General features: G+C 37.8%; 1 protein-coding gene and 1 long non-coding RNA gene across 3 annotated transcripts; one reads left to right on the top strand and one right to left on the bottom strand.

The window, feature by feature from the left end:
* The first annotated feature begins 3572 nt into the window (after positions 1-3572).
* On the top strand, positions 3573-115874 carry tcf25 (transcription factor 25 (basic helix-loop-helix)). 2 transcript variants are annotated; one of them, XM_048164302.1, is made up of 12 exons: positions 3591-4141; positions 4282-4381; positions 24066-24159; positions 24353-24445; positions 25197-25302; positions 42673-42832; positions 63954-64041; positions 64163-64321; positions 65674-65764; positions 98595-98674; positions 100458-100533; positions 115515-115874. In XM_048164302.1, the coding sequence occupies exons 1-12, from the start codon at positions 4019-4021 to the stop codon at positions 115671-115673; spliced, it is 1329 nt and encodes a 442-aa protein (XP_048020259.1). In that variant the 5' UTR covers positions 3591-4018; the 3' UTR covers positions 115674-115874. The 2 variants fall into 2 exon arrangements, with proteins under 2 accessions (XP_048020260.1, XP_048020259.1); XM_048164303.1 differs by lacking the exon at positions 100458-100533 and having other exon boundaries at positions 3573-4141.
* Positions 48143-55225, bottom strand: LOC125251315. Its single transcript, XR_007180968.1, has 3 exons — positions 55128-55225; positions 54651-54829; positions 48143-48242 (listed from the first exon to the last, which is right to left on the bottom strand). It is a non-coding gene; the product is annotated as an uncharacterized LOC125251315 (long non-coding RNA).
* Positions 115875-144179: the final 28305 nt, after the last annotated feature.

A 144179-nucleotide genomic window follows, 5' to 3' on the forward strand; every position in this document is an offset into this window, starting at 1 on the left:
TGTGTGTGTGAGTGTGTGTGTGTGTGTGTGTGTGTGTGTGTGTGTGTGTGTGAGAGAGCGAGAGAGAGAGAGAGAGAGAGAGAGAGAGAGAGAGAGAGAGAGAGAGGCGGATTATAAGTATTAAAACTTCATGATGTTTAAAGGAATTACATTTCCTGATCCCTGGAAATGTAAGATATTATTATTTTCATCCAGCTAAAACTATATTATTATTTAGTAAGATGTGTAAGATATTTTTTATATTTTCATCTAGCTAAAACTATATTATTTAGTAAGATGTTTGATTATTATTATTCAGTGTAATGTGTGTAAATCTCATCCCTAATGTTCATCCCTAATAGGGTATGTCCAACACATAGAGACTTTATATCTGGAATCATTTTAAATCAAATCACTCAATATTCCTAGCTCATTTTTAAACATACAGAGATTTATTTTAAGCATCACCCTTATAGGAAGATTTATTAAAACTTTAAAGATTTTTAAGAACATATTTAAACATTTTGAACATTTTCTCTGGAAAAGGTAACAGACTAAGTGTCCCATAGAATGCAGCATGGCCCATTGTTGTCACTGCCTGGCTGGGTGTGAGCTGCTCACTTGGAAAGACCGAGAGAGAGTGGGAGAGGGATTGGATTGTTCCAATGTTGTTCATTATTCAGTTTAATATATTATATATAAATATATTTTCATTTATTTTAAATAGATCTGTATTACGTGTGTGACGAGAAAGAGAGAGAGAGAGAGAGAGAGAGAGAGAGAGAGAGAGAGAGCGCGTATATTGCATTGACCCTATTGGTAAAATATTATTTTTTCTCATTGAGACGAAGAGGATGTCCACATACAAAAGCCCCTGTGACGGAATGCAACAGCCCCGAAATATCTCTTCAAACAACCGGGTCAAACGATCATTCACTCCCGGAGCTCACGGGTCAACATCCAGATGGACAAACACAAACAACATTACATTCATCCTAATATCCGAAGGTCACAGGTCAACAGCCAGATGGACAAACACAAACAACATTACATTCATCCTAATATCCGGAGGTCATAGGTCAATGACATCGGGGTCAAAGGTTGTGTTGACACAGTCCGGAAACGGAAGGACAAAAGGTCACACCTGTCAAGTCATCAATCAAAGGGGCCATAAATCACTTTTTGACACATGCCCCAGGGTAATAACTACTTACAACTGATTCCTCTCTTCATACTGATCACATTCAACATCGTACCTTAAAGCTCCACCCAGTACAGTAGTGGCCATTTTGAAAAGTACCGTATTCCATTTTTCCACTACCATTTTTTCCAATTTTGTCCAAAATCTGCTCAGGTGATCTTTGGACCGAGCCACATAGACATGACTGAACGGATTTTTGATATTCACTACCGTTCCCGAAATATTTGTCTCTGAATGTTACCTTGCCTGTGTTTGTTGTCTTATGGATTATTTTGTACAAATTGCTTCTGTTCCAGATATTGCTTGTTTCTGAGAATGATCTAAACTAAAATAAATAAATATAACGTGGTGCATTTTTATAAAAATTCTTCATTATGAGTTCATTCTCATGAACTGCTGAACTTTGACAGCTGTGTGACACTGTCTGCCCAGTGGCGTAAAGAGTTGCGTGACAGACACGTGATCCAGAGACTGTGTTCGAGTCCCGTGTGGGGCGACTTTATAAAATTGTTTGTAATGTTGTCATTTCAATTCCTTTATTATCCCAATATGTACTGTACTAGTCTTTCTACTTCCAATTAGAAATAAATCTATTTTTGTTAATTCTGTGTTCATTTTCATCTCAGCTTCTGGTCATTTTGAGCTCATTCTTACCTCTACTTCTGAATCAGCTGTTTTTCATGTACATTCAATTTCTGCTGTTTTTGCTCTTCTTGCTCTGCATTGCACTACAACTCAGACATTTGAGTGCTTGAAATTTTTGCTGTGCTGTTCTGCTTGCTGTGCTGCTCTGCTTGATTTGTTGTTCTGCTTGCTGTGCTGCTCTGCTTTAAATGATGCTCTGTTTGCTGTGCTGTTCTGCTTGCTGTGCTGCTCCGTTCACTGTGCTGCTCTGTTTGCTGTGCTTTTCTGCTTGATGTGCAGCTCTGCTTGATGTGCTGCTCTGCTTGCTGTGTTGCTCTGCTTGCTGTGTTGCTCTGCTTGCGGTTCCTTTGGGGCTTGGCCCCGCATTGCTGCTTGCAGCTATATTTTACTATTGTTTTTTTTTTTTTACTTTTTGGACATGGTGTTTCTTTGCATTGTTTTCAGTAGGCCTATTTGTATTATTTGTATATTTGTAATATCTCAACACTGCCTGTATGCTGCATAAAATAGGCTTGTGCACTCTGTGAATGGCCCCAACATGGATGAGCAATATGACGGAACTAGTAAACTCTAAATGAAAATGTAATGCACTCTCTGACAGTAGGTGTTGCTTATGGAACAGCAGTGATACAGCGGTTTCTGTTTCTGACACCTCTTATTTTCACTTAAACATTTTTAATCTGGACTAAAACATGCCAGAAAAGATATCAGAAAAAGTTCTGATTCTCAAGTCAAGTCACCTTTATTTATAGTGCTTTTTACAATGCAGACTGTCAAAGCAGCTTTACAGTGAAAAAACTTGCAAATAATTTGGGCTGCACAGCAGCTCTAGAAGAAAATGGTGTCATTGTCCAGCTTAAGTAAATTCATTATTGATTCATTCCTTTGTAAAAATCACTAGTCATTAATTTAGTTAATTCGTCTATATATTGGCTCTGGAAAAAACAGTGACGTCATCGTCCAGCTCAGTTCAGTTCATATACAATAGGAATCACAGTCAATTTTATAATGGTTAATGTTCTGAAATAAGACTTCCTCGACAAATGCGACCTCTGGAGGATGCAGGCTTCGAAATGAGAGAAACTGTTTTAAACTGTTTTAAACATTTGTTTACTTTATACATTTTGTGTATTCTTAAAAAGTGCTGTTATGTTTTAAGTTTTTGTTATTAAATAAACTTGTTAAACTTTTATTAGCCATGTAAAACTAATTAAATAAAAATAATTCAATAATAATGAGAAAATATTTTATTTATTATTTTTATAGACACAACCTTTTAGACAAAATATAAAATAAAAAAAGGTTTGCATTTATGTTTTATGTTTCGTCATATACTTGATACACCAGGCTTTTATGGCACATATAGTATGATATAATAAGAATATGGAGGGGAAAGAACAGTTTGGTGCAGTTGTTCTTTATATGGCCAAAATATAAATAATGAGATTTATATAACAGTATAGCAGATTACTTGCATAAAATGCATAATATAATTTGTCACTCTTTATCTCCCAATATTGTGTCTTAGTAAGATGATATTTAAATGCTTAATAGTTTTATGATGAAAGCTCTTCAATTTTTATTGTGGTGGACAAAACGCAATGCAGTATACCTAATGCTCGTGTTAGTGATTTTTCAGCAAAGTTCATGTTCATGTTGATGTTGATAATTTAGAGTAAAAAGTAAAGTTAGAATCATATTTAGAGTCCTCATTAAATATGAAACAGTAGCCTTTATAAAGTTAAGGGTACAACACTTAAGTTTCTCTTTTTGTTTATATCATTGTTCTCTTTTTATACATTACAGAGCACAATGATTCTTGAGCTTAGAAAAGTGCTAAAAATATTAGAAAAAATGTCTGGTATATTTTCACTGCAAAACAGCACAGGAAATGCTGCAAATACTGCTGCAAATTCTGAGAAAAGCCTCCTTAAATTCAGTCATTTTACACAGCAAAAATCTGAAAAGTCCCACAAAATCCATTTTTCATTTTTTGGTCATTTTTTGTTATTATTGTGAAACCCTTATTTAATTACAGATATTAAATGACCTGTGTGGTTCTAAGTTTACAAAACAATGTATACGTTTTGTTGCGAGCAGTTGTGAATTGCCGTGTTTATGAGAACTTTTGTTACTCTTAATACCATTAAAGCAAAATATAGCTGACTGTAGTTGTGTCTCTTAGGTATCTCCATGAGTCTAGTGGAGTCTAAAGATGGCATTCAGCACTTCACCTTTGAACATAATCGTGACTATCAGCAAGTCCAGTTCAAGTTTTTTGATGCGGTTGAGTCAGTGGACCCCAACAACATTGTGGTAATTTTATTCTAATGTTATTAGCTACAGACTTATTTGATTTTTTTTTTTTTTTTTTTTTTTTTTTCCTCCTTTTCCACACATGAGCAACATGTTACATTATGTATGTGACACTCCATTTCTCTCTTGTTTTCCTTCAGGTTCTCCTGCAACTCAACCCATATCATATTGATTCACTCCTGCAGCTGTCAGATGTATGTCGCATGCAGGAAGATCAAGAGACAGCCAGAGATCTCATCGGTGAGGAAATTCACTGATGCGCTGAATATGAGACCAGTGACCTGTGTGAGACCGTTTTTTACAGAGAAGCCCTACACTTAACTTAAAATACTTTTTCTTTTTTAATTTTAATTTAAAATATTTAGGAGCACAGCCAAACATTTAGAAGCACAGTTGAAGTCCATAACGTTAATGTGCCACAAAATACATATGCACAAGTAGGTATGAGAAAACAAAGCTTATCAGTAATTCAGGAACATAGTGTAAAAAGTTTACCTTCTGATAAACCAATTAAGTATAATTTAAAGTTAAAGCTGCAGTCTGTAAGTTTTGGATCTTTGTTGCAATCTCTGTTTGAAACCTGCAATTGTAGTTGTTTGCGGAATTATTATCTTTATGTGGGTTGTGCCTCGGTACGACTCCTCAGTGTGGATGAATCTAATGTTTGCTGTCAATCACCACACCGGTATGAATACTGTACTTTGGAATCACAGATTGTAGTTTTGAAGTATGACCAAAGTAAGAATTTTCACCGGAAAATGTCATCTGAACAAGTAACATGTCTGCCACACAGCAGCTCTTAAAGGAACACTCCACTATTTTTGAAAATAGGCTCATTTTCCAACTCCCGTTTTCGAATCCATTCAGCCATTCAGCCGATCCATTCAGAATCTGATTAGACCGTTAGCATCTAGCTCAAAAATGACCAAAGAGTTTTGTTATTTTTCCTATTTAAAACTTGACTCTTCTGTAGTTACATCGTATACTAAAACCGACAGAAAATGAAAAGTTGCAATTTTCTAGGCCGATATGGCTAGGAACTATACTCTTATTCCATCATAGTAATCTGAAAATAGTCCCCAGCTAACTCTCCAACTACACAATCTTAGTGGGACTATTTTCAGGCACTGAGTAATGTCATTGCGCCTGCTGCACCCATGGTACGGCAGCAAAGTTCCTTGATTATTATTGCCAGAATGAGAGTATATCGGCCTAGAAAATCGCAACTTTTCATTTTTTGTCGGTCTTAGTACACGATGTAACTACAAAAGAGTCAAGTTTTAAATAGGAAAAATAATGAAACTCTTTGGTCATTTTCAGTGAGATGCTAACAGTCTAATCAGAGATCGGCTGAATGGATTCGAAAACGGTAAAGCTCAACTGTTTAACTCAAGGGGAGTTGGAAAATTAGCCTATTTTCAAAAATAGTGGAGTGTTCCTTAAAAGAAAATTATGTCATTGTCCACCTTAAGTAAATTCAGAATTGATTCATTCCGTAAAAATCAATAGTCATTAATTTAGTTAATTTATCTATATATCAGCACTGGAGAAAACTGTGATGTCATCGTCCAGCTCAGTTCAGTTCGCATACAATGGTGTCAATGCAGGCAGATCAAAAAACATTGTTGAATAACAAGTGTTCCCAACTAAGCAAGCCAAAGGCAACAGCGGCAAGGATCCTAAACTCCAACAGGTGACATCAGGTGACAAACAGGTGATAAAATGGAGAAAAAAACCTTGGGAGAAACCAAGCTCAGTCGGGGCCAGTTCTCCTCTGGCCAGCAGCGAACAGTGCGTGATTATGATTCAGGCAGCTTTCAGGTCATAAGCCTGATTGGGATTGCAACAGTCAAAATATTTAATCCAGTTCCATCTAGTTGAAGATCATATTCATCACACCAGTATGGGACGGTTTGTTGGAATCTGTGCCACTGGCTATCATGTCGGTGAGGCCTTCACAGGGGATGATCTAGTTGACACAATCTCTGCTGACACTTCAGGGCTGCGTTGTGGTCGTGTCTAGGCACAGGTCCTCCATCTGATCTGGATATGGCCCGGATCTGGCTGTCTATGGTAAACCTCTGGATAAACAGAGAGACTAATAATAGCGTAGATGCAATTCTTCTTCTGATGTAACAAGTACATCTGGTTTTATAGGAAGTGTTCCTGGTTCTGGCTGACCTAATTTATGCAGCCTAACAATCCTTTAACGATTTTGAAAACATAAATTGATAATGTGTTATGTGTATGCCAGGTTATAGAGATGTGTTTTTAGTATAGATTTAAACTGACAGAGTGTGTCTGCTTCCCAATGAAGCAGTGTCTGCTTCACTAGGAAGATTGATCCAGAGTTTAGGTGCCTGCGGTTGATTTTGATATTCTAGGTATTATCAATTGGCCTGCATTCTGAGATCACAATAGACGTGAAGGACTATAATGCATTAAGAGCTCACTCAGATACTGGGGAGCTAAAACATTTAGTGATTTTAAACCATTAGCAAGATTTTAAAATCTATAAAATGTTTAATAGGGAGCCAATGCATTGTTGACAGAACCGGCTTATATAGTCATACTTCCTAGTTCTAAGTACTCTAGCTGCTGCATTTTGTATCAGCTGTAGTTTATCAAGTGAGCAGGGCAACCACCCAGTAGAGCATTACAGTAATCTAGCCTTGAGGTCATGAACGCATGAACTAACTGTTCCGCATTTGTTATTGAGAGCATATGTCATAGGTTAGATATATTTTTAAGATGGAAGAATGCGTTTTTTCAAATGCTAGAAATGTGGCTTTCAGATGAAAGACTTGAACAAATGAGTCTTAGTAATACCACTGCAAATTAATTATCTTAAGTCTACCTTTAACCCATCCCTCACCCACAGAACGGCCCTGTAACATAAAGCAAACCCACCCCATAGAACTAATGCACACTGGGTTGAGAACAAACCCCAAGCTGCCACCCTCCCCTATCATAGTCAGTGATAACGTGACAGCCTGTACAACATTAGTTCACTGCCATTTGCCCTATTCTAATAACAGAAGAACTTCTTTAATTCACATCAGTAATGAAATGGTGTAAATGACAATCTTCAGGTATATAGAAGAACATTCTGCAGACCTGCCTCCTTCATTTTCTTTCCTTATTAAATTGAAGGAGCTCCACTTCTTTGTCTTTGCGAGCCAGAAGTTGGGGAAGAAGCTCAACATTGCATCGTTTGTTCTTACAGGGGCGTGATGTCTAGCTTCATTTAGAATCAGATTCCTGACGGTGTAGTGTAGCAGTTTGAAAAGAAACACTCACGGTTTGGTAATCGGTTGAAGTGCTGGTGTAAACTCGATGTGCATGTTCCACTTCGATCTCTAGTGATAGAATCCATATCAGTAGTGACCATTTCAGAAAGCCAATTGGGAGATTATTGCATCTGCTGCAGTCTTGTAGATCTGTCACTTGTTGCTCGTGGGCATCCAGGCGCTTGGCGTGTTGGTTGACCACTTTTTTTCTGCTGTCTCTGTTCCCCAGTTAAAAAGTCAATTTCAGAGCACATATTTTGGATTGTCGTCACGTGTGAGGTGAATTCAGTGTGTATTGCCGCTGATTCGGTTTTCAAAATATCCTCAAACCATGTTATAGTGATCACCATATTGTCCTCGATGTCCACTTGGCCTGCTGCGGCTGCTGATTTGTTTTTTCTCTTTATTGGAGAGGATGCTAGTGAAAGATAAGCAAGTTTCTGACTGTGACATTTACAAACCATTGCAAAATGAAAAACTACCCCAGATGTCAAAACAAAAAGTCAAAAGGCAGTAAAAGGATGACTAAATATGCAGAGCTCAGCTAATGTGCTAATGTGTCTCACATCAAATGTCACTTACCCCCTTTCTTTTCAACACCTACCCAACTCCATTATTCAGTGTCCTCAGGCATCTTGAAAACACTAAACAAATAAAACTAAGACCAATGTCTAAACTGTATGATTGTGATCTGAAAAAATAAACACAGGTATTGAACCACCACCCACATACACATCAAAGTGCTGTAATGCCCACACCAAAGCCAATGTTTCTTTTTCAATTGTGGAATAATTAAATTGATATGAAGTAAACTTCTTAGAAAAGAAACTAACTGGCCTATCAACCCCATTGTCATCTTTTTGCAGTAGCACAGCTGCTGCACCTAACTTGCTTCGACTTGGATCTAGAACACTCGATCCCACTGAGGCACAACTAAAACAGGAGCAGTGCTCAATAGAACGTTTGCATTTTCAAACACACACTGACAGTTTTGAAGACTATTCAAACTTTTAGCCTTCAACAGCTTAGTAAGCAGGGGAACTACAGTCGAAACGTTTGCACAAAAACTGCAATAATATCCAATCATTCCCAAAAATCTCATCAGCTTCTTTTTAATAGTAAGAACGGGGAAGCTATCGATAGCTTGTACCTTTTTCCGTACCAGATGCACTTCCACTTTTCCCAGATAAGTTACGGTAGCTTTAACAAACTCACACTTGCCTTAGTTGACAGTTAACTTCACTTCTACAAGACTAGTAAACAGAGAGCGCAAACGACCAAGCTGTTCCTCCCATGTCTGACCATACACCACGACATCATCTAAATACATGGCATACCCTTCCAGCCCTGAGACCACATGATTCATCAGGCGCTGGAAGGTAGTTGGAGCGTTTCAAAGACCGAAACTCATTACAATGTAAGAGTATAACCCTGAAGGTGTAATTGTGCACAAGGAGTCTAACCCACACTGTAAAAAAAAAAAAAAAAAAAAAAAAAAAATGGTAAGTGACTTGCAGCTACAGCTGTCAAACAAAAAACGTAAAATTAAAGTAAAATATCTTAATTCAAATAAAGTGCAAAAACAATAATTTTACAGATTTTTATTAAAATCTGTAATGAACCATTCTCAGACTTAATGCTGACAAAAATGGAACCACTTGGGAGAGAACTGTCAGGAGACTTATTTCTTAGCACAAAAGAGGACAGTGGTACAAGAGGATTACCAAATCATTGTTTTAAGTGTGAAAATATAGCAGAAGTAACACAGTAATTAAAAAACAATAGACTTGTGACAAGGCCCCTGAAATAATCAGGCCTTAATTTTAAGCTTTCATTTAGTGATGAGAGATTTTTTTTGCTAGACAAAGAGCAGGAGAAATACCAAGCGAGAGTCTCGGAGCCAGCAAAAGCTATGAAAAGAGTGACTGTTTATCTCGCAGAGTAAGATGCAGCCTGCAGAAATGACATGCATGGTTGTTGTTCTCACTGGAACTACCTACTGTAGCCATAGCACAATAAAGTCAGTTAGCCATTTCCAAAGCCCATATTTACAAAATATAAATTCTGGGAATCAATACTCTGGTCTCCTGAGACCAAATTTTAGATCTAACAGCATCCAAAATGTTATGGTGTTGCTAGAGGAGTACAGTGAGAAGTGCCTGGTTCCCACAGTAAAGTTCAGTGGTTGTAAAGCTCTTATATAGGGATGTATGAGTGCTGAAGGTGTGAGGGAGTTGTGCTTTATCAATGCTGTCATGAATTCCCACACCACTGTGTGATGTAATACACAAACTTGAAATGGGAGATGTTACCCTTTTCTCATTCCCTGCATTGTGGGGCATTTTTTTCAACATGACAGTGAGGATATGCATTCTTCTAAGGTGAAAAACCTTCTGTGGACATGTATTGCACTCAACCTTAACACTCTTGAGCACCTGTGGGGGATTCTGTAGAGACGAGTTGAGCAACACTCCCATTAAAGATCAGGGGCCGTATTCACAAAACATCTTAAGGCTAAAAGTAGCTCCTAACTTGCTGATTTAGGAGAAACTATTAAAAATAATGGGCGTGTCAGTCCTAATTTTAGGAATCCTAAATTTTTGCTCTAAGAGTATTTCACAAAGCATTTTAGTGTTAAAACTAGCTCCTAAATCTGTGAAACGTTAGTAGTCAAGAGGACTCCTAAGTCACTAAGACCAAATCACAAACAGTCCTAATCAAGTCAAGTCAAATTTATTTATATAGCGCTTTTACAATTGGTAATTGTTTCAAAGCAGCTTTACATATTAGAAGCACAGAAAAAAGGGAAGTGGTTAAAAATAAGCTGTACAAACAAGCGTGGTAATATGTAACATATACAAGATGGTGCTACATTAAGCCAATGTCGCCTGACTCCCAGGGGTGGAAAAAACCCCCTAGGAGAAAAACCCAGCGTGCTAACACTGGGAAAAAAGTCCTAGGAGGGAAAAAACCCCTTGGAAGATATATATAATATATGTAAATGGATATGGAGATCAAAATCTGAATTATACATTTTTATTATAGAGATTAAAATAGATTATATATAAATATATGTAAGCGGATACGGGGATTAAAAATCTGAATTATAGATGCAGCCAGAACTGGATCTGTAGGCCCATTGTCTCCTGGGCTACGTTGTAGTCAGGTCCAGACACAGGTTCTCCATCTGATCTGGATACGGCCTGGATCCAGCACCCGGCAAACCTCCGGATAAGCAGAGAGACAGATATTAGCGTAGATGCCATTCTTATTCTGATGTACAGGTATATCTAGTGTTATAGGAAATGTTCTCGGTTCCGGCCGACCTAATTATTGCAGCGTAACAATCCTTTAACGGATTTGAAAAATGTTATTGTATTGATAATGTGTTATGTGTATGCAAGAGCAAAGAGATGTGTTTTTAGTCTAGATTTAAACTGACAGAGTGTGTCTGCTTCCCGAACAATGCTAGGAAGATTGTTCCAGAGTTTAGGTGCTAAATAGGAAAAGGATCTGCCGCCTTCAGTTGATTTTGATATTCTGGGTATTATCAACTGGCCTGAATTCTGAGATCGCAATAAACGTGAAGGACTATAATGCATTAAGAGCTCACTTAGGTACTGGGGAGCTAAACCATTTAGAGCTTTATAAGTAAGTAGCAAGATTTTAAAATCTATACGATGTTTAATAGGGAGCCAATGTAATGTTGACAGAACTGGGCTAATATGGTCATACTTTCTGGTTCTAGTAAGAACTCTAGCTGCCGCATTTTGGACCAACTGTAGTCTGTTTAAAAGCCGAGCAGAACAACCACCCAGTAGAGCGTTACAATAATCTAGTCTTGAGGTCATGAATGCATGAACCAACTGTTCCGCATTTGTCATTGAGAGCATATGTCGTAATTTAGATATATTTTTAGATGGAAGAAGGCAGTTTTACAGATACTAGAAACATGACTTTCAAATGAAAGATTGGTATCGAAGAGCACACCCAGGTTCCTAACTGAGGACGAAGGTTTAATGGAGCACCCGTCAAGTGTTAGAGAGTATTCAAGGTTTTTTCGTGAGGAAGTTTTTGGTCCAAAGATTAGGATATCAGTTTTTTCTGAATTTAATAATAAGAAATTTCTTGTCATCCAGTTTTTAATGTCAGCTATGCATTCTGTTAGTTTTGTGAATTTGTAGGTTTCGTCAGGGCGCGAGGAAATATAGAGCTGAGTATCATCAGCGTAGCAGTGAAAACTAACACCATGCTTCCTAATTATCTCTCCTAAGGGCAGCATGTACAGAGTGAAAAGCAACGGTCCTAGTACTGAGCCTTGTGGTACTCCATATTGAACTTGTGATCGATACAACATCTCTTCATTAACTACTACAGACTGATAACGGTCAGATAAGTACGATTTGAACCATGCCAAAGCAATTCCACTAATGCCAATATAGTTTTCAAGTCTTCTTAAAAGAATGTTGTGATCGATAGTGTCAAAAGCAGCACTGAGATCTAATAACACTAATAGAGAAATACAGCCACGATCGGATGATAAGAGTAGATCGTTTGTAACTCTAACGAGAGCAGTCTCAGTACTATGGTATGGTCTAAATCCTGACTGGAAATCCTCACAGATTCCATTTCTTTCTAAAAAGGAGCACAGTTGTGTTGAAACTGCCTTTTCTAGTATCTTTGACAGAAAAGGTAGATTCGAGATTGGCCTGTAATTTACTAAATCTCTCGGATCTAGTTGAGGTTTTTTAATAAGAGGTTTAATAATAGCCTGCTTAAAGGTTTTTGGCACGTATCCTAGTGTTAAGGATGAATTAATTATATCAAGAAGTGGACCTACGACCTCTGGAAGCATTTCTTTCAGTAGTTTAGTCGGCATTGGGTCTAACATACATGTCGTTGATTTTGATGATTTGATAAGTTTAGATAATTCTTCCTCTCCTATAGCGGCGAATGATTCTAGTTTTACCTCAGGGACACTACAGTGCACTGTCTGAAGCGAAACTGTGGACGGTTGCATGTTTTTAATTTTCTCTCTAATATTATCAATCTTGCAAGTAAAGAAGTTCATAAAGTCATTACTGCTGTGCTCTTTGGAAACGTCAGCAGTTGAATCTCTGTTTCTAGTTAATTTAGCCACTGTGTCAAATAAATACCTAGGATTATGTTTGTTTTCTATTAAGAGATTTGAAAAATAAGTAGATCTAGCATTTCTTATAGCCGTTCTGTACTCAATCATTTTTTCTTTCCACGAAAGGCGAAAAACTTCTAGTTTTGTTTTCTTCCAACTACGTTCAGTTTTTCTAACAGCTCGTTTTAGAGCCCGAGTGTGCTCATCATACCACGGCGTTGGATTAGTTTCCTTAATCTTCTTTAGACGTAAAGGAGCGACTGCATCTAATGTGCTGGAAAAGAGAGAGCCAATAGTTTCTGTTGCAGCATCGAGTTCTTCTAAGTTGTCAGGTATACTAAGGCGATGAAACTGCTCGGGGAGATTATTTATAAAGCAATCTTTAGTGGTAGACGTGATGGTTCTACAATATTTATGGCTGGGTGGTGGTTTTGTAGCCTTGGCTAATTGTATTATACACAAGACTAAATAATGATCTGATATATCATCGCTCTGCTGTAGAATTTCAACAGCATCAATATCAATTCCATGCGACAGTATTAGATCTAAGGTATGATTATGACAATGAGTGGGTCCTGACACGTGTTGTCTAACTCCAATAGAGTTTAAAATGTCTGCAAATGCCAATCCAAATGCGTCTTTATTATTATCTACATGGATATTAAAATCACCAACAACAAGGACTTTATCCACAGCCAGTACTAACTCTGATATAAAATCAGCAAATTCTTTGATAAAGTCATTATGGTGCCCTGGTGGCCTGTATACAGTAGCCAGCACAAATGTCAACTTACATAATGTTACATAAAGCACCATCACTTCAAAAGAATTATAGTTGAAATTCTTTTGAATGATTCTGAATATAGTACTATAAATTACAGCAACACCTCCCCCTTTGCCTTTCTGTCGAGGATTGTGTCGATAATCATAACCTTGAGGACTAGATTCATTTAAAGTAATGTAATCGTCTGGTTTTAGCCAGGTTTCTGTCAAACACAGCAAGTCTAGTTTATTGTCTGTGATAATTTCATTTACAATAAGTGCTTTTGAAGAAATAGATCTAATATTCAGTAACCCAAGCTTTATCATTTGTTTATCTGATTTATCTGTGATTTTCATTTTTTGAACATCAATTAAATTTTTACCCTTAATAGGTTTCGGAAGTTTTTTGTATTTACTAGTTCGAGGTACAGACACAGTCTCTATGTGATAATATCTAGGTGAAAGAGTTTCTATGTGCTGTGAATTATCTGAGTTCTGTGACGTGAAGCGGCTAGCAGACGGTCGGTTTAGCCAGTTTGTCTGCGTCCTGATCTAATCCACCAAAAGACACTGTACACGATTGAGACAATAGCGATAGAGCCTTGGGTGCTGAACCTTTTCTTCATAAATGCAATACATTTTTATTTATAGATTTAAATCTACAATGAGATGCCAAAAAAAAAAAAAAAAAAATCTTTAACAAATAAATAAATATTGTCTTATTACCTGTGGCAATGTTTTTCATGAGTTCACACTTACAAATGATTGAATAGAGTAAAAAAAAAAAAAAAAAAAAAAATCATATATATACATATATAATCATATATATATTAAGCTTATTTGGTGTGCTGTCCAAGGCTCTCGTCTGTGTATATATTCCTCCTCTCGAGCTGATTAGAAAGACTGTTCGAATGTGTACTCATTTATGCTGTGCACTGTATATATTATATTATATTTTTATTTATTTATTTATTTTAAAAACCCAATAAATAAATATAATGTTCAACAAGTTCCTCCTGTGAAGTTCTGGGCTGATCCCTCACCTTTCTCATGATCATCCTTTCCTCATAATGTGAGATCTTGAATAAAGCACCAGACAGAGGGCAAATGATGGTTATTTTGTATTTCTTCCATTTCCAAATAATTGCACCAACAGTTGTCTCCTTTTCAACAAGCTTTTTGCTGATGGTCTTGTAGCCCATTCCGGCCTTGAGCAGTAACTATCTTGTCCCTGATGTTCTTTAACAGCTCTTTGGTCTTGCCTATTGTGGTGGAGAGGTTGGAATAGAAGATAGGGATTCTGTGGACTGGTTTCTTTTATACTCATAACAAGATGACATTAGGAGTACATTCTTACAGTGACAGGACTAATCTGTGTTCCACATGGGCACATAACCATTGTGTGGGAGCCAGAATTCTTGCTAGTTGGTAGGAGATCAAATACTTATTTGACTCACTTAAATGCAAGTCAATTTAGAACCTTTATATAATGTATTTTTTCTGGATATTTTTGTTGATATTCTGTCTCTATCCGTTAAAATAAATCTACCATAAAAATTATAGACCCTTCATTTCTTTGTAAGTGGTCAATCTTTCAAAATCAACAGGGGATCAAATAAATATTTTCCCCATAGTATGTTAATTGCCATTCTAAACTAATTTGCCGCTACATTATAACATGCACACACATACAAACAGTCGCTCGTGCATCACGGGCAGAGCGCGCGCACAGATTGAGTAGTGCAGAAATGTATTGTCAACACTGTTTTATGATTTATCAATATAATTGCTTAGAAATTGATAAGTTCTATCATATTTTTCTAAGTAGCTACAACCAACAGCTTCACTATTAGTAGAGAGACACTTCCAGGTAGAATTAATTCACACATGCAATCACTCTCTCACTAATGCATTTATATTATTTTAATCTTTATTGTGCTATTTTATCTGTATCTGATTTACAATGAGCAGAAAACTGTAAAAAAAAATATAACGACCCAAAGACAAAAGAACTGATAAAAATAAGCTGTTATGTAGGAGCAATAGCCTTGTGGGCAGCACTGTGTCATTTGTCATAGCTGTGCACAAGGCAACCTGCGTTCGAGTCTTAGCTCGAGGTTCAGGTTTATTTGTTCATTAATAACGTCATCAGTATCTAAAAGTTAAGAGTTAAAAATACAACAGAAACACAACGTAAAGTAACATATTGCATAAACCAATCATACAAATTAACCTAAATAAATACAAAACATATTATAAATACAAACTAAATAGTTCTGATCTGAGCCTGAAATGGTGCATACAGTAAAATGTGATGAAGCTTATCTGAAATAGTCTGAAACAAACTCTGTTCTGAAATAGAGGCAACAGTTCTTTAACACCGCTAAAGGCCCAAACAAAATCAAACAATCCACACAGCAACTCTAACAAACAGGCAGAGATTAGTCCTTATTCTTGTGAATGGTATCCGATTTAGATGACACACGATGGTTAGATACAATGCAGACAAGGCAGTCAAAGTCAAATTTCGAGATATACCATGAGTTACCAAATGCACCATTAGGTAAAAAATGAGGGAAGAAAAAAGGAGTCCTTCAGTGAACAAAATATGAAGAAATATTAGTATAAACTCAACAATAATGAAATACAATTTAAACAACCAGTTGGTGAATATACAAGAAAAGGATCTTAGAGCATAAAACCATGTTTCCCAATCATGACATCAAGAAATAGTATGTTGGAGGCAAGCCATGTTTTTCTCTTATGAAACAGATATTTTTTTACTATATACCTGTATTTAAACATAACACAAGAACAATAGTGGCCCCTAATGGTGGGTAGTATAATAACAATGTAGTAACATTTAAAGGTGCCCTAGAACTTTTTTTTTTAAATATGTAATATAAGTCTAAGGTGTCCCCTTAATGTGTCTGTGAAGTTTCAGCTCAAAATACCCCATGGATTATTTTTTTTTTATTCATTTTTTTAACTGCCTATTTTGGGGCATCATTATAAATGAGCCGATTCAGTGTTTGTGGCCCTTTAAATCTCGTGCTCCACGCCCCAAGAGCTTGCGCTTGCCTTAAACAACATAAAAAAAAGTTCAAACAGCTAATATAACCCTCAAAATGGATCTTTACAAAGTGTTCGTCATGCAGCATGTCTAATCGCGTAAGTTCAGTGTTTATTTGAATGTTTACATTTGGTTATGAATGAGTTTGATGGTGCTCCGTGGCTAAAGCACACTATTGAAGAGATTTATAGAGAATGAAGTTGTGTTTATGAATTATACAGACTGCAAGTGTTAAAAAATGAAAATAGCGATGGCTCTTGTCTCCATGAATACAGTAAGAAACGATGGTAACTTTAACCACATTTAACAGTACATTAGCAACATGCTAACGAAACATTTAGAAAGACAATTTACAAATATCACTAAAAATATCATGTTATCATGAATGTCAGTTATTATTGCTCCATCTGCCATTTTTCGCTATTGTACTTGCTTGCTTACCTAGTCTGATGATTCTGCTGTGCACAGATCCAGACGTGTAACCCCTTTCATAATGTTGGGAACATGGGCTGGCATATGCAAATATTGGGGTGTACACCCCGACTGTTACATAACAGTCGGTGTTATGTTGAGATTCGCCTGTTCTTCGGAGGACCGAGTTTGGAGACCTCTGATTTAAAGGGTTAGTTTACCCAAAATTGAAAATTCTGTCACTAATTACTCACCCTTCATCATTCCACATCTATACTACCTTTGTTCATCTTCGAGACACAAATGAAGATATTTTTTGAAATCCGAGAGGTTTCTGTCCCTCCATAGAGATCCAATGCAACTACCACTTTCAAGTTCCAGAAAGGTAGGAAAGACATCATTAAAGTACTCCATGTGACTCCAGTGGTTTAACCTCAATTTTATGAAGCCATACGGTTGCTTTGTTTGTGCAATTTTTTTTTTTTTTACACCTTTATTTACAAAATAATATTATCCAAAGCATTGGATGTGGAATTACACAAGAATGAGTAATTAATGACAGAATTTTCATTTTTAGGTAACCCTTTAACTGTTACTGTCATGAATATAGCTCCCCCAGTTCATCCTCCGGACCGCCGGAGGGAGCCATCACCTGAATATTGACTCACAACCGTTCGGACTCCATTTCCCTTAGGCCCTCATTCCTGGGACTGATTGCGCACACACACACTGTTTAAGATGCACACACACTCATACCCATCGCGAAATCTTGATTTGCTACGGTGGTAATTTCTGAGCGTTATTCTGTGGACTGATATCTCGTTGTTACTTGGACTGTTTATCTCTTGTGAACCTCTGCCGCCGGCCCTGAACCTTGCCTGTACCCTGGACTGTGATTGTTTGCCGCCTGTCTTGATCCTTGCCTGTGACCCGATTCTGATTCTCTGCTGCCAGCCTCGACCCCTGCCTGTCCCTGTTTACGGTATTGCTCTGCCCCTTGTCTGTATCACTGCTGTGTTTAATAAAAGCTGCAAATGGATCCACACGCTGTTGACACTTCATTACAGAAGACTTCGCCAACCAGTGATCCAGCAGCTCTGCTACAGATTTCCACTGAGTTATCAGCTCAGGCCAATCAATTAGCGATGCAGCACCACCAACTGAATCGCTTAACCTCGATAACGGAGGAGCTGGTAAAGACACTGCACGGCCTACTCCTCAACCCCGCCGAGGCCGCCACGCCGCCGCCCGCTGCACCTGCCATGCCAGAATCCACCAGCTGTGAACCCCCGTCTGGCCCTGCCTGAAAAGTTCGATGGCACTCCAGCGAAGTGTAAGGGTTTCCTTCTCCAATGCTCACTATATGTTAATCAACAACCCTCTCTGTATCCCACTGAAACCAGTCGAATATCCTTTGTGTGTTCTCTGCTAACCGGCAAAGTGCTGGACTGGGCCACTGCTGTCTGGAGAGATGATAGCTCAGAATTCCCCACATTCGCTGAGTTCCTGCAACAATTTCAAGAGGTATTTGAACATCCCGCAGGGGGCCAAAGCCCAGGCGATCAGCTGCTCTCTCTCACTCAGGGCAAAACCACGGCAGCTGAATATGCGTTACAATTTTGCACTCCTGCGGCTCAAACTAACTGGGTGGAGGATACATTAAAACTGCTGTTCTGCCGAGGGCTGACTATGGAGCTACAAGCGGAACTCGCTTGCCGGGATGAGGGTAGCTCACTGAATTAGTTTATTGAACTATCCATTCACATTGACAATCTTCTACGCTCACGATGCCCCACACGCGTTGCCAGTTCAACAGGTCCAAACCCCGAACCCATGCAGCTGGGCTACACACCACTTCAACTAGAGGAAAGAGAGAGAAGACGGCAAATGCATCTCTGCCTGTACTGCGGCCAGGCTGGTCACTTCTAAATTAACTGCCGTTTCGACCCACACCTACCAGCTCCAAAGCGGTGAGTTCCTCCATTCAATCCGATTACTCATCCACCTGCCTCAAGATTCCTGTTCAACTCACTGTCAACCAACAAATTATTACCACGCAGTGAAGACGTTAGATGGAAAGCCGATTGGAGGAGGAAAAGTGGCACACATCACCAGTGAACTCGGATTACAAGTAGGAATTCTTCACCATGAACTCATCCAATTCTACGTCATTCACTCACCTAACAACCCCATCATCCTTGGTCTGCCATGGCTCCGAACCCATAACCCACATGTCTCCTGGAAGGACAGACAAATACTGCAGTGGGTCGCCACCTGCCATAAAAACTGCTTACAATAAATCACTCCTCTGCCTATCCAAACGATCAAGCTGGGCGAACCCAACCCCGGGAAACTCGACATCCCCAACGAGTACGCCGATCTGGCTGTGGCGTTCAGCAAACAGAAGTCGACCAAACTACCTCCTCACTGCCCTGGGGACTGTGCCATTGAACTACTGCCATGTACCACACCTCCCAAGGGCTGGATCTTCCCTTTGTCAAAGCCTGAATCTGCCGCTATGAAGACGTACATTGAGGAGGAGTTAGCTAAGGTGTTCATCCAGCCATCCACATCACCTGCCTCGTCAGGCTTCTTTTTCGTTAAGAAAGACAGGGGACTGCGGCCCTGTATCGATTACCGAGGTCTGAATGACATTACCGTCAAGTTCTGTTACCCCCTGCCATTAGTACCTGCTGCCCTCGAACAATTACGACAGGCCGAATATTTCACCAAGCTTGATCTCCGCTGTGCATATAACCTCATTCGTATAAGAGGGGGACGAGTGGAAGACTGCCTTCTCCACGACCACCGGCCACTACGAGACCCTTGTTATGCCTTTCGGGCTCTCCAACAGTCCATCAGTATTCCAGTCATACATCAACAACGTGTTCAGAGACGTGCTGAATTGCTGGGTCATAGTGTACATCGACGTCATCCTTATATACTTCAGGTCATTGGAGGAACACATCCAACATGTCCGAGCTGTGCTACAAAGACTCATTCAACATCAGCTATACGCAAAAGCAGAGAAGTGCGAGTTTCATCAAACCTCCACCTCCTTCCTGGGGTATGTTATCAGCCGAGATGGGGTTGCCATGGATGACACCAAGGTAAAGGCGTACTTGACTGGTCAAAACCACGCACGCTCAAAGAATTACAGAGGTTTCTGGGCTTTGCAAACTTCTACATGCGGTTCATACGCAATTTCAGCACTGTTGCAGCACTGTTAACATCCATGACTAAACGTCAGACGTCTCATCTACACTGGTCCCCAGAGGCTGAGGAGGCATTCAAAGGGTTAAAGGAGCGGTTCACCACGGCACCCATTCTCCGCCACCCAGATCCTGAACGACCATTCATTGTGGAGGTAGACGCCTATAGCACTGGCATTGGAGCCATTCCATCCCAGCGCCAAGGTACCCCTGAGAAAATGTTTCCCTGTGCCTTCTGTTCCAGAAAACTATCTGCTGCAGAATGAAATTATGACATGGGTGATCGAGAACTACTAGCGATGAAGGCGGCGCTGGAGAAATGGCATCATTGGTTGGAGGGAGCCAAACATCCCAGGTATCACCGCCACTCATAACCTTCTGCAAAACCGGTTCTGGTGGGATTCCATGCTCCATGACGTGACTCAGTTTATCCACAACTGCACACCCTGTCAAACATCCAAAACCCCTCATCAATCTCTTGCTGACCTGCTCCATCCATTACCCATCCCGCAACACCCTTGGTCACACATTGCCATAGACTTTGTCACCGACCTTCCCGTATCACAGGGCAATAACACCATTCTCACTGTTATTGACCGTTTCTCTAAAGCCTGCCATCTCATTCCTCTGCCCAAACTCCACACTGCATTCGAGACCGCTGAACTGCTCTGTAACTTTGTCTTCAGGTTTTACGGGCTACCTGAGGACATTGTGTCGGATAGAGGCCCACAATTTACCTCACGGGTCTGGTCTGCATTCTTCAAGAACTTAAATGTCAACATCAGTCTCACATCTGGATACCACCCAGAATCCAACGGTCAAACAGAGCGGATAAATCAGGAACTCACACGATTCCTCCGTACTTACTGCCAAAAAGATCAATCTGAATAGAGCCGCTATCTTATGTGGGCTGAATATGCCTAAAACTCCCTCAGAAAACCAGCCACAGGGATCACACCCTTCCAATGCATCCTAGGTTATCAACCTTCCCTGTTCCCATGGTCAGGGGAACCTTCTGAACTACCATCTGTCAATGAATGGATGCAGAGGAGCGAGGAGACTTGGGATCTGGCGCATCACCATCTGCAACGCGCTGTCAGGAGACAAGAGGTTCAGGCCAACAGACACCGGCAACCGAATCCCCAATACAGAACTAGTAGTTCTAGTTCTAACTAGTTCTGTCTGGAGCCGCTCGCTGGGTGGGGGCTCTGTCACGAATATAGCTCCCCCGGTTCATCCTCCAGACCGCCGGAGGGAGCCGTCACCTGATTATTAACTCACAACCATTCGGACTCCATTTCCCATAGGCCCTCATTCCTGGGACTGATTGCACTCACACCTGCACTGCATCACACACACACTATTTAAGACGCACACACACTCACACCCATCGCGAAGTCTTGATTTGCTATGGTGGTCATTTCTGAGCGTTATTCTGTAGACTGATATCTCGTTGTTACTTGGACTGTTTATCTCTTGTGAACCTCTGCCGCCGGCCCTGAACCTTGCCTGTACCCTGGACTGTGATTGTTTGTCGCCTGTCTTGATCCTTGCCTGTGACCCGATTCTGATTCTCTGCTCGACCCCTGCCTGTCCCTGTTTACGGTATTGCTCTGTCCCTTGTCTGTATCACTCCTGTATTTAATCAAAGCTGCAAATGGATCCACACGCTGTTGACACTTCATTACAGTTACAATGTCAGTATTTGTAGAGCACCTGTGTTCGTGCATGCTGTAAGATGCAGTATACTTTGAATGGCTATCCGTTCAACTGTGTATACTTTGAGCTTTACAGTCTCTACAATGGTATGCATTGTATAAAGGTCCCAGATCACATTTCCACAACTCACAACTTTAAAAACTGTATAATGGAGTTTTTTTTTGTCCTGAATGTTTTAGAAAAATATTTTATCAGCTGAAGAGATATGTTGTTAAACAAAAGTACAATCCATTTAATGCACTGTACTTCTGTCCCTCACTGCCTCATTTTCTTTCCCATCAAAAATCTAATATTTTATAAATATAAAAAAAAAAAAAATCAAAGGTCTTTTATAAATGATTCTCATTACTAGTTTGGAAAGATGCACATCATAGATCATAAGCAACACAAACTGGAGTTTTTGTTGAAGCAGAATTTACTGTGAACTGAGCTGCTCTGAGACATTGGAAATACACTTTTATATATTCATATATATATATAACAGTTCTGTCTGGTTCTCGAATCTGATTGGCTGATAGCCGTGCGATATTTCAGTGATAAAAGCACTCCTCCTACCTTTTCAGCGTTTGTATCACTCCACTTGAAGTGACCTTCATGGCGGACGAGCAAATCCACCGTAATTTTTGAGAATACTACTTGTTGTACCACGAACTGTAGTTTTAATAGTTTTTTTTAGACGAGAATGTAGTTGTTTAGACCTGAAATATGTGATTCATATTTAATAATAGCGCCTATTTTACAATTTGTTTTGACGTTTTCGGAGATGTGAGCTCCAGGGCGTCAGCGGCCGTTCAGTGCTTGTGTACGCGCCGAGAACAGCTTCATCTCGGCCAGTGCTTCGGGGATTTACCGCTGGCACTTATAGTGGTTAAACATGAGACATAATTCAATTTGAGTACATAAAAACAGGCAATCTTTGGTCTTATTAATCTATTATTTGTTCCAGAGCAAGTCGAATTGTGCTATGTTAAATTTGATAATAATTGTTACCTTACATCCTTTATATAGCATATTGGCTACAACTAGACGGGAAATATCAGACGATATCCGCTCTTCTCCGCTCTTCAAATACGTAAAACATTAAACTTTATAGACTGTTTTTTGAGTAAAGAAAACGCTTTACATTTTTTTACCTTTGCAATTGCATAGACGAGATGACCAAACTGTGTGCGCACTTCATTCACGAGGATTTATGAGCTTTGACTGACAGTTTGAGGATCCAATGGAGTTAAGAGGTTTTGTCACAAGCTCTTTAAAATCCTCTTCGTTCGTTAAATATTTGTAAAAACCCACATACAAGCGTAAAGGGTGACCTATATATATATATATATATATATATATATATATATATTTTTTTTTTTTTTAAATAACTAGTGCTTTACGTTTGACTGAACTGTACAATTGTGTTTATTTGTTGTTCAATAAATATTATTTTATATAAATATAGTCCATTAGTGCGTAATATGGATTGAGTGAAAGTTACATTAATACGCCATTAGATGGCGGCAACACTTTACAGGAGAATGAGTCTGTCAGTCACTAGAGACTTTTAAATTGAAAGGAACTTTTGCAAAGGAAGTTGTTTTTGCGCTGTGGTGTTATGGATGTTTTAGAAAATTCCGATAGCTGTAAAACAAACAAAAAAAGGACAAATACAAGATCGCTTTCCTCTGTGGACATTCAAACGGACTTTTGTAATGGATATAATATTATGGAGATTGACTTGAAGAATGAATGTAATGCAATATATCAGACAGGTAATACTCTCTCAGGCGATCTCTCTCTCTCTCTCTCTCTCTCTCTCTCATACTGTACAAAATTCAATGAGTTTCAATGAAGCGACTCAACGTTCCTTCGTTACTTGTTCTAAAGTGACGTTTTAGAATTAGTAACGGAGGCTTGGTCCAACAGTCAACTTGAGATTTGACTCCATTGCGGAAGGAAGTAGTGCTGCACGAAAGAGGGTTTTAAAGACACTCCGTTGTTGTTTTTCTTTGTTTACACACTTGTGCCGTCGAACTGTTGTATAAACGCAATATCACACTGGTAGCCGTGTGGCTACGAGTGTGATATTGCTTGTGTGTGTGTATGTGTATATATATATATATATATATATATATATATATATATATATATATATATATATATATATATATATATATATATATATATATATATATATATATTGATATATTATATATATTGATTATATATATCTATATACATTTATATTGAAATAAATTATTTCTGACACTTGCTAGAGATGTATGATAATGTTTTTAAAATGCACAGATATATAAAGCATTTGTTTTGTTCATCTCTGCAGAAAGGGCTTTATATAGTTTTGAGTGTTCATTCCACCCTGTGTTCAGCCTGACGTCAGGCATGTGTCGACTGGACTATCGTAGACCAGAGAACAGGTGAGACCAAAGGCTGTGTTGGAAAAATGTAATTGAAGATCTGCTTGATGGTATTACCATTTATCATTTATCATATTGGTTTTTGGAATGCCATGGTGTATTGTTATGGTTTTCTTTAAAGAACCTTAGAGCACCATGAAAATAAAGAACAAAGACAAAATTTTGCCAATCTTTCTCTTTTCTCTGTCTGCAGGGCTTTTTATTTGGTGCTGTTCAAACATGTAATATTTCTGGAGAAGAGAGGTTGTCCCCGCACAGCCCTAGAGTACTGCAAACTGATCCTGAGGTATCAGACCATATTAGAATAATATGATTATCTTATAGCATTCATAGTACAAAATCCATCCAATGTGTAGCTCCTAACACAATACACCTATTAAACTGTACAGATGTTAAGTTGCCAACTAAAGTATAAATCTGTTTATTTTAGATTTATTTTTTATCAAGTTCAAAGTTTTTTTAAATTATATTTATTTTTTTAATTATTTTTCAAATACAGTAAATATTTAGTAAAATAAATATACATTTAATTTCAGCAGTTATGCATGTTTTTGCTATCTTTGTGTGATATCATATATATCATCCATTGCACATCATTAGCCATCAAAAAATCAATATCAGTATCGTATAGTAGAGTGTGCTACGTAACTATTATAAATAGCGTATAATGTATTATAATTATCAAGCACAATCTCAGTCTTTCTTCATATACGCCTTATTCTTATTAATAGTAATTCCAAGATATTTTTGAAGTACCTTAGATAGCATGTAAAGGCTAGTTCACATTGCCTCAATAAATATGGATGTGTATTAAAATGACAGCTGTTTCCCAACATTCAAAAATGAAAACAGCCAACTAGAATGACTGAAATGGTGCTATTTGTGTTTGTTGGGACAGTGAGACTGTGGTAATACCATCTGACGCCATCACTATACCATGGTACCACCACAGTCAGCCAGCCAGATGTTTTAGTGTGTTAGATGTTTAGATGTGTTTTATTTATTATTATTTTAAGTTCTGTTAATTATGCTTCCAGTCTAGATCCAGATAATGACCCTCTCTGCATGCTGCTGCTCTTTGACTTCCTGTGCCTGCGCTGTCGCGAGTACACCACCCTCATCCGTCTCTATGAAGAATGGGAGGTAAAGAACTCAACCTTACTCAAGTCAAGTCAGGGATTCAGACTTGTCAATTTCTGCAAAATTCACCTTTTTTGAATGCAGAATAGGTCATTTGTGTGAATTGTGTAGATCTGATGAGTTTTTAAAAATTGGTTGGGGGTGCTGTTCTTTTTGCAGTACCAGTAGTAACTTAATAGGTTACTTAATTCTATACTTGCTCAAAGACGACTGTTTTTTTGTGTGTGTGCTCTTTTTTTCTAATTACAAAGGCAAATGATTTCTGTTTAACACAGGTTTGCAGCATTGAATTTTGTAGCCAGTAACAGGAATGACTGTTGAAAGCAATGGCCAGTCAGTTGTTTAACCCTCTGAGGTCTGAGGATTTTTGGGGCCCTGGAGAAGTTTTGACATGCCCTGACATTTGTGCTTTTTTCAGTTGTTCATAAACATATTAATGACAAAAGTGTCATTACACTGTATTCAGCACAAACTAGGCTACAATAATATGTGAGGAACATGTATGTACATGTTTGTGTTTTTGAAGGAATAACGTTTATGCGTGGTTATTGAAAAAACAAAAAACTTAAGTCACTGAAATAAGGCCAAAAAAATATACTAAATCTGTGTTCACAAGACTTCTGGGTATTGGAGGTTGTAGACTAGAGTTTTTGCTTCAAAATGATGTAAAATTATCCTGCCTACTCGTTCATATAAAACAATAGAGAGGTTTAAATTTTCTAAGACACTTTTTGTCAAGAAACACAGTATGCGTGAAGGCATGAATCATCATGAATAATGCTTAAATTCACACCAGAGAAGACAAAAGATCCGCATAAGGACCTGTAATGACCTGCATATTAATGAGCTCTTTCAGTCAGGTAGGCTGTTCATAGGAATGTTCAGAGGCATATCATGTGACATTCCAGGAACTAACAGGCTTTCGGAGATCGCTTTAACATACAGATAAACACTTTTGAAGATAATAAATACATGATTGAAATGATGTATACATGTATTGCCTCAGAATTTGCGTCTGAATAGTGCTCACTCCTTGGGCATGACCGCATTAGTGGATAATGAGCTGAATCACGGGCGTCTGACATGTCTCTTTTCATACAGATTACATAAACAGAGAATTTTTGTTTTTGATTTGACTTACATGATTTAAAACCTGACAATTCAACATTTCTTAGACATAAGTCTAATTTTTTTGTGATTAGTATTCACTGTTACAGTTCATTTTCTGAGAACTATCAGATTTGACTTCGTTCAGAGGGAGACAAGAGATCATGCATCATGTTAGTTTTCTTTATTTTACAAAAAGCACAACATTTTGTTTTTACTCTGAGTGTACACAAGTAAAAGAAGATATTCCACAGATTAAAATGGAGTATAACTCTTAATTGTATGTGCAAAATTGACTGAGTATTTTGAGTCTTTCACACTAGTAAGAAAAAAACCGAGGTGGTATCGCTGGTGATACCTCAGACTCCAGAGTGTTAATGTCAAATCCACTCAAAACACTTAATGAGTTTTCGTTAAGCAAAGTTTACTGACTGAGTTCTACACACTTGCAAATCCTCTTTTTATAACAAAGCATATACACAGTGTACATTGCAGATTCATTGTGCAGTGTGTAGTTAGATGCATTAATTGTAACAGGAGATTTCACGATTTCACTCAGATTTCACTTTTTCACGTGCCCTATACTTCATACTTGAGTATAATAAAATTGCTAAAATTTGTTATAATAGAAATTAATAATAAATCCAAAAGCAAAATGCGTAAAAAAAAACAAATTTTAGTTTTTCTACCAGGTGACAGAAATAGTCCTGTGACAAAATTGAATCTCAATGACAAAGAAGTCTGTTTGGCGACAGTTCAAATAGTTATCTTTATTTTAACAAGTGCACAGCACACACTAAAAGATATCCACAGTCTACTGACTCTGCTGATCAAAAAAAGATGCCCAGGGTCCAGCCATAGGTTTCAGTTTCAGTTTAATGTATTTATATAGCACATTTAATAACGACAGAGTCGACCAAAGTGCTGCACAGAGAAATAAAACTATACTATTATCAAAAAATAAAACAATCACAAAGAGTATACAACACTAAAAACACACTGAATACAGTAGTTACTCGAGTCCATAAGCCTTTTTTAAAAAGATGTGTCTTAATTAGAGATTTAAAAAAACGGTACAGAAGTGGCTGATCTCAAGCTAAAAGGCAAGTTATTCCACAACTGGGGTGCAGCCACCGAAAATGCACGATCCCCCTTAAGCTTTAAGCGCGTTTTGGGTACTGACAGCAACAGTGTGTTTGATGACCTTTAAGGCCTATTGGTCTGATGGTAGGACAAAAGATCTGAAAGGTAGCCAAGCCATTCAGGGACTTATAGACAAACAATAATACCTTGAACTGGATTTTATACTCAATGGGGAGCCAGTGCAAACTAGCCAACGCAGGCGAAATATGTTCCCTCTTCCTTGTCCCTGTTAAAAATCTGGCCGCAGCATTTTGAACCAGCTGCAGGTGAGACAAACACGATTGAGTGACCCCCAAATATAGTGAGTTGCAGTAATCCAGTCTTGATGAAATGAATGCGTGGATAACTGTTTCTAAGTCCCTGAATGAAAGAAAAGATTTAATTTTGGCAATCATCCTGAGCTGGAAAAATGCTGATTTGACAACTGAATTTATTTATTTGTCAAACTTAAGTGCTGGGTCAAAAATAACTCCCAAATTTCTTGCATAGGTACCTACAGTGTGAGTTATGCATTAAGCATTAAGTGTGGGAAGCGCTGTAAGCGTGTGTATGGTGTGTATGCTTTGCAGAGTATCTTAACGCTAATTAGCTTACCTATAAATGTGCATCTTTCCTGTTGGCCTAGATAATATGGTTATTGAGCAGGAACTTGATGCATAAATAACGTGCCTATACAATGTGACTTTTTTTTTTTTTATCTAATACAGTGTGTGCTATGCTGAAAGAAAGTTTCCAGATAATTTACTCACCCCCATATCATCCAAGATGTTCATGTCTTTCTTCAGTCGAAAAGAAATTAAGGTTTTTGAGGAGAACATTCCAGGATTCTTCTCCTTTATAGTGGACTTCACTGGGGTTCAATGGGTTGAAGGTCCAAATTGTAGTGCAGCTTTAAAGGGCTCTACGTGATACCAGGCGAGGAATAAGGGTCTTATCCAGCGAAACAATTGATCATTTTCCAAAAAAAAAAAAAATGTATATACTTTTTAACCACAAATGCTCATCTTGCACTAGCTCTGCGACCCGCACGCATGACGTAATCATGTTACAAAGGTCATGCATGACGTAGGTGGAAATACCGATCCAGTTTCTACAAAGCAAACACGCAAAGATTAAGCCAAACACCCTTTACAAGAAAAGGTAAAACAACAATATTAGATGAAGAAAAAAATTAGATATAGTTTTCGCTCTACCACGGTACTTCCGCCTACTTTATGTGTGACCTTTCAACATAATGAGTGGTGCTTCGCAGAGCAGTGCGAGACAAGCATTTGTGGTTAAAAAGTTTCTTTTTGTTTTTTTTTTAATGACCGATCGTTTCGCTAGACAAGACCCTTATTCCTCATCTGGTATTGTGTAGAGCCTTTTGAAGCTGCACTGAAACTGAAATTTGGACCTTCAACCCAGTGAATCCCACTGAAGTCCACTATATGGAGAAGAATCCTGGAATGTTTTCCTCAAAAACCTTAATTTCTTTTCGACTGAAAAAAGAAAGACATGAACATCTTGGATGACATGGGGGTGAGTAAATTATCAGGAAATTTTCATTCAGAAGTGAACTAATCCTTTAAAAAGCCTAAATACCCCGCCCCGCCTGATTTTTATTTTATATACTCATTTTCTTTTGTCCTTCCATAATGTCATTGGAATTAGGTCTTATATAACATTTGCATGCTGACGAATTCCAGCGCCTCATTTTCTTAAGGGTAGCAGATGGTACTCTTGGAACGGCTGTCGTTGCTGCACCGATTCTGAAAGAGTGAGGAGTGTAGACTTTGCTGTTTAATCCACATAGATGACATAGCCGTTTCAATTTGGAGGAGAACCAGACGCTGGTCATCGGTTTGCCGTCTGCTGTAAGGAACAGCGGGTCTTGAGTAGTGGCGTTTCTCTGGGATTGCAGATATCGTGACATGGAAGAAAAAGGGCAAAACACAGAATTAATTCTGGATAATAATACACTGCTCAAAAAATTAAAGGAACACTTTTTAATCAGAGAATAGCATCAAGTCAGTTAAACCAGTGATTCCCAACCAGAGTTCACGTGGGGGGCGGGAGTGGATACGTGTTGAAGTAAAAAAAAAAAAAAAAAATGCATAAAATATTCCACTATATCAAAAATATTTTTAAAAGTTTTTTTAAAATCCTTACAATGACAATATAATACAGTAAAAAAAATATTTTATATAAAATTATTTCAATTTTGCTCACTCCATCGATCGCGCAATGTGCTTGTCAACGTAACGGCAAAATCAAAAGGAAAAATGGCAAAGAAATGTAAATGCGGTGATTCTTCATCAGAGGCGAAGAAAAAGTTTAGACACTGTGTAGACACACACACACACACACACACATATATATATATATATATATATATATATATATATATATATATATATATATATATATATATATATATATATATATATATATGTATATGTATATGTGTGTGTATATACACTGCTCAAAAAAATTAAAGGAACACTTTGAAAACACATCAGATCTCAATGGGGAAAAATATCATGCTGGATATCTATACTGATATGGACTGGGTAACGTGCTAGGAACAAAAGGATGCCACATCGTTTGATGGAAATGAAAAGTATCAACCTACAGAGGACTGAATTCAAAGACACCCCGAAAATCAAAATGAAAAAATGATGCAGCAGGCTAGTCCATTTTGCTGAAATTTCATTGCAGCAACTCAAAATGGTACTCAGTAGTTTGTATGGCCCCCACATGCTTGTATGTATGCCTGACAACGTCGGGACATGCTCCTAATGAGACGACGGATGGTGTCCTGGGGTATTTCCTCCCAGATCTGGACCAGGGCATCACTGAGCTCCAGGACAGTCTGAGGTGCAACCTGGCAGCATTGGATGGACTGAAACATAATGTCCCAGAGGTGTTCTATTGGATTTAGGTCAGGTGAGCGTGGGGGCCATTCAATGGTATCAATTCCTGCATCCTCCAGGAACTGCCTGCATACTCTCACCACATAAGGCCGGGCATTGTCGTGCACCAGGAGGAACCCAGGACCCACTGCACCAGCGTAGGGTCCGACAATGGGTCCGAGGAGTTCATCCCGATACCTAATGGCAGTCAGGGTGCCATTGTCTAGCCTGTAGAGGTCTGTGCATCCCACCATGGATATGCCTCCCCAGATCATCACTGACCCACCACCAAACCGGTCATGCTGAATGATGTTACAGGCAGCATAACATTCTCCACGGCTTCTCCAGGACCTTTCACATCTGTCACGTGCTCAGGGTGAACCTGCTCTCATCTGAAAAGCACAGGGTGCCAGTGGAGGACCTGCCAATTCTGGTGTTTAATGGCAAATGCCAATTGAGCTCCACGGTGCCGGGCAGTGAGCACAGGGCCCACTAGAGGATGTCGGGCCCTCAGGCCACCCTCATGAAGTCTGTTTCTGATTGTTTGGTCAGAGACATTCACACCACTGGCCTGCTGGAGGTCATTTTGTAGTGTTCTGGCAGTGCTCATCCTGTTCCTCCTTGCACAAATGAGCTGATACCGGTCCTGCTGATGGGTTAAGGACCTTCTATGGCCCTATCCAGCTCTCCTAAAGTAACTGCTTGTCTCCTGGAATCTCCTCCATGCTCTTGAGACTGTGCTAGGAGACACAGCAAACCTTCTGGCAATGGCACATATTGATGTGAGATGGATTGCCTGTGCAACTTCTGTAGGGTCCAGGTATCGCCTCATGCTACCAGTAGTTACACTGACCCTAGCCAAATGCAAAACTAGTGAAAAACAGTCAGAAAAGATGAGTAGGGAAACAAATGTCAGTGGCCTCCACCTGTAAAACCATTCCTGTTTTGGGGTCATCTCATTTTTGCCCATCTAGTTCACCTGTTGTTTATTTCATTAACACCAAAGCAACTGAAACTGATTAACAACCCCCTCTGCTACTTAACTGACCAGAATCTCAGGCGATTAACTGACTTGATGCTATTCTCTGATTAAAAAGCGTTCCTTTAATTTTTTTGAGCAGTGTATATAAAACAGATTTCATGAGGGTGATCTAAGGACCCAACGTCCTCTAGTGGGCCCTGTGCTCACTGCCCGGCACTGTGGAGCTCGATTGCCATTTGCCATTGAACACCAGAATTGGCAGGTCCGCCACTGGTACCCTGTGTTTTTCACAGATGAGAGCAGGTTCACCCTGAGCACATGCGACAGTCGTGAAAGGGTCTAGAGAAGCCGTGGAGAATGTTATGCCACCTATAACATCGTTCAGCATGACCGGTTTGGTGGTGGGACAGTGATGGTCTGGGGAGGCATATCCATGGAGAAACACACAGACCTCTACGGGCTAGACAATGGCACCCTGACTGTCATTAGGTAGCAGGATAAAATCCTTGGACCCATTGTCAGACCCTACGCTGGTGCAGTGGGTCCTGGGTTCCTCCTGGTGCATGACAATGCATGGCCTCATATGGCGAGAGTATGCAGGCAGTTCCTGGAGGATGAAGGAATTGATGCCATTGAATGGTCCCCACGCTCACCTGAGCTAAATCCAATAGAACACCTCTGGGACATTGTTTCGGTCCATCCAACGCCGCCAGGTTGCACCTCAGACTGTCCAGGAGCTCAGTGATGTTGTGGTTTAGATCTGGGAGGAAATACCCCAGGACACCATCCGTCGCCTCATTAGGAGCATGCCCCGATGTTGTCAGGCATGCATACAAGCACGTGGGGGCCATACAAATTACTGAGTACCATTTTGAGTTGCTGCAATGAAATTTTAGCAAAATGGACTAGCCTGCTGCATCATTTTTGATTTTCGGGGTGTCTTTTGAATTTAGCCCTCTGTAGCTTGATATTTTTCATTTCCATCAAACGATGTGGCATCCTCTCGTTCCTAACACATTACCCAGTCCATATCAGTATAGATATCCAGCATGATATTTTCCCCCATTGAGATCTGATGTGTTTCATTGTTTTTTTTAACAGTGTATGTGTGACCCTTTGTTGAATTTGTCAGTTTTTTGGTGCTTTAAATGTAAAGAGAACTGTTTTTTGGACAAGGTAATGTTGGCCTTAGTAAGATCATTAACAGGATTAAATGATTAGAATTTGCACATAAATTCCTAGCACCTTAAAAACCCATAAAAAGCTTTGAGGAGAACTGCGTCTAGGAGAGTATAAAGATCAAAAACACCCTTTCTGAGCCAGTGAAGCATTTTGTGCACAAGAGGTAGAGTAATAGGTAACCGTTTGTCTTTGGTTGTTGGGGAAGTCTTCACGATACCGTTTAATAGCAGACGAATAGCAGGATGCTTGAAGAGGTTTGGTGCACTGAGGTCCATGCAACAAAACTGAATGCCTGCCAAAGTATGCCTGCCAAAGTAGCTTTGATGGAAGGGGGTTGTAATTTGCGGGAATTAACACAGTAGACCATGAAGGCAGCTAGCACTTTTAAGTTTATTGGAAAATGTGAAGGCAGCACAAAACATAGAAAAATACGACCAAGGTCTTTTGTTTCTGCTAGATATTAGGTGAGACTGTTTAGTCTAAAATTGTTAGGCGAAAAGAAGCGCATGGAGCACTTGAAAGGAAGGGTGTCTGGGAAGGGGGAGCAAAATTCCTGAAATTTAAAACGGGAAAGAGCGTCAGCTTTATTATTGTAAAGACCTGGAATAAAAGTGGCTTTAAGAATGAATTTCTTTGTAATATTAATCCAGATGAGGCGTCTGATTAAACGATTGATGAAAGGAATAGCTGAACGACCTTTGTTAATTATTTCTACAGAAACTTGGTTATCGCACAGAACTGTGATCTTTTTTCTAGACCCTTCATTTCCCCAAAGTAAGCATGAGATTACAATGAGGTAGATTTCGAATAGCGCAGTAGATTTTTGATCAGATGCAAGATTAAGGATTTCGAAAGGCCATTTATGCGTGAACCACTTGATCCCAAACATCCTTCCGAAACCTATGGATGGAGCAGCTTCTGCGAAAAAGCTGGAGCTGGAGGTTTCAAAAGTGTTATTGTAAAAGAAAGAGATTCTGTTCCATTCATTGAGTAAACGGGTCCATAAATGTAATTCAGAAAGACAGCCTTCATCTAGCATTATTAGATCATGTAGATTTGTAACGATTTTTGACAGATCTAAAAGTCTGGATATGAACGCACAGCCATGGGGAATAAGCATTGCAAAATTAAAATGTCCTAATTAGGAACAGCATGTCGTGTTTTAAAAGAGATCTTACAGTCTGGAATTATGAAATAATTTGGTGAATGCATTTGAGCTATTCCTCTGGAAGAGATGCTTGCATTGCTTTGATTAACTGCATAATAAATCTCAAAAAAAAAAAAAAAAAACCCATAAATAAAGTGGCATGATTAGGGGCAAAAATCTAAGCCATTGCCGTACCACTAATCTGAAGAAAAAAATCTTTGTCAAAACTAAAATAACTATATTTCAGAACATATGAAGCCATCTCAATCAAAAACTCTGAAGGTGGTGTAGCATCGCCGTGTGCCAAGAGATAATGTCTCAGGGCATTAAGCCCTCTCTCATGTAAAATGTTAGTATATAGACTTGTTATATCTAAAGTTAATATTAAAAACATATCAGGTAAATCATGTAACTCAGAAATCTTATTAATGAAATCAGTACAATCCCTAATGTAAGATGGTAACGAATGAACACATGGTTTAATAAAAAAAGTCAACAAACTGAGATAAAGGAGATAAAAGGGAATTAGTCTGTGCCACAATTGGTCGACCTGGGGGATCAATTAATCTTTTATGGATCTTGAAGTATAAAAAAACAGGTCTAATCAGATGTTGTCAATACAAAAATTCAAACTCTGACAGGGATATCCAACCTTGTGTTTTTGCATTCTACTGTTAATGAAATTTTGGTGGGCTACATGGTTTTCACTATGAGATGGATAGCTTAATTGTTATATAATTCAAATAGGCTACAGGTTATTTTTATGGTATACCAAAAAGTGTTTATTTTTAAATGTTATCGTTGGTACATTTTACGGTCTGTGTACTTTGGCGTCCATTCCTTTTACTTTTTTTTTAAACCACAAATGAAATATGGAAAATGCGGTTTCTTCTTTTTATTTTAACACTGATTAATAGAATTTGCAGATACAAGCTAATTTTCCTTGTACATTATTATTTTATTAAAAATAGTAGAAATGATATACAACTTGTTGTTTTAATATGTAAATATACTAAATTTAAAGGGTTAGTTCACCCCAAAATTAAATTTCTGTTATTAATTACTCACCATCATGTCGTTCCACACCTGTAAGACCTTTGTTCATCTTCAGAACACAAATTAAGATATTTTTCTTGTAAGCAGGGTTGTCTTATATACGGAACAATACTCTAAATTGTATATATTGTAGTTTGATTATTTGTTTTTATTTTCTTTATTTTTATTTGACGGTAGTCCTTTTTCTCCTGACCATGGCACTTACCAAACCATACCAAAACTGTGAGCCTAAAACATGATAAAAACCATGAGTCATTTGAACCATTACACCCCTAATATCTAGCCCATACAAAAATGTATGTATAATACATTTTTGACATGCCATGTAATTATTTATACACACTTATCCCTTTGTATAAATCTGTAATTTACAAATTACACATACATTGGATGTCACTAATATAACAAAATAAGATATAGATACTCACCTCCTGGTTCAGCCAGGACTCAAACAGAGATATTCTTGTTGTGAGGCAACAGTGCTACCCAGTGAACCACTGTGCCACCTTGTGTGGGGGATATAAATGCAGTGGTTCCATCAGAGATTGTTTTTCAGGTGAGACAGAAGTCTTTCAAAAGCCTTCATGGCCACAGGGGTAAGAGCAAGAGGCCTTTACAATATTCATTAATAATATACAATAATAATATAATACAATATATACCAGTATAATACAGTCTGTATATTAGTGCATATATATTTTGCATATTTATAACTCTATAAGAAAATTGTTCATTTTATGGATTAAAAGTATGTGGAAATATAAATGGGGTAAAAATCCTGAATATATTCTATTTTATGTTCAGGTTTCTAATAGACAGCTTATTGCAGATGTACAGTGGTGTGAAAAACTGTTTGCCCCCTTCCTGATTTTTTTTTTTTTTTTTTTTTTTTTTTTTTAATTTTTGCATGTTTGTCACACTTTAATGTTTCAGATCATCAAACAAATAAAAGATAACACAAGTAAACACAACATGCAGTTGTTAAATGAAGGTTTTTATTTTGAAGGGAAAACAAAATCCAAACCCACATGGCCCTGTGTGAAAAAGTGCTTGCCCCCTAAACCTAACAACTGGTTGGGCCACCCTTAGCAGCAACAACTGCAATCAAGCGTTTGCGATAAGTTGCAATGAGTCTGTTACAGCGCTGTGGAGGAATTTTGGCCCACTCATCTTTGCAGAATTGTTGTAATTCAGCCACATTGGAGGGTTTTCGAGCATTAACCGCCTTTTTAAGGTCATGCCACAGTATCTCAGTAGGATTGAGGTCAGGACATTGACTAGGCCACTCCAAAGTCTTTATTTTGTTTTTCTTAAGCCATTCAGAGGTGAAATTGCTGGTGTATTTTGGATCATTGTCCTGCTGCAGAACCCAAGTTCACTTCAGCTTGAGGTCACGAACAGATCACTGGACATTGTCCTTCAGGATTTTAGTTCCATTTATCACAGCAAGTCTTCCAGGTCCTGAAGCAGCAAAACAGCCCCAGACCATCACACTACCACCACCATATTTTACTGTTGGTATGATGTTCTTTTTCTGAAATGCTGTGTTACTTTTATGCCAGACGTAATGGGACACACACCTTCCAAAAAGTTCAACTTTTGTCTCGTCAGTCCACAGAGTATTTTCCCAAAAGTCTTGGGGATCATCAAGATGTTTTCTGGCAAAACTGAGATGAGCCTTTATGTTCTTTTTGCTCAGCAGCGGTTTTCATCTTGGAACTATGCCATGCAGGCCATTTTTGCCCAGTCTCTGACGCACCGAAGCTTCTTTGTTTAAATTAGCTCAAATTTACTGTTAGATTTAATGTAATTACCTTGACAAACTATACATCATTAAAAAGATCTAAGACTCGAGCTTCAATTTTTAATCTTTATTTTACTCTCAACATCGTATAGTAACCGTTATTTGTTAATATGCGGCGGGAGTTATGAATATGAGAAACGGAGTCGTTACCTTTTCATTGAAATATGAGCGTCAGCTTCAGCCATTGAGAAAAAAAACTCTGTACGATCATAATGAAAAAGCTCCACAAAATAACATCCCTGCACGTTTGGAGAAATATTGATGGACTGTCATACGTTTATGTCAATTTTCTCTACAGAGGAGTAATTTTTATTAAATGTTTGCCCAAAACACGCTGCTGTCGTCATATGAGCGCTGTATACACTGACTACTGTGTGTTCAACATACCAGCAGCCGGAGGGCGCTCTGTGCACACTATAGTCCACAAATAACACATCATGAACAAGAGGCAATCATGTGACATACATGGAACTAACCAGTGCCCAAGGAAGTCGACCGGAAGTTGAAGTCGGCCGGGTGCCGCCATCTTGTAGCAGAACTTCACTTGCGTTAGCATCCCCATTGACTCCTATTCATTTTGGCGTCACTTTGACAGTGAATAACTTTACATCTGAGGCGTTTAAAGACTCCATTTGTCCATTATTTATTTCTAAAGATACACGACAATGTATAAAGGGCTCCATTACCTTCTATGTTACATTATGGCCCCGTAGAAACAGTTTTTGTAAAAATAGGCTAACGATTGCGTCATAACCACTCGACTCTCTGTCGCACAGTAGAGAAATTACCGTAGAGACAGGAGGAGATGCTCGCAGGCAATCGGGGTGATTATCTTAATATGGCGTACTGGCGTTACATTTTAAAATACTATACAAAATAATTAATCAGAATACTTACTCCTGCTCACTCACGCCAAAGAACTCCCCGCTCAAGCTCGCCGTCTCTGCAAGATTAACGATGGCAGTTTTCACGCACAGCTACTAGAAGATTTACATCTGTCAGACAGGTTGCGGACGTCATCAAGCTTAGTTTGAGTCTGCGCGTCAGAAACGGAAGTGCTAAAAATCGCTAAAAATGGGCTTCACTTCTCTCAATTGAGTTCCAATGGGGTCGCTGTGTCCATTTCTTTTACTGTCTATGGAACTAACAGAGGCTACCAGACATCGCTATAATCATTGATATAAACATACAGAACGTCACTTTTGAAAGTAGTAAATACACGATTGTGACGATATGTGGTTTATCTGTGTTCTTCACGCCATGTCAGGTATTCATAATAGTAGATTATATTTATAATGCAATGCTAATCGAAATAGCTTTTCTCATTGTGCAGAATAGCCTAAAATGATATATTTTCTGTCTGATTTTTGATCCACATCACATCAAAGAAGGTTGTTTAAAACAATCGACTAGTAAGTTTGGAGAAAAAAACGTTGCTTTAATCTTATAAATTGTCGTGTTTTGTTGGTGTGCTAAGCTAACATGCTAACAAGCCCAGGGATGCACCTGTTCTGAGCTAATGCAAATAAATAATTTTTAATCGTAAAGCTCACGTTTTTTTTCTCTTTTTTTCCAAGAAGGGCATTAGATACAGTTTGAAAGAAGGTGAAGTGAGAAGTTTGGTGAATTAAATGAGGGATTAAATCATCTTGAATAGAACATCAGTAATTATAATAGAGACAAAAGAAAAGAATAAGAGCCATAAACAGGCTGTAGAGGTGTAAATGTGTTCAGGGGAGACTGAAACTGAATGGGGCAGTTTGCACGACAAAGCATAGAAAATACACTTGAATAGATGACAATAAACATCAGTTAACATTTTAGAGTCCTTTCTAAATAAAGTCTCATGACATGGTCTTGAAAACCATGTAATAAAACTCAGAGTTTTAAACCTATCATCTTCAGATTTGAAATATAACATGATCAGACATGTGGCTTTAGCTGCAGTGCATTTCTAGATTGCCACAAGGCCAACTTCACTTTTATTTTCATAAATATATTTCATAAAAATAAATTTCTAATAACTTTTCAAAATTTCAAAGCTATTTTTAACTATTTTCTTCATTGTGACAATAATTAATTATGAGTTTACCATAAACTGCAAAGTGTCTGCTTTCAAATGAGACCTTACTTATGCTTTTAGTGCAAAGGGTTCATGAACTGTATCTGTTTTAGTTTGGGTATGTCATTTTTGGGGATTTTCCAAAAGCGGGGGTGCTGGCTAACAGGTTAAGTGATTTCTTGATTGTGAACAGGTGTGGCAGTAATCAGGCCTGGGTGTGGCACAGGGCCATGTGGGTATGGATTTTGTTTTCCCTTCATAATAAAGACCTTCATTTAAAAACTGTATTGTAACACAGTTCTTAAATATGGGAAGGAGGAGGCGGGAACCGGCGAACGTTCAAAAATAACTTTAATATAAAATAAACAAAGAACAAAACAAAAGTAATGCCGGCAGACCCTCACAGACATCTGCCGGCCACACGAACATAACCAAACATCAAATAATATCCAGGCCTGGTCCTCTCTTGTCCTTGACTGTCATCGCTCCTCCTTTTATGCTTCCGGAGCTCCTCCGTGAGAGACTCAGGCCGGTGCGCCTCGCAGGTTAAGCTCATAATCTCTTGCGCCACCGGCCTCGCACCATTCCCTCACGGCTCTCGCCCACCCTGCTCGCCACATGCATGTTGTTTACTTGTGTTATCTTTGATTAATATTTAAATTTGTTTGATGATCTGAAACATTAAAGTGTGACAAACATGCAAAAAAAATAAAAAAATAGGAAGGGGGCAAACACTTATTCACACCAGTATAATAATAAATTATACTGTAATAATAAACTTATATATACTATAATAAACTTATCTGTCAGTATAATAAAAAAACACAAATCTAAGTCACAAAGGAATGGCTTCAGAAGAAGAAGAAGAATGTTTTGGAATGACCCAGTCAGAGCCTATATATATGTGTGTGTGTGTGTGTGTATATATATATATATGTCAGTGGTGGCTACTGGTCTGTCAGAGAGGGGAAGCTCATTTTCGGCCTACATCATAAAAGGCATTGAGGCATTGCACCAACTCCATGTCTTTAAGGAACACCAAGTAATCACGCAGCTTTCCCCTGTTACCCTGCAAGTCCTGATCTGAATACAGGACTTGAAGTTCTGACCTCAGTCTTCCTGAATCAAAGTGATGGCCATAACTTTTCAGGACACTTTGGAAGGCCTCCTCTGGAAATACCTGTCTCATGTCATCAAATTTCCCTGGATTGACTAATTCTAAGAAGAGCATGCTTTCCAAATTTGAAAAACGTCGAGGAATCTGCTCCAAGATGTTATCAAGGATGGCCATGTACAGATTTCTGTATCGCACTTGGGGATCCTGCAATTGGGTCAGACGGCGCTTTCTCATGGGCTCATCTCGTGGGTCTGATGTGAGATCTGCTGTTTTGGCATAAATGGCTTGGAAAGCCCCCTCTGACCTCTTCTCTTTGACAAATGCAAGAAGAGATTCAATTCTGTTCTTGCAGTAAAGAACATCCATCGCCCTCTGCTGGACAATATCAAAGACCACATCAGTCTCAGAGAAGATTTGTTCATATGTGTACAACATGAACACAAACTCAAAATCCTCCAGTTTCCTCACAAAGCCTTTGGCACAATCCAGTGTATCATCATCCATTGTTGTATCTGCAATGATGTTCTCAAATGTCTGCAGGAGGCCATCATAATTGTTTGCCACAGTGCTCACTATCCGTGATGTGAAATTCCATCGAGTAGGAGCGTTTCTGGGCAACCTTGAACAGCCTGCAGACTCCAGAAAAGATGTCCTCTTTGTGGATTTTGAAAAAAATGTGGCAAATCCAGAGAGTGATGCAAAAAAAATTCTGCACTCAGGCAAGCATTTAGCCCCCTGTGACAGCACCAGATTCAGTCGGTGTGCATAGCAATGCACAAACATTGCACTGGGGGCTATTGCTTTCACTTTGGCCTGCAGACCATTGAGATCTGAAGCCATGACAGCAGCCCCATCATAGGTCTGTGCCACAAGCTTGTCCTTAAAATTGTAGCCCTGCATATTCTCATTTAATATTTCAAAAACGGACTGGGCATCTCGCCCCCCCCCCGAAACATCAAAAAATCCAATAAAGCGCTCCTGAATTTTACCTGCACTATCCACATAGCGAACAATGACAGAGAGTTGGGCACGGCAGGATATATCAGTTGTTTCATCCACCTGCCATCCAAAAAAGGGAGCATCCTGAATTTCATCTCTGATCTGATCAGAAACGAGAGCAGAGATCATATCATTTTGAATAGTATGGGACATACCAGAAAACACAGTTGAGGACTCGAATTGTGTGGACAGGACAGAGTCATATTTAGCTAATGTTTCTGTGAACTCCCTGTAATTCCCCTTGTTGGATGATTCACTACTCTCATCATGTGTCCCCTAAATGACAGCTCCTGCCGGCCAAGCAAGGATGTCACATCAATAAGGCGGTTTAGGAAGGCCCTGTTTTGTTTGACTATTTCATTATGTTTAGCCACTTGAATGCGAGCACCTTCATTTATTGCATGCTCAACCCTGATCCTGCCCATGCAACTTAATCTTGCACATGCACTCACATGTTCATTGCTCTTTTCATGTCTTTTATATGCCCTGTCAAAGTTAGACAGATCTCCAAACCCCACCTTTGACCAAACAACACATCCGTGAGATGGTTTCATCAAGAGGCATGGCCAGCAGTACATTTTATTTGTCACAGCACTTCCAGTCAGCCAGCTAACTTTGTCATACCAGGAGAGCTGAAAAGACCTGTTATTTTTCCCTATCTTTTGCACTAAATCAATCTTAGGTGTTGATCTGCCCTGCTGTTTAATTCTAAGTTTTTCCTCGTAAGGAACACTTTCAAATGGCTTCGCCAAAATCAGGTCGACAATATTAGCACCGTCTGCCATCGTGCACAGTTTCACCCACGACGCTAGCCTAGCCTACTAACGTTATATGAATGAATGAATGAATGAAGGAATGAATGAATGAACGATCTAAAAAAAAAATATTAAACTCTGTAAAACTGAAACAAGGAATGTGGTGTATAATTGTGTGAAATGTATGATGAAAATCAAGCAATTTCGCCAAGCAAATATCAAAGAAATAGGTTGCAGCAGTCATCACGCAGAAGCTCGGAGTCCGTGCCAGCCCACTCCCCATTCACCCCCAGAGATGCTGAGCGTCCGTGGGCGGGACATAATCGCAGCGTTTATCCAATGACCGTCTAGTTTCGAAGCACTGAAATAAACCGTTCAAAGCAGCCCCATTGAAGTCAATGGACGCTGGGCTTCAATAGGGAAATGCACTGTGACGCTGCAGGAATGTATGAGAAGGAAATCGAGTCAGCCGACCTGCTATATGTAACTGATTCTGAACAAACTCGTCTTTGAGATGAACGTTTTCTAACGCATTTTTAGTCAATAAAATGTTAATACAATAGTACATATTTGACCATTAATTTTGTGACATTATAAGGGAAGCCGAGCTTCCCTTGCAGTCTTAAAGAAATCGCCACTGATATATATATATATATATATATAAAACACGGAATGACTTGAGGAGGACTGTATACTGGATCTCCCTCCACAATATGTTCAATCTGGACCTCGTTTGTAATGAAAAGTTTGGGGGAAAATGGACAAATCAAGATGTGCCAAATTGATAGACTCATATTAAAAAAAATGACTGCCAAGTATTAGTTATGGGTGTGTACGCTTGTGCAAACAGGCTATTTTAAGTCTTAAGTTAATTATCTTGGATTCATTTTTACATCTCAAAAAGCTGCATTTTAACAAGGGTGTGTAGACTTTTTATATCCACTGTACTTATTTGTAGGTTTAGATCTATGAGCAATCTCTGACCAGTTACTGAAATATCTTCTCAGCATCTTTGTCACACCACAAAAATTCCTTTTTGTTGACTAGTTGTCTTCAGTGCCTAAAACACTCTTCACACTATGGTACTTTTTCACATTGACTTTCTCATTACTTCTGCTGATTCAGGTCCATCGAAATCTGTCCCAGCTGCCAAACTTTTCCTTTTCCGTGGCTCTTTCCTACTATCACCTGAGCCAACAAGAAGACATTTCACCTGTGGAGAACCAACAACTAAAGGAGAAATCCAATGTGCTCCTGCAAAACGCTCTAATCATGTTTCCTGGTGGTGAGTTTCTGATTACTTTATAACACATTTCCCACATTTATTTGAACTTAAAGGGGTCATGACATTTAGTTAAATAAATATATGCCTTGCGGGTTTATATCACTGATTCTCAGTGTTGGGCACGTTACTTTAAAAAAGTAATTAGTTATAGTTACTAGTTTCTTTTCACAAATAGTAACTGAGTTACATTATTATAAAAGTAACTAATTACCAGGGAAAGTAACTATTGCATTACTTAAAAAAAAAAGTCAAATATCTTGAATGACCCTAATATTAAATATAAGTTATTAAGAATAAATTATTCTTGATCCGACTCGTGACTCATGATCCGCTCTTGCTCACGACATGAAATGTCTCTGTGTTGTACTATACGTGTTGGTAGCAATTAAAGAAAACATAGTTTTATATTTATGTTTAAATAGTCCTATGTTATGTTTTAAATTCATCTATTTTATTATGAAAAGTGAACAGCATGAGTAAGATGCGTCATAAGATGCGCAATATATCGGGTGACATGGAGTGGGTCAGACATGATTTTGACAACTTCATTAAGTTTTGTTTTGTAGACAGCCTTTCTTTAAAGTGAATGTCATTTTGTAAAAATTGTATCTTAATTTTAATCAATGTTTCATCAACCAATTGCCTGGATTTAATAAATAAGAAGCAAATATAGCAGACAATATAATCATGACATGGAGGCGCCAGCACGATCACTTGCACGTGAACTGGAGCGCATCTTATAGTCAAGTCAAGTCAAGTCACCTTCATTTATATAGCGCTTTTTACAATGCAGATTGTGTCAAAGCAGCTTTACATTGATAATTGGTATATAATTTTTCCTTTTAAAGAATAGTGTCAATGCAGGCAGATCAAAAGCACTGTTGAATAAATGTCAAGGATACTGTTGAATATCAAATGTCAAGTCAAATTAAATTAAATTAGGGCTGCACGATTAATCGTATTTTATCAGGATAACAATATCTGCTTCTCTCGATTGATTTTAAATAATCGTCACGATATTGGCCCGCTCTATGAAAATGAACATAATTTGGAAATATTGGAAGTAATATTAGGAATTTCGCTGTTTTATCTTTTGAAGTTCCTAAAGGTTTTACCAGTTTTCATAATGTTGATCAGCTAGAAATGATTTTTCTTTGCTTTACGAATTTGCCGGGCAATTTGAATCTGGTTTGTCTTATTGCAAACGAATTGTGTTGCTTTAAAATCTAATGTGAATACATATTACAAAGCGCTCACCAAAACCATGTTTTGTATTGATTTACCATCTAACGAAGTTATCATAGTTGGTTAAATTTAAGTCTTTGTGCCACCTACAGGCCTTTTGGGTGAAGTGTAGGTTGGTAAAGAACTTGCAAAATAGCCATAGTTACATTACTCTTTTGATAGAGTAAACATGATTAATAATCGTGATTATAATTTTGAGGAAACTGTGGCACTGGCTGTCGTGTCGATGATGTCTTCACAATGGATGATCTAGTCGACTCGATCTCTGCTGATACAGGGCTGCGCTGTGGTCGTGTCAAGGCACTTGATGAACAAAGGTCTTACAGGTGTGGAACAACATGAGGGTAAGTAATTAATGACTTATAGGTAAGTCATTAATTACTTACCCTCATGTTGTTCCACACCTGTAAGACCTTTGTTCATCATCAGAACACAAATTAATAGCTCTCTCAGAACTTGGCATGCGAGGACACACTAACTGACTATGCACACAAATCACAGTCACATGCACACGCTCAGAGCAATATTGTTTTAGCTAAAATATTTAGAAGGACAAAAACATGAACTTTATTGGCTTTACTTCAAGTCAGCTGTCACTTTGGCGCGAGCCCCTATGCGCTCACACACTTGGCACAGCCCTTGCAATGGTTCTTTAATTAATTAATATGAATTAATATGATTAGCCTTTTGCTTGACTATGTTATCAAACAGCAAATAATGTGTTGCTAATGTTACACACACCGCCCCCGTTCTTCATCTCAGACAGAGTCAGACAGCTGCCTTCTAACAATCGGTATCCTTACAAACGCTTTGAACAACTCAGAACGTCAGTGGAGAAAGGCATATAGTTCATCATAACATCACAATATAGACTCCCTATATTGCTAAATCTACACAATTTTTCATATCAACAGAAAATATACCAGGATAACCTGGCTTCTCTTGAGACTTTCCTGCTTCAGAGCAGTCATAGTTAATGATATGCTAAAGCCTGCCGACACATTGTTGTGATTGGTTACAAGGTAGTCTGTGACGTCACAAACACCCACGATTTTAAACCGCGGGTTTTAGACTGTCTTTGGTTTACTGCAGTTTCCAACATAAAATACTCGGCAATGGTGCTGACTTTGCACATGGTTTGTCTTAAAGCATATTAAAAACACTACATAGACATGTAAACAACATTAAAAACTTGATCACCACAGGGGGTCTTTAAATATGTCTTTAGTAGCTTTCTGGGCATTGAAAAAGGAAATGAACTTGCTGGCAATGCATGGCTCGCTGAGCCATCGGATTTTATCAAAAATATCTTAATTTGTGTTCCGAAGATGAATGAATGTCTTACGGGTGTGGAACGCCATGAGGGTGATTAATGAATGACATAATTTTCATTTTTGGGTGAACTAACCCTTTAAAAACAGACTGAGGATCAACAGCAACACAAAATCTCGCCCACTTTATCTCCTTACTATTCCCGGCGTCTGACTAATTTCTCAAGCGAGGACAGTACAGTAGTCACGGTTACTTCTAACTCCTTAAGGTAAACGGGTATAAAATGCTCAATTAATGCTGAACAATAAATCTAAATAAAATTGAAATCGCTATATGGCATAGTGATTATGAAAGTGCTGTGGTTTGTGGCTGACTGACAAGCGTGAGTCTAGAGAAACAGGCGTTTATTTATTCATTCTCAGTGTTGAGAAACGTAGCCTACATGTGTTGCATTATTGTATTAATAATAACTAAAGGACCTAATTATGTTACATATTTATTTTGCATGAAAACTAGCACATTAGTTACTTATGGATTTAAAAGTACAGTTGTCTCAGTGCTACAAACGCACACACACACAATTTATTTATTTTTGTCACACCATACAGTTCAGTAAAAATGTAAAAAAAAAAAATTGAAACAATTGATCAAGTTAGTGACCCCTTAACTCCCGTTTATACCCTTTTCTCAAACATCAGACTTCACACTACATAAATATATGTATTTTTTCTTAAAAAATGGTGATTTACAAAGAAAGCATTTTTTACTGCCTATTTGTCAACTACCCATGTACCCTGCTGTATAATGTTGTGGGCTTTAAATGAGCTCTAAAATATCTCTCCACCTGAAAGAGCAAGTACTTGTGTTTTTTTTATCTTAAAAAATACTGACTTACAGTGAGTATCTAGTATCTTGATAATGACGATGATTGATGATAATGATTTATTATATAATTCGTCTGTGCTATTCCTATAAGAAATCATCTCAACATAGTGTAGCAGCAGATAAATACAGATAAAATATTAATAAAAAAGTTTCAAAGACATTTTATTCAGTTTCAGTGTACATTTTCATTATTTTTTTTGAAAAGTTACATTCATTTTTATTGTCACAAAAGTAATTCCATACAAACGTGGCATATATGAAAGCACGCACCAAAAGGCATTACTGCTTTAAAGTTTTGAAGTGCCCCTATAATGGATTTTTCAAAATTACCTTACATGTAGTGTGTAACATAGCTCTAAGTGAGTGAAAACATCCTGCAAAGTTTTAAATCTGAAAGTGCACCGTATTTAAAGTTATTGTCTCTCAAAAGTAAGAGTCAATTAAATGAGACGTTTGTAAAACGAATCCCAAGCCGTTTCGTTGCGACGTCAAGACGAAACATTAGCATATTGCCCGCCCACTTATTGCATGCACAGACACCAGGAAAATAATTTTTTTTCAACAATACTACAGCAGTACAATCTTTTGTTGTGTTCCCGTCATTTTACTGATGACTGCTTCTCAAACCTCGGGAAGTTTAACACAGGATTCACAAAACGCTTGGTTTTAAAATATGGATCAATGCCCAGTTTATTTGGATCAGCTTGCTCCTCTGAATCTCGACCTGTAAGTATGATTAATAATTGATATTTATATTTTCTAGCGGTCATTCAAAATTTGTAGTTTTGTATGTTATGTTGTTTAACGTACACCTTGGTCTGTATGTCTTCTGCTAACCAGCTAACTCACATTTCTGTAGTTCTGCTATTCATATGTGGGTCCAATATTGTCTAAAATTTGTTGATTAATGCAGCTTGTCTGTCTTATTACTTGGAGTAATGATCAAGGATGGAGCACAACTTTTGTTTACAAAGTGTAATGCATTATCAGCTATTCACGTTTGTGCTCGGCTAATAAGTTTAAAACATAGCTGTGGGCCCGGTTCACTTACAAAACTGTAAAACAGTTTTGTTTTTTTTCCTCTGCATTTTTATTATTACAATAGTGGATCTCTATCTGTATTGTAATAGCCCTGCTGAAAAAAACAATAGAAACCATTACAGAAATCCTAATGGTTTCCACTACAAAACCATTACAAACCATCAGCCATTAACCATTAAAACCATTACAAAATGGTTTCCATTACGTAGTGTGTTTTGGGCACATTCCATTAGGATTTATTGGTTTGTATTGGTTTCCATTACAGATTTGTATTGGTCTTTATTTGCAAATATTTAATGGTTTCCATTGCAGTTTTTGTATTGGTTCTAATGGTTCCATTACAGATTTGTATTGGTCTTTATTTGCAAATATTTAATGGTTCCCATTGCAGTTTTTGTATTGGTTCTAATGGTTCCATTACAGATTTGTATTGGTCTTTATTTGCAAATATTTAATGGTTCCCATTGCAGTTTTTGTATTGGTTCTAATGGTTCCATTATAAATTTGTATTGGTTTTTATTTGCAAATATTTAATGGTTCCCATTGCAGTTTTTGTATTGGTTCTAATGGTTCCATTATAAATTTGGCTTTGTATGTTTAACTGGTAGCTGTTAATTAGGCCATTGATTAATTAAATAATTTAAATTATTACTACAATTATACACTGGTTTTCTCCTTGTGGCTTAAAAAAAACCCTCAAGAATATATAATTTTAATTTATATGAACTGCACACCAACTTTTCAATAGCTAACTGTTCAGATTGTGTTTTGCAAAGAATTAAGAACATGAAACTGAAATCAAAATTATACTTGGATCAAGACCATCTTTTTTACTAAACCCAGCTGGAAATAAACATCTGACAAAAATTATTAACATGATATTTTTTATTATTTAATGTGTAATAGAAATACAAGAACTATGAACTGTGTTTGTGGCTTCACTGTATCCGCTGTGACTGGCTTAGACCTGCAAAAAGGAGGAGAATTCATTAGGACAATGTACCTCTTAAACCACATTACCAGTACATGAGATTATCCATACATTATATATTTATATGGGACTCTCAAAGAAGTTGCAAGAACATAGTTGTTGACCAAACTTCATTATTTCATCCAACATATTTGGGTGCACTTTGAGCAGATTCAAGATCTTGAATTTTATCCATTAGTCATGTCAGGTTCATAGCATGACAGTCATCTGTTAACCTTCTCCAGTTGTAGGTTAGTGATGCGCGGGTCGTCTCATAACCCGCGAACCCCGTGGGTCGGGTTGGGGCGGGATAAGAAATTGCGCTGTCAGCGCTGAAACCACACCCACTCGCGAGAGCTGCCGCCTCAACATATTTGTCTAATCAGTAGGGGTGTAACGATACGCTCAGGTCACGATACGGTACGTATCTCGATACGGAGTTCACGATACGATACGTTAAATTTAACATTTTTTTTCAGTGACAGACAGCCCTATTCAACTGTTAACTTGAATACAGGTTATTAAAATGTTATATTTATTTATTTTATTGAAATGTGATCTTGTATGTACAACAAGGAAAATTAGTGAAATTTGTTCATGTTTTTTTAATAAATCTTGTTTGAATTTCAGTTTCATTTTGTTCAAAATATCGTGATACGTATCGTATCGTGACCTGAACGTATCGTTACACCCCTATAAATAAACTAACGTTAAACAAAGGGCGCCGCTTGCACAATCTACTCCTCCTTGATTGTCTCGTTAAGATGACGCAGAAGTGCATTCCAAAAAAAGAGGGTTTTTTTACCCATACACCCTTCATCCCTTCGAAGCTCTCACTCCGAAGGGGAAACCATCTGAAAGGAATTAGGGCATAGGGATGAGCCCTTCCGAATGGAACGCAGGGCTACTTCAAGATGAGCATTTATGGTTAAAATGTATAAAATTGTATTTTTTTTTTTTAGAAAATGAGTGATGGTTTCTCTAGATAAGACCATTATTTCTTGTATGGGATCGTGTAGAATAATTTGAAGCTGCAATGAAACTAATTTTGACCTTCAACTGTTTGGTGTCCATTGAAGTCTACTATATGGAAAAAAATCCTGGAATGTTTTCATCAAAAACCTTAATTTCTTTTCGACTGAAGAATGAAAGACATGGACATCTTGGATGACATGGGGGTTGTTAAGTTTAAGACATCAAAAAAATATGTTCATACACATTTATACCTCAGTGCTGTATATTGTTTAAGATTACACATGACTGTTTACCGGAAAATAAGGGACTCTTATTATGAAGTATTCAGGAAGTTCAGGGGTAGTTGTTGTTTGAGCGCTAGGCGGGAGAAAAGCTATGTTTATGTTGTACACGAATAAACGGGTGATCGATTGACTTCTGAAGTGTGTCTATGAGCGTAACATTGGTAGCAGAGGATGGTTAGCAACTACAGAGTACCGCCGACCTTTGATGAAGGAAAACCATATGAAAGTTGGAAGAATGAAGTCGCAATTTGGACCAGGGTTACGGAACTCGAAAAAAAGAAACAGGCGCTTGCTGTTGCTTTGGCGCTGTCGGGAAGAGCGAGAGAAACAGCGATGGAAATACCGGTAGATGATTTGAATAAGGACACTGGCATGAACACTTTACTTCTAAAACTCGATGATTTGTTTCTCAAAGAAGAAAAGGACCAAACATATGAGGCTTACACGAGCTTTGATCGGATTATGAAAGATAGCGGTGTTTCCATGACAGACTATATAATCGATTTTGAACAGCGGTATTCACGGATGCGTAAATATAAGATGGAGCTTCCCGATGCAGTATTAGCATTCAAACTGCTGGACACTGCGTGCTTAGAAGTGAAAGACAGACAGTTAGCTCTGACAGCATGTACAGATTTGACCTTTGCGTCAATGAAATCAGCACTGAAGAGGATTTTCGGAGGAAAGTCTGCTTCTACAGTGGGGATTAACCAGGAAACAGCATATGTAACGGAACAAAGGCGACAGAGGAGCAAGCCATGGATGCAAAATATTCAGCAAAAGACACCACTGCCTGGCACTAACCCTCTGGACAGGTATGGACGCAGATCAAAATGCGCTGTTTGTCAAAGCACGTTCCACTGGGCCAAGGATTGTCCACACAGAGGTGAGCAAGTCAAACTTACAGAAGATTGTAAAACGGATGATGTAGAGGAGTGCAACATTACTCTGTATACAAAAGAGTCACCCACTGAAGCAGAAATATTTATGACAGAGTGTTTTGGCTCAGCAATAATAGACACTGCATGTACACGGACTGTATGTGGACAGGAATGGCTAAATAGCTACATCGATGAACTAAGCCAAGACGAAAAAAAGAACCTGAGGAAGACAGAAACACACAGTCATAGACCCTTTAAGTTTGGTGATGGAAAAGTGGTCTATTCCAGCAGAAAGTTGAAAATTCCTGCAAAGATTGGACAAACTAAGTGTCATATTGAAACTGAAGTAGTCCCAGCAAAGATTCCACTACTTTTGAGCAAGGCATCCATGAAAAGAGCAGGGACAGTGCTGGATATGGAGAATGACAGCGCTGTAATGTTCAGTCAACCTGTAAAACTTGACTTTACAAGCTCTGGTCATTACTGTGTAAACATAATGAACAATGGAAAAAAAAACATTCAAAGTGATGACTGTGTCTTGGTAGCTGCTGAAGATGTCACTCTAACGGAACCAAAGATTGAGGATGTACAAAGTCAGTGTGACGAGGAAATACTGACAATCTCAGAAAAACTTAGCTCTGCAGAAAAAAACAAAATCCTGATGAAGCTTCACAGACAATTTGGTCATGCGTCTGCTGACAGACTGCAGAAACTTCTTGCTAGCTCAGGCAATAAAGATGCAGAATGTAGTGTCATTCTAAAAAAAATTGTGAGTGAATGTGAAACGTGTCAAAGATACAGTAAGACCACACCAAAGCCTGCTGTCGGCCTACCACTGGCATCTCAGTACAATGAAACTGTTGCAGTAGATCTGCATGAACTTGAACCAGGTGTGTGGTATCTCCACATTATTGACCAGTTCACAAGGTTTAGTGCAGGCAGCATACTGACCACAAAGAAATCTTCTGAAATAGTGAAACACTTTGTTCATGTCTGGATAAGTGTACATGGTCCACCTCAGAAACTGTTCAGTGACAATGGGGGAGAATTTAATAATGATGAGGTTAGAGACATGGCAGAAAATTTTAACATAGAAATAAAGACAACAGCAGCATACAGCCCGTGGAGCAATGGACTTACAGAGCGACACAACCAAACACTTACAGAGATCATCATGAAGGTGAAGACAAGTAACGGCTGTGACTGGGATACTGCATTGGACTGGGCTCTTATGTCAAAGAACACCATGCAAAATGTCCATGGCTACAGTCCTCATCAGTTGGTGTTTGGACAGAATCCCAACCTGCCCTCTGTATTAACCGACAAGCCCCCAGCTTTAGAGGGCACCACAAAAAGTGAATGGGTGGCAAAACACATCTCTGCTTTACATGCGTCAAGAAAGGCTTTCACAGAAGCAGAATGCTCAGAAAGAATACGGAGAGCACTGCGTAAACAACTACGTCACACAGATGAGAAATATAAAATGGGTGATAAAGTGTACTATAAGAGAGTTGATTGTCCAGAGTGGAAAGGACCAGGAGTTGTTATTGGCCAGGATGGTGCGGTGGTGTTTGTCAGACATGGAGGAACCTGCATTAGAGTACACTACCTCAGACTAAGAAAAGAAAAAACAGACAGCAGAGATCAACATGTCAATAAGGATGATGCTGAAATTAACACAAACAGTGTGCAAAGACAAGAGATGACAGGAGCTGCTGTCAACAACACGGAGGGAATAGAAACTGTAACCGAGATGCAGCAGAGTTCAATGCAAATTGAGAACACAGGGGCATCCACTATGGGGCAGAATGTAGCTGCACAAACCACATGTGACGACATAAGGACACAAAGTGATACAGAGCAGGGAACTGATGTCCGCCTTAAAACAGGGCAAGTTCTAAAATACAGAGATCCGAGACAGTGGGGCTTTGCATACAGCAAAAGTACTAGGGCGTGCAGGCAAAGCTACTGGTAAATACAAAAACTGGTATAATCTTCTGCTCACTGGGCCCACTAATGTTGCAGGCAGTAAAGATTCAGTCGACGTATCAAGTTTAGAGAGTCTTCAAATAGAACCCGCTGTTACTGATGTTAATACCACAAACGTCAGTGAGGATGTATTGGTAACAAAAGATCTATCCTTTGACCTAGCCAAACAAGAAGAGATTAAGAGTTGGAAAGATAACCGTGTGTTTGAGGAAGTTCAAGATGAGGGACAAAAGTGCATCTCCACCAGATGGGTGTGCACTTTTAAGGAAACACTAACTGGACTAGTACCGAAAGCACGATTAGTGGCCAGAGGTTTTGAGGAGTTTGATGTGTTGGAGCTACAAAAGGATTCACCCACGTGTGGTTCAGAGTCTCTTCGACTGCTTGTGGCAGTTATTTGTCAAAGACAGTGGACACTTCATTCCATGGATATAAAATCTGCATTTCTGCAGGGAATAGAATTGTCACGCAACATCTACATCAGGCCTCCCCCTGAGGCGGTCTGTGAAGGAAAATTATGGAAGCTCAAAAAGTGTGTGTATGGTCTAGCAGATGCTTCACTTTACTGGTATAACAGAGTGAAAGAAATAGTGCTGAAAGCAGGAGGAAAAATGTCCAAGGTTGATCCAGCTGTTTTTTATTGGCTAGATCAGGACTTCACTGTAACTGGGGTGCTTGCCTGTCATGTGGACGACTTCATATGGGGGGGCACGCAAAGTTTCTCCACAACTGTAATACCACATCTCAGATCTGTTTTCCAAGTTGGACGTGAGGAACATGATCACTTCTGTTATGTGGGAATGGATTTTGTAACTGTTGACAGAAAAGTACAGATACACCAGGAAAACTACATTCAACACATGCAGCCCATACATATGGATCCTTCACGAGCTGTGGAACAAGACTCATCTCTCTGCGAGGAGGAAAAGGATCAGCTCAGGTCCAAAATAGGCCAGATTCTCTGGGTAGCAAGGCAGAGCAGGCCAGATGTCATATTTGATGCTAGCAATTTGGCTTCAAACATAAAAAATGCAACTGTGCAGACAATCCACGAAGCAAACAGGATAGTGTGCAAACTTAAGTCCAAGAAGGTAATTCTAAGCTTCCAGCACTTGGGCAGAGACAGTGCTCTTAAGATGATTGTGTTCAGCGATGCCTCATTTGCAAATCTTTCAGATGGAGGCACCCAAGGAGGGCATCTGATTCTTCTAATGGGAGAAAATGGAAAATTCTCTCCCCTTTCTTGGCAGTCAAAGAGAGTCAAGAGAATTGTGCGGAGCACACTTGCTGGTGAAACATTGGCAATGTCTGATGGAATTGACAATAGTATTTTCCTGTCCACACTGTTCTCAGAATTAACTACTGGTGATGTTGAACATGCGCCACCAATAATCTGTGTCATAGACAATCATTCACTTGCTGATGCAATTAAGTCCACAAAGTCAGTCTCTGAGAAAAGACTTCGGCTGGAGATAAGTAGTATTAAAGAACTTGTCCAGACACAGAGAGTTGAACGAGTACTGTGGTACAACACAAGAGAACAACTTGCGGACTGCCTTACCAAAAAGGGGGCATCAGCTTATCAGTTACTTAAGGCACTGAGTGAAGGACAGTGGAAACTGAATTAAAACAAAGTCTGTCTTTGAGTTGCACACGAGAGCTTGTTGAAATGTACTAGATCATATTTTTGTTCAAGGATGTTGTTGTTCAATATGTTCTGTTGGCATGTTCAATTGAAAGAGATTTTTTTTTTTTTTTTTTTTTAAAGAGAGTGAGTTTGTTAAGTTTAAGACATCAAAAAAATATGTTCATACACATTTATACCTCAGTGCTGTATATTGTTTAAGATTACACATGACTGTTTACCGGAAAATAAGGGACTCTTATTATGAAGTATTCAGGAAGTTCAGGGGTAGTTGTTGTTTGAGCGCTAGGCGGGAGAAAAGCTATGTTTATGTTGTACACGAATAAACGGGTGATCGATTGACTTCTGAAGTGTGTCTATGAGCGTAACAGGGGTGAGTAAATTATCAGGAGTTAAAAGTGGACTAATCCTTTAAGTGAAAACTCTTACCTGAGAATTTTTACTGCTATTTAGGAGAACTTTTAGTTGTAAGATAAAACATTTTGTGAATACGGCCCCAGGTATATTGGACCAGGTTTGGTGTTAAAGTCTGCAGGACAGTGGTTCTCGAGGGCCAGAGCTGAGATCACCTACAATATGTTATGAACATGACTTTCAGAGAATCAGATTGACTGCTAGATTGATCACTTACAACAGTGGTGTCCAGTCCTGGTCATGGAGGACCAACGTCCTGCAGTATGTAGCTCCAACTTTCTCACACACCTGCCTGTAGTTTCTGGTGATCCTGAAGACCTTCATCAACTGGTTCAGGTCTGCTTAATGGCTGGAGCCACAGTTAATTCTGCAAACAGGACTAGATGGCAATAAATACTGAAAAGAGAGAGGACAAACAACATTTAATGGTATAAAGCCAGTTTAAAAATTGTATTCATGAATATGTATAATAACATCTGAGAATGTACACCACTGTACTGAAAAATACAGTATTTGCCATTTAAGTGAGGATCATCTCATTTTTAAAAAATGACACCCGAAATATTAACAGATAACATAAGCAAAATCTTCATGAAAATACAGTTATATGATGCAAAGAAAGTTTTTGTAAATGTGCATGACAAATCTACAATGCAAAAACTGAGAATGTGTGACTGAGTCAAACAGTACTTACAGAGCAGAACCAATGATCTGATTACACACAAGGAAGAGGGAGAAAAAGAAACAAAAATTAATATATCAGTCAAATATTGCTCTGTATGGATGAGCATGCTGATTAAATGTACACATTCAAGAGAAACTATTATATTAATATTTTAGTGATTTATTTCATGGCCTAAATGTTTTACTTCAGTTATATCTTTTCATAATTAATTAAATATTACAGATGGTTGATTTAATTTGACAGTTATCTTTTCGGGTGAATGGATGCTGTTCCAGCAGTCTCATTGGTTAGAATTAATCACGTGATGTCATATTATTAATAATTTATATTTATTTATTTATTTATTTATTTATGGCCATTTCAGAAAAATAAATTAATATTGTGTGTGCATTTTTTTATATATATATATATATATATATATATATATATATATATATATATATATATATATATATATATATATATATATATATATATATATATATATATATATATATATATATATATATATATATACACTACCGTTCAAAAGTTTGGGGTCAGTAAAATTGTTTAATGTTTTTAAAAGAAGCCTCTTCTGCTCACCAAGGCTGCATTTATTTGATAAAAACAATAAAATAAAAAAATACAGTAATATTGTGAAATATTATGACAATTTAAAATGACTGTTTTCTATTTTAATATATTTGAAACTAATTTATTCCTGTGATCAAAGCTGAATTTTCAGCATCATTGCTCCAGTCTTCAGTGTCACATGATCCTTCAGAAATCATTCTAATATGATGATTTGATGCTCAAGAAACATTCATTATTATTATCAATGTTGAAAACAGTTGTGTACAATTTTTTTTTTTAAATTCTTCGATGAATAGAAAGTTCAAAAGAACAGCCTTTATTTAAAATAGAATATTTTCTAACATTATAATTGTCTTTACTGTAACTTTTGATCAGTTTAACTCATCCTTGATGAATAAAAGTACTGATTAATTTTATTTCTATCCCCTAAAAATAAAAATAAAATTCTTACTAACCCCAAACTTTTGAACGGTAGTGTTTAATGTTACAAAAGATTTAGATTTCAGACAAATGCTGTTCTTTTGAACTTTCTATTCATCATAGCATCATGAAATAAAAATGTAAATAACTGTTTTCAACATTGATAATAATCATAAATGTTTCTTGAGCATCACATCATCATATTAGATTGATTTCTGAAGGATCATGTGACACTGAAGACTGAAGTAATGATGCTGAAAATTCAGCTTTGCATCACAGAATAAATTACACTTTACTGTATAATGACATAGAAAACAGCTGTTTTAAATTGGAATAATATTTCACAATATTACTGTTTTTGTTTGTATTTTTAATCAAATAAATGCAGGCTTGGTGAGCAGAAGATACTTCTTTTAAAACATTAAAAAATCTTACTGACCCCACACTTTTGAATGGTATATATACACACACACACACACACACACACACACACACACACACACACACACACACACACACACACACACACAGTTGTCTCAGTCTGACTTTATTGGTCTGGGAGCAGCTACAAACAGGTAAAGACAGTACTTGTCTTACTATCTTGTTGACTGTGTGCAGTTTTAGTTATGGGATGGGCAATTGAATGTAATGACATTGGTGACATTTTACTAGATTGTTAAAAATAGTTTGATTAACCCTGTGCCTTGAGCATTTAATCATAAAATAATGATTTAACTTGTACTGTGCTGTGAACATGGGGGGTTGCCCACAGTAAACCTGCTATGGGCCCCGGAGCTAAGGGCCCCACATGGGCTAACCAACTGGGGGCCTGTGTGGGTTTTCATGGGGCCCCAAAGAGTTTGCTCTTGCCCACACAGCCCCACAGAAAACCCACACTTAGTGGGAAAAGGATGAAATCAAATTAAACTTGAGTTCTATGTTGATAAATTAAAATTGATTTCTGGATATCATTATGTTATTTTTGTACACACGCAAACAAACACGTTGTGCTTTCATGTTTTATGGGGACTTTCCATATACATAATGGTTTTTATACTGTAAAAATTGTATATTCTATCCCCCTACACTAACCCTACCCCTAAACCTACCCATCACAGAAAACATTCTGCATTTGGGAAAATGGGACAAATATGACCTATGAATATGATCTAATATGACCTACATGACTTATATGAATGAACAATTTTGTGTGAATTCTATTAAACAATACATATATTTAACAGTATAATTTCTACATATTACATAAGGATAAGCTTAATACCATTAAACAAATTAAACAATTTAGTTTGTGTGTCATATTTAATCTATTTTGTTGTGTTGCAATAATTGTAAAAATAAATAAATCTGCATCTAACCTAAAAATTGTGTATGTGTACATCATTAAATCAAACTAAAGAAACCACTCAATTTATTGGAGTTCTAATGGTTCATACTGGTGTCAAGATACCAACGTGTAATCTATAGGTTGCCAAAGATGTTCTATTGGTCCTTAATGGTATCCAATAGGCAAAATATGCTACCAATAGAAGAAGGCAAATTACCAATAGAAACCCACTTGGACCATTATATTTTCCATTAAAACCAATACAGGCAAATAAGCAAAACTTGCCACCAATAGAAAAAAAGCAAATTACCCATACAGACCCACTAGGACCATTACAGTTTCCATTAAAACCAATACAGTTCCCTTTAAAACCATTACAATTTCTGTAATGGTTTCTATTGTTTTTTTCAGCAGGGAGGATGTTAAGATGCTAGTCCATGCTAACTAGTTGAAGTATTCTCTCTGTAAACATTGTAATGTTAAACAGTGATATAGCCATTTTTTACTTTGTTCTGGTGAAAAAGTCTGTATACACATCTAGCCTAAATGTTTATCTTATGTTTAGAGGTTTTCAGCTTCGCTTGGCATTCTGTGCACCTACATAAAGTATAACAGTGATGCTGCTATTACGTCTTATAAATAATGCAAACTAAGGTGACTGGTTCTGCTCCAGTCAGTTTCTGGTTGATCGACTACTTCAGATAGCTCTAATGTTTGCGTGATTTTTTTTTTTTTTTTTTTTTTTTTTTTTCAGAATTTATACACAATTTATAAAACAATGCGGTTGTGGGTAGGAGTGGAACACATGTTGCGAGAGCGGGTGGTAATGGTTAGAAATTAATTGGGATCGGGATTAAGAAAACTTTTTTTTTTTTTTTGTTTACTGACAAAAAATGATACAGAACATTGAACATAATATACAACAATAATGCACCGCAGGACAAATGTCACCTATTCTCAAAAAAAAACAAAGAAAAAAAAAGCAGCAGTACAAATAGAAAGTAAGAGTTAAAAAAAAAGTATTTCTTTCTTTTTCTTATTGACAAATTCAAGAGTCATAAAATGTGGTAAACATAGTGGGGACATTACAGTGTAAAGAATTCCTCCATAAAATTTAACAGGATGTCATTCTTTTTACTTTTAATTAATTTTAATGACTTGTTCAGCCCTTCCATCTCTTTTAAAAATAAGTCGCATTTAGGAGTACATTTTGCAAATTTCTGTTTATGAATATAATATTTACCATGCAAAATGTGGAAGTTCACCACAAATTCAAGCATTTTGCTTCTGTTTGTGAAAGAGCATATAACGTCTTTTAGAGATAATTTATAATTCACATTTCTTGGGGCAAAAAGAAAAGAACTAACATCAGACCAAAATTTTAAAGATAAATCACAGTTGTAAAACAAATGAGCCAAGTCTTCCTCGTGTACATTGCAAAAAGAACATTTGCTGTCGATATCCATGAATTTTGATAACGAATTTTAAAATGTACCTCTTTAACTTTATTCAGCATACAAAATCTATATGGATTTAGCCATGCCTCTTTCCAATTAATATCAGTGATTTGTGCATTCCAAAAAAATTTCCCTCTAGGAGAGATTTTATGATTGGATTGAAAAATTAACCTGATATGTTTGTTATTACAGGAGTGAGAAAATAGTTTTATACCATCAACTATTAACTCAGGAAGTTTCCTTTCGTTACTTCCAAAAGTAAGGTGACTTTTCATTAAATGTTTCAACCCATTTGGAATAGCTTTCACAACTTGCTGAAACTGTTTAAATGGAATGGGAAAATTGTAGGTAAACATAAAATCTTCATAAGACAAAACATTTCCATTATCATCAAACAAATCCATCACAAAATATATATTTTTTTCAAACCATTTGTGTATAAATAAAGATTTATTCTTAGAGGTAATGAGACAATTGTTCCAGAGAAGCATTTTGTGTGGAGAAAAATTGTGGTGGTAACCAATTTTCCAGGCTAATAACACTTGCTGGTAAAATCTGGATAGTTTAATTGGTAGTTTACCAGGCAGATAGTTACATCTCAGTAGAAAAGATAAGCCTCCAAGCTTTTTGAAAATAGACTGAGGAATAAAGAACCATAATGAATTTTCATTTCTTTGACAGTTTCTTAACCAATTAAGTTTAAAAGTATTGTTAATATCAAAAAAATCTAACATCTCTAACCCACCATCAGCTCTTCTGCCAGATATAATATCCTTTTTTAATTTGGAAGGTTTATTTTTCCAAATAAAGTCAAGAAAGGTTTTATTAATTTCTTTGGAGGTTTTATCACTGACATAAAGGGATAGAGCTGGGTAAACAAATCTGGAAAGACCCTCAGCTTTGGAAAGCAACACTCTCCCAAACAAAGTCAGATCCCTTTGTAACCAGTTATTCAAAATATTTTTTGTTTTTTTAATTTTAGGCATAAAATTCAGTTGTTCATGTGTATATGTATTTTTGGAAATATGAATTCCAAGATATTTAACAGAGTCCTTTACTGGTATGTTTTCAACTAATAGATCTGTACAGTTGTGTATAAATAAAATTTCACATTTTTTAAGATTTAACATTAAGCCAGAGGATTTGGAAAATTTAGATATACATTCCAGGGCTGTTTTAACTTGATTTTTATTTCTTAGAAATAAAGCAGTGTCATCTGCCAATTGAGAAATTTTGATTTCTCTATCAAATATTTTCAGTCCCAGAATGTTCTGATTATTCAAAACCTGAATAGAAAGAAGCTCAGCCACTAATAAGAATAGAAAGGGAGAGATTGGACAGCCTTGATGTATGCCACGATGGATCCCAAATCTTTTAGAGGTTCCCATATTAAGAATAATAGAGCTATTAATATCTTTATAAAACATTTCTATAATATCAATAAAATTATTGCCAAAACTAAAAACTTTCAGTGAGTGAATTAAGAAGCCATGTTCGATGGTGTCAAAAGCTTTACAGAAATCTAACAACACAATAAGAGCCCCCGAATCAATTTGATCAGAATAATCTAGAAGGTCAATTATAAGGCGAATGTTATTACTAATGTGTCTATTTTTCATGAAACCAGTTTGAGTCTCATTAATGATTTCATTCAATCCAGATTTTAATCTTTTAGCATAAACTAGTGCAAACAATTTATAATCTATATTTAAGAGAGTGATAGGTCTCCAATTATCTATATTCTGAGGATCTTCCAATACCTTCCAAAAGTGTTGGTAGAATTCAGTTGAAAGCCCATCTGGACCTGGACTCTTACCCTTTTTCATATATTGAAGTGCTGACAGTAATTCCTCCTCCTTGAGGTCGGAATCACAAAGGTTTTTGAAGTCATTACTAATTAACGGAATAAAATCTTGAATACCATTAGTAAATGATTTACAAAGGTCATAATTAAAGTTAGACTGATAAAGTTTTTCATAAAAAGAGCTGATAAAATCTGAAATTAGTTTGGGATCCTTGCATAAGGAGTTGTTAATATATAATGCCGACAAAGAATTTCTCTTAAAATTCCTTTTTTCAAGGGCAAAAAAATATGCTGTATTCCTCTCTCCCTTTTCTATCCATCTAGCTCTTGAACGCACAAAGGCACCACTAGCTTTGCTAGTATATAAGTCATCAAGTTTTAGTTTTAAGGATTGGAGCTCTTTTTCCTGTGTTTGAGAGAGTGTCTGAACTTTCAAAAGAGTATCAATTTTGTTCAGTAGTTCTGTTTCTATGCGATCTCTGTCTTTTTTTAATTCCTTACTTCTCCTAATGGCAAATTCTCTGGATTTGAATTTAAATAACTCCCATTTAGAAGCATACTCTAATTTCTCTGAATTAAAGATATTGGTAGCTAAGGTTTCAATATCTTTTGTAAAAATTTCATCTTCTAAGATAGAGTTGTTAAGTTTCCAATAACCACGGAGGCTGGGCTTGCGAACAGTCTGTAAAGACAATTTAATCAGAGAGTGATCTGAAAAGGGAGCATAATGATGGGAGATATCTTGAACATGTTGTAGCAGACTGGATGAAATAAGAAATAGGTCAATTCTCGATTTTAAAGACTTTGATACATTGCTCCATGTATATTCAAATGAATTACTATTAAAATAGCGCCACAAATCCACTAAAGATAGATCTTTGCATAAGGAATCAATAATATTAGGGTTTTGAGAGTGGGGTCTAACTTTCCTTGGAAACCTATCCATTAAATCATCAAAGACTTCATTAAAATCTCCTGTAATTATTAACTTAGCATTTGGGTTTGTTTTCAGCAATTGACATAAAATAAGAGAAATGTCAGTGAAAAAAGAATTATTCATAGTGTGAGAGTTAAACCCATAAATATTACAGATAATAAAGATGGCATTTTCTAATTTAACAGTTAGAATAACCCATCTGCCATCAGGGGAGGATGCAGAATTAACAATATTTCCTTTAAACTTATGAATTAAAATAAGAACACCAGCTGAATTATTTGACCCATGACTAAAATAAACCATATCGCCCCATTGAGCTTTCCAAAATTTTGAATCAGAAGCAGTTGAATGAGTCTCAAGAAAATGAAATCTGCATTATAACGTCTACAAAACCGAAATATTGCTTTTCTTTTAATGTAATCTCTTAAGCCCCGCACATTTAAAGAAACAATGTTCAGCTGGTTGAACTCGAATTTGTCCACTAACAAATAAAAGTATAATAAAAATTACTGGAAAAAGAAAGAAAAGGAAAATGACAACTACAGTGTGTACTGAACACCTAACTTGGAAGTTATGTAACGCTGTTTCCTTTAAGAAGGATCAGGGAATCAGTAGAATAAGGTCGAACGCCCTTTGAAGAATGTCAATAATTCGAACTGGGCAAATGTGCAGAAAAAAAATAAATCGAACCTGACACGCGTTTAGAAATTTGTGGTCAGTTTATGGATGCGGTGCTGAGTTGGCAGCGATTCTCTTGTTATTGATAACAGCAAATGGACCGCTGAAACCGGCCTTCTTTCCTTCCTTTCGTGCCGCCAGGACAAGGGGCCAAAGTTTGTTCCGACTTTCAATGTCCGCTCTGGATAGGGACTCCTTGACATAGAGAGCGTTCTCTCTAAGGTAAATAGAATTCTTAGCTTCCATCCAAATGATGTCGCGGTACCTCCATGTGACGAAACGAATGATGATGTGTTGCGGCGAGCCGTCTGGTCGTTGTTTGCCTACACGATGGACCACATCCACAGCCTCCTCCAGCTTGTCTTTGATTCGCGGGACCACTCTTGCAAGATGATTTATGGTGATCGTTCGGACATTTTCTTCCTCACGTTCTTTCACTCCGAGCAATTTCAAACACCATCTACGGCTGTACCTTTCTAACTCTTCCACTCTGGACTTGAGAGACAAATTCTCTTGTTGCATATGTTGTATCGAAGCTTCGGCCTTACCGATCTTTTCGCCATGAGTGGCAACATCTGAAAGGAGTCGATTGACGTGTCTGACAAAGAATTTACAGCCGCAGTTGTGATCTCAATGGAGCTCTCGATGTGAGTTATCTTTTGAAAAACCGCGTCTTGCTTGGAGTTCAGGGACTGAATAGCATCGAATATCTCAGTAAGCGAAACAACACTATCAGATTTTTTCTTTTTTCCAGGAGGACTTTTGCTGGGTGTAGCAAGACATGAGTCGAAATCCTTTTCAAACTTATCTTGTGATCTAATGGAGGCTTCTCCGGATTCAGGCACGGAGACATCCATGGTTTGTTCAAGAGATTCACAAGACATCAGACTGTCCATGTTCCACGAGGCACGCAAGTTCCTATTTGTTCGTTTTTTGCCCATTAAACTTACAGGCGGGTTCCAGCTTTTGTTTTACAGTTTTTAGCGAGTAAAATCATCCGCCATAGGAGCAAAGTAATGACCCGTTGACCAAAAAAAAATTCTTTCTCAATCAGAGCAGGTGCGCATAACAGGTCTACTCAGCAAGACGCCATCTTGGCCCCCCCCCCCGGGATTAAGAAAACAGTCCTGTGCAGGGCTCTACCACTGACTCATAAAGACACTCTTTGCCGCCATCTAACGACGTAATAATGTAACTTTCACTGAAGTTCACTGAAATCACAATTACTTAACAGACCCTTTCTCAATACATACAGCATTTTATTTATATAAAACTAAATATTTATTGAATAATAATATTTAAATGAAAAATAATTGTTTGCACAATAGGAAATGAAATAAACACAAGCAAACAATTCAGTCAAAAGTACAAAAGCAGTGCTCTAGTTATTACAGGATTTAAGTTAAATAAAAATATAAAGATATGAAACTTAACTTTGCCTTTAGCTTTTCTCGGCAGGTACATGTCGCTGATGGCCTGGAGCGTTATGTCACAGTTATGCTTAGTTATGCTTATTAACATGCAGGATTGTCAGATGACACTGTTTCTGGCATTGTCCCTCAGGCTTGTTGGCTGCATATCTTTGTTTTAAATTTGTGTGTGTCAATGTGTTTTGCAGTGCTGATGCCCCTTTTGGACTTATGCACAGTTCAGCCTGATGCTGCAGTATCTTCTCATGCATTCTTTGGACCTTCAATCCAAACTGGGTAATGCATTGTCTCTTGCACACACTCTTTATTCATGTGTTTAAAATAGTCAGATCCAAAGATATCTTATTGACTCAGAGCCGTTGCAGCATGTATGAATTACTTTCACTGTGCCCTTTAGGCAGCCTCCTGCACTCTCAGAGTTAGTGTCCCTGTATGTGGGCCGCTGTCACAGCCTGTGGAAAGAGGCGGGACAGATGCTCTGGTTGGAGGAGAATGTCAGAAAAGTGCTAAAGAGGGTTGACAAACACGACCCTTATGTGGAGGACTGCCAAAACAAGTAAGAAAATAAAAATGAACACAGATGTGATTTTGTGCCTTTTTTTTTTTTAAGTTTGTAGATTTGCCTTTTCAGTATCGGATTACACTTTTATTGTAATTGTGCTGCTTATAATTCCATCTTCATCCTGAGAGTGACATGTCATGTTTACCAGGAGAATATGATCATGAATGTCTCTGTCTCCTTTGACATCTGACATCATGGCTTTCACATATTGTACTCTGAGTAATAATAATAATAATAATAATAATAATAATTAAAGTGTAGAGTGATAATGACATACAGAAACTACAAGTCCGATATGCACCCGTTACTAAAAGTTAAAGCTTCAAATGGGCAGCCGACACCTCTTTTGCTCAAGCTAAAAGTATGCTATGACACATTATTGGAATGCCATGTACAGGCAGACAGGGTCTCAAACTTCACATTTCCAACAATGAGGGTAGGCAGAGGAGTGGAGAGCAATGATCCAGGAAGAAGTATGGTACCTGGAGAAGAAAAGAAAAAGATTGAGGATTGTGGAGCTAGCATTCCAGGGAGCCTGCAAGCTTGTTGGGGAGAGGGGCACCATCGGGAAAAGGGAAGGCTGTGGTTCCCCCAGGTTGTTCAGACAACCCTAAAGCCATATGTGGTTCAGTGGTCTGAGAAGGTGAAGAATATCATCCTGATCAAACTTATAGTCTCAGAAGGATGGGTCCATGCCTTTGAAAGAAATCGCCAAATACCCCAGACTTTTGCAACAATGTTGGGAGAAAGTTGAGGTTGGTTGTAGAGGATTCCCTACCCAGTCAGTGTGTAGAATGTTTACAGCCATTTGAATGATAGAAAAAGAGAAGACAGCAGTTTGCAGTATGGGGGAGGCAGCAGAAAGAGCCTCTTACTGGCTAAGGAACCGTAAAGAAGAGCCAAAATGGAAGCCAGGAGGAGGAGATGAGCAGTGATTTGGCCACCACTGCCAACCCACCAAGGGGCGGATGTTACGATTTAGGTTCGAAACACCCAGTGAAAGTTGGATACCATCTGATAACTTCAACCTCTTCTGGCCAAGGCTACATTCACGGAAGGTGAATGTAGGAGGAGCATCGTTTAGATTTTTTTATTTACATAATTAATATGACATAAGATTAAAGATGAAATCCACTGTATAATGATAATAAAATATAAGATTAGTGTTCATAAAATGCATAAAAAAAATTAATAAAACAATTTGCTATTTAAAAGGTAAAGTAAAAAGATATGTTTTTTGCTTACATTTTGTGTTGGGTGCCTCTCTTTTAATGCCTGAGTGAGAAACTTTGAAAGGAAACGTTGGTGAGAATGTTGATGTTCTTCTGTGGGTCTTTACTTGACAGGAGGAAGCAACGATACCAGAGTGCTCCCAGGAACATCCATAGACATGTGCTGATGTCTGAGATCAAGGCAGCAACAGCTACTCTTCCTCTAGTAAGACCTCAGCTACATTTTCATACAGTGGCAGTAAGAATACAGTGATCAGTTTGAAGAGAGATACAGTGTTCTGTTTGAAACCACATGTAATTGAGCCGTTGTTGATTTGGAGGGAATCCTCTGTAAACATTCATAGCATGTCACCAAGAGTCTTTTGTGTGTGTTTGTGTGTGTGTTGTGTGTGTGTGTGTGTGTGTGTGTGTGTGTGTGTGTGTGTGTGTGTGTGTGTGTGTGTGTGTGTGTGTGTTGAAATCACAAAACTATGTAACGATCTTTAGCGATATTACAAGTATTTAATCAATTAGCTCAAATCATGGGCGAAATATATACGGTATATATAATAAATCATAACACGTTATGACTAATTATAATATAGATCGCCCAAATAGGGAATTATGCACATATATTGTGAATTAATTACAACGGATTATATTCAATTACATATATGATTAGTTTTAGTTTAATAGTTGTTTTAGAAAAAACTATCCTAGTTTGTCCAGCAAGCCATCAGTTTTCTCATAGACTATTGTAAAAGAAATTTTATTCTCTGGCCACGAGAATAAATTCCTATCATAGCATCAAAGCGTAAAGCAATGTTGCAGAAACGAAACGTAGAAGTGACTTGGTTTTCTGAATGAGCAGCAGAACAATCGAGCATGAATATAATGTATTTAATACAGTTGTGGCCAAAATTATTAGCCCCCTTCATAAATATGATCAAAGATGACTCTAAAAATAAATCTGCATTGTTTATCCTTTTGATCTTTAATTCATAAAATTAGCAAAAATCTAACCTTTCATTGAAGGAAAAGAATTGAAAGTGGGGCATTGAAAATCCCCATTTCCACTATCAGGGCAATAATTGAGAAGTTCCAATCAACTAAAGATGTTACAAATCTGACTGAAAGAGGACTTGTCTAAATCATCCTAATGCGCAGTGAGGAGGAATGTTTAAGTGGCCAAAGACTTTCCAAGGATCACAGCTGGAGAATTGCAGAGATTAGTTGAGTCTTGAATCTCAGAAAGCCTAAAAAAAATTATCAAAAGCACCTACATCCCCACAAGTTGTTCGGGAGGGTTTCAAGAAAAATCTCTGCTCTTATCCAGAAACAATCTCCAGCATATTCAGTTGTCAGACAAGACTGGAACTTCAAACGGGACGAGCTTCTATGGACAGATGAAACTAAAACAAGAGCTTCTTGGCAGCAAACCCACCAGATGGTTTTGGTGCACACATGGATAAAAAGTGCCCCATGTCCACGGTTAAATATACTGCTGGATCTTTAATGTTGTGGGCCTATTTTTGTGCTGGAGGTCCTGGACAACTTGTTCAGATATATTGTATCATGGATTCTATCAAATACCAACAGATAAAAAAATCAAAACCTAACCACTTCTGCTATAAATCTTATAATGTGCTGTGTTTGGATCATCCGTCGGGACAATGATCCAAAACAAACATCAAAACCAGCACAAAAATGTGTCACTGAGCACAAAATGAAGCTTCTGACATGGCCATCCAAGTCCCCTGACCTGAACCCTAAAGAGAATGAGTGGAGTGAACTGAAGAGAAGCACCAACATGGAGCTGGGAATCTGAAGGATCTGGAGAGATTCTGTATGGAGGAATTGTCTCTGATCTCTTCTCGGGTGTTCTCCAAACTCATCAGGCATTATAGAAGACGACTCAGAGCTGTTCTCTTGGCAAAAGGAGGTTGCAAAAAGTATTGAATAAAAGGGTGCTAATAATTGTGGGCAACGTGTTTTGGAGAAAAAACGTTTATTTCATAATGTTATTTCCCCCCCACTTTCAATTCTTTTCCTTCAATGAAAGGTTAGATTTTTGCAAATTTTATAAATTAAAGGATAAACAATGCAGATTTATTTTTAGAGTCATCTTTGATCATATTTATGAAGGGGGCTAATAATTCTGGCCACAACTGTATATGAAATTGATAATACAAAGGTTATATGGCTAAATATACACAAGTACTACACATATATAGAAAATGAAAATAAAGTTAAGAAAACAGAGGTGATCAAAAGAGTGGCAACTTAAAAACAGTTAAACCTTTGAGAGCCAGCAAGGAAACTCAGTTTACACAAATTTTAAAAGGTTGTTACTTGCATAAGTTCATGAGTGCTGTAGGCCTTTCCGTAGTGTTTCAGTGTGCTTGGCTTGGAGCGATTGGTCCTTTCCGGAGGTCGCTCTCCGGTGGGTTTTCCAAAGCAAGGTTTTAACTTGAGAATAAGATAACCAGAAAAATAAAGAAGAGAGTCCGTCTCCTAGGTGATGGAGGATGGCAAAGGCTTGACAAAAGAAAAACTTGAGCAACGAAGAGACGCGTGTCATTGTGTTTTAAGGACAACAAACTAGAACGCCTCCTCGGGAACGTCCACCAATGATACGGGTGCAATTTTGGCAGGCAAAACCTTTCTTTGTCTTGTCTTGCGGCTCGATTTGCATAATTTATGAAGTATCAGATCGGAGTGTCCTTTCTTCACAGTACCATCAAAAATAGAGCAATGCATTGTACAGTAATGTGACATACATTGTTGAATAAGGCATAAAGAGAGCTTTACAATGAAACCAAACTTGTCAGGTGGCAAAAGCATATAAGGGAAGATACAGTTTATACTCGAAGTTTATCATTTAGAATGATGCTAACACAACTACAGTCATAGCTAAGCTTATACACAAGGGATACATACATATAGCTTGTAGTACAACGGCGGGTACACTTTGGCATAGTCATTTTTTGTACATATAGTCTTCATGCGTGTTTGTGTGTGTGTCTCTGTGTGTGCGTGTATGTTTATTGGAGTTTTTAGTGCTGTCTGGTATGCGGACACATGGCTTGCAGTAATTCGATCCGAGTTGACCACGATCGTTTGAAGTCACAAGGGAGATGTTCAGGAATCTATCAAAATAGCCATAAAACGTGTCCGGTGAGGTGTTAGTGTCCGCCAGGCCAGAGCCAATGCGAGATTTACAAACAAAAGTTCAATGAGTTAAGGCTTAATCACAGTTTATGGTGGGCCTGCTAAATTTTGATCCTGTGCAGACCTTACAACTACTTGTGGAGAAACACTGTTTGGGTAATTACATTCATTGTGCTTCAGTTCTGCTATTCTGCACCAATGTTAAGTGATCATCTTGTAGCAAATTATCTCAAAGAGGAAATATTAATAATTTATCATAATTGATTGATTATTTATGATTACGAGTTATGATGACTTATGAATACTTGGATCAGTTAATATTATTAATTTGATGTAGCTAGATTAATATTACAATCAATTAATCAGTTCGTCCAACGAACATTTTTGATTATTCATTAATTTTAAGAAATACTTCTCAGGCTCCTTCAGGGCATCGTGCTGATGACCCAAACCGAGTTTTGTAACGATATGCTAATGCGTTCATAAAATACAGCATTTTCTTTCAAAATTCAAAATGGCTGATATGGAAAAATTGGATATCATTCGACTCCGCATGATGCCCCGAATCTAACGAGACCATATTTATACAAAATTTTTTTTTTTTTTTTTTGTATCTCTGGACCAGTAGGCTGAAACACTGCATGTTGCCTAAGGTCATGCTTGTAATGACGCACCAAGTTTGGTCTGAATACGATAAAGCGTTACAGAGATACAGCCTTATGTCTATTTTCGCAAGCGCTACGTAAAATTCGTTCGGTTTGGGAAATTGACTTCCTTAACATTTTGTCGGCATGGTCTGAAGATTATCTGGTTAATTGTTTGTGAGAATTGAAGTAACGGCCTAGGAGGAGTTTGAAAAAGTAGGTGTTACGGTTGATTCAAAATTGTTGGAGGGAAAATTTTCATGACGGAAAACGACATCATAGGGTGCACTTGAATAGTCTTGAGCCAAGAAATCAGATGAAAAAAGTTTTGTTTCTAACTTTTATGGATCAAAATTTATTAGCATAAAAATGAGTGAAATTTTGGAAAGGTGGTGGCGCTAGATGGATTGAGTTAGAGACTCCAAATTTGCTGTGGACACATTGCAGAATGCCTTCTATCAGTGTGCCGAATTTCGCAACTTTCCCGCATACGGTTCTATGGGCTGCCATAGACTTCCGGAGCGGAAACGGAAGAATAATAAGAACGCCAATGAATACAATAGGTACCTATGCACCTTTGGTGCTTGGCCCCTAACTAACGATTTCAATAGGTACCTGCGCACCTTCGGTGCTTGGCCCCTAAATCAAATACAACCCATCTGATAGAAAAAGCTAAAACATATGAGAGGCAATTTATTATAAGCACAGTTCAGATTAACTAATTAAATGCCAGAGTAAATGTTTTTAACTTTTTTAAAAATTCTAACGTACAAGCTTCCCTATGTATTCCATAGTTTTGGTGCATAATTTGCAATGGCTGTATCACCAGTTTTCTTACGTCTAGGACGATCCAGTAAACCTGCATTTGATGATTTTAAGGTTCTTGGTGGGATATAATTGAGAGAACTGGCAATATGATTAGGTCCTTGTCCATTACAAGCTTTGTATGTAATGAGCAGTGTTAATTTCGTTTACGAATAATTTTCGTCATAATTTTCGTCAATGACATTTTTTCACGGACGAAAACGAGACGATGACTAAATAAAAATGTGTTTTGAATGACTAAAACTATGACTAAAATCTACTCTAATATTCGTCAACGACTAAAAACGAGACGAAAATGAAAGAGAGGGACGATTTGGGAAGATATCCAGTCAGGAATGCTGTCCTGTGTGGAAGATGCGCACATTTGAAGTGCAACGCGCTGATCTAACCGCGGGAAACGCGGCGCTGTTGCGCGCTCTACAGGCTCGCGCAGCAGCACTTCAGACTGCTTAGTTATTAATGAATAGCGCACAATTATGCCAAGAGATTGCTTATAAACTAATATTGATGAATTACGACAATGTTTACTACACTATGTTTATATGGTAATGTGTTGTAGGTTGTAAGAATGCATATTTATCTCCCTCATTAGTAGCCTGCTACTACAATAGGCTACAACGCAGGCTGCAGACATTTCAGAATAAGAGTCACGGTGTATTTCGGGATGGTTTATAATTATAATTTTTTTCCTGGTCATTATTGTTATTTTGTTTACACAATAAACTGTATTTAATTTAATTTCTATTTAATTCATAGTAAACTACTGTATCTTCTGTCACAGGAAGGAAAGACTAAGAACATTATTTGACATATTATTCAATATATTTTACAAGTATAAGGGTTATTATAGTTAACTAAACCTAAAACCAAAGAAATCTTCATTATTTGAAATAAACTAACTGAAATAAAAAACAAATGTATATAAAAAAATGTAAACGTATATTATTTCATCTAGTTTCTAAGCTTTACCTTAACCTGAGGTATTAAAATAACAGAAATAAAAACTTAGACATTTAAAAGTGAAAACTAAAAGACATAAACACAAAAAATTAAAAATCTAAAACTAAAAATCAAATCTAATAAAATTTTAAACAAAAACTATAGTAACTCAATGATAAGTGTGTCAATCCCTGAAATATGCTGAATTTTGCTCTTTCGTGTCTTTTTGCACTTGAACGGTCAAAAACCGTCTGCTTTGGTGAGCAAAGTACAGTTGGGTGAACATAAACAGTTTGGGGAATATCAGATGTACCTATATCAGTGTATAGGATCTGTGTATTGTTAGAGAAATGCTTTATGCATTACAATTTAACTAAATTAGATTTTAGTCGACTAAATCTAGTGTAGATTTAGTCGACTAAAATCTTATGATATTTAGTCGACTAAAACTAAAACAATTTCCGATGACTAAAATATGACTAAAAATAAATGGCATTTTAGTCAAAAGACTATGACTAAAACTAAATCAAAATTTGCTGTCAAAATTAACACTGGTAATGAGGAGGACTTTTTGAAATCTATTCTAAATTTTATAGGAAGCCAGTGCAGTGCAGCTAAAACTGGAGTTATATGTTCTCTGTATCTGTTTTTTTTTTTTTTTTTTTTTTTTTTTTTTTCTCCTGGTTAGTAACCAAGCTGCTGAGTTTTGGATAAGCTGAATTCTATTAATTGATTTTTATGAGAGACCTGTAAAAAGTGCATCACAGTAATTAAGTCTACTTGAGATTAGAGCATGGATTCTGCATCTTTCTGGTTAATTCAAATTCTAACATTCTAACATTATTCTAATGTTATGTTTGTAGCTTGTTACGAAATAAAAAGGCTCTTACCTCAGAAAACGATCTTTCCTTTCCTGTCAGCTGTTATACTGTGCGTGTAGCGCACACTCTTCAATTGCACGTGCAAATGCGGCGGTCCACGCTGTATATCATTTCATATATAAAGCGAAAGAGAAACAACGAGCATGCAATGGCCTAGTTACGTTGTCAATTATTAAGTCATGAAATAAAAGTAAAGTACTGATAAATCACATAATTGGTAACATTTCATGTTAGTGTATTGTGTATTTACCATGTTAACTGTTGTTTCCGGAACCCCAAAATGCCACTTTATTTTCACGTTGTGTTATTTTGTATTTTTAAAGGGGTCATGAACTGCATTGTTTTATTGTTTTATAATGCTTCCTGGGGTGCACTTATAATGTTAGTATGCGTTTTACATCCAAAAATGTCATAATTTAGAAATAAAAGGCATTTTTCCTACCCTGATTTTAACCCTCTGATTTGAACGCTCTGTTTTAAGGGGCATGTCTGCTGAGACTTCAGTGTAAATGCCCACTGCTGTGATTGGCTAACATCTTTGCATGTACTACTCTCTCTTTTAGCACGTTTTTACTATTACAGCTCTCAAGGTTAAACTAATCGTGAAAGTGCTGCATTACATTTAAATCTATGGCATTATATTTAGATAGTGGCATGAAAGGTTGCAGTGATGAACAGCTGGTCAGACATGTTGTTGATCTCGTCATTGCAACTCAATTTCTGCACGTTTCTACATACGTTTAGTCATGGGTTTGATTTACTGACACAGAGACAAAGAACATCTGACTGTACATGAATCATTACAGATCAGGCATTAGAATGAACAGTTACTTACATGTTGCATTGCTGTCGAGTCCATGCACTGCACAATATTTTGTAATCCTCAACGGCATGTTTATTGCTTGGTAGCTCGATCCGGTTTAGCACCATGTAGGCCTATGTTATTTACCTGTTACATGTCATGTGCGAATCGGTGGGCGGGGCTAAACAGTCAGTGATGAAGTAGGCGTTGATCATCTTGCCCTTTGACGTTATAGATCCCCACTTTGGAAAAACCTGTCGTTCACTGGGCCTGGTGTCAATAAAAGCTTTTATTGGACTAACAAGGAAGTTTTCAGTTCTGAAACTTACAGGATATTCTTATAGTATTGTAGTGATTTTTACTTCATTCACCGGTGACGTAGTGATTTTTGATCACGTGTCACTTAAGGTGTGGTTATGAGTGTATCAGATGACCCCTTCCCCCTTTTGTAACATGGGGCACCAGTTAAGAATACTATCTGAACAATTTAAGAACACTCCAAAAGAGCTGTTCCATAATTCAGATTTAATATAAAATGGAGGAAGTCGGTCAACTGATTTATCTGAAGGATTTGTGAGAGTCTGCTCAACTAGTAGAGTCTTTGGTCATCAACACAAGGAAGACAGTTATAGTAAAATCAATGAAATTTATTAACAATAGACATGCAAGAGTAAATACCACAATGATTAATAATGAAATAATGAATATGCACTTATAAAAGATAGTGAAATAATAATCAAAGGAGAATTAAATCAAAGAAACACATAAATGAAGTGAACACAGAATGGATAAATGCAGTGCTGTTGAACTGAATGTGGAATGGAAGAGAATTGTATGGGAATGCTTCTTATGGAAGCCACCTAATGGCTCTTGTAAAATGGTGATAAATAATTGCTTATTTATCATTCAACAAATAATATCCCTATTATTTGTAACAAGCTGACCTCAATTACCTGTTATCTAAACAGGTTAGAAAAACATATGCTGCATGTATAAACTAATGCCAAGGTCTCTAGAAAAGAGGTTTGGTAAGTTTATATTTACGTTCCACACAGTCGGGTGATCAGTCCGGTAGCAGAGACGTCTTCCACTGATGATGCAGGCTGCGTGCAGTGGGAGGGTGCGGAGTTACGATCCAGTAGTCGTGCCACGCTGGGCTGGAGGATGCTGAACTTCGGTTGCGCCAAGAGGGTCCTTAGGATGGACTGGGCAGCTGGGTCAGATGAATCTTCACAGGTTCCTTTGCAGGCTGGCTGCGTCGCTGAGGAGCCGTGTGGTACAGGCAATGTCTGCCGATGCAGAGGTCCTTTGCGGGCTGGGCTGCGCTGCTTTAGGAGCTGTAAGGGTCAAATAAAATCCCTCAATGCTGGGGCCCCTTTTGGCAGCTAGAGTGCAGCTGGAAGCAATGTAAAAGGTTTTGCTCGCAAAAGCTTCACCTTAACCGTCTTGTAGTCTCTTTCCTCGTCAGGTCAGAAACTCAGGTCGTGGAGTGTCTGTTAATGTCTCCTTCCCCATCGAGCTGGAAACACAGAACAAGGGTGTGTCTACCCGGTGGACATATGTGGCGCTTTGCCGATCCTGGAGTGTGATTGGCTACTGTTATCTGAAGCAGCCCTGGTGTTGCCCACCCTGGTGTGGAACTCATTTGCATAGCATAAAGTACAGTGTTAAAATAGTGTCTTTAACATTTTACCCATGCATTATTTCTTTACCAAACCTCTTTCAAATTATTAAAGGCATCATAGGGAACAGATAGACACCAGACACGATATGAAATGGTTAAATAATTTTCCATGCATTTGTTTATTTATTACAGTTTTTCTCAGTCGCTTTGGTGCATTTCTCACATCACTATTTACATTTGCACAACAGTTAATGCAGTTCTCAAAACAATTAGTACAAACTGCAAAACCTAGTTGATAAGCTGCAAAAGCGTGTCACTTGCTCAAAATGGATAGGTCATTCCTCAAAAGCAAGTATTCATGTCAGTGAAAGTGTCAGTGTCATCAAGATGAAAAGTCCTGACACCATTGTTTATGAACAAGATAGTCAAATGGCTTTGTCATGTTTTCATTATGACAGTTTACTCTGTCAATGATTTCCAATGCAAAAAAGTCAGATCTTGGTGACACTACCTGAAAATGCTCAAGACAGCACTATATACTATTTGCACAGACATTTGAAAAATACAGTAAAGTTACACATTACTGTATTTAGTGAGGTAACTGAGTACAAGATGCTGAATATGTATGTTTCACATTTTTACTGCATATGCTCCTTGCAATTCTAATTTGTTCACAGCATTGTGCAAAAGAAAAAATACGCCTTTATTTACAACAAACATAAACTCCCTTTGGGTAGAGCTGTGCACAACTGTAAACAATATTGCAGTACATATGGCAAATCTTTACTGTAACACAGTAAAGCTCTGACAGTGATTGTAGAGAAGTGGCTTATCATTGGTTCATCAGTGAAAGTTGAGATTCACCTGAGAGAAACTGTTCAATTTAGAAGACATTTTCAGAATTTCAAAATTTGCTTGACAGATTTTGACAACTAGTTCAACATTTTTGTATGTAATGACTCAAGCAATGACATGAGGACTATTAGTTTTATGACTATTCAGCATTCACAAGTATAATTAATTTTGACTGACACGACATAAGCAAATGATAATGTTATAAAACAGCAGAGAGTTGTATGAAAGCAATTGATGCATGTCCAAAAGCATTTGCAATTTGTTCAAAGGAATGAGAAACTGCTACTATGATGTGCACAAATGACTAAATGTTGTGGAGGTTGAACTAATTGTTGTGCAAATGTAAATAGTAATGTGAGAAATGCACCAAAGCGACTGAGAAAAACTGTAACAGGTCTGTCCCATGACCTGCTGTTTTAACAGCCAGTAACCATTAACATAAACTGTGCTTTGCATGAAGACGGAGTGGATTTGAAGCAGTTTAGATCAAATTAAGGCCTCCAAACATAGGTATGAATGGATTTTAGATAGATCTATGTGGCCTCTCTTTATTTCAGTCCCTGATGCTCTATCCAGGGGGTCCTGAAGGAATTTTTATGGCAGTCCTTGCCTAAACCTTAGGAATGAGTTTGGTGGTTAGAGTCAATGTGTCGTCCAATGAGATGTCCTCTCCTTGGTTTTGGTGGGTGCAGAAGGTCCCTCTTCCTGCTCTGTAAGAGGTGTCTGGTAGTTGTCCCAACATCTTATCTGATGTTGCTGAACATTTGTTTGTTCATTTACCAAAGATCCAATCACAGTGTGGCACATCCTACACACCAGCAGTTAGAGAGGGGCCCTGTCGTAAACTGGTCCCTGGGATGCCATCTTGACTGTTGTTCACAACAGTATGATGACCTCTTATTTGTCAAAAACTCAAGGAAAATTTGATTTCTCAGTTCATCACCCCTTTAAATTACTCTGGTGGCTCATGCCAACTTACCAACTTTATTTTATTAACACAAACTAGTTTGGGACTGCTATTTAATAGCCTTACTTTATATGCCTATTTATTCATCAGTATTAGTCATATTCCTACAAATAAATTTGCTTGTTTAACACTCTGGAGTCTGAGGTATCGCCGACGATACCACCTCGGTTTTTTTCTTACCAGTGTGAAAGAGACTCAAAATACTCAGTCAATGTTGCACATACAATTAAGACTTATACACCATTTTAATCTGTTGAATATCTTCTTTTATTTGTGTACACTCAGAGTAAAAACAAAATGTTGTGCTTTTTGTAAAATAAAGAAAACTAACATGTGTTATCCCTTGTCTTCTCAGAAAATGAACTGTAACTTAGTGAATACTAATCACAAAAAAAATTTGACTTAAGTCTAAAGAAACATTGAAATGTCAGGTTTCAAATTGTGTAAATCAAATCGAAAACAAAAATGTATGTAATCTGTATGAAAAGAGACGCCCGTGATTCAGCTCATTAGCTGCTAATGCGACCACGCCCACGGAACGAGCGCTATTCAGACGCAAATTCTGAGGCAATACATGTGTACATCATCTCAATCGTGTATTTATTGTCTTCAAAAGTGTTTATCTGCATATTATAGCGATCTCTTGAAGCCTCTGTTAGTTCCTGGAATATCACATGGCCTGTTCTTCTTTAGGAGGCATTTGTGGACTAAATGTACACAGAGCGCCCTCCGGCTGCAAGTATGAATTGAAAACACAGTATCCTGCGCTCACAGTGATGACTAGAAATATTGAATAAATATCACTCCTCTGTATAGAAAATTGACATAAACATATGAGAATACATCAGTATTTCTCCAAATGTGCATGCTTTAAAGCATATTAAGTAATTATGGTCACTGAACACAAAACCAAGCTTCTGCCCTGGCCATCCCAGTCCCCTGACCTGAGCCCTAAAGAAAATGAGTGGAGTGAACTGAAGAGTAGAAGCACCAACATGGAGCTGGGAATCTGAAGGATCTGTAGAGATTCTGCATGAAGGAATGGTCTCTGATCTCTTGTCAAGTGTTCTCCAAACTCATCAGGCATAATAGAAGAAGACTCGGAGCTGTTATATATATAATTTATTTTTTATAAAAAAGGAAATTTGAATTCCTAAAACAGTGGGTCGTGACTTAATTACCATGGGAAAATGTGGCCAAACCAGTTGACAACCACTGATGTAATTAGTACATCGGGTGTTATAGGATATGTTCCCGGTTCCAGCTGACCTAATTTATGCAGCCTAACAATCCTGCAACGGATGTGAAAATATAAATTGATAATGTGTTGTGTGTATACCAGGTTAAAGAGATGTGTTTTTAGTCTAGATTTAAACTGACCGAGTGTGTCTGCTTCCCGAACAATGCTAGGAAGACTGTTCCAAAGTTTAGGTGCTAAATCGTCCCCTTGCAATTAAAAAGTTCTATCTGACATTTTTGTCAAAATTGAGTTATTCACATATTCGTATTCTGTGACAACTTATTTACGCTATGTGATGTTTCTTTTTTTAAGTTGTGTACATTTTGCTCGCTCAAGTTCTGGGGAGATCAACTATTTAGTGCTTTGTAAGTAATTAACAAGATTTTAAAATCTATACGATGTTTAATAGGGAGCCAATAGGCAACCTTCTCAGTAGAGCATTACAGTAATCTAGCCTTGAGGTCATGAATGCACCAAGTGTTATGCATTTGTCATTGAGAACATATGTCAAAGATTAGATTAATTAATTTTAATATGGATGAATGTGGTTTTACAGATGCTAGAAATGTGGTGTAGTGATTTTTACTTTGTCCATCCTAGGACACAAAGTAAAATAGGGATTGGTACTCATGTACCGCTGACATTGTGATTTTTGGACACATGTCTCTTAAGAGGTGGTTATGAGTACATCAGATGACCACTTTCCCCTTTTTCCCTAGTTCAGGGCACCAGTCAAGGTCTGTTACCTTGGCAGTATGAGAACACTCCCAACAGGGGCTTTCATTCATTTAGAATTAATGTAAAGTGGTCAGCTGATTTATCTGAAAGATTGGTGATATTGCTAACTTGTAGAACATTTTCTGTATTATCAGCACAAGGAAGACACAAGTGTAATAAAATAAATTTTATTAACAATAAGATAAACAAGAATAACTAACACAACTACTAAATGAATACTATGAATGATAAAGGAATAAAGTGCGTAAGATACATAGAATACAAGTGATTAAGTTGGGTGTGGCTATGGAAGAGCTACGTTATCTTATGGAAAGATAAACTGTTTCTCTGAAAATAATAAGGTGGAGAACCTTATTATGCACCAAACAAATAAACGAAAGATTATTTGTTATTAACTAACATCAGCTATATTACATCTAATGGAAATTAGGAAATTATATACTGATAATATACAACAATGCCAAGGTCTCTGGAATGAGGTTTGGTTAAGTGATATTTACGTTTTACTTGGTCGAGTCCGATGACGGTGATGTCTTCCACTGGTTGTGCTGGGCGACAGTGCAGTGGGGAGAGGAGCCAGAATCAGTTTCAACAGTTTTGAACACGAAGCTCTGTGGGATGCTGATCTCCTGGAGCACCAAAAGGTCCTAAAATCTGGAACACGCAGATGAGGCCCTGGTGTAGGTGCAGAAGGTCCTTAACAATCTGGAACACGCAGACGAAGGTACCTTGAAGTGAAGGTTTGCTCTCCTGAGCTTAACCTTGTTGCAGATGTTGTTACTGTCTCGCCGGACGGAAACTCTGAACGTAGTGTTGGTTGATGTCTCTTTCTTCACAAGCTAGAGGCTCAGAACGTGGTCGTCTCTGTTGCTACCTCACAAGCTGTAGGCTCAGATCACGGGATCTGTTGTTGTCTCTTCTGGATGGACCAGAGGCTCAGAACGGTATATCTGTTGTGTCTCAGCTTCGCAAGCCAGGACTCAGAACGGTCTGTTACGTCTTCCCCCTTTCAAGGGCAGACTCAGAACGGTGTATCTGTTGTGTCTATCCTCGTGCAAGACAGACTCAGAACAAGGAGTGTCTGTTGAAAGGGTACCTTTATCCCTTTCCGATGAGGAGGAGATTGCATTTTGGCGCTTCTCCATTCGAGTGCTGTGATTGGCTGCTGGCATCAGAGGGGACACACAGAGTGTGGCCCACCCTTCTCTCCCCTGTGGAACTCATTTGCATAAAGCACAAAGTTGGAAGTCTTTATAGTGTCTTTAAAGTTTACCAATGCATTTCTCACTTTCCAAACCACCACCAGAATACCTTTGGCAATATTCTAAACAAATGGAGACTAAACATGATGGAAAAAGATTGAACTGTCATTCAATTGTACATTAACAGCTAAATTTGTATCAGATGTTGCACTACAAATAGCGGTCACTGAGAATACTTATTTCTGTGAATAAGTATGAAATGGATGTGTAGTTTGCATCAGTTCTAAGGTTTTCAAACATAGTTTTGAATGGATTTGGATGGATCTTTGTGATCTCTCTGTTTCACCCATTTCTGCTAAGGTCCCGAGGAATTTTTATGGCAGTCTCTGGCTAACCTTAGGAAGTAGCATCTAGATGGTGAAGGGCAGTAACTGCCTGTGGACCAATGAGAAGCCTTGTCCTTCCCAGGCTTGGTACAAGAGGTCTTCTTCTTACCCTCTAAGAGAGGTCTGGATGTTGTCCTTCCATCTTTATCTGATGGCGTTGGACAGTTTGTTTGTGTTAGTCCACCAAGATCCAATCAGAATGTAGCAAACCTTTGTCCACTGTTCGGAGAGAGAGGGGCCCAGCCGTAAACTGGGCCCTGGAATTCACTACAGTGGCTTTCAAATGAAAGATTGGTATCATAAGGGCTTTTCACACTGCACTTAACCCTGGGTTATCGTCATTCTAAACACCGCTTTTAACCCCAGGTAAAGGAACATTTCACACTTATTTAGAAACGGGGTTAGCACTGCTTTTTATCCGGGGTTATGAAACCCTGCTCTGGAGCAGGGTTAGCACCACTTTTGCGGTGTTAACCCAGCATTGCTTTGCCAAACTTGTACAGTGTGAAACGATGCAGTGTTAGAATGTTACAGCCAGATATTAGAAATTTACAACCAATTGCGTACTTATATTTGCGCGCTTTGAACAGTCACGGAAACACTGCGCATTGTATGAACAGTAAAAATGTCAAATGCTGACAGAAAACGTGACAGTTTGAGTGAAGAAGAGACCGTTTCGTTCTTACCTTTTATAGTCCGAAATGTCCATTTCAATATAAACTCGATAGTACGGCAATACGAGGATGCGAGCTATGTAAACAGGTCACACACTGCGTTTATCCAATTAATGACACTGACACCGCAAATATGCAAATAAGAACATTAACCCGGGGTTTAGGTATGTACATTGTGAAAAGTCAGCTTATGAATGCCCAGAATTAATTGTTAACTCTGGGTAAATTATGAACAGTGTGAAACGTGAAGCAAGATAACCCGAGGATTCCGTTTACCCGGGGTTTTTAAAGACCCAGGGTTAATTATTTCAAGTGTGAAAAGCCCTAAAGAGAACACCCCAGGTTCCTGACAACAAAGATTTAAAGGGTTAGTTCACCCAAAAATTCTGCCATTAATTACTCACCTCTTCAGCCATTACTCAATCTCTTCAGCCATCAAGTGTTACAGTATTCTAGGTTATTATGTGCAGAGGTTTTTGGTCCAATAATTAGAATCTGTTTTTTTTTTTTCTGAATTTAGTTGTAGGAAACTGCTAGTTATCCAATTTTTTTATATCAGCTATGCATTCCGTTAATTTTGTGAATAGGTAAGTTACATCACGAAGAAATAGAAATAAAGAAATAAAGAGCTGAGTATCATCAGCGTAACAGTGAAAACTAACGCCATGCTTCCTGATATCTCCCAAGGGTAGCATGACAGCAGGGCTATTAAACTGGCGGCCTGCGGGCCAAATCCGGCCCACCAATCATCTTCACCCGGCCCGAGGGCACCCAACCTCCCCCCTCCTCTTTCCCTAGCGGTGCGGCTAAATTTGGTTAGATACGTGGCTGCAGTGGCACCTGCAGCTGTACAGCTATATATGCACTGTTCGTAACATGCACGCTCCCCCAACTGACCTGAGAAATGTTTTCTGTACAAATATTTCAGCAATTATGTGTGTCCCATATTTCTGTCAACTTAACCAGTAATTCCAATCATTTGTGAATTAATCATTTTTTTGCTCGATTCTTTCTTTTCCGTGAATTGGCTAAACGCGCTTGCATAACCATCTGAAATGATTCTAATTCGTTCGGACCTCTATGTCACTGAATCATCTGAAGTTGTTTCTCAGTCAGTAACAACAAATACAGAACAAATAGTGCTGTTTTCAGGTGTTTCACTAGTTTGAACTACACAGCATGGCCCAGTGGATAACGGAGCGAAAGCTTAAAGGAGCTGCGTTTATTCCCAGTCCTGTATACCATTATTAAACAGCGTTGTGACACCCAGTGAGAAGCGTTTTAATTTGACACACACCTCTTAGTTACAAACCACAAATCACTCGATTTAACTAGTTTTAAATTGGATGAAACAGCCTCAACATTCCCAACAAGACTGAGTAAAACACTATTCACTCAAATATCATTTAATGATAACATTAAACCCTGAAGAGTTGACGTGAAACACTAAAAGCGCTGAGAGAGATGCTAAAATGTATGCCTGGCCTAGAAATTTGAAATGAGTGCAGAAAAAACAACAACAATCCCATAATGTAATGCCTCTACAGTATTATACTGTATTAGGAGTGAAATGGGCTGAAAACAGAAAACTAATGTATATTTAAAGACAATGTTTTTCTTTGTGAGGTTTGGTTAGTGGTGTCTAAAATGCATCTTTACGCACAACTGCCAGCCTGCATGGAGAGCTTCTTGAGACTCCAGAGACACCAGCAGCTTCAAATACCTGTTTGCTGCTCAACACTGGCTTTTTTTATAGCTGCCCTTTTAATACAATTAATTTTTTTGAAAGGAGCTTTCCTTAATAAGCCTTTATCTAACCGAATTCTGCTGTGCTCTAAATCACTCACAAATCTTACGATAATTCGATAATCTCCATTCAGTTTCACACAATATTAGTTGTTTTCATGTCTTTTGCACAACATTGCACCATTACATGCTTTTCATCTTCAGAAAGATTTTTTTTCCTCTCCTTATTGCATGAGAACTGTGACTTAATGTGGAACAACCATAGATCTGGAAATTATTTTGTCTGAGATTGATACCAGTTATCTAAAAAGACATGGATAAATAAACAAACATTTTCTTAGAAAAACTAAAATCTGAATGTTTATTGTACACAAATCTTACTGATTTGTCTCTTGCATAATAATTTGGAACGCAGTGTATAAAGCGTGCGTACACACAAATGGGGCTGGAAACGTGCGTACGCCAGTTCCCACGCAAAGGTTGTGATCTATAAAAAACAAACTTGACAGGAGAATGTGTGCACCTTTAAGCAAACTTTGAGCCGTGCGTACGGACATTCTGGAGACAGAGCAGTTTGGCGACACCGATGGTGAGCTGAGGGACTGACGGCAGATGAAGGAAAACCACTTTAAATCCTAATTGAGTCATAATCATACAGTGCATGTTCACAATAACAGTTAAAATAAATAAAAGAATGATTTAAACTCGCATGGAAACTCACGTTTTCATTTTGATATATATTTATATTACACTTTCACTATTGGCGATAAGTGCTGAAATTACATTACGCAGTCATTACAGAGAAGTTAAACAGAAATTATATGAATTTAGATAGTAGATGTGCTACTTTTGATCACTTTTCCTGTGACACGCTGCTTTAATGACAGCGAGGAGCGCTAGGAGCACAACATCTGCAGTTTTGTTTAAAGAGGAATTATTATGACAAAATATTTTAGCGAGAACAACGATCAATGCACACTTAACTTAGATATTATGGAAGACACTGCTGGATTTTGGTGGTCGAACGGTCCATTGTCCTGTTTGAATAGCTCCAATGATAATATCTTACTGTATAACCGCAGCTGCATGGAGGTGTTGATGTCGTGTGAAGGATCTTCAAACAATTACCACTGAATATGAAGGATATAATTTGTGGAAAACTGTAAGATTTGCATGTTTCCTTTTTAAAATACTTCAGTGAAGCGCAGAGAAAGACAATTGTATTTACACTGCAATAAATAAGTAGGCTGATCTGTTTCCACTAAAAAATATAGCCTATAAACTTCCTAAAAACTATGTTCACCTTATCAGCAAAACTTCATAAATTTGATTCGAATTGTTTAAAACAATTAAAATATTATTTGGCCAGTGGAAATGAATGAATCAACTCTATTCTAAAACTTTTATCTTAAGTATTTAATACAATTTTGTTTTTATGCATATTTTGATATATTTATTCTAAAACATAAGAATATTGGATGATTTTTAGCAATGTAATGTGTATGGCACAAATGTTAACCATGGTGTCACGTGGATGGGAACATGCATGGAAATGATATGCAGATGAGGTTATGCATAGTAAAACTAGGCGTCTTAAGAGCCATATATGGTGATTTTGGGAGACAGGAGACAGGGTGGAGATGCATGTACGCACAATCTTCCGCTGACTGGGATTTATAAAGGGATTTGTGCGCAGGATCTGGTGTACGCTTGGTTTTATAAATCTGATTTTTTTTGTGCGTACGTACACTTTTAGGATGAAATCTACGCACAGTTTTATAAGTGAGGCCCCAGGTCTAAATGCCCTCTGGAACACATTAGAGACGGATATAAATCCGATCGCTCAAACCACTTCAGGAGGTGGTCTGGGAGGGATTCAAGTCAAAACTGAACAGGTCTGAATGCATCTGGTTGTTGAAACCACATATGTAAATTTAACTCCTCCCAAAAATACTAAAAAATAAATGTCTGAGAGCATGTTATAGGCTAAACATGTTATAGTCAGATATGACAGCGCTACCGCAGCACACATTGCCGGATTAGAGTAGCTGAGTATCTATTTAGCAAGACAAAGTGCAAACTGCTGCAAATCAAATTGAAAGTAAGTAGCAGGCGCTCAAAACACAATCATCTTCATTAAAAGTAATGAGACTAAATGATCTTACCAGTGCTGTTGCCGCGCTCTCTCCTATTAGTTCCTGGAATATCCTGTTCTTCTTTAGATTAATATGTGGACTAAAGGTGCACAGAGTGCCCTCCGGCTGCAAGTATGAATTGAAAACACAGTATCCAGCGCTCATAGTAATGACAATAAATATTAAATAAATATTACCCCTCTGTATAGAAAATTGACACAAACATATGAGAATCCATCAATATTGCTCCAAATGGGCATGTTTTTAAGCTAAAAGGCTGTATGAAATGCCATAGAAGTAACATAATTGTTCAGACACTTTGCATCACAGAAATACATTATATTTTAAAGTATATAATAGAATACCATTATTTTAAATTGTAATAATATTTCACAGTATTGCTGGTTTTTTGTATGTTTGATATACACCATGATGAGCTTGAGACATGATCACAGAGGGTTTTTTCACAACCTAACTGAACCTGACTAACCTGACTGAAAGGCCTCATTAATATGCAAGTCATTACAGCTCATTATGCGATTCTTTTGTCTTCTCAGGTGTAAATGACCCATTATTCATGATGATTCACGCCTCCACGCATACTGTGTTTCTTGACAAAAAGTGTCTTACAAAAACTAAATAAATATATTGTTATAAATGAACGAGTAGGCAGGATAATTTTACATCAATTTGAATCAAAAACTCTAGTCTACAACCTCCAATACCCAGAAGTCTTATGAACACAGATTTAATATATTTTTTTGGCTTTATTTCAGTGACTTAAGTTTTTCGTTTTTTTCAATAACCATGCATAAATGTTATTCCTTCAAAAACACAAACATGTACATACATGTTGCTCACATATTATTGTAGCCTAGTTTGTGCTGAATACAGTGTAATGACACTTTTTCCATTAATGTTTATGAACAACTGAAAAAGCACAAATGTCAGGGCATGTCAAAACTTCTCCAGGGCCCCGAAAATCCTCAGACCCCAGAGGGTTAAATAACGTAAATCTTTCATGGGTTTTCTACTACATATTTCAGTAAGAGTCATCATTTACAGTGGTGTAATGTAACAAAGAAGTAATACTTCGTTACAGTACTTAAGTATTTTTTGGGAGAATCTCTACTTTACTTGAGTTTTTATATTTCTGTCAACTTTTAATTTTACTCCAATACATTTCCTAAATAAAATGTATACTTTTACTCCAATATATTTTCCCAAAGCATTTTCGTTACTTACTACAAAATAAAGTCAGAAGAACACAGACTGCAAGCAAGCATGCGCAAACAAGTGCTCGCACAACCGCGGTTGATTTCATTTTCCGGGTTGCATCCGTTGCTGGAGCGGCTGAGAAGAGTGCGCTGTCATTATACAGTATGAGAGCGACCTCTAGAGGCGAAATAAAAACTATCACTGATGCCTCCTAGAGTTTGTTTTGACACGTGACGTGAGGCTGCGAACTACACAGAGTGGGACACTTCAAAAACGTATTTAAACAACAAAACAGTATGTTATACAGTGTACACTACATTACATGTTTTCATATCACTATAAAGTAATTAGTTTGTTGAGTAGATGCTGCATTAGTGGAGAACAGTATTATGTTTGCCATCGAGGCTGAGAGGATGCTAACATTAGTAGTATCTCAAGCTTTTAAAACAATGTGACAAAAATACCAAGTGTTTGTCACGATTGTTACCATTCATTTGCATTCGTTATATCCATTTGTTCTGTTATGCATTCATTACCCAGTGAAGTTGCATATTTAAACTGTATCCTCCTCATGCAGCAACAGAAACATAAATCAGAAATGTATTTGATTTCAGTTCTTTTTTTATCAGCACTGTAACACATTTTGATTAGCTAATCATCAAGTTTTCTAAAATAGAGGCAAATAATGTGTGAAAGTATACATATAATAGACCCATGCTATCCCTTTGTTTGTAAAGATGGTAATTTTTAAGCATGACTGTTTGGATTTATATGAAATGGTAACACTTTACAATAAGAGTCCATTTGTAACATTAAATAAGGTTAATAAAAGTATTGTTCATTTTTAATTTCAACATTACCATTTTAACATTTTAAAGTTGTCTCTTACATTAGTTATAATGCACTATGAATTAACATGAACGATCAATGTATAATTAATATATTAGTTTTTTTATACATGTAAAATGACAATAAACAGACATTTTTTTAATTCAAAGAAACAAAATATAAGAGTTAAAACTGAACACAATCTTGCTGCTCAAACTGTGTATAGAACAATTTTTAATATTTTTTTGCTCCTTTTGTATTTTACATTTACTTGTACTTTTAATTTCAATACTTAAGTACGTTTAATATCCAAAAAATACTTTTCTTAAGTACAAAAAATATCACATACTTTAAAACTTTTACTCAAGTAACATTCTAAACAGTGACTTTAACTTCTACCAAAGTCATTTTCTGGTAAGATATCTATACTTTTACTCAAGTATGGTTTTCGAGTACTTTATACACCACTGATCATTTACGTTATATTAAGCCATACAAGTCTTAACACCAGGGGTTCTCCTTTAAGTATTTCTGCTGTAAAAGCGTAATATGCTTACATTGAAATGTTGCCAATACATCCATGTTGTATCTTTCACCATTTATCCAAAAGTACAAAAAAAAGTATGTTTTGTGTCTGTAAAAGTTATGTATTAATACTTGTATAACAATGAGACCATTCAATAAGTGCCTTGATTGAGGATTGAGCCTTAATTATTGGCTTATTCTCATCAATAAACTTAAATATCACTCAATAAGTGCCATAATATATGAGGATTTAGCTTTCACTTTAGAATAGAGGGTCAAATTGCCTTTATTAGTACTGTATTAATAGCAGTTTGGCCTCAATTATTGGCTTATTCTGGTCAATAAACTTGAATATCACTCAATAAGTGCCATAATTAATGTGGATATACCTTTCACTTTGGGGGTCAAATTGTCTTTATTATACTATTTTAGCAATTTATAACTGCAAAACCATTCGTAATTAAGCATAATTGAATTAAGCATAATAGTTTATTGTTTGGTTAACTTAATAGAATGGCACAGAAATATAATTACATCACTACACAAAAATAATATATGGCTTATTAAATTGTAGATAATGACTAAAAGGTGTTTACTGTACATTCAGTTTATTTTTAATTACTAGGTTACTTTTGTTTATTTATAGCATAAATGTGTTTCTTTCAAATGTTTTAATAATTTGTAAATAATGGTTAATATGCCCTACTATATGTTACGTTAATCATTAATTACTTTTGTGTCCATGTTTAACTAATGAATAATTGTGAACAAGTAAATCATTAATTACTAGTTTATTTTTGCTTAACTAATGCATAATTCAGTACCCTTAAAATGTAAAGTTAATAATTAATTACTATTGTGTCCATGTTTAACTAATGAATAATTGTGAACAAGTTAATCATTAATTAGTGCTTAACTAAAGCATTATTCTGGACCCTTAAAATAAAGTGTTACTAATAATTCTTACCAATAAGACACGGCCCACCTCAACTTTTTGATTTGATAATCCCACTCTCGAATTAAACTACTTGAATAGCCCTGATGTACAGAGTGAAAAGCAACGGTCCTAGTACTGAGCCTTGCGGTACTCCACGCTGAACTTGTGATCGGTATGACATCTCTTCATTTACTGCCACAAACTGATAACGGTCAGATAAGTATGATTTGAACCATGCCAGTGCAATTCCACTAATGTCTACATAATTTTCGAGTATATTCAAAAGAATGTTGTGGTCGATAGTGTCAAACGCAGCTCAGATCCAGTAATACTAATACAGAGATAAAACCACGATCTGATGAAAAGAGCAAATAAATTTGAATAAATAAAAAACTTAAATAAAAATAAATAAAATTAAAGCTGCAAGCAGCGTTGAAAGGGCCCTCACACCCGGGCTCACCGCCACCTGTTGGCCTCAGGAAAACAGTGAACAGTGGGCGACATGCATGTAATCGAGTGAATACAGGAGAATTATACCAAAGTCATTTCAAAATGCCACACTTCCTGCTATCAACAGGTGGCGCTTTGATCATAACTGAATATTGCTATGTTGATGTCTTCAGGCCAGGACTTTTATTGAACATGTGAAGTTTGGAGTAGATCGGACATTGTATGCCTGAGTTACAACAACTTCCTGTTTCTTTAGTGGCGTTAATCGCATAAATTAGCACTCAGCCAAGTGTTGCATGATTTAACGTGTCTCTAGCATGTTTGGTACTTCGTGGCATACTAAAATGTGAATCTGGTAGTGAATTACAGTGTAAAGCATACCATTTCCTGTTGCTAGCAGGTGGTGCTATGGATAACTGAATATTGTCATATAGATGTCTTTAGGCCAGGACTCTTATCACACATGTGAAGTTTGGAGCAGTTCAGACATAGTATGCCTGAGTTACAGCAGCTTCCTCTTTCATGGCGAAACATCAGACTTTGTCAGGCCGCCATAGACACGCCCTTCAGCAAAAACTCAAGATCTTTGAAATTTTTCATTGCTAAGGTCTTAAGATTAGACTGATAACATTTGATGTTGATCTGGTTAAATCTCTATGAGGAGTTAATCACAGTGTAAAACATGCCATTTCCTGTTGCGCCCAGGTGGCGCTATGATTGTAACCGAATATTGTTATGAAGATGTCTTCAGGCCAGGTCTCTAATAAAACATGTGAAGTTTGGGGCAGATCGGACATTGTTTGTCTGAATTACAACAACTTCCTGTTTCATGGCGAAAACATCAAACTTTGTCAGGGCGCCACGGACACGCCCTTCAGTGAAAACTCTAGATCTTCGCAATTTAACGTCACAAAGGCCTTTAGATTAGACTGACCAAATATGACATTGATCTGATAAAAACTCTAGGAGGAGTTCGTTAAAGTACAACGTCTGGAAAATGCAAAAAACTGTGAATTAATTCAAAATATCTGACTTACTGTTCGGTTTCGGATTTCGCTCCAAGAGACTTTTTTGTAGGTATCAGGCTGATAAATGTGTGTACCGAATTTCAAAACCTTAGTGAAATGTAGCGAGAGGGGCTGTACGTTAGATAACGCTATCGAGCCATTTTGCCACGCCTAATGCTGCTACCCATAACAGACGTAAATTTTCACCACTTCTGACGTGTGTGCAAAGTTTCATGAGTTTTCGAGCACGTTTAGGCCCTCAAAAATGCGATTTACTTTGGAGAATAATAATAAATATAGCTGCGAGCAGCGATGACGGGCCAAAGCCCGGTGGCACCGCCACCCCTGTGGCTTCAGGGCAACTGTGCATGGCAGGCAATTGGGCATTTAAAACAGTTAAGCATAAAAGGCCTGTCAAATTCACTCCACATTTACTGCGCTACAAGGTAGCGCTATAGAGCCCCTCCTCCCTGCCCGTTTCTAAGGCTTTGCCCATGTCTACTGGCTAAAAATCCTGATGTGTGTGTGGAGTCAAACAATTTGAAGCACGCTAAGAGTCTCAAAAGCATTCAAAACCAATATAAAAGTTTGATACGTTGCCAAGGCAACTGTGTTTGAGATATCACAATTCTTTTCAGAGGTCTACATCTGACATGTTTTGACATTATTTAAATGAAGTTTGAAGCAAATAGGGTAAACATAAGATGGTGATCTCAAAGCATGCTGAAAGTAACACATTTCCTGCTGCCAGTTGGTGGCGCTATAACTTTGACTCACAATAGTCACATCTATGTGATCAGCCTTGTAGAACGAAGACACAGTCGAAGATTCATCAAAATCAATTAATGTATGCAGAAGTTATAACACTTTGTTTCCCTTTTCTTGCTATTAATTCGTTGCCTCGCCACGGCCAAACCATTTGAGATATCCAAAATCCGTTTGCAATTAAACAACTTCAATGTATTAGCACCAAGTAAAAAAAGTTTGGTGTAAATTGTATAAACCCTGTTGGAGTAGTAGTATTAAATTCAAAGCCTGTTTTTTCAAAAAATTAACATTCAAACCAAAATAGCTGACTTCCTGTTGGTTGGAGCTAATGAATGTAAATTAGAAAATTGTCCGGCTTGATGAGAAAAATATGTGTACCGAGTTTGGTGACTGTAGGAAAAACTACCCCCCCACTTTTGTCAAAAGGTGGCGCTACTGAGCCCCTCCACCACGCCCATTTCTATGGCTTTGTCCATGTCTACTGGTTGACAATATTGATGTGTGTATCGAGTTTCATGCAATTTGAAGGATGTTAAGAGCCTCAAAAACACTCAAGAATATTATTAAAGTTTGATGTGTTGCCATGGCAACAATATTTAAAATATCAAGAATCCTGTCACAGGTCTACATCTGCTGTGTATTGACATTACACTGATGAAGTTTGAAGCAAATCAGGTAAACATAACAGAGTGAACTCAATGCATTTTGAAAGTGACACACTTCTTGCTGCCAGTTGGTGGCGCTATAACTTTGACTCACAATAGTCACATCCATGTGATCAGACTCCTATAACGAACACACCGCTGAAGTTTCATAAACATCAATCAATGTATGCAGAAGTTATAACACACTTCCTGTTTCCCTTTTCTCGCCATAAATTTGTTGCCTCGCCAAGGCCAAACCGTTCGAGATATCAAAAATCCGCTGGCAATTTTTCATCATAAATGTCTTGACTTTATGCTGACCGAGTTTGGTGGTGATCGGATTAATCGCCTAGGAGGAGTATATCAAATTCCAGAGCATGTGTTTTTCAAACAACCCATAATAGCTTACTTCCTATTGAGGTGACGTATAACTTAGAGTACGAAAGTTGTTTGGCCCGATGATGTCTATATGTGTACTGAGTTTTATACTTATATGTGCAAGCGTGTTTGATATATAGACCAAAATTTCGGACCTTGTTCAAGGGGGCGCTGTCGAGCCCTCCTGCCACGCCCGGGTACTAGCTTCTGCCCGGCCCTGATGGCCGCGGGTTCCAATGTATGTGCAAAGTTTCATGAGTTTTCGAGCATGGTAAGGCCCCCAAAAATGCCCGAATGGTCGAAAAAAAAATATAAATATAGCTGCGAGCAGCGATGGCGGGCCCAAGCCCGGTGGCACCGCCACCCCGGTGGCTTCAGGGCAACTGTGCACAGCGGGCAATAGGCACTTAAAACGGTTAAACATCAAAGGACTATGTCAAATTCACTCCACATTTACTGCACTACAAGGTGCCACTATAGAGCCCCTCCTCCCTGCCCATTTTCAAAGGATTACATGTGCCAAGTTTTAACATTATTCTGATGAATTTTGAAGCAAATCAGGTAAAAATAAGAGGGTGATCTCAATGTATGCTGAAAGTGACACATTTTCTGCTTCCAGTTGGTGGCGCTATTACTTTGAATCACAATAGTCACATCCATGTGATCAGCCTTGTACAACGAAGACTAAGCCGAAGTTTCATCAAAATCAATTAATGTATGCAGAAGTTATAACACTTTGTTTCCCTTTTCTTGCCATAAATTCGTTGCCTCGCCACGGCCAAACCGTTTGAGATATCCAAAATCCGTTTGCAATTAAACAACTTCAATGTGTTAGCAACAAGTTAAAAAAAGTTTGGTGTAAATTGGATAAACCCTGTAGGAGCAGTAGTATAAAATTCATAGCCTGTTTTTTCAAAAAATTAACATTCAAACCAAAATAGCTGACTTCCTGTTGGTCGGAGCTAATGAATGTAAATTAGAAAATTGTCCGGCTTGATGAGAACAATATGTGTACCGAAGTTTGGTGATTGTAGGAAAAACTAACCCCCCCACTTTTGTCAAAAGGTGGCGCTACTGAGCCCCTCCACCACGCCCATTTCTATGGCTTTGTCCATGTCTACTGGTTGACAATATTGATGTGTGTGTCGAGTTTCATGCAATTTGAAGCATGTTAAGAGCCTCAAAAACACTCAAGAATATTATTACAGTTTGACCTGTTGCCATGGCAACAATATTTCAAATATCAAAAATCCTGTCATAGGTCTACATCTGCTGTGTATTGACATTACACTGATGAAGTTTGAAGCAAATCAGGTAAAAATAAGAGGGTGATCTCAAAACATTTCAAAAAGTGATACACTTCCTGCTGCCAGTTGGTGGCGCTATAACTTTGACTCACAATAGTCACATACCATGTGATCAGACTCCTATAACGAACACACTCGTGAAGTTTCATAAAGATCAATATATGTATGCAGACGTTATAACACATTTCCTGTTTCCTTTTTCTCGCCATAAATTCGTTGCCTCGCCACGGACCAAACCGTTCGAGATATCAAAAATCCCCTGGCAATTTTTAATCATCAGTGTCTTGACTTCATGCTGACCGAGTTTGGTGGCGATCGGATTAATCGTCTAGGAGGAGTATATCAAATTCCAGAGCATGCGTTTTTCAAACAACCCTTAATAGCTGACTTCCTGTTGGCGTGACGTTTAACTTAGAGCACGAAAGTTGTTCGGCCCGATGAGGTCTATATGTGTACTGAGTTTCATACTAATACGTGCAAGCGTGTTTAATATATGGACCAAATTTTCAGACCTTTTTCAAGGGGGCGCTGTCGAGCCCCCCTGCCACGCCCGGGTACCAGCCTTCTGCCCGGCGTCCTAATTGGCCGCGGATTCCAATGTGTGTGCCAATTTTCAAGAGTTTTTGAGCATGTTAAGGCCCCCAAAAAGCCCCGGAAGACGGAAAAAAAAAAAAAAAAAAAAAAAAAAAAAAAAAAAATAATAATAATCCTTAGAAAAACAAGAGGGCCCTGCGCGAATTTTCGCTTGGGCCCTAATAATCCTAAAGAAAAACAATAGGGCCTTCAGCCCCTTGGGCTTTGGCCCTAATAATCCTAAAGAAAACAATAGGGCCTTCAGCCCCTTACAGGGCTTTGGCCCTAATAATAATAATCCTAAAGAAAACAATAGGGCCTTCAGCCCCTTACAGGGCTTTGGCCCTAATAATAATCCTAAAGAAAACAAAAGGGCCTTCAGCCCCTTACAGGGCTTTGGCCCTAATAAACGGAGCAATTCCAATAGGGTCCTCACACCATCTGTGCTCGGGCCCTAATAAACGGAGCAATTCCAATAGGGTCCTCACACCATCGGTGCTCGGGCCCTAATAATAATAATAAATGGAGCAATTCCAATAGGGTCTTCACACCATCGGTGCTCGGGCCCTAATAATAATAAATGGAGCAATTCCAATAGGGTCCTCACACCATCGGTGCTCGGGCCCTAATTAAAGCTGCAAGCAGCGATGAAAGGGCCCTCGCACCCAGGCTCACCGCCACCTGTTGGCCTTAGGAAAACAGTAATCAGTGGGTGACATACATATAAGCGAGTGAATACAGGAGAATTGTGCCAAAGTCATTTCGAAATGCCACACTTCCTGCTGCCAACAGGTGGCGCTTTGACCGTAACTGAATTTTGCCATGTTGATGTCTTCAGGCCAGGACTATTATATGACATGTGAAGTTTGGAGCAGATCAGACATTGTATGCCTGAGTTACAACAACTTCCTGTTTCATGGCGTTAATCGCATACATTAGCACTCAGCCAAGTGCTGTATGATTTAACGTGTCTCTAGCATGTTTGGTACTTCGTGGCATATTGAAATGTGTTACTGGGAGTGAATTACAGTGTAAAGCATGCCATTTCCTGTTGCCAGCAGGTGGCGCTATGATTAACTAAATATTGTCATATAGATGATCGGACATAGTATGCCTGAGTTACAACAGCTTCCTCTTTCATGGCGAAACATCAGACTTTATCAGTCCGCCACAGACACGCCCTTCAACGAAAACTCAAGATCTTTGATATTTATCATCGCTAAGGTCTTAAGATTAAACTGACAACATATGATGTTGATCTGGTTAAATCTCTATGAGGAGTTAATCACAGTGTAAAACATGTCATTTCCTGTTGCCCCCAGGTGGCGCTATGACTAACTGAATATTATCATATAGACGTCTTTAGGCTAGGACTCTTATCACACATGTGAAGTTTGGAGCAGATCGGACATAGTATTCCTGAGTTACAACAGTTTCCTCTTTCATGGCGAAACATCAGACTTTGTCAGGCCGCCACGGACACGCCCTTCACCGAAAACTCAAGATCTTTGATATTTATCATCGCTAAGGTCTTAAGATTAGACTGACAACATATGATGTTGATCTGGTTAAATCTCCATGAGGAGTTAATCACAGTGTAAAACATGTAATTTCCTGTTGCCTGCAGGTGGCGCTATGACTGTAACTAAATATTGTTATGAAGATGTCTTTAGGCCAGGTCTCTAATAAAACATGCGAAGTTTGCGGCAGATCGGACATTGTTTGTCTGAATTACAATAACTGCCTGTTTCATGGCGAAAACATCAAACTTTGTCATGCTGCCACGGACACGCCCTTTGGTGAAAACTCTAGATCTTCGCAATTTAACATCTCAAAGGCCTTTAGATTAGACTGACCAAATATGATGTTGATCTGATTAAAGCTCTAGGAGGAGTTCGTTAAAGTACAACATGTGGAAATGGCAAAAACTGCCAAAATTTTGTAGAGAAAATTCAAAATATCTCACTTCCTGTTGGGTTTACAAACTTTGCACCCAGGAGCTTTTTTGTAGGTATTGGGCTGTTACATCTGTCTACCGAAAGACAGGAAAAGAAAGATGATCAAAGAATGGCAAATTACAACAGTTAAACCTTTTGAAAGCCAGCACAGAAATCAGTTTAAACGAATTTCAAAGAAATTATAATACTTGCTTATTGGTTCAAGTCCGTGTGCAGTAGAGTTTGTGCGCTTGGCTTGGTTGGTCCTTTCCGAGAGGGTTTCTCCGGCGGGGTTTTCAAACGAGGTTTAAACTTAAGTAACTTAACCGAAGAGAGAGAGAGTGAGTCCAAAGAAGTGGTGGTCCCGAAAAGATGAGCGCGATGGAGGCGCGTGGTCACCGGAGACGCCCGGGAGAGACGTGCACGAGGTGCTCGTGAGACAATCGGGAGAACACCGGAAAAGTTGTGTGTCGTTGTTTTTATGGAAAACCAAGCTAACACACCCCCTGAGTTGTAATGGCCAATAGATGCGCAGCACTATTTGGTGGGCAAAGTTCCTTTGTTTGGTCTCCTAGCTGAATTTATGACTATCAGATCAGATTTCGAGATGGAGTACTTTCTTCACAGTATCATTAACCCTCTGGAGTCTGAGGCTGATTTGGGGCTTGGAGAAGTTTTGACATGCCCTGACATTTGTGCTTTTTTCAGTTGTTCATAAACATATAAATGACAAAAGTGTCATTACACTGTATTCAGCACAAACTAGGCTACAATAATATGTGAGGAACATGTACGTACATGTTTGTATTTTTGAAGGAATAATGTTTATGCGTGGTTATTGAAAAAACAAAAAACTTAAGTCACTGAAATAAGGCCAAAAAAAGTATATTAAATCTATGTTCATAAGACTTCTGGGTATTGGAGGTTGTAGACTAGAGTTTTTGCTTCAGAATTATGTAAAAATTATGCTGCCTACTCCTTCATATAAAACAATAGAGAGATTTAAATGTTCTAAGACACTTTTGGTCAAGAAACACAGTATGCATGGGGGCGTGAATCCTCATGTATAATGGGTGATTCTCACCTGAGAAGACAAAATAATTGAATAATAATGACCTGAAATGACTTGCATATTAATGAGGCCTTTCAGTCAGGTAGGCTGTGAAAAAACCCTCTGTGATCATGCTGATAACAGGATTAAAGTCCACTCAGGACAAAAAAAAAAAACATGATTTTTGTGATCTCATGCATGCACGTATTATTGCACATGATATGAAGAAAATTGTGTATAGGCCTATGTTAAATTACACTACCAGTCAAAAGATTGAACACATTGCCATTATAATGTTTTTAAAAGAAGTCTCAAGTCTCTAACCAAATAATGGTTTTCTATTTTAATATACTTTAAAATATAATGTATTTCTGTGATGCAACGCGTCTGAACATTCCTACCTCTAGGGCATTTCATATAGGCTACTATATTTGTTATATTATAGAGCCTAAATGTTGATGTGCAGTTGACAAACTATACATCATTAAAAAGATCTAAGACTCAAGCTTCACATTTTGACTCTTAAAATCTCATATTGACCATCATTTCTTAATATGCTTAAAAGCATACACATTTGGAGAAATATTGATGGATTCTCATATGTTTATATCAATTTTGGGCCCTCAAACTGAACTGGCAGCAGAGGTGCTGGATGCGTCACAGCAGATTTGTCATTGGACTGGCAGGGAATGCATGTAGAGATAGTTGACTGGACCTGAGAGTCCATCTGCGGCCACCAGTAGAGATCCCGCAACCTCTGTTTTGTGCGGACTACTCCCTGGTGAGCCTCATGTGCCAAGGAAATCAATGTGTGTCGTAAGGCTACAGGGACTAACAACCTTGTTCCTCTGACAATGAAAGCATCTTTCACTGCAAGTTCGTCTCGAACTCTGAAGTATGGAATCAAGTCCTGACTCACTGCTTTGACGGAGGGTGGCCAGCCGAGTGTAATTTGCTTCCGCAGCTGTATCAGCTCAGGACAAGCAGCACAGGCAGTCTCAAAGTCAGACACTGAAAGAGAGCATAATGATGAGGAAATGAATGTTCTGAGGGCCCATGGAAAAAACTGGGTCTGGATATAGTTGGACCGTTTGAAACGGCTACTCCTGCTTGCAGATATGCCATAACACTTACAGACTATCATTCCAAGTGGCCTGAGCTCGCATTTGCTAGCAGTACAATTGCTGAGGATGTTATCAAATTTCTGAGTACTGCCTTTAGTCATCATGGCAATCCAGAGTGCATTGTTACGGACAATGGTACTCAGTTCACCTCAGCTATCTTTGCTGAGTTTTTCAAGTCTTTCCTCTCGCTACTATGGGCGTGTCGCCATATGAACTGCTGTACGGGAGAAAGATGCGAACCAAGCTTAACATCCTGCCTTTGCATGGTGAGGGTAAATGTGATCTTTCTGCTGTCCGTGAAAAGGTGAAAAAGAAACAGGACAAAATGAAACGATACACTGACCACAAACGCTGTGCTCGCAATCCTCTCTTTGATGAGGGAGGGAGAGTGAGAATAAGACTTCCTCGTGCAACCCCAAAAGGTCACCCTAGATACTCTGCTCCTGTAAGAGTAGAGAAGAGAGTGGGACCCAACACTTTCCTACTCAGTGATGGAAAAAGTGGAATGCTGCCCACCTGGCATACTCACCTGGACTGACTGACTGTGCCAGTAATGCTTTACAGCAAACACACAACACTACACATAGCTCTGCGAAAGTCTCACGTATGAGACTTAAGCCTATTTGGCACAAAGACTATGTGGTCAAATAAATAGGACTGTTTTACATCTAAGTTGCACAAGGTATTGCTCTCAAAGAAAAGAAAACTGTTCTGAATGAGTTTTGCACTTGTGGTTTACAAAAACGTTAAAAGCAATGTAGTTGAATATGTTCGAGTATCAATTTACTGTTTTGCTGACAGTTCATGTATTCATGTCATGAGTTTTAAAGCAACCTATACACCATTGTTTAATATACAATGAATATACTGTACAGACTGTTACTGAATAGTTGCTTAGGTTGTCACAACTGCTTTGTTCAGAGTACAAGTTTCCTTGGTTAAGTTAAGAGAAATGTTTTTACAAAGAGGGGAACTGTTGTGTCTTATAATGTAGTTCCTTGTGCTGCCGCTAGGGACGCTGTATAGAAGAGAGAAGGAGAGAGTTACTAGAAGTGAAGGAGAAGTGCACTCAGAGTTTTACATGTGCAGTTACTGTTCGGAATAAATACGAGGTCTCTCTGAATATATACAGTGTGTGCTTACTACTCGCAGACTTAACAGCTGCTATGTGAAGAAAATCCAGCAAAATGTACCAGCGCATTTCCCAAACCTTGAGTGTTAATTGTTCACACTTTGTTATGCACACATTCCTGTGTTGATTTTATTTGTGTTAAGTTGGTTTATAAGTAGTACTTCTCTATTAGATAACCATTTTCTAGCCATGGTAGTCTTGCACATGAAACTGATAAATGACATTATCAGATAAAAATCTGTCTAGAAACATCTGTGGCAAAATGGGTTTTAAATCAAATATGTAGTTTTTGTTTGATCTATTGCTTAATGGTTGAATACACCTCCCCTCCCCCTCTCTCTCTTACAGGAAGTGACCACACAGCCAGGAATGGGTTTTGACCCTCTCCCTCCTATGGACTCCATTGTGTCTTATACCAGACCAGAAAGGTACCACCCAGATGTCCTCAAGTTCTCCACCTTACATGACACAGGGCTTATAATAGTGTTTTGATGAACAAATATGCATGGGTTCATAACCTGTATGAACGACCAAAATTTTAATTTTTTCCAGTTTTTAAAATTATATATTACATATAAATATTTGGGCTTGATCTTGATTTTAAGAGAGAAAACTTTTGAATTACTGATTTGTTATTGGCTGTTAATCACTAGACCAAGAGTAGGCAACGTTGGTCCTGGAGAATTTAGCTCCAACCCTGAAGAAGAAGAAAAAAAAAACTCACTTGCCTGTAGCTTTTGTAATCCTGAAGACATTGATTAGCTTGTGTGTTTGATTATGGTTGGAGCTAAACTCTGCAAGATAGCGGCTCTCCAGGACTGACGTTTCCTATCCTTGCACTAGACATGTGAAAAAGGGTCTGATACTTTGTGAATGCACTGTAGATTAGACATGGGCCGGTAAGAGATTTTGACGATATGATAACCTTAAGCAAAAATATCACGGCTTCACGGGATTGTGATAACGTCTCTAAAATGTGTTATTTTTAAATATCTAGGTAAAAAATACTTTTTTTCTATTGAACACAATATATTTTATTTTTAAGAAACATACAGAATATTTGGAACAGTAGTAAACGTATGTCAGGTTTAATAATTAAATAAATAAAATAATTTAATTCTTCTTAACCCTCATGTTGTGTTCGGGTCATTTTGACCCAGAAAGGATTTTTCCATCCTCGAAAATGCTAGTTAATATTACTGCATTGGACTAAAATTTTCTAGCTTTTCTCACCCAGAGTCTAACAACTTCCCAAACATTTTTTGTATTTTTCCGTGGGTTTTTTTCCCCACATTGTAACACTTGTGATGTTCCCAGGCTAAAATTACCAGCCTACAAAAAAATTACTTATGAATCTCTCATGCTACATCATCATCAAATATTGGATTTAATCTTTTTGTTTTCTTTCAATTAGGACAGGTTTTATATTTCCTTTTGGAATTGATCAACATAGGCCTTATTTATCTGAGCTTACCTTTTAGTTTTTGTGTGTTAAAAAAAAAAAAAAAAAAAGTTATTTTGGATAATTTTGTCCATAATAAATAAAATGAAAAAACGGAATGTTTATCACACTAATGTGCTTTAATGTTTAACCATGAAATTTGTTTTGAAATGGTTTTATTTTGTACAAAATGTTGCAAAGTGAAAAAAAGAAAACAAACAAACTTTTAATTAATAAAAAATGCAGTCACTTAAGTGAGGCAAGCATGTGATCAGCTAAAGACAAAAAAGAAGGAACACTGGTATCTTGTTTTACTCCAAGCCACACATCAGACTATATATTTATATAATTACATTATAACCGTTGTGATTTGTTAATTGCACTAAGCCATATCACATTCTCACATCCATGCATTGTCAAAATTCATAAAGTTACCAGGCAACTGGCAAGTAACCGTTTCAGCGCCAACCGTTTTTATTGGTTTTGAAACTGACTTTTTTCAAACTGCGGTATACCTTGAAACTTGTAACCGGGCCATGCCTAATGTAGATCAATATACACTCCATACCCCATAATGACAAAGCAACAACTAGATTTATGATAACTTTGCAAATTTATTAAAAAAAATGAAATACTGAACTGAATTGAAATACATGCATACATTGAAATTCATAAATTATATTCTTAACAGCCTTGTTTACTAGTAAATAAAATAAATAAATAAATAAATAAAAATTAATTTTGATGTATTAAAATGTGTCTGTTTTCAGGCAGAACATGGGGGCCTCAAATGAAAGCACATTATCTTTGTTTTTCCGTTCACTGCTACCAAACTTCAATCTGCAGGTGAGTGAATGTGCCACAGTATGTCCAAGCAAACAATTTTCTTCTTTTTAAAAATAAATAAACATATACAGTTAAGCTCAAAAGTTTACATACCCCTTGCAGAATATGCAAAAATGTTAATCATTTTAACAAAATAAGAAGGATCATGAAAATTGCATGTTATTTTTTTATTTAGTACTGTGCTGAATAAAGTATTAAACAGATGTTTACATACAAGTCCACAAGATAAAAAACAAACAAACAAACAAACAAACAAAAATAGCCGAATTTATAAAAATTACCCAGTTCAAAAGTTTAAATACCCTTGATTCTTAATACTGTGTGTGGTTACCTGGATGATCCACAGCTGTTTTTTTTTTTTTTTTTTTTTTTTTTGTGATGGTTGTTCATGAGTCCCTTGTTTGTCCTGAGCAGTTAAATTGAGCTCTGTTCTTCAGAAAAATCCTTCAGGTCCTGCATAATCTTTGATTTTCCAGCATCTTCTGCATATTTTAACCTTTTCCAGCAGTGACTGTATGATTTTCAGATCCATCTTTTCACACTGAGGACAATTGAGGGTCTCAAACACAACTATTAAAAAAGGTTCAAACATTCACTGATGCTCCAGAAGGAAATACGGGGATGTGAACTTTTTGAATTGGATGAAAGATGCAAGAATCTTCTGTTGCTTCCAAAGGGCAGTGCTAAATGAAAAAATATGATCTTTGTAGCAAAGTTCAAAGTTCTTAGGGAAGGAAGAGGACAGGGTCGGCTTTGACTGCTGACTGAGCTTTATTTCAGGTATTAAATCTCCAACAAAAAGTCTGTGCAAACGCACAACAACCAAACAAATCTCCACAGTAATGGCTTCACTCCAGTGTCAGGTGATTTTGGTAGTCCAGCGGTTCTCAGTCAGCAGTCCCTCTCTCTCTCACACACTCCTGCTTCTCCTGGTGTTTTATCCTGTCTCTGTGCCAATTACTGGAATGAGAAACAGGTGTTCACGATTTACATTTAACCCACTCACTCACCATGCGTCTCCCTCCCAACTCTCTCTCCCACTGCAGACTTCACTGAACAACGCCCCCCTCGCCACATACCCCCACCACCCGACTCAGGCCGGGGAGCCAAACCCCCCCCATTTCTGGAGAGGAAATCGGCCACAGCCATCTGAACACCCGGCCTGTGGACCACCTTGAACTTAAAAGGCTGTAAAGCTAGATACCAATGGGTGATCCGCGGGTTGGTATCCTTCATGCGATAGAGCCACTGCAAAGGAGCGTGGTCCGAACAGAGGGTGAATTCCCATCCCAGGAGATAATAGCGGAGGGTGAGGATGGCCCACCTGATGGGTAGATATTCTTTCTCCACGGTGCTGTACTTAGCCTCTCTCTTAGAGAGCTTGCAGCTAATGTACAGCACCGGCCGTTCCTCCCCCTCTATCTCCTGGGACAGGACAGCACCCAGCCCCCTGTCCGATGCGTCAGTCTGCAACACAAAGAGGAGAGAAAAATCAGGAGAGTGAAGCAATGGCCCGCCACATAGAGCAGCCTTCACATGGGTAAAGGCCTGCTGGCACGGCTCCGTCCACTGGACCGTATCTGGTGCCTGATGCCGCAATTGCTGCCGTCTTATCAATTTGGGGATGCACCTGTCCATGTCCCAAGTGGAAGCCCAGATTACCTTACTTCCATGCGCCCAATCGCACACTTCTTCGGGTTGGCCGTGAGCCCGGCCCCCCTCAGCGATCTCAAGACGGCCCTCAAATGCTGCATATACCGCTGACAGTCATTACTGAAGATAATAATATCATCCAGATAGGCAGCAGCATATGCACCATGGGGTCACAAAATTTTATCCATGAGTCGCTGAAAGGTGGCCGGTGCCCCAAACAGCCCGAACAGAAGTGTAACAAATTGGTGTAATCCGAACGGCGTCGTGAAAGCTGTCTTTTCTTTGGATAATGGCGACAAGGGGATCTGCCAATATCCCTTCGTTAAGTCCAATGTCGAATAAAAGCGGGCCGTACCGAGCTGGTCAAGCAGTTCGTCCACCCGTGGCATTGGATACGTGTCGAATTTTGACAAAGCGTTCACCTTGTGGTAATCCACACAGAACCGTACTGAGCCAAAACTATCGAGCTCGCCCAGTTACTGCTGGATTACTGCTGGATTACTGCTTCTATTACCTCCATTTCAAGCATTGCTCCTAAATCTGCCTGTACTACCTTTTTCTTGTGTTCAGGCAATCTATATGGCCGGCTGCGAATCACCATGCCCGGCTCTGTCTCGATGTGGTGCTGAATGAGGTTTGAACAGCCCGGTAGGGGAGAAAACACGTCAGTAAACTCTGCTTGTAACTTAGTCAAATCAGTGAGCTGGGAGGGCGAAACCTCTCGCACAGCGAATAACAGGGGTTCCAACCACTTAACCCAATTTTTGGCGTCCTCCTGAATGAATTTACGAATCATGGATTTAAGCATGTTGTTAAAACGTTCGACCAGCCCGTCCGTTTGTGGGTGAAAGATGCTGGTACGTATCGATTTAACGCCCAATAATTCATAAAGTTCGCATAACGTGTGTGACATAAACGCCATGCCTTGATCAGTGAGGATTTCTTTCAGAATTCTTTCAGAGTCCTAAATGACCAGCCATTGGATTAGAATGAGCCGCTTGGAAAAGAATTTCCATGCGGCTCTTTGGAACTAACAACTGGGTTGTATCCTCCTTTGTCTGAGTGTCTTGGGTCACTCAATACAACCTATCTTTTATGATCGCAAAATATGGATAAGCGGACGTCCCGGCTGGAGAGGCTGACCGTCGATGGTACTGACCTTTTCAAAGGCATGTTTTAGTGTTTCGTCCTGAGACTGCTCCAGGGGAAAGTCATCGCGCTCCGAAAGAATAAGTCTCCCGATTCCGCTCTGTTCCCCTGAGGCTGTACTCATTGGTCCCCAGTCAGTCTCTCCCACCTGCACTCGCGCATCCTTTTCCAGCGCTTTTTTTTCCCCAAGAGGCATCCGAACTCAAACAACCCAATAATTTATTAAACGCTGGCCAATTCGTTCCCAGAATTAACGGATGCCGGAGGTGCGGGTTAACTGCCACCTCAACATTATGCTTTTGACCCCTGAATTGAATAACAACTGACACTATATGATATTCCACCACATCCCCGTGCACACACCGCACCCTAACTATGCGGCTTGTATCCAATGCCCCGGACGAAATCAGGCTTTGATGAACCAAGGTTTGGTTACATCCTGAGTCCACCAAAGCCTGATAGGTACCCCCCTTGATACTCACAGGTATTTGGTACCAGCCAGCTTGACCAGGGGCAGCCTGTGGGTCGTCCAGGACCCGGATCATTGTCCCGACCTCCATCACAGGACGCCTGTCCACAAAATGCTCCAGGTCCCCGCAACGCCAACAAGCCGGCCCAGACCTGCCCGCCGCTCTCGTGGCAGAGAGTGGGTTAAGTGGTTGGCGCGGAGAGAGGGGAGAAGCAGGAGCGGGGTCCGGCCCGGCAGCAGTCAGTCCCGCCCCCCTGGGCGGGGCTCTCGGTCCGGAAAACTGTCCCTGTTCAGTCCCGCCCCTCCCCCGGGGTGGGACACGAGGAGGGCCGGGCGGACGAGACCTGGGGAGAGGGACAGGTCTAGAGAGAGAGGAGGAAGGGGGAAGAGAGGGAGAGAGAGAGATAGATGGCAGGGGTTCGCCGACCCCTGGGCACGCCACCATGTGGTCCTCCGCTAGTTGGATGGCCGAGTCCAGCGACGTGGGACGGTGGCACTGGACCCACTCAGCTGTTCTCCTTGGGAGCCGAGTGATAAACTGTTCCAGTACCACCCGATCGATGACTTGCTCCACGTCGCCTCCCTCAGCCAGTAGCCATTTGCGGCACGAGTCCCGGAGCTGTTGGGCCATCACGAAGGGCCGACCGGACTCACCTAATTCCAAGGAGCGGAAGCGTTGTCGGTGCTGTTCTGGGGTCCGGCCGACCCGCTGAAGGATGGCCCTTTTCAGGTCGTCGAAGACCAGGAGGTTCTGTACAGGAAGCTGCTGCGCTGCCACCTGCGACTCACCCGATAGCAATGGGATGAGTCGCATGGGCCACTGATCCCGGGGCCATCCTGAAACTACCGCAGACTTCTCAAATAAGTCCAGGAAGGCCTCTGGGTCATCTTGCGGGCCCATTTTGTTCAGTGGCAGATGGGTGGTGGGCGCAGCGAGCTGTCCGGTGGTATCTGTACGAACCTCCCGGTCAATCCAGCTCTGGAACCTCTCACGGTCTTCCTGCTGGACTTGTAGAATGGCCTGGAAGCGGCGCTCTTGGTCAGTGAGTAGGTCCAGCAGGGCTTGATGTTGGTCTTGGTGCAAGACCGCGAGGGATGAGATAATGTCCGCAAACGGCGTGGCGGAGGTCGATTGCATGGCGGCGGCTCCTTTCTTCCTTCCCGGGTTTCGGCACCAGTGTAGCAAAGTTCTTAGGGAAGGAAGAGGACAGGGTCGGCTTTGACTGCTGACTGAGCTTTATTTCAGGTATTAAATCTCCAACAAAAAGTCTGTGCAAACACACAACAACAAAACAAATCTCCACAGTAATGGCTTCACTCCACTGTCAGGTGACTTTGGTAGTCCAGCGGTTCTCAGTCAGCAGTCCCTCTCTCTCTCACACACTCCTGCTTCTCCTGGCATTTTATCCTGTCTCCGCGCCAATTACTGGAATGAGAAACAGGTGTTTGTGATTTACATTTAACCCACTCACTCACCATGCGTCTCCCGACTCTCTCTCCCGCTGCAGACTTCGCTGAACCATGCCCCCCTCGCCACAATCTTTAAACAAAATAAGAAAAACTTGCACATCATCTTCTTGTTCAAAAGTTTTCACCCCATGGTTCTTAATGCATCGTGTTTCCTTCTGGACCATCAATGAATGTTTGAACCTTTTGTAATAGTTGTGTTTGAGTCCCTCAATTGTCCTCAGTGTGAAAAGATGGATCTCAAAATCATATGGTCACTGCTGGAAAGGGTTCAAATATGCAAAAGAGGCTGGAAGAATTTGCAGGACTTGGAGAATTTTTCTGAAGAGCTCAGTTTAACTTCTCAGAACAAACAAGTGACTCATGAACAACCATCACAAAACAAACAACCATAAATCATCAGTCGTAAATCATCTAGGTAACCACACACAGTATTAAGAATCAAAATTTAAACTTTTGAACTGGGTCGTTTTTATAAATTCAGCCATTTTGTTTTTATCTTGTGGACTTTGTGTAAACATCTGTTATGTGAAATTCAGGACAGTACTAAATAAAAAAAAATAACATGCAATTTTCATGATCCTTCTTATTTTGTTCAAATGATTAACATTTTTGCATATTCTGCAAATATATATATTCGTTTTGATCAGCCTTGCAAAAAAAAAAAAAAATCTATGCAAGAGTGCATTCTGTTTACTTCTTAGTGCTTAAAGTGGGGCATATTATGGCCCTTTTCACAAGATGTATTATAAATCTCTGGTGTCCCCAGAATGTGTCTGTGAAGTTTCAGCTCAAAATACCCCCCAGAACATTTATTATAGCTTGTCAAATTTGCCCCTATTTGGGGGTGAGCAAAAATGTGCCGTTTGTGTGTGTCCCTTTAAATGCAAATGAGCTGCGGCTCCCTGCCCGCCTGGGTGAAATCCTGAGTGAAATCAAGAGCTTTGCATAATCTTGTCAACAAAACAGGTGAATCTCACCAAGCCAATGTCAGAAATAACCAGTTGTGGAGTGCAGCCTTACATGTTTGGTGAGCGTTTTCAGGATGAAACTAACTACATAGTCTCTCTCTCTATATATATAAAATAAAATATAAAATATAATATAATAAATAATATATTTATATAATATTTATTACAGGTGTAACGGTACATGTATTCATCAGTCACAGGCAATCCACACTCCAAGTTAGTTCACTAGAGCAAAGAACTCTAGCATTTCACTAAAAGTATGCCTTATATTAGCTTATAAATTCATTATATTTAATTTACCTGTTAGTAATGTCTTAATTTGAGTAGCGATGATGATGATGATGAAGAAGCAGACAATGAGGAACAGATTAGGAGAAGCACATACTCTCAGAGACCACAGGCAGGAAATGACAGGTTTCTTACGGAAGTCTTTACGGAAGTAGAAGAAGAGTCTGTGGTTAAATAGCAGTACTATCAATGTCCAGACAATGGGCCTCATTTATGAAACGAACGTACGACAGAAAACTGTGCATATGGCTGTTTCCATGCAAAACTTGGCATTTATAAATATGGACGTGAGCAGTGGCTACGATCAAATCTCACGTCAGGTCTCATTTCGTGCACTCAAGTTTTTGAGTTAGCGTGAACTTGTGTGCAGCATAGTAAATCTGGTGGAAAATTATAATGAGAGCATTTTGATCATTTAGATTATTTTCCTGACAAACAACTGAAGTTCATTAGTCTATCATAAACTGTTAAGATTAGAATGTCAAATTAAAAATAAATTAAATTAGAATAGATGGGTGTGTCATGAGGATTCACATGTCACATCACACACTTGCAGCGCTTCTGAGAAAAAATGAATAAAATTAAGTAGGCTATATAAAAGGTTATTTAAATTAAAATTAATTAGTACTACACAACATATATTTCATTTAAATAATTAACAGATTAAAAAGAAAAAAAACGGTGCTCCTTTTTGTGACACTCTAATGCATTGTAGCCTGTTTTCTTTATATCTTTATTTTATTAAATCCAAGTGATCACACAGGTGCCTTGCGCACACAAACAACATCATTTCTAGCATTTCTAATTTGATATTTCAGCCATTCATCATCAAACTAAAATGCAGTCATCCAAACATAAAAGTTACACTGCTCAATTTAAATGTTTCGCTGTAAATCAGCATGCCCAGCACCCAACCACACACATTTTTGCGCATGTGAAGGATGCTGTTTTACGTGAATATTGGAACACGAGTGAAGTACAAAGCCTTAATTGTTTACATAATGAATAATAATTTAGCAACCAAAATGTTACATGCAAATATTGAAAAAGATTTGAATTGAGAGAGGTAAGCCCATCAGTTAAGCTTTAGCTTAAAAAAAAAAATCATTTTGGTTTGAATTATGTTGTTTATAATGAATGCCACTAATTTGTTTTATAGTTTAATATATAATTTTATAGCTTCTTTTTCATTCTTGTTCTGTTCTGATACTGCTTTATACAATGTGTTTCAAATCAGCTTTACAGTAATAAATGGTAAAATAACAATCATTGATGCAAACTTCTTTATGGAAGTACAAATGAAAATGCTGCCATAAAGCACCTCTAAAATGACAATAGTATCATTATTCAGCTGAAGTCAGTTCAGTGATTAGTTCAGTTCATTAACTGCGTAAAGTATATCAATTATGAAACAAGTTCAATTCGGCTATAAGCAGCTCTACAGAAAGCAATAGTCGTTATTCAGATTAAGTTGGTTCAATGTTGATTCAATTGAATTGAATCACATTGTCACGTTCATGATCAAATGTACTGCTGTAACACTGTTGTTACATATTAAATATTGTTAGTCATATTTAATATTAGTTCCGTGTTATCAAAGTCAAACTCCAGCTCTGACTGTATTGTGGGGAAAATGAGAAAAACACTTTTTGTTACTGTACTGAGGCAACATACACTTAACACATGTGTGTTTAATGGACACCACAATTCTGAAGAGGTAGAGGTGGACAAACAGTTAAACTGTTTTTTGCAACATTTGAATTCTCTGCTGTAATGCGATTGCATACATAATACAGTGCAGTGGTTGGATAAAAAGAGTTAATTTTCATTCATAATAAAGAGAAAAGCTCAGAAACTGATTATGTAGAAGTGTGCTCTCCGGCCATGGTAGCCAATCACCACTCTGAATTAACGCATATACCTCACATTTCGTGACGTTAGCTCAACTTTGCTTTTTTAAACCAGAATGAAATTGCTTAGAAAAAAATAAATAAAATACAGAAATAAATAAAAAACAGTTTCCTCTTAATAATAAACATAGTGAGTGCTATTGTTGTTTTCATTGATGTGCAACTTGTACATGTCTGTACATATCTAAATAAAATGTGTTTCAGGGTTTCATGACCCTTTAAGTTTCTTTTAAACCCAGCTAAGTAAGCCAAGTGCGACAGTGGCATGAAACCCAGACCTCCATGAAGCTCAGTCGGTGGCCCAGTTCTCCTCTGGCCAAGTGAACGAACACTGTGAGATGCAGCTGCTTCATAAATCAGATTAGGTGTAGATGCCATTCCTCTCAATGTAACAAGTACATTGGATGTTATAGGATATGTTCCCAGTTCCGTTTGACCTAACTAATGCAGCCTAACAATCCCTTAAGAAATTTTGAATTATAGAAATGTGATACTATGTTATATATATATGCTAGGTTAAAGAGATGGGTGCTTAATCTAGATTTAAACTGACTGTCTACCTCCCAAACAAAGCTGGTTTCTCCCATGTTTTTTTTTTTCTTTTTTCTTCCAGTTCTGTTACCTGATTGGTTTCCTTGCCACTTTCTGGCTTGCTTAGATGGGGAAACTTAATATTCAACAATATTATATAAAAGCATATGGTGGGAGGAGTTGAAGCTGACTATACGGTCATGGTCTTTGCTAAGGATCTGTGCAGAGGGCCGTCTAGTCAATGAGGTCTTCGCATGGGATCTGTCTCTAAGGCTCTTCTACATTTTGTGGTCTTCGCTCACGTTCAGGGCTGCGTTGTGATCGGCTCTGGGTGCAGGTCTACCATCTGGTCTGGATACGGATCGGATCCAGCTGACTACAGTAACCTCATAATAAGGATGAGACTAGCATAATACTAATACTAATACTAGCATAAATGCAGTTCCTCTTTTGATGTACAAAAGTGCATCAGATGTTATGTGAAGTGTACGTAGTTGCGGTTGACATAACACTCCTTTTAAGGGATTTGATTTATAGAAATGTGATGGTGTGTTGTGTATTTTAGGTTAAAGAGATAGTTCTTTATTCTAGATTTAAAATGACAGAGTGTGTCTGCCTCTCGAACAGGACTAGAAAGACTGTTCCAGAGTTTGGGTGATAAATATTAAAAGTATCAACTGCCTTTAGCCGATTTTGATATTCTGCTTATTATCAACTGTCCAGAATTTTGAGACCACAGTGGATATGAAGGACTATAAGGCGAAAGGAGCTCTTTCAAGTACTGAGTAGCTTAATCCATTCAGGGCTTTATAAGTAATCCGCAAGATGTTCAAAATGTATATGATGTTTAATAAGGAACCAATCCAGTGTTGACAAAACCGGGCTAATATGGTCATACTTCCTGGTTCTAGTAAGAACTCTTAATTGCTGCTATTTTGATCAGCTGAAGTATATTTATTAAGCCTGCAGGGCAACCACTCAGAAAAGCATTACAATAATCTGGTCTTGAGGTCATAAATGCATGAATTAACTTTTCTGCATTTGCCATTGAGAGCATGTGTCTTAATTTAGAGATATTTTTAAGATGGAAAAATGTGGTTTTACAAATGTCAGGAAGATTGCGCGCCGTTGGCACTGGGGACAGAGGGGTCAGGACCCCCGCAGTTTTGAAAAGACAGAAATCGACCCCTGCACTTCTGGTAAGGGCTGCTTCAATCAGTCACAATATATCATCTTTTAGCTTAGGATATTTTCTTTCAAATGAGACCATTTTCACGTTTCTGTGAGCTTTTGTTCGTAAATAATCAACTGTTTTGTCGCGGATGTGAACAGGAAATGCGCTCTCGAACGGAGAAACGCAATGTCCAAGCAATCGATCACAGCGTGCTAACGTTTTAGGACAGGTTGATGGTATATAAATCATGCCCGAACATTAGCGTTTGTCAATCAAGCCAAACCATCCATTCAGAAACCGAGAAATTTGACACTTTAAGTAAGGAGGCTGATCTCTCAGGTTGACACGCGAGCTGGCTTAACTGAAGTTTTCGTGAGGATTTATAGTTTATGGACTGTTTTGATTTCGGTAATTACATCTAGAAAGTTAAAAGCATTGATGGAATCTATAAAAGAGATATCTAAAAGCGAAACGAAAGTTAATGCCTCGACCGGCGACACAGGACGCAGGAGAGGAGACCTGCGCGTTTAATTGGTATGTGTAGCCTATACTGTAATACTGCATTTACAATGCTTATCAGTGGCGTGCACTTTGATCGCGAAAGTGAAAGAGCCCTTTGCGGTCGTATCGCGGTGCCCCCGCGTTCCCATTTCTCTCGATGTGAACCGTAAGCTCCAGTCCATTACAATTTAGGGCCCTGGTATACTTCATTTCCCGCGTTCCGCTCAGTCTCAGCGCGAGCCTTTCAAAGAAACTCCTTTGCCCATAAGCGCAGAAAGACGCATTCGGTATGTACACGTGCACCATCCGTGGTCCACGTTTCTCTTGTCTAAGGGACCCTTGCCCTGAAAAACATTGAAGACTCCGGATATAGATGATTTAACAAGTTTAGACAATTCTTCCTCTCCTTACAGTATAGCAAAGGATGAATAGAATTGTTCCTCAGGGGTCTATAGTGCACTGTTTGATGTGATATGGTAGTAGGCGGTTGCATGGTTATAATTTTCTCTCTGATTTTATCAATTTTGTAAGTAAAGAAATTTATAAAGTCATTACTGCTGTGCTGTTGGGAAATGTCTGCACCTGTTAATCCTTTTTTTCGTTACTTTATCCACTATACTTTACTACTTGTTTTCTGTTATTAATTCTGTTGTCAATCCCCCGGTCAATACTATGTCTGTTGCCTCTGTTGCTCTTTGTGAAAGCTTCTCAAGGTTTTTTAAGGAAAAAGTAATTAAACTAGGGCTGGTAACTGATATTACTCCTATTGAGCTGCCTCTCCCCCCGGAGTTGTCTGTATCTTGGGACGATTTTGAACTCGTCTCCTTTCAGTCACTCTCAGACATTATTGTCAAGTTGAAACCATCCTTTTCTTCATTTGACGTTATCCACCCTACATTTTTAAAGCATATTGTTGATTCGGTTGGACCAGGTCTAGTGTCCTTCTTAAATAAATGTCTTTCATCTGGGGTGGTTCCTGCTCATCTGAAAGCGGTTACTGTCACACCACTCCTCAAGAAGCCTTCACTCGATCAGTCTGTGTTAAAAAAGTATCGGCCTGTTTCTGTTTTACCATTTATTTCCAAGGTTTTGGAAAAGATTGTATTTTTCCAACTTCAATCTTTCCTAGCTGTAAATAATCTGTTTGAGCACTTTCAATCTGGTTTTAAGGCTGCCCACAGTACTGAATCTGCTCTTTTGAGAGTGTTAAACGACATCTTTTTAGCCACTGATACGGGTGACTCTGTGGTCCTCGTGCTTTTAGATTTATCAGCGGCTTTCGACACTATTAACCATTCTGTATTAATAAATAGACTGAAATCTAGTGGTTCCAGTCATTTTTATCTGACAGGAAATATGTGGTTAGGCTAGGAGAATTTTTATCTTCCGCTGCCTCTCTCCCCTGTGGCCTTCCTCAAGGCTCTATTTTGGCCCCCTCCCTATTTTCATTATATATGTTACCTCTTGGATCTATTTTTAGGAAACATGGAGTGTCATTTCACTTTTATGCCGATGATACTCAAATCTATTTACCTTTTAGGAAAAATGATCCACTGGCCATGACTGATCTTTTATCCTGTCTAGAGGAGGTTAAATCCTGGTTATCTCAATTTTTTATCCCTAAATGAGGATAAAACAGAAGTAATTGTTTTTGGCCCTTCAGAAAATACGAAAGCATGTAATTTTGACCTGGGATCCCTATCGGCTTTTAGGTCTTCACATGTACGTAATCTGGGTGTTATTTTAGAAGACTCACTAAAATTCGATAAACAAATTTCCACTGTGATCGGGTCCAGTTTTTATCAACTCCGTATACTTGCAAAAATTAAACATTTCCTCACTGTTAAGACCCTAGAGATGGCGTTGCATGCTTTTATTACGTCACGTCTCGATTATTGTAACTCATTATATTGTGGCATCTCCAAAGCTCAAATTGCCCGTCTTCAACTGGTCCAGAATGCTGCCTCTAGATTTCTTTTAAAAAAGAAAAAAAGGGATCACGCTACTCCACTATTAAAGGCCCTTCATTGGTTGCCCGTTGAATTTAGAATACATTTTAAAATATTATTGTTTGTTTTTAAATCATTACACAATCAAGCACCTGGCTACCTATCTGAACTACTGCATCAGTACATCCCCTCGAGAAGCCTAAGATCTGGTGACCAGAACCTTCTTTTAATCCCTCACTCCAGACTTAAGCGTAGAGGTGACCGTGCCTTCTCTGTAATAGGTCCTCGCCTCTGGAATGACCTGCCAGTGGAGATCCGAATGGCCCCTAGCTTGACCGCTTTTAAGTCTCTTCTAAAAACCCATCTGTTTTCATTGGCCTACTAGGTTCTATACTCCTGCTTATTATATTTTCTATTGTGTTTTATTTCTCTTTTTTGGTTATTTGTCTTGTTATACCATGTTTTATGTGATTTACTATTCTTATGATGCTGTTTCTTTTGTGAAGCACTTTGGTCAGTCTTGTGGCTGTTTTAAATGTGCTATATAAATAAAGTAAACTTGAAACTTGAAACTATATCAAATAAATACCTAGGGTTGTTTGTTTTTTTCTAAAAGAGTAAAATTAAACAGATCTAGCAGTTTTTAAGGCCTTTCTGTAGGAAAAAATACTATTCTTTCAACTGCGCTCCATTTTCCAGGCTGCTCTCTTGAAGGGTGCATTTTTGCTTGTTATACAGTGTCGGACTCCTTAATCTTCTTTAAGTGCAAAAGAGCAACTGTGTGCTAAGTGCTAGAAAGAGACAGTCCATAGTTTCTGTTGCAACAAGTTTTTCTGTGCAATCAGATATTCTGAGGAGCAGAAACAAATTGGGAAGATAATTTACAAAGCAATCTTTAGTGGTAGAAGTGATAGTACTACCATATTTGTAACAAGGAGTTGATTTTGTAGCCTTGGCTAAATGGAGTATACACAAGACTAGATATTGATTTGAGATTATCTCAAATCAGGTCATTGCTCTGCTGCAGAATTCTAATGCAAAGTATGGACTGCACCAGATTTGCCAGTTCTTGCTGTGAAATGTTGCCCCACTCTTCCACAAAGGCATTTGCAAGTTTTCAAACTCGTCTGGTGCGACACATAGTTACACATGGTTTGCCACTGCAGGGACCATCAGCTGTCCTTTTTGTCTCCCTGTAGCAATGTCTTAGGCGTCTTACATTACGGACATTGCAGTTTATTGCTCTGGGGCCGTATTCACAAAACATCTTAAGGCTAAAAGTCGCTCCTAACTTGCCGATTTAGGAGAAACTCTTAAAAATAATGGGCGTGTCAGTCCTAATTTTAGGAGTCCTAAATTTTTGCTCTAAGAGTATTTCACAAAGCATTTTAGTGCTAAAACTAGCTCCTAAGTCTGTGAAACGTTAGGAGTAGTCAAGAGGACTCCTAAATCACTAAGAGCAAATCACAAACAGTCCTAATCCACCCAAAGACACTCTACACCATTGAGACAATAGCGATAGAGCCTTGGGTGCTGAACCTTTTCTTCATAAATGCAATACAATTTGATTTATAGATTTGAATCTACGATGAGATGGCAAAAAAACTTTAACAAATAAATAAATATTCTCTGATTTCCTGTGGCAATGGTTTTCATGAGTTCACACTTACAAATGATTGAATAGAGTAAAAAAAAAAAAAAAGCGTATTTGGTATGCTGTCCAAGGGGATCGAGGGCTCTGAGCTTGGAATTTAGCCCAAATTTCTCCCCGTATCCCCAGCTGAGAGAGAGGAGTGGGGTGGCGGAGTGATGCAGAAAACTGTCGAGTCTGTGTATATATTCCTCCTCTCGAGCTGATTAGAAAGACCGTTTGAATGTGTTTCTCCCAAACTTTGTTTATAAAACATAATTTGTCACTTGAATTCTGCATTCTGTTGAGATGCAGACACCCAAGAGGTGGACAATTAACTGTAGCCTACATTTTAAAACCTTTATAGCAACCATATGGTAACATTTTATTTTGACTATGGCAACATTTTTATAAAAAAAAAATATTTATTTGAATAGTGCAACATTTGTATTTTAAAACCTTTATTTTAATATGGAAACATGACGCCTCATTCTACAATATTTCTATGATTAAATCGCTGACTCCTCCCCCATCAGCCAATCACTGTGTGTATACTCCATAGCAACGAGGTCATCCCCGCCCTTACTCTTAGCTTAAGACTTCAGTCTATTCCTTAGTAAAAGTTTGTCTCAGCAGCTTTGTGAATAGGTTTTAAGAGAAAACTCTTAGCTAAGAACTTTTACTGCTATTTAGGAGAGCTCTTAGTGGTAAGATAAAATGTTTTGTGAATACGGCCCCAGGTTATATATACATATGTTCTCATGCCTCCCTGCAGCAGGCCTATGACATGTTTATGGTGCCTTTGAGCCTTTTAGTAGACCACAGCTACTGAAAGAGCTTACAGTTGCCGACGGATATAAGTAGTTCTTTGAACAAGCATGAAAAACATTGTTTAAACCCTTTCCAATAAAGATCTGTAAAGCTTATTTGGATTTTACAAAATTATCGTTAAAATACAGTATCATCAAATGGGATGTTTCTTTTTTTTTTCTTTACTGAGTTAATGTGTTTGAGGAAATGTATATTCTTGTAGTGGTGCATGCTAGAAGAATATATAAATGTGTTTATAGAGTTTTGTGTGTTCTACTGTCCTAAGAAATCCTATCAAGACTTCAACAAACATTTATTTTTAACACTAAAATACAGTATCCTCAAAGTCATGTAGTCTTTGAACTCTTTTTGCCTCTGGTTATGCAAGCTAAGTACTACTATGATCATCTTCATGAATTATGTGAAAAAGGCAAAGCATGATTTGCATCTGCTAAGGATTTTTTTTTTTCCATGTTCAGAGGCCTGAAGACAGACAGGAAGTTGCCCGTGCCGGCCATGAATTGAACCAGGAAGTGAATAGACTCATGGTGGCCATGAGGGACATGTTGGCTAACATCCAGTTTCGTGAACCTCAGTGGGAGGACAACCATGACAGAGACGAGGAGGAATGGGACTGACCGATCAAAAAAGTGAAGTTGAAGAATTAAAGAGGAACTGTTCTCTGCTTGCCCTATATATATTAAAAGATCCAATTTATTCATACTACTTGACTAGTTCTTAATTATTCCACATCTCTTCTTTTATTATATGAAATGACAGATGTTTTCATTAAGCCATGACTTGAGAAGCTTGTTTTTTAATAAATATTGTGGCTGGTATTTTCAAGCTTGAAAGCGTCATTTCTGAACACCCACCATAAAGTGGAGCTACCTTGTTTAGTACACCATGACAATCAGCAGGAAACATTAGTAAAACAACTGGATTTACTGAATTAAATTATGATCAAAATTGTTTTAGTAATTGCAATAATACTGTTTTAACAATGGCAAAATTAAATGTGTTTCTGAGTTTCATGTTTGGTTAAGGGCTTGGGTATATCCTGTGTGAGGATGAGGTACACGTTGTAATTTTAAAGGTTGATCATCATGAGAAATAAGTGCATTTCTATAGGCAAACATGACAGCTTCAACTACAGCAGGTCAGATTTTCAGAAGATCTCACACAGACATCACACCCAACAATAACTGATCTACAAAGCCATGGGTATGAAATATGTTCATATTATGTATTTTGAAATAAATGAGCACAAATTAGAGGTGTTTTTTTTTTTTTTTTTTTTTTTTTTAACTTGTGAAGTATTTAAAAACTCTTACAAACTCCAGATTTTTAGTGTTTGTTGGGTGTGTTCCAGACCCTGTTTCATTCCAGGCAAAAACTTTTTTTTTTGTTAACCTGTCAAAGGTTTTTATACATTCTGAATAACCTTTTAATAATCTTTTCTTCTAACTATAGGCCATTTTTTCCGTATACTCTTTGAACCAAAGTAAACAACATTTAAAATGTATTGAAATTGCCCTCAAGAAGAGCACTGTTTGAAGTTTAGTTATTAAACTAAAAAATAAATTAAAATACTAAAATAACTTAAAACTAAGTACTTCGTATGTTTAAACAACATCATTTACACACAATATCTGTCTAATCTTTTAGATTTTTGTATTCTTAAATTGTCATTATTTTCTTTTACAAAAAAAATAAAAAATTAAGATTGATAAACATATCCACTTGTCTTACAGTTTTTTTCAATTGCTAACAAGCATTTAGCAATACTTAAAGTACTTTTTCTAAACTCTTAACACAGCAACACACAAACATCACACAGTTAGCCAAATAGTTAATTTTCTGCCCAAAACCATATTTTGTTATATAAACACAAACTCCACATTTCAAAACGCTAAAAACCTTTTTCAACACATACTAACTCTATCAAAACACAGCAAAACTGATTCAAAATCGAGTCGTTCTGTCAAAACATAGCACTAGTTTTCTATTCAACATGAACATATAGTCAATCAAAGCGCAATAACTGTCAAAATACTAACAGTTGATGGCATTATGAAAACTGCATTACTTGTCATGTTTCGGTTCAAACTGGAGAAAATATGAAATCCATTGTTTTTATAATTCAGTTTCCTTTTACTACAGTAATAGTATAAGGCATGCAAGCCATTCTACATTTTTGGTTGAGTGTTGAATGTGTGCATTCTTGGCAACAGAAGTGAGTCATTATTTTATAGAACGTGCAGTAGAAAAAGAGAAGAAGGAAGTAACAGAATTGCTCAGGGCAGCTACTGGTCAGATGTGTCCCCTATGCAGAACTTCAGTGTCCCCCTTGGTTGAAATCTCTTTCTGGGGTTGGGTGTGGGGTGTTGATGGTGCCCATAGATGGTGGGATGGTGTCCCCTTGGTAGTTAGTGCCCTACGCAGACCACATATTCTGCATATATGGAACAATGGTAGTGGAATCGTTGTAGTAAAAGATTTACATGAAGCTTTTACTGAAATGAAAACATGAAATTGCTGCCATTGATCAACAACAAATCCAACATACATGGCCTTTGGTTACTGTTGAAGCTTTTTTCCACCACAGAATAAAAAAAGTATAAAAGGTAATTGTGACTTTTTATCTCACAATTCTGACTTTTTCCCCTCAGAATTGTGATATATAAACAATAGGAATTGAGTTTAAAAAGTCAGAATTGTGAGATAAAAAGACATAATTACCTTTTTTATTTTCTATTCATGGCAGAAATAAGCTTTCATAGGTTCCACGTGTAAGTGAAAAAAACTGAGATGCACAGTCCAGCATTCTTCCTCCTCTCCCATACCTCTTCTTCTCCCTTGTCCTGATCCAACTTCTCCTTTCCTCCTTCATCTATTCCTCTCCCTTACCCAGATATTTTCTCTCTGCTCCTCTGTGTTGTTCTTCATCCACACTGAACGAATCCGATTCAAAGAGTCCTATTTTACTGTGTATGTCCATGTAATGGAAAGAAGTTCAACCCCTGACTATACTTCCAACTGAGACTGGAATCTGCTCAATATTTCAGTGATCTGCTAATTAAAAATGCTTATCAATTGTTTCAGTATTTGTTTTATATATTTTTTTCAATACTTTTGAGCTGCTGTTGTTGCAGAATTAGAGGTTTTATCCTATATTTAAAGATTGGAACATTGGGTCTTCATTTCTGACTTGCTGTGTTTAAGCATTTGCAAATAAGATGAGAAAGATCCATGATTTTGGTATGAGGTAAGCTTATATGAAAAGAAAATGTAAGCATTTAAAAAATGTGTTAATTGATTGCATTTTGTGTGAAAACGACATGAATTGTGTTAATGGTATGGCCACAACAGATGGATGTTCTGCTAAATGTGTTTAGAGTTTTGAAAATGTGACTACAGAATGGACAAATGTATGTTAGCAATTGAAAAAAACTGTAAATAGTTTCCTTGACAGTAGGCAGGACAGGAGACTTGACTGTAGACAGCAATGCCCCTCTAAAAAACAAACAAACTGTGATTTAATTATGTATGTAAATAGTCTGTTTGCTCTGAGTGTGTCAAAATCAAGTGCTCACTTAGCTCACGTGATCAGCTGATCTGGTGTTTTCTTGGTTCACAGTGAACTCCATCCATTTCTGCATGTGCTATGAGTCTTGCATTTGGGGATGTAGTGGGCACCAGTTGCATATTATTTTCACATTTGCATAGTTTCCAACATTTTTGTGTAAAAATAACAGCATTTCACAAGATTTGTAATAAGCATTTGTAGACCCAGAAGCGTTAGTTTAAGGTCTAAAATAAAAGCTTAAGGGTTTATCTCTTCCAAGTGTAGAAATTAGGACAAAACTATTGTAATTTCCCTTTAGCATTAGGCTTATGAATCATTAATTTATTTTACAGTGCATTTGTTTTACAATATATGTCTATTACTGTCATAGGAGGAATAATAATAATAATAATAATAATAATAATTAAAATGTACAACATTTTCTTCTGGGGGGCCATGCCTCTGGACACCCTAGAAGGATCAAGGTCCACCCTACACAGTCTCTCACCACTGTTTAAATTATATACATGTCTCATCCGGTGTTGTGCCATATAATCAGATAATTCTCTGTTTTGGCTAGACACGTTAAAGCAATATCTGCTTTAATTTATCTCTTATCGTAGTTCACAAGTTGATTCATCACTATTAGATTTAGTAGGGGTGCCACCCAAAATTTTTACTGACCCCAGTTGGCCACCCCATAAAAAAAAATCTTGGTAGAAAAATCTGCCCTATTAGCATAGATCCCACCCAGAGCGAGACGTACATATAGTCCACCATGTTTATATCCGATGTAATGTCTGCTGTTTTTGGATGCATCAAGGAACATAATAGTTTTCATAGACTCCCGGCATCTGAGCCACTGAGGACACAGTGGATTAATTTCATTTACGCTGCTCAAAATAATTAAAGGAACACTTTGAAATCACATCAGATCTCAATGGGGAAAAATATCGTGCTAGATATCTATACTGATATGGACTGGGTAATGTGTTAGGAACAAAAGGATGCCACATCGTTTGATAGAAATGAAAATTATCAACCTGCAGAGGACTGAATTCAAAGACACCCCGAAAATCAAAGTGAAAAAATGATGCAGCAGGCTAGTCCATTTTGCTGAAATTTCATTGCAGCAACTCAAAATGGTACTCAGTAGTTTGCATGGCCCCCACGTGCTTGCATGCATGCCTGACAACGTCAGGCATTACACAAAGGAGCAGATACCAGTCCTGCTGATGGGTTAAGGACCTTCTACGACCCTGTCCAGCTCTCCTAGAGTAACTGCCTGCCTCCTGGAAACTCCTCCATGCTCTTGAGACTGTGCTGGGAAGCACAGCAAACCTTCTGGCAATGGCACGTATTGATGTGCCATCCTGGTTGAGTTTGACAGCCTTTGCAACCTCTGTAGGTTCCAGGTATCGCCCAAGCGGCAACCTCCCCCAGTTTCTCTTGAGGCCAATATGGAAGTGACTTAAACTGCAATTCATCAACTGGCTGCTAGGGACAGGCTCCAAAAGAGAACAGAATTTCATTGAGTCCCATGTCAAAATGGCCAATATTACAGCAGAAAAAAAACATGTTTACAGGTTGGTACAAATTGTGGTTTTGGTCTATACTGCTAATGCCCTTCATGACAACTCTGAGGGGCGTGCATTTTTTTTTCGTGAGATTTACTATGACTATGGCTGGAGAATATCCCTCTCAAGACACCACAAACTCCGACAGATCTGCTTGGATATTATAACTAAAACTGCTGCATTTTGGACGCTGGCTCATTTTTTTGTGAGATATATGATCATATACAGTTTCACAACATAAGCGCTGCCCAGGTTGCATAATTTCTTGAAGAACGATGATGGAGAGCAAATCATTGAGAAGAAATGTGATGCAAACAATGGATAATATATTAATATTTCATGGATTTAACACTTTTGTGGACAAAAAGTACTGTTTTTTTTTTTTTGTTGTTGTTTTTCAATGGACACTCATGGACATTTTACCCAAGTGCAATGGATTGGATTTATTTCGCAATCACTATTTCATTATAAAGGTATGAAGTCCTGTTTGATTTTTCGTGTTGTCGTGCAAACCCAACACAAATTACAATTACTGGTGCTGGAGCATATTGTAAAAAAGACGCCGTAGATTGACAGTAAACCTTTATAACTTTCTAATGATATAACTTATCTTTATTAACTAATAAAGATAAGTTATATCATTAGAATATTAATATTTTAGATAGTATCTCCTTTGCCTGCTAACATGGTCATGTCGAGCTAGGCGGCGTGGTTTCAGTAACCATGGCACCTCAGTTCAACTACGTCCCGCCTCTTTGCCCATTTTCAGTTATCCGGGAGTGACATGCGGTTGGCAGCTAAGATGGCAGCGGCCTCATTTTCGCCTCAAAACTGCTCTTCAGAAATCTACGGGTGACGTCATGGACACTACGTCCATTTTTTATTTTTTTTTACAGTCTATGGCAGCACTTCTCAAAGTCCGGACTCCGGTCCGGATCCGGAACCGGAGGGAATTCAATCCGGACCCGCCTCCATTTCATGTTTCAACAGCAGCAATTGTCTGTAAGGGATTAAAAGTCTGGATTTCCTACTTTGATAAACGCATGTCAAAATCATTTGTTTAGTGTTTTATGTCTTTTTGGAGATGGTCCGAAATTAAAGCGAAGGCGAGATTTTTAAAGTTTTCCTCCGTGATTCGGTTGCCATGACATCCAGTGAGTGTATACTTTTGACGTAATTGGGCGCAAGTCACGTGATGCGACGTGACACTACACTACACTACACTTCACTTCACTTCACTTCACTTCACTGCAGTAAGCGTTTGAATGGGTGTGGAGCAGTGGTTCTCAACCTGCGGCCCGTCACGAATGTATGCGGCCCTCAATATGCCGACCACAATAATAATAATAATAATAAAAAAATTATAGCATACAATTTATTTTTGTATTAAAATTAAATTAAATTAAATTAAAGTGAATTAAATCAATATAAATGAGCTATAATGCTTTATTTGTCATATAAAATAATTTTGGTGAGCATTTATTATTTTCAGACATCAGGCAATGTAATGACGCAATCACTCAGTTAATGAAACAAACACAAGTGCGCGCTTAGGAAGAATTTAAACAGTAGCCATTAATTTTGTAAATTTAAGCCTCAAAATGGTCAAATTTGTTATTAAAGGAAAAAAACTAAATGTGGAAGATAAAATGAAGGAACACATGCAAACATGAAGAGTCGCAGCATCAGCAGTAAAGGCAAGAATGGAAAAATCAGTTGTTAATGAGCGAGATTGGCAGCCTTCCTGTTTGCTCTGTAGTAAACTACTTGACAAGCAAAACCTACAGTTTCAAATGACTGAACTGTGAATTCGGTGTGTTTGTTTGATGCATTTTAAATCAGTAAAAATAACCGCATCAGCGCACCGCGGCTGGAATGAGCCCAACTCTGCGCTCGCTCGCGGATCCGATGCTGCGCGAGGGATTGCGACATGACAGAATACTTGATATCGTCAGAGATCGTAATTAGCCTACAGTGCGCTCAGTGTTGTTTGTAAAAAGAGCTGAGTAACATTTGCTTATTAAGGTGTTTATGTGATTGTTTGGTGACTATTGCGATGCTGTTGAAGAGAGTCATAAAGTCATACAGAACTAAATAGCAACTTAAAGTGATTGTATATACAGTTTGTGTGTTCATTGAGCATTACTATCTGATTATTATTGTAAAGCTAATATCAGTAAGTTAGTTTTTATTTGTTATTTATTGTGTGCAACATCTAGGTATAATAATAGTATTTGCTAATACCATAACATTAAATCTGATTGGTTTGCATTGGTGACGTCATATGTAAATTATATGCGGCCCGTGAGACTTGCACTTGGACCATTGTGCGGCCCACTGGGAAAAAAGTTTGAGAACCACTGGTCTATGGTATCGCCTCATGCTACCAATAGTGACACTTACCCTAGCCAAAATGCAAAACTAGTGAAAAACTAAAAAAGATGAGTAGGAGAAAAAATGTCAGTGGCCTCCACCTGTAAAACCATTCCTGTTTTGGGGGTCGTCTCATTGTTGCCCAACTAGTGCACCTGTTGTTAATTTCATTAACACCAAAGCAGCTGAAACTGATTAACAACCCCCTCTGCTACTTAACTGACCAGATCAATATCCCAGGAGTTTAACTGACTTGATGCTATTCTTTGATTAAAAAGTGTTCTTTTAATTTTTTTGAGCAGTGTATAAAAGAAATGTGCTGACGAAATTAGGTAAAGTCTTACATATTTGTACAAATCATTTTACGCTGGCCTGCTTTGCAAACAAGGCTTGTTTCAACAATGGATTTGCACAAAAGTCGATTCTGAAAGATGGGTAGATGCCAATTTTTCATGCTCAACCATTATATCCAGAACAAGTATTGCACTTCATATTTTGTGAATGTTTCCAAGTCAAGTTTCTGAATGTGCTTGTTAGCATGCTGCATCTAATTGTCTCTGACTGTATTCACAGATACCAGACCAAATGAACAAAGCAAATGTCAGCATCATAAAAGAAAGATGATTATATAAATTATAACTGTAATTAAACAAAATAATACCTGTTCTATTTCCATGCAGCTTATATTCTCTGCTTCTGTAGGCACACTACCCTACTACAGTTCCCACATGAGCATCTGTACAACAATTTATAGATGATCATGATGGAACATGTTAATCGGTAAGTTGAATAAAGTTCAACTTCATTCAACAATTCAAAGAAATCAATCTCTTCCGTATCAGTCTCCGATGTGCGTTCATGAGAGCACCTCAATGCATGCATGCATGTGATGATGACACAGGAGCTGGATTATCCAAACTTTCAAGCTGTGGCATGACAATATCACAATCGATGCAACATACGCTCCCCTGTCCAGTAGGCATCGCTTGGCACTGATGATATCTACACCACCAGCTCTCCATTGCTCTGTCTTTCAGAAGCTTGTGGCTGTGGTTGTTGCAGCAGCCTATTTCATCTCTTTTAGCTCGTTCTCTGTATATTCTGGTTCGAATAAGTAAGGTTGTGCATATGGAAAAGAAGAAATTGTTAAATAAAGTTTTTTTTTTTTTTTTTTTGGCACCCAAAAAGTATTCTTTTCACTTCATAAAATTAAGGTTTAACCACTGCAGTCACGTCAACTGTTTTAAATATGTCTTTACTATATTTTAGGATGGAAAGGGTCTTACAGGTGTGGAATGACATGAGGGTGAGTACTTAATGACATAATTTTAATTTTTGGGTGAATTAACCCTTTAAAGGTACACACATACAAACAGCGTGTTTTGGCTCACACCTAAATAGGGGGAAATTGGACTGTTTTTTAAAAAAATTAACATTCAAACCAAAATAGCTGACTTCCTGTTGGTCGGAGCTAATGAATGTAAATTAGAAAATTGTCCAGCTTGATGAGAGCAATATGTGTACAGAGTTTGGTGACTGTAGGAAAACGAACCCCTCCACTTTTGTCAAAAGGTGGTGCTACTGAGCCCCTCCACCACACCCATTTCTATGGCTTTGTCCATGTCTACTGGTTGACAACAAATAAAAATAACAGAGTGAACTCAATGCATTTTGAAAGTGACACACTTCTTGCTGCCAGTTGGTGGCACTATAACTTTGACTCACAATAATATGTGAGGAACATGTATGTACATGTTTGTATTTTTGAAGGAATAATGTTTATGCATGGTTATTGAAAAAACAAAAAACTTAAGTCACTGAAATAAGGCCAAAAAAAGTATATTAAATCTGTGTTCACAAGACTTTTGGGTATTGGAGGTTGTAGACTAGAGTTTTTGTTTCAGAATTATGTAAAAATTATGCTGCCTACTCCTTCATATAAAACAATATATTGATTTAGTTTTTGTAAGACACTTTTTGTCAAGAAACACAGTATGCATGGAGGCGTGAATCTGCATGAATAATGGGCCATTTACACCTGAGAAGACAAAAGAATCACATAATAATGACCTGAAATGACTTGCATATTAATGAGGCCTTTCAGTCAGGTAGGCTGTGAAAAAAACCCTCTGTAATAATGTCTCAGCTCATCATAAACAGCAATACTGTGAAATATTATTACAATTTAAAATAATGGTATTCTATTATATTCTTTAAAATATAATGTATTTCTGTGATGCAAAGTGTCTGAACAATTATGTTACCTCTATGGCATTTCATATAGGCTTTTAGCTCAAAAGCATGCACATTTGGAGAAATATTGATGGATTCTTATATATTTATGTCAATTTTCTATACTGAGAAGTAATATTTATTGTCATCACTATGAGTGCTGGATACTGTGTTTTCAATTCATACTTGTAGCCGGAGGGCGCTCTCTGTACGCCTTTAGTCCACAAATTATTCTAAAGAAGAAGAGGACATTTCAGGAATGGTGTTTTTAATTCATACTTGCAGCCGGAGGGCGCTCTCTGTACACCTTTAGGCCACAAATTCATATAAAGAAGAAAAGGAACTAGGAACTAACGGCATGTCTTCTAGAGATCGCTAACCATTGCTTTAACATCCAAATAAACACTTTTCAAGACAATAAATACACGATTGAGACGATGAATGCATGTACTGCCTCTGAATTTGCGTCTGAATAGCGCTGGCTCCGTGGGCGTGGCCGCATTAGTGGATAATGAGCTGAATCACAGACTTCTGACATGGCTCTCTTTTCATACAGATTACATAAACACAGAATGTTTGTTTTCGATTTGACTTGCACGATTTAAAACCTGACATTTCAACGTTTCCTTAGACGTAAGTGTCATTTTTTTTTGTTATTAGTATTCATAAGTTACAGTTCATTTTCTGAGCACTATCAGATTGGACTTCGTTCAGAGGGAGAGGAGAGATCACGCATCATGTTAGTTTTCTTTATTTTACAAAAAGCACAACATTGTGTTTTTACTCTGAGTGTACACAAATAAAAGAAGACATTCTATAGTTTCAATTGATATATTACTTATGTCTCTATGACAAGAAATGACGGAGTATTTTAAGTCTGTTTTGCTGCAATGTGAAAAAAATCCTGCAAAACGCGCCGGCACGTTTTCAGACCTCAGGGAGTTAAAAATGTCACTGACACCCCCTCCCCTCCCCCCACCACACACACAGACACACAGAGGCAGAGTGAGATTTAAGAACCAGTTTGGAGACTGACCAGTTAGTTGAGTTAGATTATTAAAAAACATTATCTATACTGTGACAGAAATTAGTACTTGATAATCTCTTAATATATACATTTAAATGTAGTACTAACCAAAACTATTTATATTTATATGTATAATAAAATATTATACATTTAGATGAATTTATTAAAGGTGTTTTATTAACAAAATTATTAAACTAATTACATAAAACTATATAGTCAGTGAACTACAAATGAATTGATTCTTTGCCTTAATTTTGTTATACTAATTTATAGAAGAGAAGACCTAGGACATTTCATATCCTATAATGCAGAAAAAGGACTCAGCGATGAAGGGGTTAAACCTGCAAGACTGTAACACACACACACACACACACACACACACACACACACACACACACACACACACACACACACACACACATACTGTACATACACGCCTATATTACTAACAGGGGACTATCACTCTACTCTGGCCAAGAGGGGACCAGTGTTTCTGGTCATTTTTAAGAAACAAAAATGACATACACAATTTTCTTTTAAGGTCTTTTTTCATAATATAACTGTAAATAAGCATTTTTTAATTTTTTTAAAAAAATGCCAAGAGGGGACCTGCAACTCTGACCGATGTCTACCTATCCAACAGGGGACCTCCATAGCCTGCAATGGAGCTGTGTGTGTGAACTGGCAGTGAAGTCTATCTTCATTATATAACTATACACACACACACACACATATATATATATATATATATATATATATATATATATATATATATATATATATATATATATAGTGCTGTCAAAATAATGCGTTAATTTCGATTAATTAATCTGAGAAAAAATAACGTGTTAAATAAATTGTTACGCGTTAATAACGCATCCGTATTGACCTTTGAACCTGGAGCCATTCTAGCCGACTGTAAAATGAAGGAGGGAGATGACTGCTGCGCTGACGGACAGAATGAGCAGAGCTCCTCCTTGTGTCCTTGTCTTCAAAGTAAGCAACGTCTTTGCACTCTCTCTGCCTCACACATAATAATCTAAATCAACTGACACAATGCTAAAAGTTCATAAGACCGAATCCATGTTTCACAAGGCGCATTCGGAGAATGTTTTTCCTGAATAACTGCTGGGTGTGAATAGTGCTCAAAAGAACGTCACCTCATCTTCTCTGACAGGCGTCCTGCACGTGCAGCTGACATAAACCACACTTTCAATAAACAAAAAGAAAATCCTATCCAGTGGTGAAGTGTTTTCTGTGTTGACAAATCTTTTGTGATGTCCTAATAACAGTCGCGATTCGCACGCAACGCGTCAACGTCCGCTAATGTCCAATTCACGACCTAATGACTCATTTGAACAGATTCATTTGAATGAATCATGACAACAACTGATCTGTCCACACGGTCTATAATGAATCATTTACTCAAACAACTCTGAAATGAGAACATAAGTGCGCTTAGCCCTTTTAGCAAGAGTGGTTAGTAAAATTAGCCTTAATAATCCACAATATTTTCAGGTTATTTAAATGTCAGTGTGTAGTAAAGTAGGCCTACCTATAAAAACAGTTAGTTTAAACTGGAGTGAGGTGAAACCAGAACAAAGCAAGTTGTTGTTAGCTAGGTGCATTCAACTGTATATGGTAGAAAATTATATTATTAGTTAATATAACTTCTAAATGATACTTTTTAATACTTTTCAGGTTTAGCAAAAAAGCATCTTCTCTTACAAAGCTATAAAATCACTTTTTTTTTTTTTGCAAAGAGGGCAAGAAAGAATTACAGTGACAGGTACTTTATTGTCAGTATCGGGCTCGCAGATCACATGGGTAGGGCACTTTTTACTGTTTGTGTGGATGACCACGTCTGTCACCACCGAAGACCATTTTTGACCCAGGAAAAACCCTGCATTGATTCATTTGAATTGAAATATTTAATACTTTCACAGCAAAAACTACGTATGCGATTAATTTAGATTAATTAATCACAGAGTATGTAATTAATTAGATTAAAATTTTTAATCGATTGACAGCCCTAATATATATATAATGTTGTTCACACCTGGCATAAGAGATCACAATATACATACATAGACATACACAATATATAATAAAAAAGAATGACCAAACCATAAGTTCTCAAAAATTTTAATTGAGAAAAGATCTTTTGAATCTGTTTTTCATACAACGGAGAAAACAATACCGTCAACCAGATGACAACAGTTCAAAAGCAGAGGCACAAAGACACCTCTTATCATTCAAAATATATAAATAAATATTTGCCTTATTTATTTGCCTAACCCTAACTCATGCAGTCCCTAACAATTTACTTGCCATTGTAATCACTTTCCTTACTTTTTTTTTTTTTCTCTGTACATATAATCCAGAATGTCATAACACTTATGATGAAAGCACTATAAAACATCAGAAGCATTCTGTTGTGGACATTAAAGGAAAGAAATTTCTTTAAGAAATACATTCTCTGTTGTGGCTTCATACATACAGTATACGATCAGTCCACATATCTCATTTAAGCTTATTGTCATGTACACCAACATTTTTATAATTTGTGACTGATTGTATTGGCTGCCAATTAATTAACACATATTTTACTAATTTCTACTCTACTAAAATCAATACGCATGTCCTTTGTTTCTTAGATGCTGCTGTAACATTCAGAGATAGTATGTGAAATTTTGCTAAATTTAAAGGCAACCAAACAGGTGTCACACTTTCCAATCCAAATCCAAAGTGGGGAGCCTTTTTGAAGAATTTAAAACTTTTATGTTGACTTGCTGCATTGAAAAATTGTCTGTCTGTTGTTAAATGATGTGAATTGAATATTTTTTTACTCAGATGTTGAACCAGCTGAAGATTTTCAATGCAACATAAACATAAAACTGAGTTTTGACCCCCAAAATCTTATTTCTGTGTGTTTTTTAAGGCAAAAACGAAGTTTTATGTTTTTAGTACAGGTTTCAAAGTACAAGGTTTTGAAAATGATGCCTTTATCATCTGCATGTAAACAACAAAACAAGAATTTGTGAAAATTGTGACGTCATGTGCATGCATATAACATGTTCACACATGCATATTATGTTTTCGTAGGGTGTTTCTTGACAAAGTGACATCTCCAACTACTGGCATGGCATGCATAATATAGCCTTTTTAGTAATTTTCTCAAATCCTAGTGTACAGGGATCGTTTTGGGATCACGTAAACATACCCTGATTCAATTCATTTATGTAATGCTCCATAGACAACTTTACTACTTTTTTTCTTTTTCTTTTTTAAATAAAACAAGTTTGTAGTGTTTGTTTGTAAACAATTAGTTGTATTCAACAATATTTTACATTTTTACATATTACACACAATTTTGACTGATATGCATAGCACATTACTTTATTCTAAAAATGATTTCAATTACCTTTTTAACTGTTTACTGATAGTAATAATGGGTCAAAATTCTTACTGTCAGTTTACAGATTTATTTAAGTCATCCCTAATATGAACTCAATGTCTTTTAACATTAGCATTTTAATTGAACCAACTTAAGATATATGCGTGCATATATTTTAATACAACAATCAACATAAAATTGAGTTTCGAACCCCACAATCGTTGTACAATGTATTTTATGGCAAGAGCGGGTGTTTTAGTGTTATTACATTCCAAGATTGTCAGAAGGTGAAATGTTGTTAAATGTTAAGGGAACCAAACAGATGTTGCACTTCACCATCTAACCAGTGTCCTTGTGTGTAGTGAAATCACTATAACATGCACATGATGCTGCTTCAATTCAGCATGTACACTTATCTTTTGTGGATATAGGCATGGAATGGTGAAAATAATCACTAAAAAATGGTAACATTTAAATTAACAGACTTTGTTCAAGTCAAAAATATTATTTGACATCATTGAAATCAACCTATATACTCCAATTTATACCAACAAAATTAAGTTTTATGTTTTAAATCAAACAGAAATAGCTCTTTAAGTTAACAATTGCAGGTCATCACTTTATACAGTGATGACCAGAGTTATTTTGCTAAAAAAATGACTTTGGTCCCCTGTTAGATGGTAAAGTGTGACATTTGTTTGGCAGCTTTGCCATTTCTTAATATCACAAACACAAACTAATATTGAAGGTCAAATCTCAAAATGTAAAGTGGAATGAAATCACAATAACATGCACATGCCTGCTGATGCTTAAATTTAGCATTTACACTTTAACTTGTGTGGAAATAGCCATGGAACGGTGAAAAAACAACATGCCATGGGCATGGAATGGTGAAAAAGGGGTGATGTACAAATGGTAAATTAAGTGATTTATTCCAAGTAAAAAATATTAATTAAGATAAATAAACCAACCTCCATACATCATTTTATACAATCAAAACTAGGTTTTATGGGTTAAATCAAGCAGAAATAGTGTTTTAATGTAACAATTGCAGGTCATCACTTTATACAATAGTGATTTTGCTAAACAAAATGACTTTGGTCCCCTGTTAGAAGGTAAATTGTGACACTTGTTTGGCATATTTTCCATTTCTTACCATCATAAACAGGTGGTAATTTTGGAAGCCAAATCTCGAAATCTAAAGTGGAGTGAAATAAATATAACATGCACATGCCTGCTGATGCTTACATTTAGCATTAACACTTTAACTTCTGTGGAAATAACCATGGAATGGTGAAAAAACAAAATGCCTTTGGTCCCCTGTTAGATGGTAAACTGCAACTGCATTATATGTTGACTTGTTGCATTGCAGAAAAAGTGTCAGTTGGCTCAACTAAATTATGTGAACTGAATGTCTTTTAACATTGGCACTTTGGTTGAACCAACTGATGATTTTCAATGCAAAAATCAACATAAAACTGAATTTCGACCTCCAAAATCTTATTACAGCGAATTTTTATGGAAAAACTGGTGTTTTAGTGTTATTATGAACATTGCCGTTACATTCAGAGATGGTCTGAATGTGAAATAGTGCTAAATGTAAAGGCAACCAAACAGGTGTTGCACTTTAGCACCTAACAGGGGACCAGTATCCTTTTGTGTAGTGAAATCACTATAACATGCACATGCTCCTGCTGTTTAAATTTAACATGTACACTATAACTTGTGTGGAAATGGTAAGGGAATGGTGAAAAAATGGCGACATACAAATGGTAAATTAAGTGATTTATTCCAAGTAAAAAATATTAATTAAGATTAATAAACCAACCTCCATACATCATTTTATACGATCAAAACTAGGTTTTATGGGTTAAATCAAGCAGAAATAGTGCTTTAATTTAACAATTGCAGGTCATCTCTTTATACAATAGTGATTTTGCTAAACAAAATGACTTTGGTCCCCTGTTAGATGGTAAATTGTGACACTTGTTTGGCAGCTTTTCCATTTCTTACCATCACAAACAGGTAGTAATTTTGGAAGCCAAATCCCAAAATGTAAAGTGGAGTGAAATAAATATAACATGCACATGCCTGCTGATGCTTACATTTAGCATTTACACTTTAACTTGTATGGAAATATCCATGGAACGGTGAAAAAACAACATGCCTTTGGTCCCCTGTTAGATGGTAAAGTGCAACACCCATTTGGTTGCTTTGATATTTCTTGTCAACAAAAATACATTGTAAAGATTTTGAAGGGCAATCTCAAAATTGTATGTTGACTTTTTGCATTGCTGCAAAATTGTCAGTTGACTCAACTAAATTATGTGAACTGAATGTCTTTTGATCCAACTGATGATTTTCATTGCAACAATCAACAAAAAACTATGTTTAGACCTCCAAAATGTTATTACAGTGATTTTTTTTTTATTGAAAAAACTGGTGTTTTAGTGTTACAATCAACATAAAAACTGAATTTAAAACCTCCAAAATCTTATTACAACGAATTTTTATGGAAAAACTGGTGTTTAAGTGTTATTATGAACATTGCCGTTACATTCAGAGATGGTCTGAATGTGAAATAGTGCTAAATGTAAAGGCAACCAAACAGGTGTCGCACTTTACCACCTAACAGGGGACCTGTATCCTTTTGTGTAGTGAAACCACTATAACATGCACATGCTGCTGCTGTTTAAATTTAACATGTACGCTATAACTTGTGTGGAAATTTTGTTAAACCAACCAAAGATTTTCAATGAAACAATCAACATAAAAATTTATGTTAACCTATTTTTTTTTTTTTTTATTACAGTGTATTTTTATGGCAACAACTAAGTGTAATAGCTTAAATCTTTCAGGAATAGGTGTAAGGTAACAAGTGCAGGTCACCATTTCATTAGGTGAATAGTGATTATCTTAATCAAATGGACACTGGTCCCCTGTTAGATGGTAAAGTGTGAAACCAGTTTGGTTGCTTTGCTAGTTCTTCATTTATATTCATTTTGACTTCCAAAATCTTTTTACAGTGCATTTGAATAACAAGAACTGGTGTTTTAGTGTTATTATGAACATTGCCGCTACATTCAGAGATATACAGAATACAAAATATTGTTAAATGTAAAGTCAATCTATAAGTGTCCTTTTGTGTAGTGAAATAAGTATAACATGCACATGCTGCTGCTGCTTAACTTTAGCATTAACACTTTAACTGGAATTGGTCACAGAATGGTGACATCTAAGACTTATTTCACTACACAAAAGGACTCTTGTAGATTGACTAAATTAACTAATTTTGTTCAAGTCAAAAAAAAAATTATTTAACATAACTGAACCAACATATATCAATTTATATAAACAAAACTAAGGTTTATGGGTTAAATCAAGCAGAAATAGCTCTTTAAGGTAACAATTGCAGGTCATCACTTTATACAGTGAATATTGATTTGATTAAACAACGTGCCTTTGGTCCCCGGTTTGATGGTAAATTGTGACATCTGTTTGGTTGCTTTGCCATATCTTACCATCACAAACACACTGTAAATATTTTGGAGGTCAGATCTCAAAATTTTATGTTGACTTGCTGCAAAATGGTCACTTATCTCAATTAAATTATGTGAACTAAATGTCTTTTAACACTGACACTTTAGTTGAACCAGCTGAAGATTTTCAATGCAAGAATCAAAATAAAATTTAGTTTTGTCCTTTAAAATCTTTCTACAGCGTATTTTTTATGGCAAGTACTGGTGCTTTAGTTTTATTATGAACATTGCTATTACATTCAGAGATAGATATTACAGTCAGAATATGAAATATTGTTAAATAATATAGATGCGGGGCCAAGCACCGAAGGCACCGCAAACAGAGCAAAACAGCAAGCAGAGCAGCATTTCAAGCAGAGCAACACTGCAAACAGAGCAGCACACCAAGAAGAGCAGAACATCAAACAGAGCAGCACTGCAAACAAAACAGCAAAAAGAGCAGCTTTTAAAGCAGAGCAACACGGCAAGCATTTCAAGCACTCAAATGTCTGAGTTGTAGTGCAGTGCGGAGCAAGAAGAGCAAAAACAGCAGAAATTAAATGTACATGAAAAAAAGCTGGTTCAGAAGTAGAGGTGAGAATGAACTCAAAATGACCAGAAGCTTCTTGGGATGATAAAGGAATTGAAATGACAACATTACAAACAATTTTAAAAAGTTGCCCCAAGTGGGATTCAAACCCACATTCTCTGTATCATGTGTCTGTCAGTCAACTCTTTGTGCCACTGAACAGACAGTGTCACACAGCTGTCAGAGTTCAGTAGTTCATGAGAATGAACTCACAATGAAGAGCAACACAGCATACATTTCATGCACTCAAATGTCTGAGTTGTAGCGCAATGCAGAGCAAGAAGAGCAAAAACAGCAGAAATTGAATGTACTTGAAAAAAAAGGTGATTCAGAAGTAGAGGTGAGAATGAACTCCAAATGAACAGAATAAGAAATAAGAGGAAAAAGGAATCAAATTGACTCACTACACACAATTGTATAAAGTTGCACCACGCAGGACTCGAACGCACAACCTCCAGGTCCAGTGTCTATTTCTCATCTCATTGCACCACTGGGCAAGTGAATGCTTACACAACTGCCGAAGTTCAGTAGTTTACGTGAAAATGGACTCAAAATGAAGATTTTTTATAAAACTGCACTGAATGTTATATTTAATAACTTTACTTTAGATCATTCTGCAGCTCATCATGCTGTAGCGCAATACGGAGCAGGAAGAAGAAAAACAGCAGAAAATTAACAAACATGAAACAGCTGGTTCATAATTACGGGCAAGAATGAACTCAATGTACAGAAGCTTAGATGAAAATGAACACAGCATGAAACAAAAAGCATCTATTTCTAATCCAAGAGGCAACAAAGGAATCAAAACACACAATTTCATAAAACCGCTCCACCCGGGATTCAAACCCACTATCTTTAGGTACAGTGCGCTTCAGGTATCTGGCTTTACACATTGAGCTACTTCAGGATGCATGTTCAACAAGCTGTGGAAGAGAACTTTTAGTGTAAGAGAGAATTTACAAAAAAAAAAAAGCATTACTTAGCACGCTAACCATATTAGCCTGCTAAGCTAACTTAATGCTAATTAAGCTCATGGTTAACTTGATAGCTGAAGAGCCACATTAAAAAGAATGACAACTGGTTAGCATGCTAAGCAATTAGCATGCTAAGTTAACTAGCATAAGACAACAAACACAAGGAAGGCCACATTCAGAGACGAATATCTCGGGAACGGTAGTGAATATCAAAAATCCGTTCAGTTATTTCTATGCGGCTCTGTCCAAAGATCATCTGAGCTGATTTTGGACAAAATTGGACACAATTTGTGGGAGGAGTAGCGATAAAACTGTTTTTCATTTATTTCAATATGGCGGACAGGGACATTTAAAGAAAATGACAAATGACACATCGTTGGAATTGGCATTAGCCAGGGAATAAAATGACATAAAGCATACACATTTTGGAAAATGTTTTCAAAAGTTATAAGCGTTTTTGCAAAAAACATTATATCTGTGGAATAGTAGGTGGCGCTGTGTTGACACTTCTCAGATACCTTCAGGACCTTCTAAAGGTCATACGTACCAATTTTTGTGAAGATATGTCAAATTGTTTAAAAGTTATTGCAATTTATGACAAAATTCAAAATGGCGGACATGTGGTTCATCCGATGTTGACAAAATCTATATCCTCTGATTCGGCATGGCCCAAGGAATCCAAAGACACTAAGATATTGATTTTCTGCCAAACTATTCAAAAGTTATTGTCCAAAATAGCAATTTTCCAGATCTCATGAACTGTAGGTGGCGCTGTTCCCAAATTTGGCATGGAACCTCAGATCATGGTATTGATCAAGTCTACCAATTTTTCTTTCGATTGCTCAAAGATTGGCCGAGATACAGCCTCTAAACCAATTTCGAGTCAACCTCGTTAACATCATGACAACATAACTTTTGAAAAAATATGAATACAAAAAATCTGTTCAGTCATTTCTGTGCAGCTCACACCAAAGATCATCTGATCAAAGTTTGGACAAAATTGGACAAAATTTGGAGGAGGAGTAGCAAAAAAACAGAATACTGTGAAACGTTGACATGCACTCCCTGTAAAGCTGCTTTGAAACAATGCATATTGTGAAAAGCACTATACAAATAAATGTGAATTGAATTGAATAATGTTATGTAGACTAAATCAGCATAAGATGTTTTTGTGTGAGAGCCCAGCGAATCACCAGAAAGGTTTTGATGAAGACATCTAAGCAATGTCGTAAAACCATTAACACAAACACAGAGGATCCCCCCACCGGGTTGACTCAGAATCACCTTCACTGTGAGTTAAATAAATGTTTTTCATTCTTTTGTCTTTTTAACATAGATCATATCGGTGAGTTTGGAAACACAGATACAGATGCTCCAGAAAGAACATTTCCCAAACAACACCTATTCTGGGGTGTGTGGTTAATGAGGACTCTTTGGCTTGATGAATATTTCTGATTCTTTGTCTTAGGAACTAACATTAATCTATAGTTTTGGTATTACTGATCATCCTATGGTGCCAACACGCACACACACACACACACACACACACAGTTGTTCTAAAAAAGAACATGCCCAGACATGTAATTTCAAATAAATATAGCCAGTGTGGTGTAGGGATAATACATCCTTAATGTCTTGAATCAGATATTCTGACTCAATTAACATATACCCCATTGACCAAACAGCACTGATTTTAACAGTGAGGTGTGAAATTTGCTAGGGTGACTTCCATCCCACAACCAAAGGAAAAACATGGCAACCATCAGTTCCCAACAGATTAGAAGAAGCCAGATACCCAGGATTCACCAAAATGTCATAAAAATGCCAAATCTGGGCTCCATAAATTTACCCATATATCTAACTATAAATCCAACTCACCCTATATCTCATTGACACTCTTGACCTGCCAATCAGGGGACAACAGCCATAAATTCAGCCATAAAAAACAACCATTGACAACCACTGACCTGCCAATCAAGGCTCAAAGCCCCCATAAAACATATTTGACATCCACTGTCCAGTCAGCTTGACTGACAACACACAGAAATTTGGGTCATAAATTAGGGCCATAAATCATCATTCTGACACAGTGTATATGATACTCTACTCACTTTATACAGTGAATCAGTGTTAATTTTGACAGCAAATTTTGATTTAGTTTTAGTCAGTCTTTTGACTAAAATGCCATTTAGTTTTAGTCATATTTTAGTCAGCGGAAATTGTTTTAGTTTTAGTCGACTAAATATCATAAGATAATATAAGTTAATTAAATTGTAATGCATTAAGCATTTCTCTAACAATACACAGATCCTATACACTGATATAGGTACATCTGATATTCCCCAAACTGCTTATGTTCACCCAACTGTATTTGACCTGACGGTTTTTGACTGTTCATGTGCAAAAAGACAGGAAACAGCAAAATTCAGCACTTTTCAGGATTGACACACTTATCATTGAGGTACTATAGTTTTTGTTTAAAATTTTTATTAGATTTGATTTTTAGTTTTTCTGCTTTTATTTTAATTTTAGTTAAAAGTTTTAGTATTTTTTTTGTGTTTGTCTTTTAGTTTTTGCTTTTAAATGTCTATAAGTTTTTATTTCTGTTTGTTATTTTAAATACCTCAGGTTAAACTAAAGCTTAGAAACTAGATGAAATTAAGTTTACATTTTTAATATATATTTATTTTTTATTTCAGTTAACGTTTATTTCAAGAAATGAAGATTTCTTTGGTTTTAGGTTTAGTTAACTATAATAACCATTACACTTGTAAAATATATATGAATAATGTGTCAAATAATGTTCTTAGTCTTTCCTTCCTATGACAGAGGATACAGTAGTTTACTATGAATTAAATAGAAATTAAATTAAATACAGTTTATTGTTAAAACAAAATAACAATAATGACCAGGAAAAAAATAATAATTATAAACCATCCCGAAATACACGTCTTATTCTGAAATGTATGCAGTCTGTAGCGGGCTGCTCATGAGGGTGATAAAATATGCATTCTTACAACCGTCTAAAACATACTACCATATAAACATTGTGTAGTAAACATTGTCATAATTCATCAACATTAGCTTATACAATCGCTTGGCATAAATGTGCGCTATTCATTAATTGCGAAGTAGTCTGAAGTGCTGCTGGACGAACCTGTTGAGCGCACAACAGCGCTGCGTTTCCCGCGGTTAGATCAGCACGTTACACTTCAAATGTGTGCATCTTCCACACAGCCACAGGACAGCAGTCTTGACTGGATATCTTCCCAAATCGTCCCTCTCTATCATTTTCGTCTCGTTTTTATTCGTTGACGAAAATTAGAGTAGATTTTAGTCATAGTTTTAGTCATTCAGAACACATTTTTATTTAGTCATTGTCTCATTTTCGTCCGTGAAAAAATGTTGTTGATAAATTTATGATGAAAATGATTCGTCAACGAAATTAACACTGCAGTGAATATTGATTCAATGAAACAAAATGCTTTTTGTCCACCTTTTAGATGGCAAATTACGAAATCTGTTTGGTTGCTTTGCCATTTCTTACCATCACAAACACACTGTAAAGATTTTGAAGGTCAGATCTCAAAATTTTATGTTGACTTCCTGCATTGCTGCAAAATTGTCAGTTATCTAATTTAAATTATGTGAACAAAATGTCTTTTAACACTGACACTGAACACTGACACTAAACCAACTGAAGATTTTCAAAGCAAGAATCTACATAAAACTGTTTTGTCATTTAAAATCTTTCTACAGCATTTTATTATGGACACTGCTATTACATTCAGAGATAGTCAGTGTAGGGAAAACACCCTAGGAAGTAAAATTAGCTCAAATGAAATATTTATAGGGAATTATAAAGAGTTGTTTAGATTACGACCGAGCAACTGAGTCGTCCAGCGTTCATTTGCTCGAACCGTAATAAGCTCTTGTAGCGGATATAAATATCCAACAATCGTGAAAACACTGATTAGAGCACGGTAACTTGAAATCGACAGTTTAAGACATTAAATCATAAAGCACATAATACAAGACACTTTCTTTTTAAAATCTACAAGAGATTTTATTTATTCTAACACAAACTAATCTAACACAAAGGCACGCACATACACACACACACACACACACACACACACACATTCATACGCGTTGCAGTAAGAAGGAAATGAGAGAGAAAGATATCTCTCTTTTGAAAGAGAGAGAGAGAGAGAGAGAGAGGGAGAGAGAGAGTGATCTGATTAACCGAATTCCTATCAATGCATTTCAAAGACCAGAACGAACCATGAATCATTCGTTTAAATGCACCAGTTCAGTTTTCATCTGGAGGTACTTGCTTGCGTTGACTTAAAGGTGAATTTCCCTCGTCGTGCAGAGGAGGGTTTCCCAAGTCGATGATTGGTCCAGATCAGGTCCGTGTGGGACAATGAAACGAAGTCTCTTTGTCGCTGGAGTTGAAGCGGCAAAAGTCGTTGGTTGAACTTTGCGGCGAAACTTAGGACACGAGACTTTCAGCGGTAAAGGAGAATTAAGTAAAAGAAAAGAAAAGTGAGTGAAGGTTGAATGGCTTGACTGAGCCGCTTGTCTGTTCTTTCTTGTTACTCCATTGTTCTTGGTACTTGTCTTGGCTTCTTTTCCCAGAACAGAACCAACTCCCTGTTCGTTTACTAACCAACTTCTCCCCTTCACTATCTTGCAATATGATCATTTAAACTTAGTTGTTTGTCACCCCTCTGAGGAGTCCTGGCCAATCAGACATTGTCCTGTTTCAAGAGGGCCTTCCTCTGCCCCCAATAAAACATAAGTGTTACATCCTGTTTCTGCTTCAGCAGAGAGTGCCATTTTAACATAATTTCTATTAAATGGAATACAATACATTTTAAACAGATTTCATTCAAGTCAGGATATAGGAAAGGGGGAAAGAATCAAATTAAGTCCAAATAAGGCATACTTTCAGTCATTCAGTCAAGAGTTAACACATTTACATGAATTGTGAGTGTTCTAAAGCCTAACTGTTTACAGGTAGTACTTGTGCAAAATGTATGTAGTTAAAAGATGTTTGATAAGTCCATTAAAATTGTTGGAACAATTTTGAGGCAGATTTATTTGTTCAACAGTCTCTTTGGCTTTCCTGTGAAGTAAGGAAACAAAAGGGTCTGGATTGTCTCTCTGTCTTCTTGGGTGACCCTTTGGTATGTCGCTTCTGCTATCAGGAAGCATGTGTCGTAAAAGTAATCAGCCTGGCTTTATCTGCAGACGGGCCGGAGCCGGAACCTCAATTCTGAGTTAGAATTATGTTTTGAAAGAATCATCTGAATGATTCATTTGTCTGGTTCGTCCACAGTTCCTACATATCCCCCCCTTGGTTTGGCGATGTGTTGAGATGAAGACATCGGCGGACACTGTAGAAAAATGGACAGAAGCAGACACACACAAAGCAACAACAAAACAACACCTCCATGATTGACCACTATACTGGTGCAGGGCATTAGATTATCTGAGTACTGATGGATTAAGTTCAATTTTGGGAGTGTTATTCTACATTGTCTCAGTATGTTAATGCTTGGATCAAATTGTGTGATTTAAATTGTTTGTTTCCTTCTCTTCTAAATTGTTCTAGGTTGTTCTGGTGACGTCATTTGTGGTAAAAATGATGTGACCCATCATGGAGCTCTCGGGCTCACATTCGAATTTTCAAATGGCTTTCAGACCTTAGGCGTGGTGCGACAATCCTAATGTCATGACCTTGACCCTTATGGGGCAGACAGGTATTTTACCTTATAAAGAAGAAGGGAAAGAGAGGAAGAGGAAAACAAAACAAAATAAAACAGTTAAGTGTTTCCTGGTATGGCTAACACTACTGCGTGCATCTAAGGTGTCATGTATCAGCTTAATGAAAGGTGTTCTACTTGTTGTGCAGATGGTTGTATGTTTCTTATGGTGAATGTAGCTAAGTCGATGTTGAGCTAGGTTCTGAAACTAATATCTGTCTGTAGGAAGAGCATGTTGGTGAGTATGTTAATGTAGTTTAGTGTAAAGTAATGTAGTGCAGTGTATGTATGGTCAGATCTGGTTCAGTCTGTCTTGCTCCCCCCTTTTCTTGAAGGGCTTAGATGAAGATTGGCTCTTTGCATCTTGGACTTGGGACGAGGGATCATCCCTAATTTGATGGGAGTCAGTCCAGTGAGGCAGGAAGTTCTTTGGCAGAAGGTGGGATGAAGTTTGACATGGCTGTGTTGAGCTGTGGTGCAAAACTTTGTCTCCTATGTTGCATTCCTTTTGTAATGCCTTCTGGTTGTGACAGACTGTCTGACCTTCTGTGCTTACTGTTGTTACTGTTGCACAAGCATAGTTCTTGAGATGGGAACTCGTTGGGTTTATTGGTGGGTGATGAGTAACCAGAACTGTGTTCTCTGGCACTACTGAGTTTTCAGCGGTGTTTGGCTGCAAGAGACCGCTTCGTTCTGTGCTGTTGTAGAACAGGTGGCAGTCATCTCCATTTGGAAGGTGGATCAGATGATCACTGACCTTCCATTCCATCTCTAGTCATAACAAGGGTGACTCATCCTTGTGATCGTCGCTGTTTATGTTGTTTGCAAAGAACGCTGTAATTTGCCTCATCAGTTGTTCCATGTCTTCTGAGGTGGAACTGTCTTGTTCTTGGGCGTTCTTGTTCTCAGTGCTGTGTTTAACTGAGTGATGCAGAGGTGGGTTCCGCCGTCGCATACCCACAGTGGATGCATTTGAATGTGTTGGTTGGTGGACTTTGGCTGTCCAGTTTGGATCCCAGATGTTTCTTTCTGGTGGGTTTCTTGAGAAGTGTGGCTGGTCCCATGACATTTTCCAGCTGTCGGTGTGGAAGCTGTCAGTGGCATGGAGGTCACGTTCTCCGTGTCCTTTATGACATGCTGTGGCGTTGTCATGCCACTGGCCGTCTTGCAGTGCACGGCTTGGATCTTGGCTGCCGGAGTTTGAAATTGTGGCTGTTTTCAAGCCTTTCTTTGAGTTCATCTTCTGTTTGATGTAGGCCTTGTGTGTCAAGTCACGTAGCTGTTGGATTGACATTGTGTTTGGGCAGGCCATGACGCCTAGATGGTGACTTAAACCAGGGTGCAGGTTTCTCAGGAAGAGAGTTTTGAAGTTCACATCCTCTTCAAGTTCAGGTTCGTGATGTGCACCTAAGTAGGCTTGTCGGAAACGGTTGTAGTAAGCTTGGGGCGTCTCTTGTCGACCTTGTTTGGTTTCCAAGGCAACTAATAGTCCATGTTCAGACTCTGGGCCTGTAAATTCTTTGATCAGTGACTCACGTAATAGCTGGTAGTTGTGCTTAACGTGAACAGGTTGTCGATCTAAGAAGCTTCGTACCTCTGGGCTGGATGTGGACCTGAGGAGATACAACCTGTCTCTGTCAGTCACATTGGGTCTCGCCTCTAGGTAGAAGTCAATATCTCGGAGGTAAGTCTGAATGTTTTGGTTCTCCATGGAGTTCGGGTTGAACTGTGTGATGTTCTTAGCCAGCTTGTCAAGGTCTTTAAGGGTCATCTCGTGTGCAACTTTGGGGTCTGCATGGATGAGCTCTCTTTGGTTGACAGGGAAGAATTCTGTAGTGAAGGCCGGTGATGTTGAGGGTTGTGGCCATTCACTTCTTCCGTTGCATGGCAGTTCTTGGATGGGGGACTCTGTTGTGCTCAGCAGTGGTGATGTTGAGGGAGGCCCCTCCCTTCTTGACTCTGGTTTCTGTGTGTGAACATGTTTAAGTTCATTTCTGACCATGTAGAGCTTGCCGTTGGCATCATCTAATTGTTGGTTTAGATGGTCCATTTCAGTGCTGTACCATTTCAAATGGTCTTCCAGAGCATTGATTTTAAAGTTCTTATCTTTAATGTCAGAATTGGCATTTTCTAGTTGGTTTACCAGGTGACTTTGGACAGTCTTTAATTCGTGCTTGTCAAGTTCCGCAACTGCAAGGGCTTCTTGGAGCTTGTCAACTTGTTCCTTTGTTTCTTGCTCCACAAGTTTGTCTTGAGCTTTCACCTTGAGCTGGTCTGTGCAGCGTTGGATGTGCATTAGCTCTCTCTGGAACTCAGTGGTCTGACGCTTGAAGTCGTCCTGGACTTTCACTTCCAGCTTGTCTATGCGGCTCTGGGCACGTGTCAGCTCCTCCTGTAGGTGGGTGATGTGCTTGTCGCTTAGTTTCAGCTGGGCTGTGAAGGCAATGCTTAGAGAATTGGTTATCTTGCCTAGTTCAGTGTGGTCTTGGTTCTGGCTTGAATCATGTGTCGGGAATCTTCTCAGAATTATGATTATTATTAAAAATAATAACAGTTCAATTGTCTTTGGCATGAGGCAGTTTGTAATGCCGCTGAGCCAGGCATCCACATCTTGGGCAGTGGGGTTTTCCGTCTGCAACATGTTGGCACGCTGGGGAGAAGAGACTGACACAGATCTGTGTGGGGTGTAAGCCTATGTGGTGGAACAGCTAAGTGTCGTTTCAGTGAATGTACACCAATCGTGAAGTGTGATGGCTACGTGTTGGTCTCAGAGTGTAGACAGGTAGGCTAGTGATGAGAAGGCTTTGTCACTCAACTGAGTAAGAGAGAGAAAGAGAAAAAGTTAAAACAAATTTCAATAGATGAAATATTTTCTATAAATATTTTCTATTAATGAAAAACTGTTTTCAACTCGTGATGTGAGGACTTTGTCACTCAACTGAGAAAGGGAAAAGAGAGAAAATGTTAAAACAAATTGTACGGTTTTTTTTTTCAATTTAGAGAAATATTTATTTCAAATAAATATTTTCTATTAATGAAAAGCTGTTTCTAAAATAAAAGAAAAGAAAATATATATATTATTGTTTATGTTCGCAAGGACAATAAGACAATAATAATGCTGATACCTCTTTTCTTAGTTTGACAGGATTGACACCACACACCTTCAGTTGAACCGCTTACCAGGGATGCTGTGAAGGCAACGGTTGCTCAACACTTATCTCTGTTAAATGTTCTTGGAGGAAATGTCAAAATTTACATTGCGTTTACAGATGCAGGGAGTATGGAGAACACAAAAGGGTTTGATTAAAATCAAAAACCTAACGAATTGTTTCTTTGGAAAGATTGTGTTTCTCTTTCTTTAGAAGTGATTGATGGTTCGTCCAAGCTTGATCCCTATAAATGTGAAGAACAGGATGGAAGAAAGCAGGAGAGAACAGGAAAGACGTGCGGAAAAGGAAAGGAGAAGGAAGGAGACCGGATCCACAAATGGCTCTGAAGCCTTTGTCTAATTACGAGTATAGAATTGGTAGTTGATGAACAACTAACACATGAGAATAAAATTTTAGTAAGAGAGGGTTGTCTCTGATTGGTTTGAAACTCGTAATAAGTTATCAATGTCTCCTAAAAAGGCTCAGGTGTGTCGTTCCTAAGCTAGAATACAAAGAGGAAAGGAAAAAGGTAGGAAAATGAAAGGATGAAATAAGGAAAAGGGAATTAAACAGAGGTGAATGAATAAATAAAATAGAGGGGCTAAGTGAATAACCAAGAAAGAAAAGAAAGATAACACAATAAAACAATGAGCAAATGTGAGTCAAAATTAGGAAAAACTTTGGTGGAATAAGTTTGCTTAAACTTCTAAAGTTCAAGGCTTATTCATACCTAAAGTAATTTGATCTAAAATAGAATTTTAGATTTATGAAAATTATGAAATTAGAAATAATGGAAATTTGGAAATGTTGAGATCATTTAAAATTACTTTCTAGGAAAACGTAGGATTTCAATTTAAATTTAATTGGTTTTATTAAATTCAAATTTGACAATTAAAAATTGTAAACCAGTATTTCTTTTTCAAGTCAAATGCAGGTAAGGCAATTATTAATTGTAAACCAATATTTTCC

This window comes from Megalobrama amblycephala, linkage group LG17, assembly GCF_018812025.1.
Source record: "Megalobrama amblycephala isolate DHTTF-2021 linkage group LG17, ASM1881202v1, whole genome shotgun sequence".
Classification (NCBI taxonomy): Eukaryota; Metazoa; Chordata; class Actinopteri; order Cypriniformes; family Xenocyprididae; genus Megalobrama; species Megalobrama amblycephala.

Excerpts from the sequence above, each read along its gene's own strand:
- tcf25 (XM_048164302.1), top strand. The coding sequence starts at position 4,019 with ATGAGTCTAGTGGAGTCTAAAGATGGCATTCAGCACTTCACCTTTGAA. Across the intron at positions 24,446-25,196 it reads TACTGCAAACTGATCCTGAG|TCTAGATCCAGATAATGACC; the intron begins GTATCAGACCAT and ends TTATGCTTCCAG. Across the intron at positions 25,303-42,672 it reads GTCTCTATGAAGAATGGGAG|GTCCATCGAAATCTGTCCCA; the intron begins GTAAAGAACTCA and ends CTGCTGATTCAG.